Source organism: Pungitius pungitius, chromosome 5 (genome assembly GCF_949316345.1).
Source record: "Pungitius pungitius chromosome 5, fPunPun2.1, whole genome shotgun sequence".
Lineage (NCBI taxonomy): Eukaryota > Metazoa > Chordata > Actinopteri > Perciformes > Gasterosteidae > Pungitius > Pungitius pungitius.
This window is the reverse complement of record NC_084904.1, coordinates 19,094,921-19,228,820: the sequence shown is the minus strand read 5'-3', so window position 1 is coordinate 19,228,820 and position 133,900 is coordinate 19,094,921. Positions and strand designations below refer to the sequence as shown.

The window sequence follows — 133,900 nt, the reverse complement described above, 5'->3', positions numbered from 1 at the left end:
TTTTATTTGTTTGTCCGTCTGTGTCCGTCTTAAATTAAAGAGTTACGGCGTTTCCTACAAACCGCTTGTGAAGAGTAGCTAGTTTTGCTTTAGAGTTTTGAGATACTCGCTCAATAAGTCAAGCAAGTCTTGCTGTTTGTCGTTAACAAAATGAATAACCTTTTTTTAAAAAAATTTTTTATCAAGAGGCTGACAAAGGGACTCGGCGTTTCCTGGCCTGGTAAATGGAGCCCAAGGCAAATACAACGGCCGTTGCGGGCATTATGCAACCTTTTTTTTTTTTTTTTTACAGGCCGAGTCATGCTCCGTTAAACCGAGTTAACCGAACTAGATGCGTAAAAGTCAGTGTCCTAAAACCAAGGAAGAATTCCCCTCCAGCATTAAGTCTGTTGAGGACTTGAAAAAACCGAAATTCACAGTTGGCGGGGCAGCTCCAGATGTGAGCATGAAACGGGGCGATGCTGATAAACACGCGCTCAGCAAGTATGATGTGGGCGGACAGATGTTTGAAAGAGAGACGCAGCTCCCCTCCCCCGCTGCTCTGTTCCGTCCTATCTGTGGTATTCTTATCCTATGATGTGTGCTCTTGGGGATCTTCAAGCCTGAAGTATGAGGGCAGTGGGGCTTGGAGAACGCGCAGTGTGTTTCTTTTTTTTTTTTTTGTTCTTTAAACTAACTAGCGTGATGGTTGGAGTGGATGGTGCTGCAGTGAGCCTCTTACTGACATGATAGCCGGGATGACTGATGGCTTTGACCTGTTTGGAGTAACAACTCCTGGACTAGAAAAGCCATTTGTCTTCTTTTAAAGCGCTTACGAGTCTCCGGTTGCTGGCCTCTCGGAATGTAAAACTCCTACAGAGTTTAATCAAATCTGGTCTGTAAGTAATCTAACAACAACAATATCTGCTGCCCGGGGGGGGGGGGGGGGTTCGCAGAGGTGTGTGGGTAGTTTATTAAAATGTCCAACCCATTAACCCAAATAATGTTTTCATCATCTGTCGTCTCTTCAGTTTGGAAAAACAGTTTTCTCTTTCCACCGCGTTCTTACATCAGGTGGAGTTGGACCAGGACAAGGGGATGGAGATGAGAAAGTTGGTCCTGTCAGGAATCCTGGCCAGTGAGGAGATCTATCTCAGCCACCTGGAGGCCCTGCTGATAGTATGTGCAATTTATACCACCCGCAAAGGAGATAAGAACATCGAGTTTGAATCACTTAGAGCATTGAACATAACGGCTTGTTAGGTGGAGCTTGTTAGCTAACGTTAATAGCAAAGCTTATCTAGTCAACTGCGGTTTATCTGACATTACTGAGTCAGTTCACACAGTTATCTTCGTTTTCGAAAGGACAGAAAACACGTTCTTCCTCTTGCACACAGATGAAGTCATAAGCGATAAAACCAGAACCTGCATTGCTCAATTCAACACAATAACTCTACAATACCTGTCACTGCAATGTTGGTTCCGCCAATGTTGGCTAATATTAGCCAAATATTGGCCAAACACTTTTTAAGTAGAATAAAGTTAATTCCGTTGTTGACTAACTGGGTAAGTTTGTGAAGCATCTAACTTTTTAAATAAGAAATAACTAGTAAAACCACGATTGTTTGCTCACCTTTTGCTAAATATTAAATAACATTTCTTCTCCCTGTTGAAGATAAGCCTGAATGACATTCAGTAACTGATCCCTGCCTTCGGCCTGTGATTATTTATCCAGCCCATGAAACCTCTGAGGGCTGCAGCCACTACATCACAGCCCATGCTCAGCAACCAGCAGATAGAGACCATCTTCTTCAAAGTGCCAGAGCTCCACGAGATCCACAAGGACTTCTACGACGCTCTGCTGCCCCGCGTCAGGGACTGGGGTCCCCAGCAGTGTGTGGGCGACCTCTTCCAGAAACTGGTATGTGGTCTTGGTTAGCTTCGGTAGCTGGCATGGAATGAGTAGCACAACAATCAACGAGGCCTCTTAAAAATGGCAAATATCCTTTAAGATCCATTGTAGTTGATACGGAGCCAAAGCAAAAGGAACCTGCTTCTTTTGACCCAACTGAGTGAAAATATGGAAGTCTGAGAGCAGGGAAATGTAAGTGTGTAGTGAGCTGATATGAGTGAAATGCTGCGACAGTTGTTGGAACGGTTGTTTAACTGCAGCACGAGTGCGTAGCCGCCACGCAAACTTAATTACAGCGTCGCCTCAGCTGAATTCGACCCTCCTTTTGGATCAAATAACATGAAACCTCGCAGCATCAAACTGAATGTTGGACTTTGATCAAACAGACCAGCGTTTGTCAAGTCAGTAACTTTCAGAAACTAATCACAGCGCGCTTGATCATTAATGAAGAGGGGAGACCTTCGGGAGGGTGTGGGGGGGGGGGGGGGGGGTGGTTGTTGGGCGTCTTTTGGCTGCTGGTAAATGCCCCGTGGATCTTGCAGTGCACATGTGAGCAGACTGACTGGAGTCGACCCCCGGCCAGATAAAAGCCTCTGCCTCACCACATCACAGGCAGGGAGCGAGAACCAAACGCTGTACAGGAGGTTGCTGAATAAGAGCTTCCTGCGTCTTTACTGTTTGATTTAAAAAAAACATTTATACTTCATATACAAACACAAAAAAACATTAAATCATACTCCTTTGCATCCACTCCGCCCGTAATAATGATCAGTGTCAGTCACACGCTAAAACCTCCCCACTGTGCCGAGGAGGAATCTAACGGGTGCTCCGCTTGTGCCCTGCAGGCGAGCCAGCTCGGCGTGTACCGGGCTTTTGTGGACAACTACAAGGTCGCCGTGGAGACGGCGGACAAATGCTGCCAGGCGAACGCCGGGTTTGCAGAGATATCCGAGGTATGTGAGCGCGCAGCGGGGCGGGTGTTTGATGTTGCACAGCTGCTCCGAAGACGGGTGATGACGGGGGAGGGGGGGGGGGGGGGGGCGGCGGCTTTCGGGCCGTCCCCACGGCTGTAAAAGCCTGCGCAGCTCGTAGCGGTTTTAATTGCGCGGCGGGGCAGTGATTTTAATGAGGGTATTTCTTCTTCTCCGTCCCCTCCGGTGTTTTTCCTCCTGCCAGGATCTCAAGGTCAAAAGCACAAAGGACTGCAAGGACCAGTTGGCTAAAATTTCACTGGAGAGTGAGTACTGATTGAAGGGCCCGTCCGGCCTCCACATTCACCCACATGGCGAAGTACTTGATCTGACTCTGCCTCCTCCACAGCTCTTCTCTACAAACCTGTGGACCGAGTGACGCGCAGCACCCTCGTTCTGCACGTAGGTCAAACGCGAATACGGAGCAACATCGTGTCTGCCCCGAAGACCTATTGTGGGGATTTTTTTTTTTAATCATTTGTGATCTTTTGCCCTCCTATTCTAGGACCTCCTGAAGCACACGCCCTCCAGCCACCCGGACCACCCGCTGCTGCAGGACGCCCTGCGCATCTCTCACAACTTCCTGTCCAGTATAAACGAAGAGATCACCCCACGTAGACAGTCCATGACCGTCAAGAAGGGAGAGGTCAGTGCCGAAGTCACTTCTTCTCAGGACCACGCTGACAAATCTGTTGGGCACTCCCGCCGATTTGTTTTTGATTTGAACGTGGCCCAGGTGGCCAACGTGTTGTTGTTGTTGTTGATTTGCGGTAACTTTCAGGCGCAAAATTGTTATTCATTAAACCCAGACTGGGAGGCTGCGGTCAGGCCAGTGGCTCTGCGAGGCTTTGGTGCTCGATGCCAAAACACTCGCTGTGATGACGTTTGGCAGCTAAAAGGCTCGCTGTGTGAGAATGGTAACAATTGGTAATTAGAGCTAAACGCAGAGTACAGCTGAGGCCGAGGAAAAGGTCACAGTCCGGGACTGCGTGACTGTGTGTGGCTGTAGTTTACAAAGGCAATGGTGCGATATGTTGTGAGATAACGTGTTACTAAAGGTTCTCAATTGACGCTTTCTCTTTGAGGTTTTTTCACGTTTTTAACACTTTCAGTTGCTTGATTTTACTCCCCGAATCACGAGTGTTGTGTAATTTAACATGAAGATTAAGATGCCCCCGCAAGCTGTGAGCACAAGGTGTCTGGAAGCTGCAATAAAACCGGATCGTGAGTCAGGTTTCTGCTGACTCATCTCAGCGTGTCTGGTTTGGCGTTTGAAGGAAGTCGACACAATGGAGGATGCTTGTGACAAAGCTCTGGAGGCAAAGGGTCTCTCTCTCTCTCTCTCTCTCTCAAATCAGGAAAACCTGTCAATTCCTCCCATCCTTCCCTGCCGCAGTCTCGACACAGCTTCCCAGAAATGACCTGCGCCCCCGCCCCCCCTTTTACGAATCTGGCCATCTAAGCAGACTCCTGCGCTGGGTGTGTACCGACTTAGCGGCGCTTCCTGATGCGCCCCCCCCCCCCCCTCCCCCACGGCACGCACCTCGGGGCTCTGATTCAGATGAACCAAATGAGAACTTCCTCTGTTTTTCCTCTGGAAGCTGGCCCGGCCCACCTGGGTGGGTGGGAAATTTAAGTCAAAGAAAAGTTCTTGGGGGAACGGCCTTCTACATATTTTGAGAGGAAAGCGGAAATCCCGGCAGGAGATTTGACGGATAACGAGCCAGCGCGTAACGCCGCGTTTCGTTGGGATCGGCTGTCGACAAACTTTGTTTCAGCGCCACCGGTTGCACACGTCTCTCTGCTCAGCGTCTCCTTATGGTCCACGCCACGAAGCGGACCGCAGTGCCAGGAGGGGCAGCTCCGGCTCCCGTGTGCCCACTGGATTATTGACAAAGTTCTGGTTGTGTTTGTGTTACAGCCTAATGAGCGGATGTCCTCTTCTCTTTGAAACCAGGACAGTGCTTAACATATTTGAGGGGCTTCCCAAAAAGGCATGCAACCAGCCTGCACTGAACCGGAGTGTCCTGAGAACACAGGACAGGAAAGCCACAGTGCATCGGCTTCCTTGTTTGTGTCGCACCGTGGTTTGCTCGGCAAGGAGGTGATGTCGCTGCAAACGGCCTCTGACCTTCAGGGGTCAAAAGGCCGAGGGCTGTTGGCAGTGACGTCACTCGTTGCCGAGCAATGATGTGGCCGCGCGGCTCACCGAGGAGGCCGCTGGTGGTCGATCTATTGTCTCTGTTGGTGTTTACTTCCGCCAACACGTACAAACGTCTGCACAAAATGATTTTATTTGAACCCCAAATTAAAGCCGTTTCAACTGAGCATCAATATTAATCTGTGATTTTAAACTTCATTTCCAGCCGTTGTTGAAAGCATCTTGATTCTCGGTTACAGTTTCATGCGTTAAAAAAATACTGAAGTAATGAAGTGATTTTTCTTTTCCTGTCTGCAGAACCGGCAGCTGTTGAGGGACTGCTTCATGGTGGAGCTCGTCGAAGGTTCCAGGAAACTCCGCCACGTCTTCCTGTTCACCGACCTGCTGCTCTGCACCAAGCTGAAGAAACAGGCTGCCGGGTGAGTCTGGGTTTGGAGTCCGGCCCGGGGTCAGGTGACCTGCAAGGTTTACTGGTTCACTCCAACCATTAAACTTGTTAAAGTTAAATTCTGCTTTGCTGGAAATGGAACCGCTTCCTTGTGACCAACCGGCGGTTGCAGGTTGAGATGAACGTTATAATTTCGTTACAACAGTTTTCAAGCATGTGGCTCTTGTTGCTGTTGGTTTCATGCCGCTTTAAAAAAAAACACATCCTGGTGAAAGTGCAGGGCAGCATGATGATTACTGGGTGAAGGGACAAAAATGACGTTGTTATACAAACAACACACTCTGTGCTCCAACAGGAAAGGGCAACAGTATGACTGTAAGTGGTACATCCCACTGGCCGACCTGACGTTCCAGACCATCGAGGACTGCGAGTCCAGCCCCATCCCGCTGGTCCAGGAGGAGGAGATCGACGCCATGAAGATCAAAATCTCCCAGATCAAGAACGAGATCCAAAGAGAGAAGGTCAAGACATTAAAGATGCACAGAAAACTCACGCCTCGAAATTTGACCTGATCTTATTTCATCTCACCAATCATCACATTCCTCTATGTGTAACATATGTGGCGATGCATGGGTTCTGATTCTGAATTATGCGCTTTTTGATACATTGGTCTACTGGTGGTTTGAGGTGACACCACAGCAACGACCGCTTTGCAGATGAAACTAAAACCGCAATGAGAAACGTATTAGCACACAGATGTCTAAAAACGTTTAACTCTGTGCTGTTGATCTGTAGAGAACCACCAAAGGACCCAAGGGGGTCGAGCGACTGAGGAAGAAGCTGCTGGAACAGGAGTCTCTGCTGCTTCACATGTCGCCCAACATGGCGTTTAGAGTGGCCAACCGAAACGGCAAGGTGAGTCCGGAGAAGGTTCCTCGGTTAATCTTAAATGTCTGGTGTGGTCACTAACCCACTTCTTACGTGGCTTCTGCTGCCCTCTACTGGTAACAAGTGTGCCGTCACACTGTGAGAGCGCTCTTAATATCCAAAATATTTCCTACCTTTTTATTTATTTCAGGGTTTCACGTTCCTGATCTCTTCTGACTACGAGCGTGCCGAGTGGAGGGAGATCGTTCGCGAGCAGCAGAAGAAGTGTGAGTTGGAACTTTTTTTTTTTTTTTTTACAAGAGACAATCAAGTTCTAGCGCAACATTTGTGATGCCGTGTTGGTGCGACCCAGCAATCACCTCGACTGTGTCCCGCAGGCTTCAAAAGCTCCTCCCTGACTTCCCTGGAGCTGCAGATGCTTACCAACTCGTGTGTGAAACTGCAGACTGTTCACACGATTCCAATGACCATGAATAAGGAAGGTAGGGTTCACAAAGCGATGTGCATGTTAGGGTTTAAAATGCACTGCAATAAACCTACACTTAGGTATTGTATCTCTTTTGTTAACCTGACGTTACCCTCTCCCAGATGATGAATCTTCTGGTCTGTACGGCTTCCTAAATGTCATCGTCCACTCTGCGTCGGGGCTGAAACACAGTTTAAGTAAGTCGGTCGTTCTTTGACGAGGCGTCATCTCGCTGAATATTTCTAGAGGGAGCATGCGGCTGCTTCTCGTCATCCTCTGTGTCATCGCTGTTTATAATTTTTGATTCAACACGTTGTAACTAGTTCTGCTCATCTCCGTTAGACCTTTACTGCTCCCTGGAGGTGGATTCCTTCGGCTACTTTGTCAACAAAGCCAAAACACGGGTGTACAGAGACTCTACAGAGCCCAACTGGAACGAGGTGAGAGTGCACACCGGAATTAGTGAGTAGAGATCCACCTTCAGAGCCACTAATATGTGTTTATTTAACTGTGCGTCTCTCTCTCCATCTTCGTTTCGAGATGCTCAGAAAGAGTGTTTGGTGCATGGACTAAAAGTACATAGTTGCGCTGTGGGCTGAAACCCGGAGGGCGTGTTTTTTGCTGTGTGTCTGTTCCAGGAGTTTGAGATTGAGCTGGAGGGCTCTCAGACGTTGAGGTTGCTCTGCTATGAGAAGCGCTGCCACAAAACCAAGCAGAGCAAAGAAGACGGAGAGATTGCAGACAAGATCGTGGCCAAAGGCCAAATAAAGGTGCGGACAAATTGGGGTGGGCCCGGTTCAGGTGGTAGATAATCGCTTGTGTTTTTTGGGGCGACCAGTTTAAAAGGTCCAGACTGAATAACAATAAAAGATAATTCAAACAAACACTATAAGTATTTAAACTTTTAACATCAGAACATGAACAAACTGTGTTTACATGGTGGGACCTTTTAAGAAGGGGTTTCCGGTGGAAAAAACGCACCTCGTCAGACTATACGACTATACATCATAAAAAGTGTATTTCCCAAAATGGGAATGTTATTTTATTGTATTGCCAGTCAACTAGTCACTGTCTGGCATTCTGGTGCGATACACAAAATGTTTTCCTCTAAAACGTGATGCTGTATCCCACAAGGCAACAGTGGAAAAACTAAAAGTCAATATTTACAGACTCCACGTGAACTCAAATCTACACAGTTCCACTCGCATGAATGGGAGAAACAAAGGTTGCCTGTGTGGAGTGAACTTGTCCACCTCTTGATTGATGCTGGTACCTCCACAGTGGCGCAATTTATCTGCGCCGCTGACCACCACAGCTAATCCTGCCCTAGGGAGACATTTCCTGATGAAAAAGAAGTGAGCCATTAGGTTTTTCCACAAAGCCCCTTCAGGTTGACCCCTGTGAGGGTGTTATGACAGAGGTCGGATTAGTCTCGTGTCGGCACGGCTCCAGACTATGACGGGGGGGGGGGGGAGGAGAGGCCCACCGGACAGGTCGGTCCGAACCCGTCCAGATAATTGACATGTTTTTCAGGAGCCCACAGGACACATGTCGGGTGTTTTAAATCGCTTAGACAGACGACCCGGTGGGTCACGTTGGCCTTTCTCCTGCCTTTGTTGGGGACCACGTCAAATTAGTTCCAACAATTGAATTATTTCAAGAGTTCACGTTGGGATTAAATGACGGGTTTCGATACAAGCTTTTGCTTTCGATGCGGACGGGAGGAGTCCCATGTAAACAGTCACTGATGGGCCAGAGAGGATCCTGTCCGGGGCTCCGTGGACGCGACCCCACCAGCCCACAGTCCCCCCCAGCGGCAGGCGTGAGCATGTTGGTAATGAGGGTAGGAGGAGATTCTCTGCTAGTTAATCCCCCAAATCCATCAGGGAAGTGCAACAACACACAAGAGAAGAGAAGAGGGGAGGGGAGGCTCCGTGGCTTTGTTCCTCTCTGACTCCCTGTGGAATGAAAAGGATTTCGATTATAACGATACCAAGAGGGGAAGATGACAGGAAGTCGCGGAAAGATTGGACTGGCCTGCGTGGAAGAAGATCATCGGGATTATTTCAGGCAACAAAATCAAGTGCTGGCGGTCGAGGGAGCGACGTCGGACCATCAGGGAATCTGTGGGGTTTTTTTCTGGGTTTGTCGGCCTTTAGTCGGGGGAAGGTTCGTGCCAAAAAAGAATGAGTGACAGTAATCCTAAAGCGGAGGGGATCGTGGATGGGGTCGGCGTCGGGCTCCAGGGAGAGAGAGACGCGGCTCAAATGAAACCCCCGAGTACGGGGGCCCGTCTGTGGGGCCGAGTCCGCAGCAGCCTGCTCAGACCAAAGGTATACAGTAAACAAGCTGTGGACGAACCGACACGCGATGTTGTTGTTAAGAAGATTTTTTTGCTTTCTCTTATTCTCTGGTTATTTTGTTATATCATTTTCTTTTCTTTTTTTACTAAAAGCGTAACATAAGACTAGATTTTCCCTGAAATAAAGGATTATCTGGGTGAGATTTGATGGTTTCTTGGTTGACCCGAACCTCTGCCCAGTGCTTCGCAGCGTATATACAGGCTGTGGGATTGTTATTAGTCAGATGACTAAAATGGATGGAGGACACCTGGTCACATGGAGTTTGTGTTCATGTGAGGCCGAGTGAAGTCATTGAGCAGGTAGATCTCGGACTACCTGGCTTCCCATGGTGAAGGAAATCCATGTGAAGTGACAACAAATTGAATTGTTTTTTTCTTTCAGCTGGATCCTCAGACTTTGCAAAATAAAGACTGGCAGAGGACAGTCATCAATATGAATGGGGTACGTTTCCTTATTTTTTCCTTTTTAGCAACCTGGTGAAAAGAGAAACGATGACATTGCACAGCTTTCCACTTTACAACTTTGCTGGCGCAGTCCCTCCGAAACGACACCCGCTTTCCTCACTTGTTTCAGATCGAGGTGAAACTTTCGATGAAGTTCACCAGCAGAGAGTTTAGTTTAAAGCGAACGCCTTCGCGCAAACAGTCCGGCGTTTTTGGAGTGAAGATCAACGTCGTGACCAAGTGAGTCGATGGCGCGCCGTTGTGTGTTTTTGATTTGACAACGAATTAAAGTGAAAACCAACCAAGTGCAACATTGCAGCTTGAAGGGAAACTAAGACGCACTTGCACTCCCTTTGTTTCTGTGTGACTTCGCCCCCCCCCCCAGGAGAGAGCGCTCCAAGGTCCCTCTCATAGTGAGGCAGTGCGTGGAGGAGATTGAGCGGCGAGGGATGGACGAGGTGGGAATCTACCGAGTGTCGGGCGTCGCCACCGACATCCTGGCGCTGAAGGCCGCCTTCGACTCAAGTGAGTTCAGCGCGATTATTTGTTTTTTGGGGGGGGTTTCTCTTTTCCCGCCAGGCTCTTTGTCCGCTGCCGACTGCTGTGTCATCTGCGCCCCCTTTCCTCCCTCCGCAGACAACAGAGACGTGTCCGTCACCATGAGGGAGATGGACGTGAACGCCATCGCTGGAACGCTGAAGCTGTATTTCCGCGAGCTTCCGGAGCCTCTTTTCACGGACGACTTGTACCCCAACTTTGCTGATGGAATCGGTCAGTCGCCACTTTTTAAATTTTTTTTATTTAGGCAGAAATTTTAAAAACAACAAGGAAGGCGAGGTGTGAAACGGGCACATTCATTGTGTGTGTGTGTGTGTGTGTGTGTGTGTGTGTGTGTGTGTGTGTGTGCACTTGCAGCTCTCTCAGACTGTGTGGCCAAGGAGAGCTGCATGCTCAACCTGCTGCTGTCTCTACCGGAGCCCAACCTGGTGACCTTCCTCTTCTTGTTGGACCACCTTAAAAGGTAGAAGCTCACAAATGTCACGCTTCCCTCCTATGAATCGAGACGACTTTTGTATTTTTATTGGTGAAAAACGTATCTGTAGTAAAACACTGTCCGACGTTTGAAAGTCATGAATAGAGGACACAGAACATTAAAGATCTCTCTTGCTTTTCAGGGCATTAAAGCATGTATGACTTTGAAGGATGTGTCAATGAATTAACGTTGGTGAGCTTTGGCTACGTCGCTTGAGTGAGTTCCCAATATTTCGGTTCCTTCGCTCCTGCAGGGTGACTGAAAACGAGAGCGTCAACAAGATGTCCTTGCACAATCTGGCCACAGTCTTCGGCCCCACGCTGCTGCGGCCCTCCGAAAAGGACAGCAAGATCTCGAACAGCCCGCAGCCGATCTCCATGAACGACAGCTGGTCCCTGGAGGTCATGGCTCAGGTAAAGCCGCCGCCGCCGCCGGCGCGGGGAAATTGACAATTGGGTCCGCACCGCAGGTCTGATCCCCCTTTTTTCTGTGTCGTTCAGGTTCAGGTCCTTCTCTACTTCCTCCAGCTAGAGGGCATCCCAACCCCCGACAGCAAACGCCAAAGCCTTCTCTTCTCGTCTGAAGTATGACCCCGGGACACTGGGACCTCTTTGCCGCCTGCCGGGGCAGACATGGCGAGGGTGCTTGTTGCAGCCACTAGGTGGAACCTTCAGCGCGTTGCCAAGTAGAAACCGCCACCATGACCGAAGCCGGAGAAGGAGCCTGGGGTGGGGGGGTGGGGGGGGTTCGGTTTACTTGCGAGCCTGCCTGCTGTGTCAGTGAATGACAACCCTACATGATTTTTTTTTATTTATTTTTTTTATTTAATACAGATTTCAAGAGGCATTCTTTACTGTACTTGGAGTTGTTTCCACTGTCCTGTCAACGTGGACATTAGCTGCATGTCCACAGAAGGAGATTTCTGCTGTATTTGCATATTGTAAGATTTCTGTGGGTGAATAGGGCGGATGAACAGGCAAGTATTTTCCATGTCTGTACATGTTTTTTTTGCTAGAAATGTTTGACATGTTTAAAGTCTCACCTCTGCTGATGGCCAATAGAGCGTTTCAGTTAACCAAATGTTTACACACACACACACACACTTTTCACAGCATTTAAAGTTTGGGACTGAAAGCTGTAGTTAACACGCAAAGCAACATGCAGGCATGTTGACCAAAGCAATTAAAGTCGGGTGGTATCTGTGCTATGCTATTTGTATTGTGGCTTTTCTCAGCTCATTTCTCTTCCTGTGGTTCCCAAACCAACTTTTATGTGGATAAAAGTGATACTTTTGATTTTGAAAGTGGTACAGATGAGTAAAAGGATAGTTATTGCGGGAAAAGGGCGAGGCCTGATCTGTGAAATGTATACTGAGCTGTGTATCATTTTAAATTTCACACTTTTCTTTTGTTCATATATTTTGTGTCCCATGTTTTTTTTCTGCTCTGATTCTTCAGTTAATGTTTGTGCGTGTGGCTTCCTGCATTCCTCATCTGTACTCTTACCTATATTGGACAAAACCACTGCAGATATGAGCGCACTTGGAGATCGTCTCAAATACCAAAAGTCCCCTAGGTGGACTCTTGTAGCACAGCGACTCACTCATATCCACGTCTAGTGGCTCATTAATAGGTCTATCGTGCACATACCTGGTATTGCTCTTAAAGATACACGGTGTTCTTGCATTCATTTTTTTCTTCTTCAAATCACTGAAACACTTGGTAGCACAAACTATAACTCTAAAGGCTGGTGATTTGAGTAAAGCAAGCATAACTGTTAGCAGTTCTTCGAACAAGACTGGTGGGTCTTGTGTGTATGATTTATGTAAATAAAATCTTGACAATATTATTCTTGCAGCGTCTACTTTCTTAACATGTGACAAAACGTACTTGGATGGAAAAAGAATGACCTCTGACAATTTATTTAAATAAGAATGTATAACTCATACTTAAAATGTTGTGCATTTCTACACTGGAGAGGACGGATGAGCCTGTAAAATGAAAAAAAATAAAACTTTTACAATGTTTGGGTTTTGGTGGTCCAGGATCACAATGTATGAATCCTTAATTAATCCAAAAATTTCCAAAAATGTAATGGTAAATTATAGGTAAGCGTTCTTTCAACGTGTTATGATTCAGCAGCCGTTCTGCAGCTGGACCATCTGCAGGTACCTCTGGTTCAGAGGCAGTATGTGCCCACTGAGGTGAGAAGGTGTAGCTGCTTGTCCTTTGGCCCATCGCACGGTGTACCTTGGTAACACAAATAATTGAGACACTGGATTTTAAGCCCCCCCATGAAGGCAGTGCAGTGTGTATGTGTGCCCCCCCCCCCCGGTCCAGGGGGCGATGCTGAAATGATGCAACCAGAGGAGGGGGAGAGAGGATCATCCGGCTGCTGCCAGACTGAAAGAAACTGACGTCCGAAACCGATGCTGCCCGCAGTCCGAAGTTGTGAATAAGTGAACTGTTTTCTCCGCCAAATGAGCCGTCGTTGGACATTTATCAACGCGTCAAACACAAACATGAGAAGAACCGCAGGTATGAACGTTGTGCTTTTTCTACTCGCGGAGCGCTGTCTCTTCGCCGGCTATGCTAACATTGTTAGCCTAGCGATAGCATTAGCAGCCTTAGCTTTGGCGTCGCTTACTGACAGCTGTGGGAAATTAACTGGCTGAAAAAGTACGTACAAACCTCCTCTGAAGTGACGTTGATCACGAAGACTCCCTTTGTGCGTTCGTTGGTTTTAAAGGGCATAATAATACTGGTTTTAAAGACCATAAAACCAGATTTTTGGTTAGCTGTCAAGCTAGGAGAAATCACTTGGGCATTAACTAGAAAGTGTTTCAAAATAAGTCGTTTTTTCGTGAAGCCTTTTGTACTTTGCACATCTTGACTGAACTACGTCACCTACAGTTTAATATCTTTAAATTATTCCGCTTATGTAAAGTTTGACTCTGGTAAATTATCTTGGCTCGTACTATCTGCTTTAAAAAAACACATTACATACATTTACCTTTTTATGTAATCTATTAAACATCTACTTTCACTCTGGGTCTATTATGTTGCTCTATCGCTACTTAGAAATAATAACAATATTGTCTTTGAATAGTTGTCGAAGGGTTGTGCTTACGTGTCTAGCTTTGGGCCTTTTGTTTTGAAGGCCTGCAGCCAAACAGGAAGTAGAATTACTGACATTCCCTGCATGCCTGACCTAATGGCTTACTAGCCACCCGTGTTATCTCCTTGGTTTAAAGTCGATATTTTTTCGTATGTTGAAATGTGTCTTTACCCCACTGTTTTGGTTTGGAAGAAGAGTCTGCTTGAGGGGTTGAATGACACCGGGCTTGTGATACCGTTAGCTGCTAAATGTAGGACAATGTAAATGTCCCCCCCCCCCCCCCCTCAACCCCTCCAAGAAGAGTTAACAGGGAATTGATGCTGCAGCATGTCGGTGTCCTTTTGTTTATTTCCAAGGGGCATACTATTCCAGAGCTGTGGTCCCTGTGAGTATCTCGCTACATCCTCCCTCACTCTCAAACTCCCTCCGTTTAAATCATCTCCCCCTTTTGACCACAGATGTTTCCCAACTTTCCTGGAAATGCCTCCAGGAAGAGCAATATTTCACAGCCCACTCTTTAAATTGTCCTGGAGATCCTCCTTGGCTTTGCCTCGTCATTGCTTTGCTTTTAGATCATATTTTGTGAGGAAATCTCTCCAGTCTCAGGAACTTTGTCCCCAAGTGGGGTTAAATAAATACATATTTTTCCAAGACCACTTGATGGGTCTGGATCAAACTCATTTTTCACATTAAAGATCATTTAATTATTTTTCCTAGGCACGACTATTAATGCTAATGAAAAGTAACATTAAAAACATGGCATGGCGTGATCAGTTATTTACCGTTACAATTAAATTATTGAAAGCCTGGAATGCAATTAAACAAGCCATTTTTTATGAATAGCGACGCACATTATTGTATAATGAAATTCTCGGTTTGACAGTTTCTGCTCTGTCTCAGGCAGACTGGTGCCTGCTTGTCCACACACACACACACACACACACACCCCCAGTCACCGTTTTTCACTGTGGAGGCTTTCACCACAGGAAGCTGATGTTATGGCAGGGAGGTGCCTCCCCGCAGTTAAAGCATGAATAAGGACGGAGAGCAGGGAAGGGGTATTAATGCGTCACTAGACCACTACCGCTACCCCCCCCCAACTCTTCTCCTCTGTCCACACTCTACTGTTTCAACCGTGTCTTCCATCACAGGCTTTCTGCAGCTGTCTGTCAAGGAACACCACACACACACACACACACTTGTACCTTTGGCCAGCCTCGGATAAGATCCGTTGCTTTCCTTTAAACTGAAATTGAATACTGCAGCTCTATTTAATTTGGATAAGGATAAGGGTTATTGGCTTCTGGCTTATCGAGGAGCAGCTTGTGTGCTGCAGCACAGAGGGGGGTACGTGGCCAAATTCAGTCGAGGTGTATTTTTTTTTGCATATGTTATTTCAGTTAACCTCTTAGCTCTCAAAGCAAGGATAATGATGGACCTTTTTATATTCAATAGGCGTAATTGTTACGTTTCAAATTGTTCACCTTGTTTCTGATGTGTTGTAAGTTTTGAATTCTGGCACTAAGTTCCTCCTCAAAACGATTTATGCCGTCAGCCAATTATTTAGAATTTGTCTGCTGGAGGCAAGAAACCTTTTGATTTCTGTGTGGTTTGTTAACTATTTTAGCTAAAAGAATAATTGAACAATGTCCTGTGGAGTCACCAATAAAAATGTTATTTCTTTTTCCAGCATCACAATAACGGCCTTGTTTGCGATTTGGTGTGATTCATCACAGATGTTAGACGGGGGTGTGAGGGGGAAAACAACTCATTTTAAAGTACATTTTTACAAATGAACCCGGTAAAAGGCCAGTGTATATAAATGCTTGGTATGTGTTTTTAAGTTATGGTTTCTAAGTGTCTAAAGGTGTCGGCTTTGCAGAGTGAAAGAAAAGCCAAGTGGCCTCTGCTCCGCTTAGCTGCACTTTTGGTCCACAGCCTGCGCTCCCATGTCTACTCGGATCCAACGAGAAGAGATCTGCCTTTTTTTTTCGCTAGCTGCTCTCCATTTCAGACATCTGCTTTGACACACATTCAGTTGTTCAGAACGCTGGCCGCCGTGGTTGTTGAGTGCACACGTCGGGAAAACGCCCTTTTGGAACACGTTTTTTTGGGGGGGGGGAATAAACACATCTGCAGTCGGTACAGAGTTCGGTGTGAAGATAAGGGCCGCCAGGTGTTGCGTGTCTGAATATAGTCTGGCGCATGCTGGGTCCTGTTGATTTGTCGTCCGGCTCGAGCTGGAGGCCTTCGGCCGCTCGGTGGCGTGTGTGAATTTAGCAGCTGCATCAAGTGCGGGCAAGACGTTTCCCGGACATGTGTCCATATACCTTCACTGACTGTATATTAAGACAACCCGCAACAATGTAGTCCAGCTCTGGGTGACGCGCAGTGGGACGAGACCAAACGCACCTTCTCGGAGAACGGCTGCGTGGATGCAGATGTTAATGCGGAGGATGGTCACCCAAACAAAAAAGACACTGACTCTGGAAAGGTGCACGGATTTCATGGTGGACGTTCTATTTCTAATCACGAGGGGGCCAGAGAGGCTGCGGATGAAAACCCTCTGAGAGTTGAGTTTGTGTCATAACCCGAGTCTGGTTTCAGGGACTGAAATCTAGCAGCTGAGACACATTATTGGCCATTTCCTCCCGGGAGGCCGGGAAGATTGTTTTCTTTTGTTTGCTCGCGGCACTTTCTGTACACAACCCGTCTGTGGTCTGCTGGCATGTGACCCGTTTTTCTATGGCCTATAAGAACAGTACACGTGTTATTCTGAGGAAGGACTTCAATTGCTGCTACCTAGAAATATCTCCTTTTTTGTTTTTTATTATCTTGAAGTCCAATCAAACTCCGCCCAAGTCTTTCTAAAGGCTAGGATTGTGTGTCTTTGTTGTCCGGTCGAAATGAGCGAGGTGGAGATAAAAATTTCTTAGCACCGGACAGAAATAATAAGCCTAATAAATATCGTCTCTGGGAGGACAGGAAGGAATATCAAGCAAGTACGCTGGAAATGGAAGATTAGGTGCGGGATGAAAGATTTAAAGGGACATCTGTACCGAGGAGACGCGGCGCTTTTGAATAAAGGGCAGTTTAGTAGTTTAGTAGCAGGTGGTTTTTTGAATTCTCTGGAAGCATCAGAAGAGTGGGAGAGAACGGTTGATTATGGATTGTGAACCTCGGATGGGAGCTATTGTGTGCTGACCCCCCCTCCCCCCCCTCCCCTGCTGCTCCGGTTGAATCAGATCCTAAATATTGATTTGTTTTTGCAGTGTGTGTTTATTTAGTTTAAGGTTCATGGAAACGTTTCAGTGTGTGCAGCGTCTAAACATCCGGGCTCTCGCTACAATGCACTGGTCAACTCCTCACAGTGTTTTGTTTATGGAGTCCGATTTACTGCGGATCTTTTGATTATATGTATTTCCATATCGCGATAATAAACTCCCGCACGGTGGGGGACAACGGACCCGGAGATGGATTATTGCTGCGTTTCCAGCGTACAATAAATAACCTCTGCTCACTTTTTTTTTTTTTCCTCCTTCTGAAGAGCCTCCAAGCAAGAGGGCTCCAAATCGTTGCTAAAGCACTTACTCTTGGTCTCCAGCCGTGCCCCAAATGTCTTTTCTTGCTCTCGTGGCATCAAGTCAGGTTCTGCTCAGACCTGGAGGCAACATGCGCACAACGCTGCACAATGCCTCCTGGGTTTTATACAAGCTTTTCGTTATTTGGTTAACGACAGTTTCACTGCCCGATGACGACACACAACAGATGAATCCAACGTGGCTCCAGTTGAAATGGTGTGAGAGAATATTTTTGTCAATAATTCAAGCCATATTTTCGCAGCAATGCGCGAGGCACCACACCACCTTACGCTGCAAGAATCTGCTCCCATTAAATAGTTATGAGGATTTTTTTTTCTTTCTTCCTTCCTTCGGGGTCGTCGAGTTGTTTTTGAATAGAGCAACAGTAATTATGAACCGGTACGAGCACAACGGATTTCTTGGCAGTGCGAGATGATTATTCAGTGCATCGGAACGGTCGCCCCGGTAACCGCCGCTAACAGATTCATGTAACTGGTTGTGTTGGTTTGAGCTTTCACTTTGATGTGTTTTTTTTTTTCCTTCCTTTTTTGGTGGCCTCTGCTGATGATTATCAGGGAGAAGTAAGCAATGGAGAAACTCCGTCCTGCCTCTTCATCTTTGTCCGCGCTAACTAAGAAGCAGAGTGAGGACAGCAGCCAACCTCCCACTCAGATTAAACTCTTTTTATCCGCCGCAATATTTGTTACAGCTGACAGGCAAGCCAAACTCCGAGCCATCGCGCATACACAAGAGCCATCTAGTGGAGATACGGCTCGACCTTTTTCAATGTCCGCCAACCGACACCTGCATCACCTCCTGCAGCTGTCTCAGCAGCGACCAAATGTTAATGCGAAAATGACTTCACAAGTGTCCATCTTCTTTTGTAAAATAAGCTAATTAAAATGCCAACCCCTTTAGATTTCTAGAATAAAGCTCAGAAGCGACAGGCAGACTTTTTTTTTCTTTTTTTCTCCGGTGTGGTCTCACTGCCTTCAAGTGTTAAGGGAATAGCCTCCGTGGAAAGAATTCCTCTTCCATGGAAAATCGGAGCTATCACTCTGCGCGCTGACATACATTACCTTCCCCCCCCCCCCCCCCCCCCGCCCTCCTCTGTGCACAGATTGAGCCGCAGATGCATCGGCGTCACAGAGCTCAGTATGAAGAAGTCGGTCCGGCCCGCGGCGAGTAAAGGCAGCGGAGACCGAGGGAAGGCTGAGAGCGCAGCGACCTCCGGGGCCGCGAAGCCAGCAGCCAAGACGAGCGCCACGGCACCTCTGTCTAAGGTAGAACCCGTCACGTGATGGACTTGATGCGTGTGTGTGTGTGAATGATTTTCTTTTGTGTGAGTGAGCTCATTTATTTATTTTTTGTGCATGTTTGCTTTCAGGTGAAAAGCAACGATGATCTTTTAGCAGCGATGGCTGGAGGCAATCCGACGTCAAGTAATCCTGTGAATAAGACCAAGAGGACCGCCTCCGTGGGGACTAATGCTAGTAACCTAGACAGCAAGCCAAAGACCACGGCGGGTAATAGTCTATGAGATGAGATTTATCTTCATTAAGTTGTTTTTTACTGAAAATGTAAAGATGACTTTTTCTCCCTTTTTTCTCTCACCAGGTGCCTCATCCAAGCGGACAACCTCTTCGATTTCCAAGGAGCCGAATTCCTCACGAGAGCGTCTCCGCACGTCCAGGACGTCGGCCAGTAAGAAGCAGGCGGTGTCCGGGGCCGGGACGGGGGATGCGGCGGCGTCAGGGAAGCGCTCCCGAGGACAGCCTCCGGCGGAGTCCGATGGCCGTATGAGCAAGTCCAAATCCGACGGCCAGATCAGCGACAAGGTGGCTCTGGAGACCAAAGTCAAAGACCTGTTGGGTTTGGCTAAAAGCAAAGACGTGGAGATCCTCCACCTGCGCGGCGAGCTGAGGGACATGAGGGCCCAGCTCGGCTTGGGAGGGAAGGAAGAAGCCAGGGAGGAGGAGGAAGAGGAGGAAGAGGAGGAGCAGGTGGAGGAGCAGGTGGAGGAGGTGGAGAAGCCCCAGGTTTCAGCCATCACGGCGGCTGACGTGGAGTCGACGCTGATCCTCTTGCAGGAGCAGAACCAGTCCATCAGAGTGGAGCTCAACCTCCTGAAGAGTGAGAACCGGATGCTGAAGGACCGGCTCAACGCGCTGGGCTTCTCCCTGGAGCAGAGGCTGGACGCCTCCGACAAGCTGTTCAACTACGCCTGCCTCAGCCCGGACCTGGCCGCCGGCAGCGGGCAGAGTGACGGCGGCGGCACGGGCACCCTGACCTCCTCGGTGGAGGGCTCGGCCCCCGGCTCCCTGGAGGATCTGCTGGCGGGGCACCAGCACGGGGGCTCGGCGGACAACCTCGACAGCGAATCCAGCGAGGTCTACCAGGCGGTCACCTCCAGCGACGACGCCCTGGACGCGCCCTCCTCCTCGGAGTCGGAGAGCGCGCCGAGCCGCGAGCGCTCCCGCCGGGGCAGCAGCGACAACGCCAGCGAGGTGTCGGTGGCCTGCCTGACGGAGCGCATCCACCAGATGGAGGAGAACCAGCACAGCACGGCCGAGGAGCTGCAGGCCACGCTGCAGGAGCTGGCCGACCTGCAGCAGATCACGCAGGAGCTCAACGGGGAGAACGAGCGGCTGGGCGAAGAGAAGGCGATCCTCATGGACTCGCTGTGCCAGCAGAGCGACAAGCTGGAGCTGTACGGCCGCCAGATCGAGTACCTGCGCGCGCTGCTGGACGACCACCACGTCTCCTACGGCCTGGAGGAGGACATCAAGAGCGGCCGCTACCTGGAGCTGGAGCAGCGCTACTCGGACCTGTCGGACAACGCCCACTTTGACAGGGAGCAGCTGCTCGGAGTCCAGCAGCACCTGTCCAACACCCTGAAGATGGCCGAGCAGGACAACGCCGAGGCCCAAGAGATGATCGGGGCGCTGAAGGAGCGGAACCACCAGATGGAGCGCATCATGGAGTCGGAGAGGCAGGGTCGAGCCGCCATGGGGGCCGCCCTCGAGGAGTACAAGGCGGCGGTGAGCAGCGACCAGGCGGAGCTGAGCCGCTGCAGGAGCCAGCTGGACCAGGAGAGGCAGCGGGTGGCCGAGTTGTACTCGCTGCACACGGCCGGGGACAAAAACGACATCTGCCAGCTGCTGGAAGGGGTACGGCAGGGGAAGGAGGAGGCGGAGGCCAAGGCGGCCAAGCTGCAGGAGGAGCTGGCGCAAGCCCACGGTGAACTCGCCCGGCTGCAGGAGACTTTCAGTAAGGTTAGTTTGACGAGTGGAAGAGATTGCGGGATGTCAAGTTGGCCTCATTAACAAACCGGTGTGTGTGTGTGGGGCATCCATTTCCTGAAGCCGTGAGATGCTAAATTTAAGTGTTTGGCCTAGATTGGATAGAGAGTTTAATTGCCTTTGGAGGCTTGAGTCAGATTTGGCCTTGAAAAATGTCACGTGTCCTCCTTCCTGTTATCGATGGGACCAACAACCAACATAACACCACAGAGAGGACGTATTTAACTCGCACACAATGTGCACATCTGTCGATAACTGTCACACAGCTTTGTTGCACGATAGTCCGCCGACTGCTTCTTGGCTCGTTAATGAAATGGAGGACCGCTCTTCCTGTGCGTGCAGCTGGACCGGGACTACAGGCACTTCCAGGAGCAGGTGCAGCAGCAGATGGCGGAGCAGGAGCGCGTCCTGGAGAAGCAGCGCGCGGAGCTGCAGGAGAAGGAGACCGAGATCGCGGACATGAAGGAAACCATCTTTGAGCTGGAGGACGAGGTGGAGCAGCACCGCGCCCTTAAACTCCACGACAACCTCATCATCACGGACCTGGAGAGTAAGCGGGCTGAGCGCACGCAGAGCCGGTTGGAAACTCGTTGTCTTGGTCCGGCTCGCCGGCTAGTCAACATGCATTTACCTCTCTACTGCGTTTCAGACTCCATGAAGAAGCTGCAGGACCAGAAGCACGACATGGAGAGGGAGATTAAGATTCTTCACCGCAAACTGAGGGTAAGCAGGGTAAGCCATGCAGCGGGGTGGGCGGACTGGGGTCGCTTTCCTTTTAGCATGGAGCTCTTTGATTTGGATTCCTTCACTAGAAGGAAGGATAACAGTACGCGAGACTATTTCAAACTATTGACTTGTAAATGTAAAGATGGACGACGTATCCTCACTTCCTCCAAAACTTTGCTGTTAAAGAGCTGCCTCATCGCACTCGTGACATTATTATGAGCCAAAGTCTGCGTGGAAGGGATCAGAGGGTGGAGCCACACTTTCAAGGTCCCGCCCATACACCCCCCCCCCCCAAATGCGAGCATGGCCTTTTTAATGAGAGCCACCTAGATACAGACACAATAACCTGTCTATCTCTATGAATAACTTAATAACAAAATTGACAGATGTTGTATTATAGAAAGCCATTGTTTTCAGATCTACGTGATGTATTTAAGCTGCCAATCATAGTTCTAGAAAGCTACAGCTCCTCTTGACTTTCCTACTCCACGTCAGTACCAGCTGTCAATCATGCTGTTGCCACCGACCTGCATATGACATTCAAAAAACCACAACCACAATTATCTGAAAAACACTTTATTTGCAAATCATTTGACGTGTATTTTAATTTTTCCGTGTCCAATCTACTAACCAGGAAGGGCTTCAAAGCCCTACTGCTAAACACCAGGGGCAATCTTATAATCCATATAAACTCTTAATGCGTGCGTGCGAGTGCAGGAGGAGTCGATGGAGTGGCGTCAGTTCCAGGCGGATCTGCAGACGGCGGTCGTCATCGCTAACGACATCAAGTCCGAGGCGCAGGAGGAGATCGGAGACCTGCGGCGCCGGCTGCAGGAAAACCAGGAGAAGAACGAGAAGCTGTGCAAGGAGCTGGACGAGGTCAAGAGCCGCAAGTAAGGCCCGCGGAGAGACGCTCGGACGAGCTCCACCGGTCACGCTGACCTCGTCCGTCTGATGTCTGTAAATCTAAATGAGGGAAAATCTAACTTGACATCCATTTATCTCTGATGAACGGTGCCTTTTACACCATAAACGAATGCAATTTCCCTTCCAAGTTCACCATAATTCCCCCTACAGCATGTTTCCATCCCGTAAATTGGCCTTGGAGTTGTGAGTGTGCGTACCGAGCCGCGTCCTGTGTGTTTCCCAGGCAGGACGAGGAGCGAGGCCGAGTGTATAACTACATGAACGCGGTGGAGAGGGACCTGGCGGCTCTCAGGCAGGGGATGGGTCTCAGCCGCCGATCCTCCACCTCCTCGGAGCCCTCGCCCACCGTCAAGACCCTCATCAAGAGCTTCGACAGCGCCTCGCAAGGTACCGCACGGCCGCCCTCCTCGCTCGGAAAACCGCTTGCTTTGGGGGGGGTTGAGGGGCAGGGGGGGGGTTGTTTCGGTCGCTCGCGTGTTGAACTGACTCCGTAGCCAAACTGAGCAGTTTGTGTTCTTGTCCCTTTTCACCTTCAACTCAGGCCCACCTTCTAACGGGAGTCCCTGCACGACGCCGACCGCCGCCGCCGCTCCGCTGCCGCGCACCCCCCTCAGCCCGAGTCCCATGAAGACGCCCCCAGCCGCGGCTGTCTCGCCCATACAGGTACAGCAGGCAGAGGCTTTATGGGAACACCTTTCTGCAGCGTTACCTTTCGCAACGGTTGCCTTTTTTTTATGAGGTTAGTTAGAACCTCTGTACTGAGTACATGACAACCTGCCTGTGGCTTTGCTGGAAGGAATTTAAAACTACAGAACATGGAAAGCATATTGTTAATAGTGTTCCAAAAAGGTGATTAAACACGCTTTAGCAGGGGGTCAAAATGTTGAGTATTTTTCACAGTGAAGTGTTTTTTTATTTTTTTTGATAAACCAACCCACTCTTGTCGGGTTCTTCTGAAAATGAAATGTTTTCTTTGTGAGACACACATCCTGTCATTTTTATATTTGTGGTTTTTTAGCGGGCAGGTACTTTTTGTCACGGTTTCTCAGAACGGAAGATACTTCCCACTCATTGTCACACCTTTAGTATGAATGTAAAACGAGAATAATTGGCAAGATACTATAAATAAGTTTTACTTAAAATTAAATTTGTTTTTTTATAACCAATGTGAATCATCATTTAATAATATGGCCATATGGTTATAATAAGTCATAAATTGGTGGATATAGCCTTATGTTTTACTATATAGTAGTAGTATTTAGAAGTAGTGTAGTTTAGGCTGCCATAATCACCAATTCTAGAGACATTCTGTTTTCTTTGGACATCAACAATTTGTTTGGCTATTTAGTTAAATGCTATGTTTCATTCTCATTTAAGACCCCTCTACAGGATTTGTAATGCAGGGGGCTGCCGTTGTTTTTTCGCTGTTTCAGAGACACTCCGTACCCGGCTCCATGTCAGCAGCCAAGCCGCTCTCGTCCCTGAGCGACAAGAGGCCCAGCTACACAGACCTCACCATGCCAGGTGAGTCGGTCGCTCCGACACACAGCGGAATGAGTTCAGAGCCGGGTCTCACACACACACACACACACACACACACACACAGGAAATGCCCGAGTCCTTTGCCCCCTTCTACAGTTGCGTCACAGTGAAGAAGCGCCTAACGGGAGGGGACCTCTCTCGTGAGAAATTAACCGGTTTCCCCTCCGACACCCTGGAGTTGGCAGGGAGCAGGTTCACTGTATGTTGACTTCATGTTGGAGTTAATCAAAACACTGGAGTGGACGATAAGAGGGAGAAGATGAACTGCCACGTAATGTCACATTTCCCACGGCTCGTTCTCACCAGTGAGGAGTTCAAGTGTTCATCCGTGAACGTGCAGACTTGGCCATGGTCTCCACTGTTTCCATTTATTTTTCTCTTGAGTTGTTCTCCAGTATTTCCTGAGCTCAAAAGGGGCTGGAATGTGGTTCTTTATTGACCCCGTTGTCTAATTTCAGGAGATGTCGCGCTATAGAAGCGCTGTATGTGATGTAAACACTTTGTTGTACCCACAGCCGAGCACCTTCTCAGGGGAACCTCTGCTAGCCGACCTGCGTCTGTCCACCAGAGGGGCTCCAACATGGACTCCACCAAGACGATATCGGGTCAGAGAGCCTAGCTAAGTCATATGAACTCAGTTTAAACTAACTCAGTCGATGGTTTATTTATGCAATCGTGTCCCCCCCCCATCCCGAGCAGTGTCCCGTCGGAGCAGCGAGGAGATAAAGAGGGACATGTCTGCTCCGGATTCCTCCTCCAGCTCCCTGATGGCCATGAGTGCCGCCTCGTCGCCGCTCTCCCTGTCTTCCTCCTCCCCCACCGCCTCCATCACCCCCACAGCACGCAGCCGCCTAAGGTACCACCCGCCGGGCCGCCGACCCCCCCGGCGCGCTGCTCTGATACGGCCGGGTCGCATCCTTGACGTGCCCCTCGTTGTTCTGTAGTCGTGATCGCTCTCCTCAACAACGACAACAACAACACAAACCCTGGTGGCTCCTAGCTGCTGTGATCTGTTCGCCTCGCTGACATTGCCAAAAATCACACGTGTCTCCTGTGCGGCCCCTTTGCAGAGAAGAGAGAAAGGACCCGCTGTCGGCACTGGCCCGGGAGTACGGAGGCTCCAAGAGAAACGCCCTGCTGAAGTGGTGCCAGAAGAAGACAGAGGGTTATCAGGTAGGAGCAGTGCAGGGGACCAGCTCATGCCATCCGATTAACCAATGAAGTTCAAGGTTTTACACGTCACGGCCTGTTTGCAGTAGTCTGGGAGTGAAAAGGAAGGTTAAGGGTATCAAGTATGTCAATTAACCTTTTCTGTAAGTCAATGCAGATGGTTGTTTTCCACGAGTCATTTGAATGAAGCAAATGTGAAGCAAACAAAGAGGACATGCAGCATCATTTCCTGTGAATCCCTCAAACATACTTACTTCACTTCAAACCTAGCACAAAATATAAATACTTTTTTCTTAAGAAATTCCGACCATCACTAAACTATGCTGTGAGGTCATTAAACTCTTTTTGTACAGTATAAATGTGTCTTTGCTGGGGGGGTTTTCTCGCCTGTCCAATGAGACACTGATTGAAATCAAAATTCACCTTTCTAGACCTCTGCCGGGATAATGAATAATCACCGCCAGGTGTGTCCAGATTGTCTTGCCATGTTTACTCCTTTTTTCTTTTTAAATATGTCTTTTGGTTACCATGGCACCAGGGTTGCTCCCCAGGAAGTTTGCAACATTTCACACATCCTGCGAGCGCCCTACCTGACAAAAACACCAGGCTATCTGCGACACTATCCAGATAGTAGTTGAGGAGACTTGTGGACAGTGGTGGTTTAGAATCACAGATTTACAGCTCCTGCAAAGGTCATAAGGGGGGGGTGGGGGATTGAAAAAAGTGCTATGAGTGAGTACTGTTGACACATCATATAAAATCCGAGGTCTGTCGTGAGATGAAGCCACTGAGCTCTGTGCTTAAATCATTTTAAAGACTTCCGTGACCGCTGAGTTTATTGTGGCCGTATTGTCTTTTGTTTTTCAGAACATTGACATCACGAACTTCAGCAGCAGCTGGAACGACGGCCTGGCCTTCTGCGCGGTGCTGCACACCTACCTGCCCGCACACATCCCCTACCAGGAGCTCACCAGCCAGGAGAAGGCAAGTAGGGCCCCCGTGAGAGCCCCCCGACCTTTATTTTTAAGCCGCCACGCCTCCTGTCATCCATCACCTGGCGGTGCACAGTGTGACTTTGACTCTCTCTTCTTTTTCCTCAGAGGAGAAACTTCACCTTGGCTTTCCAGGCTGCAGAGAGTGTGGGCATCAAATGCACTCTGGTAAGCCGGATGCCATTATGAAAATGACTTTATTGTGATGAATAGAACTGAAATAATGGCAGAACTGTACCACAAGTGTAAAGGAGGGGGAAGAAATCCAGACACACCTTTGGCTCAGATGAAATGCCTTGATAAAGATATTATGTAATCTCACAGGAATGTGGACAGAAACACATTTGTCTTTCTCTCTTTGCCCAATTTTAGTTCTTACTCCCTTTTTTTTTTTATAATTCCCTCTTACTCGTAAATATTTGTATCATACGCCAGAGATGAACCACAGTACCTGGAATCCAAACTCTGCAGATAGACGTTGCTTACATACACAGAGCTTTATTTTAAACCCTTGTGTATATCCCAAACATTTTTAATAAAGCATTGTTTTGGGAGGCGTTATCTTAGCAAATATGAAGTAAATGCGATGCAACATGTTAGTTAGGTGTAGGATGATTTTGTTTGCTGTGGAGAAAATGAGGATTGCTCTTTCCTTTTCCAGTCTTTATGCTAAACTGAGCTAACCTTCGTGTGGCTCTAGCTCCTTACTAAGCGCACACACTGAGTGACGTCAGTCTCCTCATCTAACTCTCAGGAAGACGGAACCAAGGGGTTAAATACACATGTGGTCTGGTTTATAAGTATATAAATTGTTATATAGTCTTTCCTTGACTACCCAGGATGTAAAGCATGTCTCTTTCCGTCTCTCTCTGTGTTCCAGGACATAAATGAGATGGTGCACACGGAGCGGCCGGACTGGCAAAGTGTCATGACTTACGTTACGGCCATTTACAAGTACTTTGAGACCTGACTCTGCCGCCATCTCCCCCACCCTGCAGCACAATCTCTCGACCCCCCCCCCCCCCCCCAGTATTAAGCATCCACTGTTACACTACTTAGCCACGATATCTTCTTCTTCTTCTTCTTTCGGTCCACGTCTGAAAAGAGCTGCATGAAAAAGGAAGTGCCTTCTACCTGGCGAATAATATTCCTTCACCCTCAAAACTAGTTTCCAGGGGGGGGGGGGAAATCCTGCAATTCTGACTTTTGAATCATTTGCGGGGGGAAACTTCTACGCAAACGACCCTCATTCCCCAAAACGACCAACATTACAAGACAAGACGCAGCCTTATTGCACCAAGTCTTCCAGACGTCACAGAAAGATACAGGTGCCTCTCTCTCTTCTGGTGGATAAAGTGCCTGTGTGAGGGGACCAGGAAATGCGCTCTCCCTACGTGCCAAACCTCCACAGAAGTCGGCAGTGTTTTTTTTGTTTTTTTTTGAAGCAGGAGATTTTCAGGAGCCGTTGCCATATCTGCTTCGCCGCCTTTCCGATTGTAGATTTCTGACATGATTGCTTAAGGGGACGGATGCGCCGCTGCAGACGGCTACTACGCCAGCATCGGCTCGTGACTGACAGAGATATGCCGTGTTCTGCGGATCTGCCACACGTGAGGCAGCGCGGACGCCTGCTGACCGGTGCGTGCAGAGACAATGAGGGTTTGCACTTGGACCCTTTTTTCATTCGGCACATTCATGCACACGGCATCGTTTCATCGTTACCAAAAATATGAGCGAGTAGTATTCAGTCGTTTGATCAAATGTGTGTTTTCCCTGTTTTGGGAATTATGCCTGGAACAAGGAGCTGGTTAGTTAAGCGTGGCATAAACAAAACGCTCACTCATTCAGACACGTTACCTGTTAATTATCTCTTTAGTGCTAGAGGCTGCTTAGAGGGGCTTGTTGGCAGCTTTATATCGAACAAAGCCAGGTAAGCTGTTTCCTCTCTGGTTCCCAGTCCTGATGCTAAGCTAAACCAGTCACCAGTGAGGGGCTCCAATCCTCTCGCCCTTCAACCGGCAGGACGGCAAAGAAATTGTATTTCCTAAAACCCTATATCATTTCTATGTGTCATCATTCATTTTCACCTCAAAATATGCCCAAGTAATTGGACAATTCATTGCACCATTGCAATATTTAGTGTGTTAATACTGACGTGGTGTTAGGCAAGTAGTTTGGGAAACTACTGTTTTGAAATTCTTAGGATGACTTAGTTATTATAGAGATACTTTGTAGCACACAATGTCATAGAATTTGTGCGATTTCAGTCAGTACCATTAATGTGCACAGAAACTTTAAGTCCCCTTATTTTGTATTTAGAAGCACTATAGAAACATGTCATTAATGGTTTATAGCGCTGTGTAATGTAGTTTTAAGAGCTTTAAGGACAGTTTGAATGTTTAATAATGTATTCTTTGTCAACAGTAATAACTTCTAACAAGATTTATTTATATAATTACAACTGATTCACTATATAGTCCTTTATTTATCTGTTAGTATAGCAGCCTCCACTTATGGGTGTCCACAGGAAGAATTACAGTTGTAGAAAGATACATTAATAAACACTAATTTATGTTTACAGCTGGGTTTTAAGTAAATAATCAGTCGTTTAAATGTATACATGATCCTTCAAAATGCTAAATAAGGGGATTTAAAGTAATGCGCCACCATGTTATGCGGTCTGACTGCTGTGTTTATCTTGCCTCGACATGCCAAGTTCACTGTATTTATTTTTGCATGGTTAACAACCCTGGTAGTGAGGTCATTGCTTTATGTGTGTGTGTGTGTGTCTGGAGTGTAAGTGAATTTATTAGACAGACAGTAAGTAGCTGCACTGAGATAAGCTGTTCGTATTCCGCACCAACTTCCTGCCTTAACAGTTCAGCCGAGGGAAAGCGACATTTCAGACCGCGTTTATCTTTGCATTGTGTCGCAGTGTGCAACCGGTCACTAAAAACAAGGCCCTTCTGGTTTGAGCCCCTCGAGGAACGCCAGTGGTGCGTGATGATGGTCACTAACCGTTTTTCGTCTCGTATTTTTAGAAGCGCATCCTGCCCAGCAACATCCACACTGTGTGTGTGTGTGTGTGGCTGCGGGGGACATTCAGTGATTTAAGATAGCACAAGAATCTACAACAATGACATTTTCGTGTGTGTGTGTGTGTGTGTGTGCGATTGAATATTTAATGAGTTCTGAAAGCACCGTCTCTGTTGACAGCGGTTTTGTTGCTGAGGATTGTCAGCCAGCGGTTTTTACGGTGTCCCGCGCGGGCCCCACGTGTGTTTTTTTTATTATTTTTATTTTTTTTATTGGTCCCGTCAGCAACGTCCCGAGAGCTCCGGAAAGACTCGAAGCCTCTCCCATCGTGGAAGTGGAATGTGTTTCGGCTTTACGAGGCCCCGCGTGTGTTCATCCATCGAGTGATGGATGAACGCGAGCGGAGACCAGGCGGCTCGTGAAAGCAAGGAAGCACATTCCACCTCCACGTGACGCATTCGCGAGGGACACGTTACGCCACTCGGGACCGGAGATGTGTACAGCTTTACCACAACGAGCAAAGCAAATGTGAAAAGTCAACCTACATTTATTTTTCTTTGTTTACTTGAAAAATGCTCTGAAAAGTCCACTGAACCTGCTTTACTTTTTTTTAATTTAGTATTCCATGTTGCCTTTTTTATTTTTATAATCCATTCCGCCTTTTTTTTGTTTTTTTTTACGTGAATTGTTTTCCCTCATTACACTACATGCAGTGCTGAAATGGGCCCTTTGACAGGGTGTATGTGTGAGTGTCAAGGGACTAAGCTACAGTATTAAGTGCACACTACGATGATAATCAGTAAGAAATAAACAAAACAAAAAACATTCTGTCCTGTCCAACATTCTTCATTTTTTTTCCTTCTTCTTGGACCATTGAAACCGACTCATTTGTCGTCTTTGTCTCGGTAAGTGGTTTTAACTTTAGGGTGAGAATGGCTGTGATTGGCTTGGCTTGATGGCTTGACTGGAGGAATTAAGTGTTTCGCAATCAGAAACGCTGAAGTGACGACACACACTCTGCACGCGCTCAGTAGGAATCTGGAGAGTAATTTCACCTCAATGGAAGTTTGGATTATTTTAAATTTAATCTCTAGGTTATTTTTTCCCTTTAGTTTAAAATGTAACATTACATTTTAATGTTGTATAAAATAGTGTCGTACTATACAATAAAACATTTTTTTTTTTTACTTATTGAGAAAATTTTAAAAATGATAAACTGGAACATTCGCGTGTCATCTAAGGACACATCTGAACATCTTTTAACTGATGGAAACACGGACCACGGCGGGCTGAAAATGTTGTGTGGGGTGTGCGTGCGTGTGCGTGCGTGCGCGTGCGTGTGGTGTGTGTGGGGGGAGAGAGAGAGACAGACAGAGAGAGAGAGAGAGAGAGAGAGAGAGAGAGAGGAAACCGCTTCATCCGCCGGAGTCATTCACAGAAGAAGCGGGTTTATTGCGAGCGCAGAATTTGCCCAAACCTCCGTCCCGCTGTGGAAGGGAACCCGTTTACGTTTAGAACTCGTCGTTCAGTGCGAAGGAAAATCAGTCATTTACTTTTATTCATAAGCCTTTTTTTGTGTGTGTGTGTTATTTATCATCTCTTCGTCATTGCCGGAAATCCTCTGCAAGGCAAACGGTAAGTTACAAAAAGTTAAATTCTACATTCAAAAAAAAAATCAAACGCACCCCTGTATTTAGTGTTTACATTCATCATCATACGTTAAATTAGGTTTGTTCCGAGTTTTGTTTTGCTCCTAACCGTGAGTCTATATATACATAAATAATAAAGGCAGCATGCAGAGCAGCGGGACTTTAAAGACAAATGCGTGTTGGTTTCCCCCCACCTGTGGGAACAAAACCAAGCAGGAAGTCCTTGCACTGGGGGGGGGGTCGAAATGACCTCACCCCCTGACCTCCACTGGGCGGATGAAGCTGTGTGGGGCCCCAGGTATGACGTTAGGCCCCTAAAAAACTCTCTTTATAGCCTCATCCGGGGGCTAAAGGTACAAACGACAGACTGTGTTTACCTAAGGGGGGGGGGGGGGGACCTGAGGGTGCTACTACACTGTGGGGTCAGGGTGCTGTTATCTGTTGTCAGCTGTACGGCTGCAGGAGGGAAGTAACAATACCACTACACAATATCTCAGGGAATGAATTAAAAAGAGCAAAATAGCAACATTAGCAGGTCCAAAGCATAATAGTGTAATCAGGGGGTGGCACAACAAAGCTATATATATATATATATATACAAATTAATGGATGAATGAAGAAATAACATGCTGGCATCTCTGGTTGCAGGGTGAAGTGCGATTGTACAGAAGTGTACGAGGTTAATTACCCCACACTTCTCATTTTGAATGATTAGCTTAGAAAACATTGTTGAGTTAGTAAACCACGGCCCGTTTGGATTAAATGGAATGATAAAGCAGTGTGTGCGTTGGGGCGGGGCCACCTAGTGATTGTCAGGTTGATACCACGCCGCTGGGTGTGGTCCGTGTTTTAGGCTCACAGCTTTAACCCCTTTTGCATTTTACAGTCGTCAAAGTTGATTTTGCCGCTAAATGTCTTCTTAATGTCGTACTTAACAACTTGTTTGTCGTTCCTCGTTGTAAAAAAAAAAAAAATCAAGGATTCAAAGCTCTAGTCCAAAGATCCAGTGGGTGACGTCACACTTTTATGCTTGAAATTTTAAATGTATTACCTTAAATGAGTCATAATCTATTATCTGGTATTTCATGATTACCTACAATATATAATCCTAGTCCGCCATGACTGAAGTGTTCAAGTAATTACTGATTCATTCTTCCCTTGTTTCTTATTTTTCTAATTAACTCGTTAACTAATCATTAGCTACTTTAAAATTGAGACTGATTCTGTAAAGTTTCACTTGTAGTTAGTTCTTCATTCATTTTTGATTTGTTCAAAATTAGATTGACACGTAGCAAGCCTGGCTGGTGAGTCATGTTTAATGCTGCAGTGGATATTAATAGAAATCCTGTTATGGAAAGTTTGAACAAACTATGTTTAAATCAAATCAATTAGTTAAACAAGACATGGTTTTGGGGGGCGGGGGGGGCACTACATTACCGGGTCACACTCACACCGGTAAAAAAAATATATATATATAGCGAATGCAAACATGTAAAGATGGGGCCCTATGTCACATGGTTGCACTTGAGAAAATGAAAGCGAAAGAAAGGGAACCGACACTGTTCCATCCGCACCCCCAGAGAGGCTCATGTCAGAGGCTAAATGCACGCACAAAGCCTTCGATCCGGCTCCTGAGATTCAGAAAACATGAAGTCATTTGCAGTGTGTGTTGAGGCTCTCGGTGAGTGTCTCATGGACACTGGTCTGCAGAGCTGAACGCCGTCCTCCCCGCTCGGCCTGCAGCCAAGTCGCCACTCAGGGCGTCCGTCGGCAGCGGGTTCGTCTCGGGGAGGCCGAGCGCTCCGATGGCTGTTCCTCCCCCCCGTGCTTCCACTGCGTGGCGGCACCAGTACGATCAGGGGGATCTGTTGTTTTCACGTTGTTTTTCCCCCCCAGAACATTTTCATCTAAATGCAAATATTATTTAAATTTTAACCCTGTGCTAAAGATCTTAAAAAAAAATGAATCCCCACTGTCCCTTGTTTCATAATCAACCTCATGACAGGTTGTTATTAAGCATTGCCTGCATGGAAGTCACTGCCGCATCTTCCAGAAATTCATTTTTCCACCCCGTTCTTCTGGGATTTGTCTTTTGGACGAATACATTAAACATTATGGTACGTCTATGACCTCGAGACAAACTAAGTCCCAGGGCTCACAGTTAAGGGACCAACAAAAACTGTATTTTAAGTCAAATAGAGCGAACAAATGAAACTCTTGAGAAGTATCGTCTTTGAAATAACAAAGTCTTTGGTATTGATGAAAACCTCTTATCCAACCCAAAGGGAAAACTCTTAAACTCAGAGAGCAAAGACCGCTTTGTTCCACCACAGCTGTAATCTCCAAAAACCTCATTGTAACCTCAAGAAACGTTCCCATGAGAGAATTCAGTTCCCAAAAAAACCAGCAGGTTTCTGTTTGTTAAGCCTTTTATGGACAAAGGCTCACACAAATCAGACAATCGTGTGATCCACAAATTGGGGATTTAGCGTGTTGGCCATATTTCTCACAAGAACTGTACTTCAAGATGCCTCAAAGACCTAAATTAGCATGAGCATCAGTAGGGCCTTATCGAGAAAAAGTTTTGAGAATAAACCTTCTGAACTTTCACACATCTGATCCATCGTATTAAATCACCCAAAGTTACATTTTTAAATGTTTTTCTCTCATGACTGAAATAAGCGATGATCAAAGCTAAAGTTTGGAAAATAACCCCTTTACACCAATAAATTCAGCTGGCCTTCTTCATCAGGACTTTTTCGAGTGTGTTTTCGTATCGCATTTGACATCAAGTGTTGCCAAAACAAACAGCTGAACACTGTGATTCATAACTGTTATTGGTTTGTTCGGCCATGAGGCCACACCAGCATCACCTTCCTGCAGCACGAGCCCTGCCCACTTCAAACCCTCCGAAATCTAGCTCCCTCAGACGTGACCGACGGCTCACGAGGGTTTAGGATTCAGCTCCAAATATTCCCCAAAAAAGTATTTCGCAACGGGCTCAAAAAACAAGCACTGATGGGCTGTAGGGTGAATGAAAAGCGAAAAGTCTCTTCAAAATGTTTCCTGCAGACTTCTGCCCTTGTTTAAGCCTCTGTAAAGGTGTTCGGGTTAAAATTAAATTCTGGTTAACTGTTTTTGGGAAAAGCAAAAATAGATAATGTCAACAAAGCATCTTGGGTTTGCTAAAAAAAACTGTTGAGATCGACTTCCTGTGTTGTAAAACCATTTCCTCTTTTTTTACTTCTGTTCCCCTTCGGGGAAACACAGAGTTTTGTCCAACGTTGCGTCGTCGGCCGCCGGGGGAAGGACGCGAGGTGGGGAGACGGCGGAGGATGAGCGCGTCGCGAAGAGAGATGGCGGCTCCACCTGAGGTCGAACCGCCGCGTCTGTGAGCCACCGCCGCCGAGGACGCGTCACCTGCCGCGTCACCTGCCGCGTCACCTGCCGCTTTTTTTTTTTTTTTTTTTTTTTTGTCGTTGTTGCTGTTTGCGTTTTCTGAGAGTGTGCGTCGGAACGAGTGAGGAAGCTGAGGTCGGTGGCCGCCGGGCCGCAGCTATGGTCGTTGAGGCGAGGTTTCATCCCTCCTCGTCGGTGACCTCGCCCTTCGTCTCACCATGCACGACCCCGTCCCCACCTCCCTCTACATCGCCCTGGAGCTGCTGATCGCTCTGTTCTCCGTGCTGGGCAATGTGCTGGTCTGCTGGGCCGTGTGCCTCAACAGCAACCTGCAGAGCATCACCAACTTCTTCGTGGTGTCGCTGGCCGTGGCCGACATCGCAGTCGGCGTCCTGGCCATTCCCTTCTCCGTCGCCATCAGCACCGGCTTCTGCTCCAACTTCTATGGCTGCCTGTTCATCGCCTGCTTCGTGCTGGTGCTCACGCAGAGCTCCATCTTCAGCCTGCTGGCCATCGCCATCGACCGCTACATCGCCATCAAGATACCGCTGAGGTCAGTGGCCCTTCTGAAGGAGACGCAGGGAGGTGTTTCTGAATAGTGGCTTGTTGGATGGTTAATCAAAGTTTGATTCATGCGCTATAGATGAATGAATGAATACACTTTTCTAGGTTGAAAAAATATTTCTAATTTATCCTGAGTTATAGTCTAGTTGGTTAGCATGTACAACTCCAGAATAAACATGTTGTAAACATGTTCCTAAAGAGAAAGAAAGTATGTGAAGAACAGTTTTTGTTTGTCATTTGAACCAGAAAGCCTTGGCTCAATAAGTTTATTCCTGAAATGGTGCCTCCCACGAGGCCAAGTCCCCCCGGAGCACTCAAATGAATTGTGCTTTAATTGCTTATACAGACCGTGTGACCCCCCCCCCGGCCCTCCCTCCCTCCTTCTGCAACCCCATGTAATCTTACTTCACTGCAAACCCACAGCGTTTGCAGACGTCTGCTCGGGTTTAGCATTGAAATGGTCTCAGGACGGTAGAGAACCACAGTGTCACGCTGAGTCATTGTAACGGAGGCGCATGGAGCTCAGCTTTCCTGTTTTCCCTGCAGCTGAATCATCCGTGAGCGTTATCGGTCTTGTTTTTTTAATTTTTTTTTTTACATCTGTGATGATGGGGGGCGGGGGCTTAACCTTTGCACTTTAACATCTCAAGAATGTGATAGAAACAAGACAAATATCTCAGCTGCTCTCCCACACAGGCGTACCCAAAATAAACTCTTTATACGAAGCACTGTTTGTTTACCCTCGCTCTGTTTTGTTGCGGCGAGGAGAAGTGCAATCAGTTAATTAAATTATAAATCAAAGGAGGGCGGGGGGGGAGACTTCCTCTGCTGCTTTTAAATGATGCTGTTTTTGGCCCCTCGGACGGTTTCCAGAGACTCTGCTTGACCCCCCCGTCCCCCCCGTCCCCCCTTCTCCAGGTACAACGGCTTGGTGACCGGTCAGCGGGCTCAAGGCATCATCGCCATCTGCTGGGTTTTGTCCATCGGCATCGGCCTGACGCCCATGATGGGCTGGCACCAGCTGCCCCAGAGCATCAACAGCAACTGCACGCCCGGCCTGATGAAGTGCCTGTTCGAGGAGGTGGTGGCCATGGATTACATGGTCTACTTCAACTTCCTTGCCTGTGTGCTGATCCCCCTGCTGCTGATGTTGGGCATCTACCTGTGCATCTTCATGGCCGCCCGCCACCAGCTCAAGCTGATGGAGGTGAAGGCGGTGCACGGGGAGAAGTCGCGCTCCACGCTGCAGAAGGAGGTGCAGGCCGCCAAGTCTCTGGCCATCATCGTCGGCCTGTTTGCGGTCTGCTGGCTGCCTCTGCACATCATCAACTGCTTCACCCTCTTCTGTCCCGAGTGCGAGCGGGCTCCGTCCTGGATCATGTACGTGGCCATCATCCTCTCCCACGCCAACTCCGTGGTCAACCCCTTCATCTACGCCTACCGCATACGGGAGTTCCGGCAGACCTTCCGCAAGATCATCCGGCGACACGTCCTGCGGAGGCAGGAGCCGATGGGCAGCGGCAGCGGCAGCAGCAAGCGCGGCAGCGGCAAGCGCGGCTCCATCCGCCTGAAGCCCAGCGGCTTGAGCGTTGACCTTTGCGCCGAGCCCAGCGGCGGCCGCGGGAGCTCCGACCGCTGCCCGACCGGCGCGTCTCCCGTAGGGAGCGGCGCGGCGGCGGTGTCCCGCCCCCCTCTGTCAGTCATCATCTCCCACTGTTCAAAAATAGGCCACAGCCCACTGCAAACCCTCAGACGGACTCCGATCCCGGCGGGCCGAAACACGCGGTACGCGGAGCGGCAAGCCGCTGCCGCCGGACCGGAGGACGGGGACAGGCAGGACCTCGGCTGCGACCCGGGCGGCTCGAGGACGAGCTGCTGCGGCGAGCCGGCAGACGTGTTGTGACGTCGATGCTCATGAGCCTGGCCTCCAATATTTCAACGCAGTGACTTGTTGATTTAAGGCAGACTAAAAGTCTAAGAGGTTGTTTTTGCTTCGTTTCACCCCACATGACCACGAGTCGACTGAGTGACACTCGTGTCTTTCGCACGGCACGGAAAGGCTTTCAACAGACAATAAAAAATAAAAAAAATGTACAAAGAGTTATGGTTTAATACAAACGCTCTTTGACTCGTAAAGCTGCCTGACCAAAGCTTGACCTAAATGCTGGGACACTATTGACACACTCAATCTCTTCAAGCTACTTGTTTAACCCCAGGTTGAAGTCATACGCCATAATAGTCATGTAAATATCATCCTTCCACATGTGGTCTGAATGGCCTTTTGGCTGAAGATGAAAGACGTATTTAATAAATTATTTTATTTCTTTCAGAGAAGTGTACTGTGTAAACAAACCCCCTCTGATGTATTCCACCCGACGTCATACATCACCATGAGCCCAGGGTCATTTCTTATGCAGTATTGCACCAGTCCATCCTGAGGACCCCAAACAGTGTCACCAACCTGCTTAGCAGAGTTCTCTCTCATATCTGTAAAGTTAAAACATTCTGCTCCTCTTACACTTAATCCAGCTTCATGACATAAAAGGAAGAAGGAAAGTATTTTCACCAGTGACTAGTTGGTTCATGTTAGCAATGTGATGGTTCACATGTCTCAAAGAACGTCGATAATGCAATGCTGAAATGTAAACTTTTTTGTCCGCTCAGTTACTTAAATTATATTCATGTAAATGTTGACGTCTGTGATTGGATGAATGTCTGGGATTCACTTTAAAGAGGATTCTGTGTTGACTCAAGCAAGCAAAGTATTTAAAACTACTTGAAGGTTCTACAAGCAACTTTATTTTGTATCGTTTCCTGTGCACCAGAGTTCTGTTAGAAAACCTCAGTGTCTAATTTGACCCGGTGAAAGTATAAAGAAGAACAACATGGAATCACTCTTCTCACTGATGGTCCCTTTGACTTATGTAGGGTCATTCAGAGGCATTTGTTTTACATTGAGACTGATTCATAACCAGTTAGAAGGTCCTCAAAGTAAATAAAGTGTTCTATTTGCATCCAGCAATGGACACCAAGGCCCAGTCACAGCAGCTCCAGGCTTCACGTTGGCTTTCCACCAGACGGGGTCAACTGGGTCCCGAGAGATTTCTTTATTTTCCCAGCTTTTAGGGTAGTGCCCTTTTGAAGTCCAGGTGACAGGGTGTGGACCCACTTCTTTGGGGATCATTGGAGCATTTAGCCCCACACCTGAGCCGGGAACGTTTGGAGTGAAAACACTGGTGAATTATCCCCAAAAAGCGTCACTGCGAGAGCGAACCACAACAGCGAGGGCCGTGTGCCGTAAAGGCTCCGCTGAGCCGGGAGGAGCTGCTCGTTCAGGGGGGTACGACACCTTCCACGCTGCCGCGTAGCGTGGGTGGCAGCTCCCGTCTGGCACCGCGAGGGGAGTGGAAAGAAGAAGAAGAAAAGAAAAAAAAAAGGATGTTCAACTCCTTTTCCAACATCTTTTTTTTTTCCTCCCGGTGCCAGGAGACGACAGAAAACCGTGTGAAAAAACTGGCGGTTTTATTAATAAGAAAATGTCAGGTCCCAGGAGCATTAACAAAGGGCTGGAAAGCCTCACAGCAAGCTCATCCCGACCGTGCAGATGTGCTTACTCATTCACTCCTTCCTTACTCATTCACTCTCTCCTCTTAACATTATTATATCATTATTATATCATACATCATAATAAATATTGATTATAGCCCGTTTGATTCACTGATAGAGCTGTTGATTTATCCTAGTCATATTTTGTGAGGAGACATTACAGATTATTGTTGTCTCGCTATTTCATCCCTTACAGTCTGTGCCGGGAAACAATAAAACCTCTTTATTTTGTTTGCTCTCACTGTCCCAAAATTTGAATGAGTAAAGCCCAGAGGGCCACGTCTACGTCTGTGTGTTGAGACTCCACGGATACGAGCAGCAGCCTCCCTTGTCTCCCTCTGCTCTGAAAGGAGAAGAAGAGGAGGAAGAGGTTTGTGTGTGTGTGTGTGTGTGTGTGTGTTTGTGTGTGTTTTTTCAATCTTTACGAGCTCTTTTTTCTTTGACAGCACGCCAGCAGGATGGAAATGTTCAATCTCAACTGTAAACTGATAAACTTCCTACATCATCTAAAGGAGAGATGCGGTCTGGATTCGAAGGTACTGAACAACTTCCCTCACAGTTTTATCGTAAGAGGCTAAAATCCTCCATTAAAGAAAATCAATTGACCATTAAAATTCCTTTTATCTCGCTATTAGAATCAAAAGCATCAACTCGATGTAGTCAGATTGTCTGACATCTCTGGACCACTTTTGTTGTTTTGTACAAAGCAATTTAATGATGCTCGCTAAGAGGGAATATCCTATGATTCCCACTGCACAGTGTGTGGCCCTGACGGACCTATCGGGTCCAATGGACCTGATGGATCTGATGGATCTGACGGACCTGATGAACATGTAGGAGAAGCAGCCGGGTCCGACTCTGACCAGCAGCCTGCTGGTCGAGAGGCAACGCTTCGTCCTGCTGTTCCGTGAGTGCGTTTAGTTTGACTCAAAAAAAGCTGGAGAGCAAAGGATGAACCGGAGTCAGATTCCAGCCAATTTTGTTCTATTTATGATGGATTTGATCTGTGATTCTGGTTCTGATATACTAGTTTGATCTGCTGCTTTTTTTTCTAAACAAACAATTTTTTCACATTATTTACACATACACTATGTATTTACTTGTTGCCAGATATAAGGGTCTTGAAGATGAAAAATAAAAAGTAACCCAACAACAACCAAAAATCAATAAACCAGCAGGAGAAGAACTTAACTTGCAAACAAAAGGAGAAGCACAAAAAACATTTAGAAACGAAAGATTAGATCTTTGTTATTGACCTCATAGAACAAATGATTATTTCCGTCCATCCATTCGGTAATCAATTCCCTTTTGGACGCATACAGAGTTCTCCAGTGTACTTCTATACTGTTTTTGGAAAGGGTCTTTCTTCCCTCGAAGAGGACAAGGTTTCTCCTCGACTGCATGGCTCTTCTAGCAGAAGCCAGGCATGCGTTGGGGATATCCGGCCTTTCTTGGCAATCCAAAACACCGGGTCCAGTCCCACAATGTTCCCAATCATCATCTTTATTATGAGCTCTTTTAAGTATTTCCTAAAGGCTCCGAGTGCCGTACAAGACAAAATAAGGTCCTCCTCCACCTCCTGTTCACGCACAGCACACATTCTTGAGAGGTTTTCTTTGTGTGTATCTGGTGCAAGACAATGCCTGTAAAATATTTCCTGTGCCTTATTTTGAAGTGTGAGCTGTAAACAGGCTGGGGGGATGAGATTGAATTCTATATTTGATCGTCTTCAATTAAAAAGGTATGGAAAAAAACAACGACACACTGTAATTTCCTAACTCACTTGGTGTATTCTATTGATAGCTTCAATGTTGCACAAAGGCTTTAACCACAAAGGTTGTGAAACAGCCACTCGCAAAATCTGGGAATTTCCTGGGAAAAAACATTTTGTTTTTGTTACTTTCAAGCTCAATATAAGAAACATCTTCATACATATGCTATGGTATGAAGATTGAATTGTGTTGTGTATTATCTAGGGCCGGGACTTTAGCGTGTTAATTACAATGTGAATTAAGATTAATTAATTATAGAAAAAATAACACATTAAACATTTCTTACGCATTTTTACACTTATTTTTTGCACCGCGGAACGTTTCTCAATGGATGAGTTCCGGAGGACCGATTATACTGGAGCACCAACTAGCGTTCATGACTTCAGACAACAACAAACCACAGTGAACATGAACGAAGAAGCTGACGAGACCGTGTCGGGTGGCCCCGTGAATGGGAAATCTTATTATAAACACACGGATGGAAGCGTCGATAAGAGCGTGGTTGTGTGCAAGCTGTGCAACAAGGAATTCACATCGAGCCTCAAGTATCACCTCAACGCAAAACAATTAGCAGCTAGCGTGGACGTTAGCCCGACTCCGAGTACAAGGACCCACACCCAACCCACACTGCACCAGATGCCTGGTTTAAGGACCAGGGTAACTAAGTCCACGTCTGAAAAAATAACCAATGTTCTGAATGTACTTGAAAGTATTGGTCTACTTAAAAAAACATAGTTTACAGAAGGTCTACTTACCTATAGGCTACCTGAATTTCTGAAAGTACTATATTTCTAAATATGCTATTTCTACACTTGTCTGCTGGAATTGGTTGAACAAAAATAAAAATCCATGTGAAAAAAATTACATCTCACTGTTCTCAGGTCAAATATTTATGCAATTAAAATGCAATTAATTTCGATTAATTAATTACAAAGCCTCTAATTAATTAGATTAATATTTTTAATCAAGTCCCGGCCCTAGTATTATTCTAACAGACAGTTAGAACTGCTAACGTTTTTTTAGAACTGCTGCAGATGAAAAAAAGTACATCAAATCAAAACAAGTTCTCATTATAAAAAATGGCATTTAATCATTATTATTATCGTCTTTGTGTGTTGGCCTGCATGTGAGTGCTTGTAAGCCGGTGGACCTGTAGTTCCGTAAGAAGGCGGCATGTGTTTGTGTTCTCCTCGCTAGGAGCAATTAGGAATGGATGCAGTGAGGAGGAGAAGCTCTCACCAGCCACACCACACATTAACAGAGCACGGCCGGGAATAGCTGCGGATTTACTGTAAAACTGGCATCAACAATCAGGAAAGGACCTTAAAGGACCTGAAAGGACAATGTGTGTGTATAGAACTGAGAAGGGAAAGTGTCTTATGGCTCAACACCCGTGTAAAACCCAGCAGGACTTGATTGTCCACCAGGTGGCACTGATGAGTAAATTATGGGATGTGCGCCATGTAGTTCAGTTTAACATATTAAATTACTTATTAGGTCATTTATATTGTTTTAACTCTTTCATTTATTTTTGGTTTGCAGATAAATGTTGCATTCTTAATATGAATACAAGTACAATCTACTGATAATACGACATTTATCAACTAAGTGGGATTGAACATGTGTTATCATAAACTCTTTAGGAGAACAAGTAAAACAAATGGTAACCGTGTATTTCCTGGAAATCAATCCCAGGCACAAAGTAAATCAATCACAAAGAATCAAGGTGAATTTTAAGAAACCGGCGGTAATGTGCACAATAAGATACATAAACCTGGAGGACAGAATAACGGTGGGGCTATTTTCGAGGAGAACCAGATTTATTATCAGAATATTTATAATCTGCGAATGTATTATTTCGAGATTCATTCGTGAATTTATTTATGGATTGTTATTTATATAAGATTGGCAGAATATGACGTTTACCGGAAGCCAGGTTTTAATTTCAAATGGTAATGCCGATCATGGAATTACCTCAAAGTGGAAAATAATTCGACTTGGAAGTTGAAGCGGCTTGGAGGTGTGTGTGTGTGTAGGTTGATTCCCTGCACACACACACACACACACACACACACACACACACACACACACACACACACACACACACACACACACCACGCACACACACACGGTTAATCAATGACCAGACCCCCCACCTCCCGCCCCCCTGACAGCCGCTGGAGGGACGCGCTCGTGCAAGTGAGACACCGCAAACCCCAAAGACACCGCAGAAATGTCCGCATGTGAGTTTGACTCGCTGGAGAGGACCCTGGAGTCCCACCTCCCAGAGACCGAGCTGTCGGAGGTGAAACGCATCCTGTTCGGGAAGGAGACGCAGTGAGTTGTCGCGGCAGTGCTAACACCCCCCCCCCACAAACAGGGACTTAAATCGGTGTTATTCACGGGCTCGTTCTATTCAGTTTGGGTGGACTTTGGTCCCTTTTGCCTGAGCTGCAGTGGTCAGAACACGACCTTTAAACAGTGCAAAAATTACACAATAACGTGTTGAACCTTTTTATGCATTTATTTTCCGTGTAAAAGTAGCCTGCATCATTTGCATATTTGCTCCACTGAATTCATTCATATGTCACATTTAATACATTTCGTACCATCCAAGTTAAGGCTGTAACTAACAAAATGCTTTCGTCATCGATTAAGTTGCAGATTATTTTCTTGATTCATTTGACAACTCATTTTGTAAAGAAAAGGGTGCAAAGAAGCAAAAGGCCAACTATTCAAAGCACTTTGTTCTGTCCAACGTGGGCTGACTTCACTCCCTTTTTTTTTTGCTCACTTCTCACTGCTGACTTAAAGGCCCAAGAACCCCCCCCCCCATGAGAAAAACATGGTTAACGTTGTTCCGTTCCTCCGCAGGAAGCTGGACCTCCCGACGTGTGCCGTGAGCGCCGCCGCTGAGCGGGACTTCGAGCTGAAGGCTTACAGGTTCGAAGCTGCTCAGGAACAGCTGAGGCCGCCCCGAAGGGTCCGCGTCGGACTCATCCAGAACCGCATCGTCCTGCCCACCGACGCCCCCGTCCTGGACCAGGTCAGGACCCCGAAACCCTCCCCTGCAGACCGGAAAGACAAGTCCCCCCGGGTTCAAGCCTTCTGCGGTTGTCTCCTCCACAGATCCACGCCCTGCACAGCCGCGTCGGTGAGATGGTCGAAGCGGCCGCCATGTGCGGCGTGAACATCGTCTGCTTTCAGGAGACCTGGAGTGAGCGCTCTCGTGGGGTTTTTTAAGAAACTAGCACGCGGGACAACCAGCCCGGGTGGGGGGGGGGTCTCGAAGGACACCAACCTGTCTTTTTGCTGCCCACAGCCATGCCCTTCGGCTTCTGCACCCGAGAGAAAGAGACGTGGGCCGAGTTCGCCGAGTCTGCCGAAGAGGGAAACACCACGCGCTTCTGCCAAGAGGTGAGACCCCGGGACGTAAGGTCACCAGACGGGCCCCCATAGTAACGCCGTCTCCCCCCCGTGTCACGTAGCTGGCCAAGAAGCACAACATGGTCGTGGTCTCTCCGATTCTGGAGCGGGACGGGCTGCGCGACACTCTGTGGAACACCGCCGTGGTGATCTCCAACTCGGGGAGCGTGCTGGGAAAGAGCCGGAAGAACCACATCCCCAGGATTGGAGACTTCAACGAGGTGAGTGGGCGGGTTCCAGTGGACGCACTGGTGGGAGAATGGGTTCCCCCCCATTCAACTGGCAACGCCCGCTGGGTTTGTTTGTTTGTTTGTTTTTTTTTACGCCACAGTCCACATATTACATGGAGGGCGACACTGGCCACGCAGTCTTCCAGACGCAGTTCGGGAACATCGCTGTGAACATCTGCTACGGGCGCCATCACCCGCTCAACTGGTTCATGTACAGCATGAATGGAGCGGAGATCATCTTCAACCCGTCAGCTACTGTGGGAGCTCTCAGGTAACCAACCAAATGGAGACAGTATGAAAATAACAATTGCTAAAAGGCCTCCTGGACTCGTATTAAGTCTCCCTACGCTATAGATGTTGGTATGTCTCGTACTGGGTGTAATCTAATTTGATCCAATTGTTTTACGTCCATTTAGGAATAATTCCTTTCTTTTCTTGCCTACAGCGAGCCCATGTGGTCCATCGAGGCCAGGAACGCAGCGATCGCCAACCACTGCTTCACTTGTGCAATCAACCGCGTTGGGACGGTGGGTCCGTCTCTACTACGGCAGTAGATGCAGCGATGCACCTCGGCCTTTGACACCAGGGCTGCAGTCTGGATTTAGAAAGACTGAATCCTGCTTCTACCTTTTTGTATGGATACAAAGTTTGGGATTTCGCTGAGAAAAGATCATTTCAAGCATTTAAAAGTTGTTTTTCTGTTGGTGAATGACTGACTGAAACCATTTTAGTCTCTAATTTATTGCACTGCTACAAAGCAGGAGGTTGCGTCCCCTCAACGGTCACAGCTTGTTTGACTTTCTGTTCATTCTTGCATTTCACACAGGAGCATTTCAAAAGTGAATTCACATCTGGCGACGGAAAAAAAGGTGAGAGACGTATTTCCCGGAACGGAAAAACTTGTAAATGTAGCTTCTCTAACTCGTACATCCTCTGACTTCTGCAGCCCACCATGATTTCGGACACTTCTATGGATCCAGTTACGTGGCGGCTCCTGACGGCAGCCGCTGCCCGGGTCTCTCCAGGACCCGGGACGGACTTCTCGTGGTGGAGATGGATCTCAACCTGAACAGGCAGATCAGCGACAAATGGAGTTTTAAGGTAAACGCAAGGACGCGTGTGCGTTTGTTCCTGCAGCGACCGAGGGGGCTGCTCTTGAGAGGTTTCGGATGCTTTTCGGTGATGGTGACTACAATGTACTCTCCTGGTGAGCCTGTTCATTTGACCTGTCTTTGCAGATGACTGGGCGGTATCCTGAGTACGCAGAGGAACTCGCCAAGACTGTGAGACACGACTTCAAACCCAACATTGTGAAAGAGTAGCTGATTTTCTATTAAAGTGGAGGTGCCTTCCTTTTTAAAGAGAAGTGGCTGTGATGTCACTAGAAGAATAATTGTCTGTGTCAAGCAGAACTGCCATAGAGTAATATATCAAATAAATATAAAATCAAAAATATAAATTAGTTTATAATGCCAATGTTTTTTTTTTATTTATGGGTTTCATGATTAATTATAGCTCAAATCCGCAGCAGGTTGAATTTCAAAAACGTGTTCAAATCCTTCTTTATTCACAACATAATAAATGCAGCTCGATGATTAACGTTTGAGGTTTAAATTGTGGCGTTTATTCTTACCCAAAAGCACAACTAGGAAGAAATAACTTAATAGGTTCAACAACAATTTCATGTTTTATTTAAATAACACAATTAATGCCTGGTTTGAAAAGTGTAGTGCAAAAACGTCATACCCAAATGATAAAATAAAACAAACAAGTGACAAATGCCCTAACCAATTCCAACAAAGTCAAACACGTTTTTTGCAGCATGTTGCCAAGACAACCAAACACAAGATGTTGGTTGGTTCTTTTTTCGCAATTGAAATGTATGAATGAGTCTGGTGGGTACATGTTTCAGGGTATCAATGTTCTCCTGCCGTCAGAATGAGTTCCATAGACAGACTGGCGTATTGCGGTGACATAACGAACTATGGATGATGTCACACTTAATTACCTGAGACTCTCAAAGCACAACTACTTCCTGTATTCCCTGTTGATAGAAACGGCAGGAAAAAAAAGTGACGAAAAGGTGAGTTTCTTTTCTTTTAAAGGCAAGTGGAGGGCGAGGCTGCTGATGAGCCTCTTCAGGACGTCCACACTGAACAGCACAAACCCACTGTTTATACTCAATGTCATTTTCAGCCCTGAATAACGTGCACACTATTTCCAGGTACGTTTTTTTTTCTTTCCCCCATTTCATCCTCTCAAACTGAGCTGAAGCTCAGTTTGAGATTTCAATAGCTCTTACGTGAGTCATTAAAATTCAACAAAGACGCAATAAAATCCATTTGGTCTATCTGCTAATCTCAAAGAGAATAAAAAAAAAAAATTGAAACTAATATATATATTTCTTGAAACTCCCAGCTGTTAGTCCTTCTGTGGTAGTGACTTTTCTAAGAGGGAATAAAAGCGGTGAATCTGCAGCAGGAGTGAGCAATTATGCTTCTTAGCACCGGAGAGGACGACTCGGGGGGGGGGGGGGTGGGGGATCAGCGGCACCAGGAGGCGCCGCTATCCCAAGACTGGACCTGCAGCATCGCGTCACTAAAACGATGAGTGAAATCCAAACCCTTCATCAACTATCCTTAAAGATCAAAAGGATGTCCTCGTCTGTCCCGTAGCTCCGCCGAGCCTCCTCAAAGTTGCCGACGCTGGTGCAGCAAACTCCTGGAAAGCAAACACACACACACACACACACGTCAGTTCCAAACTCGAGACACAACTGGTTAACGGCGGTGGCAGTGGATCTAGTAGAGAATTAATCAGCAAATTGTCCCTCTTTATCTTTGCCATTCAATGCGTCTGTGTGTTTGAAGGTCATATTTAGGAGATCATGTCACAAGGTCTCACCGGTATTGGATGGATTGCCGTGCAATTCTTTTCCTGACATTCACATCAACTGTAATTAACTCCATCACATGAATGTTAATACCGCAAAGTTTGATTGATGAAACTAAGTGAGCCAACATGACAACCGTAGCTTTGTTTCAAAGGCTGCGACCCATATTTTTATTAGTCAATGAACCCACTACATTTATCAAAATAAGAAAACTAAATCTTGGTGGGGGAAAAGGAAAACATTTAAGGTTGCTCACGGTCAGAATAAGCTGGGTTGTTGTAGAAAATGCAGCCAGTGGTCCTGTTGAAGCCGCACACTACGACAAAGTGACCCTGGTACTCCGGCTTCCTGCAGAAACACTTCTGGCCCACAGGCAGGAAGCAGCAGTATTTGACAGGTGAGGAGCAGAGCTCACATGTCAAGACCACGGCATTAACCAGCACTATGGCAACGTGGCCCTGCTCCAGATGGGAATGGATCTCCTGCACCGTCACCGAGCTGCGAGGAGACAAACACATGCCCGGTGTTAGGTTGGCTTTGTCTCAGGCAAAAGCTTGGGGGCTCGACTATTTGGACAAAAAACCCCCCTCCAATGCACCTCCAACTCACCATTTATTCACCACCACACCTTTGCTGTCGGCGTTAAGGAAAAGCTCATTCACTCGGTCTTCCTCTGTATCAAAGTGTTTCTTGTAGAAGGACTGAAAAGACAAGAAGGTCACAGTCACACAAACACCACTAGAACCATCTCAGACCTGGTTTAAACCGATGGAGCAAAGTACCTGATTCCTGAAGCCTTTATCCACACCCAGAGTCTGCGTGCTGAAAGAGTGTCTGATTCCTAGATGGCACATGAGGTAGGCCAGGTCAATAGTCCACACACTCTCGGTCAGCTTGAGTTCCCAGCATGCTCTCTGAAACTCCTCATCGCTGACAGGATGGAGGTACCTGCAAGATCGGACCCGTTGAGAGCCTGCGAAGGCCTTATGACGTCAAACCGTAACGTTAGATTGCACCCGGTTCTGCGTTATTCACTTGATGCAAAAAAGAGCACTTACTTCAGGACCATCCTGGAGCAAGCTAACCCACAGTCCCAGTGGTACAGCTGCCGAATGACGGGGACGTCCAGCAGCACGGCATCCTCTGGGAAAACCCGCGGTGGTCATTGTTATTAAGTTCCGAGACTCACAAAACGGCACACCTTGACGCGGCTATCGGCAGGGCAACGTGATGCTAGCTCGGGGCGTTTGCATGAAGTTGTTGATATCGGACGCGGTCACTCACCGGTCATGTTGCGGCGTTCACTGGAGGACGAGCCGCCGACTAGCGAACCCGAGACCAGCTAGGTCGGTCCTGCTCACAGCATTTTATCCGGGGTCGGGTCTCTTCATGGACGCTAACTAGCAGCGACCAGCTGCGAGTGGTACCGTTAGCCGCCGGGCTAACTGTTAGCTGCCGGGCTAACAGTCTTAACTGGTCAGGCGGCCGGCTCGCTGCATCTACGCATGGAGGCTAGCTCCTCGTCACACCACTGCAGCGCGTACAGGTGGTCATTAAACAAACGAATAAGTAAATTCAATTAGTAAGAGTATTTCTTTTTTTGGTCGACGCCTCTATCTAAGAGGCGCTCCTGCTTCACCTCACTGTTGTTTGCTAGCATGCTGAGAAGCTGCTTGTGTTCGATGGTGATCGTTTAAAGTGATGCTGCCCCCTGTTGGTGCGGGGGAGTCGCCTTTAAAACATCACACAGAGACTCACTGTAGATATTTAGACATTTCACCAGTTTTATTTGAATAATTGGAAAATTGCAGAAGATAGATAAAATCCCAATTAAGCCTACAGAGAGCTTTACATCCTGACGTCCTCTAGCATCTGACCATCACACTGGAAGAGGAACAATTCCCCAAGAAATCCTTTAATGAAAATAAAGTGAATGTGAGCGTGCTACTGCGTTCCATAGCTTGTTCCCATCGACACCTGTGTTGATATAAAAAGATTGGTTACAACCGGCACTAAAAAGATGAACCATTTTGTCAAAACAAGTAATTATAACCTGGTGTAAAATGTGAAAATGAAGGGTCGGTCACTTACAGCCTCAGTGACAGCGTCCTCATTCAGATGTGTAACTTTAAATTTGCTATAAATATCTCTTTTCCTCGTGAACTTCAACATAAACCAGTCAGAAACCCTGGGAAGCTGCAGGAAAACACACACACATCATCATGTGCGTCAATGCTTAACACGTCACATCAAGTGCAGGACTGAAACGGGTCTTCTCACCAAACTGAGGATTGAAAATGCCGCACCCAAATTCACTATGGTTGGCACAATTCCAAATTTCCCTGCCTGCAGGATAAAAGAACACCCCAGGTGTTACCAAAGAAAAGCAGAACACACACATTCTGATCAATAAGTCATTGAAATTACAAGATGTATTCCAGCCTCACAGTTCCAAAGACAATGACATCAAACCGGATCCCGTATGCTTTGATTAAGCTTCTTATCTCCGTTCCATTTTGGTCCTTGTAGTATTTTGCAAACCTAAAACCAGTTAAATCAATTTCATTTTAACAAGCCTATTTCATTTATCCACTAGGTTTAAAAAAAAAAAAAGTGTTTCACCTGAAGTTGTAGCCAGGTGCCACATTGTGGACCGGATTCTTACTGTCCAGCCTGCGGAAGCTGTACTTGGGGAAACATTTCCCTGCCCACCAGTCCAGGTCACAGCTCCAGTCAATAATGACACCGATGACGCCGCCCTTCATGAGCACAAAGCTGAGTTTAACTGTAGACAAATACAACACTTTAATCCCATTTAGAACTTCAGGGCTCACCTTCACAGCCATGTCTTGAAATTCCTCTCCGGCCTCTGAAACCACGTGTTTGAGGCGGAATATGGGGCAGTCGGGGTCTGTCGCTCGATTGAATTCACACCCCGCCAGGTATGAGGAGTTAATGTGTGACAGGATGTTTCTTCTGAGGGAGGGAGGAAGGAATACGTCTGCATGTGGCGTAACTGCACGTTTAGCATATTCTACGACGACGAGAGCCTCGCACCGAGAAACACTGACCGGTGGAAGTTGAACTTTGGGTAAGTGATGGTGTTTTTGATCAACACAGTGAAGTTCTCCGCTGCAGCCAGCAGTGCGTGTCTGCGGGACACAACGTGTCAACCCCTTATCTGCTTCACACTCGTGAACTAGAAATACTACATCATTGCATATATTCTTACTCTGGAAGCTCAGTGTCTACTTCAAGAGGGCACCATGAGCGCACCTGACAGGTCTGGGCCGTCGTGGAATAGTTCTCACACAGTCCTGTGCGTACGCCTGCGTGGAAAATGTCAAGATGTCAAGAGATGTTTGCTGTATGACATTATAAACAGCTGACGTGTGAACACAGTTTGATGTCCTACCGTTGCCTCGGGGGTTGTTGTATCCCTCGATACAGTCACCGTCATCCACACAAGTGGACGATGGGTCGGGGATCTGGAGGAGTAATTATCACGGTTAATCTGCCAGCTGATGGTGCACCACAGAAAGCCAGAAAAAAACACAGGTGTAACTGTTTAACTCTTCCCCCTCCTTCAGGTGTCAGATGTCGTTTTTTTTAATATCATTGAAAATATCTCTCCCAATTTGACTTTTCTATTTTAGTTTTTATTTGGCTGTTAATAACGAAGTTTCTATTTTAATTATTTTATTTAGAATAATTAATTTTCTTCATCTTCTTCTTCTTGTGTTCTATTTTGCAATGGTGTCAGTATTATTCTTTACACCATATTATTGTTATTATATTGTTCATATCTGTGTAGATTTGTATTTATTTTTCAATTTTAAGTCATTAAGCAGGTTGTAGTTCATTTGAAGATTTGAAGAACGACAATTAACGTAAACTACTCCTGGTTTTCATATAACAATTATCTAGCAGATGATGCTAAATCAGTGAGTTTGACATATTGACTAATAATACATACAGCAGTGTTGGTGACTCACCTCCGGACAACGTGACTGAGTTTGAAGTGGGGTAATAACCATATTGGTTAAAACAAAGAAGGAATTATCGCCCTGTGAGACAGAATAAAAGCACAAACATCACAAGGAAAAGAAATAGTTTTGACTCACATTTAAACTGTCGGTGAGTTTAGCACATGGAGAGCGTGTGTGTGTGTTTTCAATAAAGATGAAGGGTATGGTTGAATACCTGAGACGGGATGACATAATCGGCCACATCCCAAATCCGGGGGTCCATGTCAGGCGTGTTGGTGAAGGCGAAGCCTTTGACTTTGGTGGTGACGCTGCTGATGACAGAGTCCTTCTCCTGGTAGGCCTTCCGCACCACGCACACATACCTGCCACGGGACGGAGCGGCACCAGGCGGCTCGTTACGACGCTATTTCACGACTATATCAGATTTTTGTCCCTCAGCCCCCTATCGTGTGTTACTTACCCCACCACGTACAGAACCACCAGGAGCTGGGAAAACCTGAAAAAGACTCCTACCCCTAAGTTTGGAATAACCAGCGTTTTTGTGGTTTGATAATCAAACATGTAATGCAGACAGCCCCAGAAGCAGCCTTGATTCTTCCCCATCGTTGCTGCACCACTGATGGGACTACTGAGCAACATTGGTGAGTGGACAGTTTATTCAAATTGTTGTATTCAAATCTGGGTTTTTTTGCCATCGGCCTGTTTTACATGTAGTGGACATGTAGTCGGTTAAAGCAAACCACGTGCAGTAAAGACCGGACAAAAGCACTTCCCACATTTTATCTTTTTACCCGATACGTTTGCACAAAGGAGTTACTGTTGTGCATTTCTTTAGTAGATAACATGTAAAAAGGCTGGGGTCATATTAAAATGTAATTACACATGCAATTCAAGCACAATGGAACTTTGTTAAAAACTCACCACACATTTACATGCCACTTCACACTTAACACTAACAGATGAAAGCAGCTCGTAAAGCTGGGGCACACACACAGCGGAGGGTGTCAGCTGACACATTGCCTAGTCTTCTTCACATCGGGAACGCAGCTTTGACATTTTGGATGCCGCACATAACCAAAAACTTTGACTAAACATTCGCATGACTGGGGACAAGAAGAGTGTTGAAACCAACACCGATTAAGAATCGTTTTTTTTATGTATTGACTGCCATGAACACAGGATAAGATACATTGTCACATTGGTCCAAAAGTACCTTGGATATAAAGTGTGTATAAAAGAACAATTTCAGGTCATATAGATACTTTGGCATCATATTTATCCCATTATATGTAGCTCGCCTTCAATTAAATATTTTTTCAATCCCACCTTCAATCAAGCAAATAAGTTATGAAGTCCATGGTGTCATATTCTCACAGGCAAGAATGATAGGCTACACTAGACTGTATATATACACATATAAATATGTTACAGTGTTAAACATGGACACAGACATGTTAATTCATCAATAAAACTAATGAAATACAGTCATTATGTTTTGTGTTTCAGTGTTGAATTTTCAAGTACGATATAAAGGCATCTACGAAAAGAAAATCTAGAAATGAAATGTAAGGGACAGTTCCTTCCTTCATGTTTACATTCTCCAGTTAAACCCATCGGGATGAGGCCGACATTATTGGAAACCAGCCATCGTGTTCGCTCATCCGACACTCGTAGAGTACACACTGTGTCTCCTTCTTCAACTGATAACAAAGCATGGCCGATGCTTTTGCCAATCAACCGCGGCTGCTAAAAAAGGTCCACAGATTTCATTTGTCCAAAATCAAAGTCGAGCCCGCCCTCGTGCAGGTTGCCTTCGTTTGCGTTGTCGAAACTGTTCTTCCCGTGGATCTGTTTGAGGTGCTTGCGGAGAACCGGCTTGTGAGCGAAAACCATGTCACAGTAGTTGCAGCGGTGCGGCTTGTCCCCGCTGTGCAGGTTCAGGTGATCCAGCAGAGAACACTTTTGGGTGAAGGTCTTGCCGCAGATCTTACACTGGAAGGGCTTGATGCCGGCGTGGACGCGCATATGCCGGTGCAGGTTGCCCTTCTGCGTGAACGTCTTGCCGCAGAGCAGGCACATGAACAGCTTGTGCATCTTGAGGTGGTTGGCGTAGTTCTCCATCTGGCGGAAGACCCGGGCGCACTTGGGGCACTGGTGGTACCACTGGAGCGGCTTGTCGTAGTTCCTCTGGTGCGCGCCGTGTTTCTCGGCGGGAGGGGGGCTGAGCGGGTACCCGGCCGCGCCGGGCGGGGCCGCCATCTCGCTGCCGCGGCTGTCCACGGTGGAGTTGATGAGAGAGTGCTGGGGCTCGGGGGAGTGGAGGGTTGGGGGAGCGGGGCTGGTGAGCAGGTTGCCGGTGACGGAGTTTTCCGCCACGTCAGACACAGACTCCACCTTTACTATGGTGATGTCGCTCTCCACCGCACCCCGCTTCGTGCGCTTGCCCGAGGCCTGAACGGGGGACGCAGGCTGTATGATCACATCGTCGCTGCCGCCGTCGTCCACATCGGAGCCGCCGTCCACGTCGCTGCTGCCGTGGTCGTCGTTATTGTTGACGTTCCCAACTTGCATCACCTCCTCCTCATCATCATCATGACGAAGAGCAGTCCGAACCTCTGAGCGCTCTTTCTCTCTCTGAACCTGGGAGGTTAAACCCTCCTCCCTCTTCGCGCTCTTCATGCCCACATCCACGTCGTCCAGCTTGCGCGCGGACGGAGGCTTGATGAACTTGCTCAGGGCTTGAGTGCACTGCTCCACAATGTGGCCCATTTGGAGGAAGCTGGCCACTGTCAGGTAATTCACGAGCTCCAGCTCAGGAAACTCCAGCTGACCCGTGTAGCAGGAGAGCAGCAGCTGCCGGCCCACCTCCGCCTCCTGGATCATGGAGATCTGGACCTCCCTGGAGTCCTGCTGAAGGATGAACTGGTCCCTCAAGAAGGAGGAGCCGGCTGCAAACACTACCTTGTGGCCGGAGACCTCCAGCTGGTTGATGCGCACACTGACATCACAGAAGCGTTTCTGGTGTCGCAAGAGGTTCATCTTCTGCAGCATGGAGTCCCCGAAAGTGGAGAAGCGGAACTGCAGGATCACTTGGTTCTGGGCCATCGTGAACCGAGGGCCAGCGGCAGCGCACCTGTTAAGGACAAATACAAACTGTGTTCCTAAACACCACAAGTGTTTTATATTCAGTCTTTAACTCGTGGATTTCAGATGGCAGGCAGGCTCATCTGGATGTATTATTATTAAAAGGTGCATACATTTTGCTCCGTAAGCTATCTGACGTTAGGTGATCACATACTATTGGATTTCAGTATACTTGGTGAGGCTGTTCATCCTAAGCTAAGCTAACTTGTTTAACGTTAGCCAAGTTTTCCTGCTAGCATCATTGGCGACGAGTGCGGGAACGAAGTGTTGAATAGTGCAAAAAGGGCTGAATTACATTGACGTAAACCAGTGACGTTTAAAGTGCTCTAACGTTTTTATTGTGCTGCTAGTGGACATTAGTGTGAAACTGCCTTAGCTTTAGCGCCAACGATAAAGTAGCTAACATTACCGTTAGAGGATGTTATAATAGGGACGATAGGTGACGCTGGCCTGGGTTTTAACGATTCTCTTTGCGCTACACTAAGAGCATCGGGCTGTCTTGTACCTCTCCATGCCTGACATTAACGTTAGCTGATAGCTAACTAGCGCTGTGTGTAAACAAGTATTCACAGACCGCCCTCCATGTTTCTCTTTGGCCTCCTCCTGCCCCACACTTCACCTCTCACTCCGTGTGCTAACGTGCGACGCCGCTAACTAACCTGCTCTATTACAGAGGCGTTTTACTTTAACGTAGACAGTGATGCGTGTTTGGTACCCGTTAACCCTCCGTAAACAAGCCCGTCAGGGGTGTGTTGTCATCGGCACCAGTCTGTCAGACTGTCAGAGGGAATGACAGAGATGACCCGGATGCAGAAGCCCATTTAAAGGGCCAGTACACCATAAATCTATGGCTCCATCCCAAATTCACCCCCAAAAGGCCTCGAACCCTGAACCCACCGGGATTTACTGACGTCACCTGATGCATGGTTGAGCGCGTGAGACTTCAGTGCTTGAAATGGTGCAAATGCGATTGTTGCACTTGTTGCTGCAAAGTATCACATGCCCCTTATGAAGAATATGGTTAAGTGTTTTTTCCTTCTGTAATAGTCAGTTTATTTGAATGTGTTTTTGTTGAAGTAAACAGTTTGAACCGGACGCATGAGTGGCATCAGAGGCTCAAGACTTCAGATGGAATTGAAACGAAATATGAGCACAACAGGGGATACATAAATATTGTGATTTTTATTCATTTACATATTTGTAGATGATAGTGGAGTAAGAAACCATGGACGCTAATATAAATATAGGATTATCAAAATGTACTATTTTCTTCTGTACTCGGTCGAGACGAGAGACGTTTGTAGACTCTGATCATGTGACTGTGTCAGAAGGTTTGTCAAACACTAAAGTCACAACGGTTCTGCTTTACAAAGGGGATTGCCTGCTTTCAAATAAATATTGGCAACCAAATAACCATTGAACCATTAAGGAAATGAAAACAAAAGTTATAGTATTATGATTATTTGCAAAATGTACAAAATAAAATGCACAGATGGGTCATGACCCCATTTATTCGTCACGCAGACAGTTGAGTTTTGGAGTGTCATGTCCTCTTGAAAAACCTGGAAAAGAAGAAGGGAGGAAAATTTAATTACAATTTCAAATGCTGTCCTGTAGAAGATTAAACCACATTTTAATTACAGTCATTCATAAGGACACTCGCACTATGCAAGAAACCTGTTTTTATCACCAGAAACAAAAAAACAAACATTCGCAGGCTCTGATTACCATTCATATCTATTAGGTTTGAATGTTCCATAAAATTAAAAATGAATTATCCTCTGAACATTCCTGTATTTTATCTTTGAAAATTCCAGAAACACTAGAATTGCTTCACAGACTCATGAGACTGAATGAAATAAGAAGCAGAGGTTACACACACGAAAGGATATAACAGTGTTGCTTATAAACTCTATTGTACCGTCTTGCATACCAGGTGAAACAGTATCCACCCAGAATAACCATGGCAACCAGTCCTATTGATGCAGCAGCCGATAGAGATGAAACCCTCAGAACATATGATGTACCTGAAACGAGGAAATACTGCGTGTGAGTAACGAGCACCTTCTACATCTACCTGTTTTACATACTTCCTGCTGCCTTCTGCTCCCTGAATGTTGTTACAAGGGTGCAAACAAATGTAATAACTCACACCGGCGCGTACTGGGTTATCCGCATCATTTAAGTGAAGTCCCAACCAGACCAGCCTAAACCACCTTCTCCTCCCTCTCCTCGCTTCTAACCCGATGACGTACCAGCTGCCTGTACTTTGTCAAATGGAATTTCTCAAGATTTAAATCATGACAGGATTTAGGTATTTGGCGGGTAAATTACCTCTTACTTTAGCCCACAGGACACAGGCACTTTTTAAAGCCTAGAATAGAAAACATTCAGGAAGTTAAAATTAGTAAACTACAAAGTCTGACACATTTTTTTTCTGATACTTCTTTGTATACTAGTTGGACCCACCGATTTCCACTGACTGACAGCCCGTACGATGATGTAATAGTTTCTGCCATTTTGCAGTGGTGCATTAAAGAAGCCTCCGTAGTAGCGTCCGTCTCCTACAGTAAAGTTCATCTCTCTCCCGAGATGTCCGACGTCAATCTGGGCCGTGATGTACTCTGTTGAGGACTTTCTTCTGCTCGAGATGTCTGAGCTCGCAGGAGAGGAACAGTCGAACATCACAATCCCCTCCACAGGAAGCACAAACACCTGGTACAGACTGCAGGAGGAAGAACAAAGAAATCCAGACCGTGTGAACATTAATAAACAAATGTTACAATGTTAAATGCTTTGCACGAAAGGTGTGTTACACCTGAATATAACATAAAGGTAATATGATGCATGCACTGGATGGATTCAGCACATTTTATAACAGAGAGAAGCAGGTGACAAAAAAGTCTGGTCTGATTTAAGTGTTGACTTATGAACAGGTAAAAAAAAAAACACAATCATTGTAACAGGTGAGGGGAATTTTTTGTTTTATTGCAACAATCCTTTTTAAAAGATACGGCTTTTGTGAAAATTGTCAAAAGTTTTAATGAAGTGCAGATATAGAATCGATAGAAACTATGTAGTGACGGCACTGCCTCTGAACGACATTTAACAGAGTTTAATTGATTTTTTTGCGGTTAAATATTTTGACGTTGATTTTTATGCAGTATTTTAACGTTGAAAAACATTTAGATACATAATTTTGAATGCATAAATATTCAGTGCCAGAAATTCAATCACCTTTTTCTTTCAAAACCCGATGACACAGATTTACTTCCATAAATGGGCTGTTAACTAGATTTATTATAATGATTCATAGATAATCAAACTTATTTAAGCAGGTCCATGTGTTTTGTTCATAGGGTTTTTATTTATCCTGTAACCTTGCAGAAAAGTACAGCTTCTTCTTACCTGATTGGGTCCAGTGTGTCAGGTGATCTGCGTAGCCTCAAAGTCGGTACGGGGGTCTCAAACTCTCTGTAGTAGACAACTGGTGCTGGAGGCACTGTCAAAAGTTATCGTGCTTGGTATTAAGATATCATACCTTTCACTACACTTATAATAACTCCTGTTTTCACTGTGATGCAGGGAAACATTAGTCAGAAGAGCCGGTGGCGCAGGTGTACCTGTTAAACTGGTGTTAGTGGAGATGGTGGCAGTGAATCTGGAGGACAGCGCAGTGATGGAGATGCTGTAGTTCGTGACTGGGAGCAGGTTGAGACAGAGTTCCAGCTGGTCGGCCTTAGAGCTCAGATGCTGCCTCCCTCTGTCATGAAAGGACCTCTGGTACTCTCTGGATCCTTCGTATGTCACCTGCAACGGTCATATGGAACGCGGAGTCGTGTGTATACACTTTAACATTTACCAAGGTGATGTGGTTAAAAATAATGAAAAGCGCATATTTCTAATGATGGCTAATGAGCAATATGGCAATAAGTTACGATAAACAGCAGAGATGGAATGATGATAAAAATCCCGTTACCTGGTACACTTCTTTGTCCTCCTCATACTTCTCTGCTCTCCAACGCAGACATTTTTCATTAAGGACAAATAGGTGATTGACAGGTGGCTTTATTTCTGTAAGATATGTAAAAAAAAAGCCTCAAATCTTTCCCTTTTATTTGTAAATATGACAAATCTGGCAGTAGCATCAACCCAAGCGTCCTGCGTATCCGGATGCTTTTGTTTTCCGGGTATTGAACAATGCAACGCGTATGTGTTCTTACCTCTGCATCTGAGTGTAGCTCTCTGCCAAACCCCAGAGCTGCCACACACGGAGATGTAGCTGCCCCTCCAGCTGCGGTACCCACCCACACAGCGGTGGATCACAACGCTTCTGTTATGCAACATCACCTCTGATTTGGCAATGAAGGGAACTGGCCCACATTTAGCTGTAGGGAAACAATGACACTGGTTAACTCATTGAACGGACAGTATCTTTCGACACATTTTGAGCGTTGTCGTGGGTGGCAAATGCCGTTGTTGCGTAACACATGAAACGTGTTGTTTCTTTAACATCCGGTCGGTGTGAAAGAATCACACCAGCATTACTTTGACAGCACGGCACACAGTATAAAGGCCAAATTGAAGTGAGCCTCTGACCACAAATGAGACAATGTAGGGCCTTTATCAGTTACTAACCAGATATATCAAAGCAACAACTAAACTAAACAAAACTTAACTATGTCAGTGACATGTCAAACAGGAATGGTTTGTCTGCGGTTGAATAGATGCACGTAGAGAGGTTATCACTGTACCTTTGCACTTCACAGATACTTTCTCCCACTGTCCCGATAGTAAACATGTTGAAATATTGTTTCCACTCATCTGGTAAAATCCATCCATGCACTCATACAGCACCACACCTCCCGGCCTACTGGTGCCGTCCCAACGAAGGTTAGTATGGGGGAGGGTTAGTGGGGGGCCACAGCTTATCTCTGCACACAGACATGAATTTTCAATACATCACAATGAATAACGCAAATAGCGCAGTTAATTCCTCCATCACAGATGAGATTTTTATACTTTAAGTCTTTACAAAGGACAGCAATTAACCACTACTTTTATTTACTAAAATATATAGTTTAAAATACTGGGGAAAAGGCTTATTTGCTTTCTTTCAAAAAGTCATATGATCAATACAATGCTACAGCTTTAGCTAGTAGCTAGTTAGCATGGCTTAGCATAAAGATTGGAAACAAGGGAAAACAGCTTAGCATGGCGTCTCATTATCACTGTCAGGTTGCCAGGCAACCAGTCACTGCATTAGGCCCAGGAACAGTTACAGCAAATTTCCCACCGCTTACACTTTGGTATTTGTGTGGATTAAAGAAAGAGCTTGGGAGCTTTTAAGGTGCCAATAGGAAGTTTGTTTCCATTATTTATTCCAAACAAAGCTAACCAGCTGCTGGCTAAAGCCTTATGCTAAACTGCAAGAAATTAGAGTAGTATCTTTTAAGAAAGCAAATTTAGGTATTTTTTAAAATATCTAATCACGGCTCTAAATGTGTTTTTTTGCATATTGCTACAAATATTCTGGAGTATAAACAGTAGGGAAATATCTTTCATCAAACATTGCACCTTCACACAATAGATCAATTTCCTCCCACAGTCCATTTTCTCCACATACTGAGTAGTTTCTCAAGCTGCCGCTGCGATAGCCTTCCTCACATTGGTAATACACCACGCTGCCAATGTGCGTTGAGCCGTCCCACAGCGTTTTAGCACCAGGTTTAAAAAGAGGCTCTTGACAATTGATTTCTACAACAAAAAGACAACGAGTCATCGCGGATAAATTTAAACATTTTGTGGTTTTAAGCAGTCGTAATGACAGTCGACAGATGACAGTAACATTCACACTGTTATGTGCCTCCTGTCCGTTGTGTGGATTAACGTCATTCTTACCTTGACAGAGCAGAGAGGCTCCATCCCAATCTCCACTGGCAGTACAAACGGATACGTATCCCTCTGCAACACGGCGATATCCCGAGTTACACTCATAAACTACCTGGGAGCCCAATGTGGAGACGTTATCCCACAGTGGGATCGAATTTGGGATGGGTGGTGGCACACCACAGTCAACTTCTATAAGTATGGAAATAGCAAAATTTATAAAGGTGAACAGTGTTTCAGTCTAAAACAACAATGGAATAACAAAGCCAACCACAGCATTGACAATCATTTTGGAGGATTTTTTTTTTTTTTACCTTTGCATGAGATGTTTGTTTTTGTCCAGTAACCATTTATTGAGCACACTGACATGTTATTTCCATCACTGGGATAAAACCCTATTTTACAGTAGTAAGTCACTATGCTTCCAGGGCGGAAGCTGCCATTCCATATGTGTCCAGTGTGTGGCAGTACAGGTGGGTCCCCACACAATATGTCTAAGACACAAAGTAATGGGACACAAGTGGGTTATAGACATAATAAATACATACACATATGTTTGTATATACAATACATTCTTGGTCATCATTCTTGATGATTTTAGGGTGATTGGACATGTTCACGCAAGAATATCTATTATTCTACACTATGTTCACTTACGCTCTTCCTAGTAATGTGTGTTCCAGCAGGCAGACTACCATACTAATTTGTATACCACAAAAAGGTTTACTATGTCAAATGTAAGTATTGAAAAAAAAAGTCCAGGATATACTATTTCATTCAGGTTACATCTTGCAGCCAATGGAACATTCTTCTCTGGCTATTCTCACCCACGATCCTCGCAGCAGATATATGAGGAGATAGTAAATCCCGATTGAATGTTTAATAAACTTTGTAAGGGTGTCAGTCATTGTTTAAATTACCTTGACACGTCAGAGTTGGCGGGGTCCATTGACCGTTTTCATTACACGTTGATATATTAAGTCCGTGTTTGTAATAAAAGCCCTCTTTGCAAACATAGAGCACAGTGCTGCCGGGGGTTGAGTGACCGTCCCACACCTGCTCGGTGGATTCAATCATTGGAGGACTTCCACACACAATCTCTAAGAGAAAAAAAGGCATGCACCACAACCACAACATAAACAACAGGCTCTAGTGGTGTTGCAATGATGTGATAAAGCAGTGACTACCTTGACAGAGCATAGACGGCCCCTCCCACTGTCCAGCAGAAGTACAGGTGGACACATTGCCCGTTCCAACATTATGAAATCCAGAGTTACACTGATAAACCACCTCGGTGCCCATTCTGGAACCGTGGCCCCACATCGGGTGAGAGTGGGGGAGGGAAGGGGGGGCGCCGCAGTCAACCTCTGAGGGCCGAACGGGTGACACGCTGCGTTAAACCGTACAGTCACTTGAAATCTCCAGGAACTCTTGCAGGCCGATCAGTCATGTGATCTCTGCGGTTAAACGCGTTCATACTGTTGCTACGCTGCAAACAACAAATCTGCAGGAGGAAATCTGGTAGGCTGTTAGTGGCAAGCAGGAAGGGAAGACTTAGCACAACTTGGCTAAAAGTACTCATTGTTAACCCTGCTACTTTTTAATTGACACTGTTAAGAAGTCACGAAAAGCCAAACAACAAAGAAAGGAAACATGAACTAATGTGCTGAGATAAAGCCGTGGAGCCTTCGAGCAGGTTTTGTTACCTTCACAGACCATGTTGGGACCTTTCCACCCTCCATCAGCTCCGCACACAGAGCTGTTGTCGCCGCTCCTCCAGATGAAGCCTTCCTCACAGACAAACGTGGCCACGCTGCTGTACGTGGTGCCTGTCAATGACAGCAGCACCGCGTCCTCTGTGGCGACCTGCCCGCAGTCCACCACTGAGTGGGATCAGAACAGAGCAAAGACAAGATTATATCCGGCTGCATGTAGCACACTGCCCTCTTACATACACTGAAAACGAGTCAAGTTAATAGACTCATAACTGTCTCTATGCCATTCAAATCAAATCCACTCGTCCGTACCTCGGCAGGAAGCGTTGCCGCTGTGAGGGTTGAAGGGCTCCAGTCCGTCGTGGACTCGATATCCCAGCTGGCAGCTGCAGTCAAAACTGCCCTCGAGATTCCTGCATCGAGCGCCGTCTCCACACACGCCCACGACCCTGCACTCGTCATCGTCTGCAGCGCCCGAGACGAATTGGACCGTGACATGAAAACAACAATGAAGGACATGTTTTACAGGTACACTGTGGTCCTTTAAGTCCTCTGAAGGGTTTAAATCAAGCTCCATGTCCAACCTGAACTCACCCTTACACACAGTGTAAAGGCCAAATTCAAGGGAGGTGGGTCCCCACACAATATGTCTGGGACACAAAATGATGCACAAAGTAGGTTTTGGACAGAAAAATAGACAATAATAATAAATACATAAACATATGCTATACATTTGTTATATGTAATCAATTTAGGGTAATTGGATACATTCACACAAGAATCTCTATGATGCTACACTGTATTCACTTATGTCCGTCCCACACCTGCTCGGTGGAATCAAATATTGGAGGACTTCCACACACAATCTCTAAAAAAAAGGCATGCACCACAACCACGTGTGACATAGACAACAGGCTCTAGTGGTGTTGCAATGATGTGATAAAGCAGTGACTACCTTGACAGAGCATGGACGGTCCCTCCCACTGTCCAGCAGAAGTACAGGTGGACACATCGCCCGTTCCAACATTATGAAATCCAGAGTTACACTGATAAACCACCTCGGTGCCCATTCTGGAACCGTGGCCCCACATCGGGTGAGAGTGGGGGAGGGAAGGGGGGGCGCCGCAGTCGACCTCTGAGGGCCGAAAGGGTGACACGCTGCGTTAAACCGTACAGTCACTTGAAATCTCCAGGAACTCTTGCAGGCCGATCAGTCATGTGATCTCTGCGGTTAAACGCGTTCATACTGTTGCTACGCTGCAAACAACAAATCTGCAGGAGGAAATCTGATAGGCTGTTAGTGGCAAGCAGGAAGGGAAGACTTAGCACAACTTGGCTAAAAGTACTCATTGCTAACCCTGCTACTTTTTAATTGACACTGTTAAGAAGTCACGAAAAGCCAAACAACAAAGAAAGGAAACATGAACTAATGTGCTGAGATAAAGCCGTGGAGCCTTCGAGCAGGTTTTGTTACCTTCACAGACCATGTTGGGACCTTTCCACCCTCCATCAGCTCCGCACACAGAGCTGTTGTCGCCGCTCCTCCAGATGAAGCCTTCCTCACAGACAAACGTGGCCACGCTGCTGTACGTGGTGCCTGTCAATGACAGCAGCACCGCGTCCTCCACTGTGGCGGCCTGCCCGCACTCCACCACTGAGTGGGATCAGAACAGAGCAAAGACAAGATTATATCCGGCTGCTCGCCCACAGACACCCAAAAGGTACTTATACCAGCCATTTACGCACCAATGACCTGACAGGGTGGTTTAGACTGAATTCTCAATTAACTCCATGTGTTGCTCTGGAGTACATATTTGTGTGGAGCAAGATAAATCAAATATGAATATGAATTTAATTTTCCTTTTAAAGCGTTTTGAAGGCCCATGTAGCACACTGCCCTCTTACATACACTGAAAACGAGTCAAGTTAATAGACTCATAACTGTCTCTATGCCATTCAAATCAAATCCACTCGTCCGTACCTCGGCAGGAAGCGTTGCCGCTGTGAGGGTTGAAGGGCTCCGGTCCGTCGTGGACTCGATATCCCAGCTGGCAGCTGCAGTCAAAACTGCCCTCGAGGTTCCTGCATCGAGCGCCGCCTCCACACGCGCCCACGACCCTGCACTCGTCATCGTCTGCAGCGCCCGAGACGAATTGGACCGTGACATGAAAACGACAATGAAGGACATGTTTTACAGGTACACTGTGGTCCTTTAAGTCCTCTGAAGGGTTAAAAATCAAGCTCCATGTCCAGCCTGAACTCACCCTGGCAGTGGGTTCCATCATTTGGGATGAAGACGCTCATGTTGTTAGATGAGCTGAAGCCGGCCAAGCAGGTGCAGTAGTAGCTGCCATAGGTGTTGTGGCAGGTGGCGTGCTGCCCACAGATCTTACTGGCACCTATCTGACACTCATCTTTATCTGGAGGAAAACAATTTAATAATTGATGAAAAGTAGCAACGTGGTGTAGTATCAGCTGAGGATGCATTGTTGATGCAACGTGAATCCAAGTACAGCCTCACAGATCAACTGTGGGTGGAGACTCTTGTTCCTGAAATAAAACCACGTTACAACAATGATGTCAGAGTCATTCAAACATCGAGGACACGCAGCAAGGTAGTGGTGCTCGTTGTGTGTCCGCCTGACGAATGTACTTTTAACACTAATGAGCAGTGAGACAGAACCCTGACAGTGAAGGTGTGAGAGATAATTATCTGTGATATGAAGAAAAAAAACTTAATTAATTAACTAAAGCGTTAAATATATGGATTTAAACTTCGGTTCTCATTGAAAATCTATTTTCTTATAAGAAAGAGAACAAAGGTTGAGACAAAAATATAATAAATAAATATAATATAATATAATTTGTCTTGCCTTGACAGTAAGTTCTCCCATTTCCCACAAAGCCGTACTTGCAGTTACAAACTTTTCCGGCGCCGTCGGGCTTGTCGTCACAGGTGGCGTCGGCGTGGCAGGTGGCGCACACATCCAGAATGTGGCCTTTTGCTGGGATTTCTGAAAGGATAGAAAAGAACATCCATCAGTCAACATCTGTTTTGTTTCCCCCTTCTGCTGTTTTCAAATGAAACATAATGATTTAAAAAAAAAAAAAACAGCAACATTATATTAGAGAATCCCCGGATGTGAATGATTTCTCTCACCTGCCAGGACGCACAGCAGAAAAACCACGATCATTGCTCTATTTCTCCCGTCCATCCTTTCTTCGAGTCCCCTGATGTTCTCTTCACTTCAGCGGACACCAAACCTCTCCATCTCATTTTTTTGGTACTGTAATTCGGTTTTGTGGTCCATGATGTCACTGAGTGGATTTGATGAGCGGGACTGGGAGGACTCTTTCGTCAGTCTGAGAAGTAGCTCCTTTTTTCTCAATGGTCTTCTTTAAGCTGGTGTTGTTTAGGTGGGGGGGGGGGGTAAGGGGGGTGGGGGGGGGTAATCTGTCATTCCCTGACACATTCGGTTACACTTCACATGTGTTGATACGCTCAGGACTCCCTCTGGTGAACTGCACGCTCATGCTGCGGTGGCTGATAACGGCTATATTTGGCCCGTGCCATTTGGCCTGTGCCATTTGGATGTGCTTCTACTAAACATAGTGGCATTTTACTTATCTTTTTAAAGCACATTAACCGCAACGTCACCATAGGTCTTAAAAAACAAAAGGACACCTAGTTAAGGATCTTTAACTAAATTACATAGAAACTACTTAAAACAAGTTAATATGGATTACATTTTACGGATTACACAGTGCACACTTTGCTCTTTATATTTAAAATAACTTTTAAACTAACCCCCCCCCCCTTTGCTCCACCATGGGGTCTGAGCGGGTGTCAGTTGGCTCGCCGTGGGGGAGGAAGATAAGTGTGGTGAGCTGCTATCTTTCAGCCGGGTATCTCTGTCCCTCCAACCAACAAGCTACCGCCTCACACCAGCGCCTGGTGGACACGACTGATTAACCGCGGCCCAAATTGACTGGTTCAGTCACAAACGTCTCATAGCAGGACTTTGTGTTACATGATGCACGTTCAAGGTTATAAATATCATTCTACAAAACGGGTAAAGTAATGCAAGTTTAGGCCCCTTTTTGCAAAACAAGATGTTTCTTTATGAAAACAAAAAGCTTATTTGGAGTACAGAGGATGAGTTGAGGAGTCACAGCCTGGAAAGTAGCTGCTTGGTAGTGTGAGTCAATAATGATGTGACGGTTGTGTGTTAGTAAGTCAACATAACACAACCTAGCAACGGGTGTACGAGGAGACAGAAGTAGACACATCATTTGGTCATTTGAGATATCTTTATTTGTTGTAAGCACCTGATAGTTTTAGACCTTTTTAGTTACCCCAAAATCTGTCATTCACATAAAATATTAAAGGAACATGCATTTTCTAGTATAAAAACTGTCTGATGAAGTTCAGAGATGTGTTTGTTAAACTTAAAAACGTGAATCAAGCAGGAAGTATTATTCGCATACATACATTTTAGAATCAGGCTACCGAGTGTTCAAAGTGGCTGACATTTGAAACAAATATGCTTCTTTAATTTTGAATAAATATTAAGTAAAATAAAAACAAATTACACAACCTTTGAGTTTGCTCTGCAATTCAACAGGAACGCACATATAAAACAAGAAAGCAGTTATTTGCCAGAGTGATCGTAACAGAGTCGTCTGATCCAACTTCACACAAACAGAGTCCTGCTTGTTCATGAAACAGTGCAGAAACAGCAGCGCTGCTTTTCACATGCGGCCTCAGCGTCCTCAGCTGGAGGTGCGTCCCGAGCCTCGAATTCTCCCTTACACTCCGATAATGAGCCACTGGAGGTGGACAAAAACCTGCCACACACCAGGTCAGCAGCTTTCCCATCCATGACGGACAGGTCGGTCACCGTTTTCTCCCTCAGGGACATGTCTCCGTCGTCGTCGTCGTCTATCAGCACAAACTCCTTCAGGTAAACCATCCCCAACCCGTGCAGGCTGTGGCCCTCTGCCGATTCCTCCAGGGCGTGAACGTCCACAAAGGTCAGAGTGGAGGACTCTGTCAGGGTCTCGTGCGGGTCCGTGGAGTTGTCCTCGGGTCCCAAGTATGCGCGGCTGCTCGAATCCATCGCCCACGTGGAGTCCCCTCCGACGCCCTCGTCTTTCATGCTGCACCTCGGGTCACGGCTGTTTGAAGCCACGTCTGGAGCGGCGCACATCCCGCCTGCGCGTTCTCGGCCGGCCGTCCGGTCTCTCCTGTCTTCGGGGCCATTTTCCACAGCGTGAGCGTTCCCAGGAGTCACGGAAGCCCCCCTCTGGTAGTCAGTGCAGACCTGCACACTGCTGTTCTCCGGTGGGGAAGAGAAGGCGATCCTGGCGTTGCCTTTTCTTTGCTTCTTCATGTATTTTTGCTTGCTGCACTCAGACAAAACAGAACATTTGAAATGAACGGCCTGGGAAACAGAACATACTTAATCTCTTGTTAATTAATGATGCTCCAGAAAGAGCTAGTAAAAAAGACTGGGAGTTAAGATCGAATACGAATTACATCACAAAATAATTTTGGCGCGATTCGACCTCTTGGACCTGTCACAATTCTTAACGTAAGACAGATATGCATGAAGGAGAGCAAAAGGTACTTTACAGTGTGTAAGAAGTCACAAGTCAATGTAAAATAGTTAATTAGGGTAAAAAATTAGCACTGAATACATACTATTTTTTTGGGGGGGGGTATCCTCAGCTAAGTGAGTGCTGCGGGTTGCCTTTACGTGACTGCAGGTTGCTGAGATGCTGAAAGGAAGTCTGTGACTGTCGTTTTTGCACCAAAATGAAGCTTTATGCATTAAAGTTGTGCATTAAATTTGACATTTCTCCCTTTGCATTACCTGTGCAAATAGCATACGCTGTGACAGACATAACTCACCCCGAGTAAACATGGGCCCATTGTGAAGTAACAGTAGTCACATCTTTCACTTACACACATACTGGGGCGGATGCAATGGACTTTATGAATAACAGTGAGAGAGTACAAGCTGTCCTTTTTGCATTGGCCTCAATGAATAAATAAAAAAAGCTGGTACTTCGAAAAGAAGCAAAAATAACTTGAATTCCCGGAGGACGGGCTTCCTTAAAGTGCTGTAACCAAGGAAGGAGCGACGTCTGAACATGTTTTAGGCAGAATGGCAGATGGTTTACACTGCAGACATTTACCATCAGCCAAAGCCACAGTAACAGATACTGTTACTGAAAGTTCATGTTCAAATGGGTTTCGGACTATTTCATTTAAAGAGGTAATAACGGTAAGAAAAACCACTTTGCGTCTGTACGTGAGCTTCGCTGTCTGACCCTCTTACACTCCACTGACTCACATGCATGACAGAATTGGGACCCTATGAATAAGTAATAACAGCCATGTACACGTTCAAGAGTCATCCAATGCACTCCGTCATGGGGATGGCAACAATAAATGAAAAGAATGGATTTGATTTAAACACACTCACGTTACCGCTTTAGTTTGCTCCTTGTTGGTAGTTGTTTGTTTTACAGTCACTGTGAGAAGGTTGATTAAAGCTTTAACTTTTAAGCAGAGGGAACTCGTACAGACGTGGAGCAATAAAACAACAATGTTGAATTACACAAAGACCCAAGAAGCGCCTCAGTACGAAGGACTTTGTTGCCAACCACATGTTTTTAATGAACTTCCTTTTGTAGGGGGGACAGCACATTTGTTTGTTAAACACTAACTGGTAGGATATTTTTACATATAGATTGATTACAGTGATGTCACAGCAATACAGATTATTACATTAAGAAATGTTTTCCCCCAAATTCAATTCAATTTAAATAATAAAAAAACGTTTTTTTTTACCATAAGCCTTACACGGTGGAACTCTTCCTCAAGTTGCTGCAGTGAAAATCACATGGCAGAAGTGGGATGAACCAGCATGTGTCCCTCCGATCGGAAGTTCAGCTGGAAAAAAAAACGACTTCTCCTGTAAACCGAGACTCTTCACCCACCTCTTCTCATGTCACTACACCTGCTCCCAGCGCGTGCATGGAGGGAAGTGACGGGATGCTCTCCGCATGTTTCTCTCCTCCCCTCCCCCCAGGTTCAACGAGCTCCACAGCTGCACGCGTTTACATCTGGAAACAACGAATGCGTTCCTACTTTTCGGACAGTTGCTCTCATTAAAGAGAAGGAAGAAGGAATGCCAGCTTTTCCTTCTGCTTACAATGAACAGCCAGCCTGTCCAGAATTACCCTCTAAAACCCACGGACATGGTTCCCTTCCGTGGAACCTCACAGTGGTGCAGGGATGCATGGCTTCACATTCATTCCCGTGCACTCAAATGTGTTTCCAATGAATTATACAGGAGGACAGACCTTCACACACAGGGAAGCTGCAAACTGGAATAACAAGAGGGATCAAATATTAAGAGGTCTTCATTCCCTGTAGGGGACGTGGTATGCTTTAGCCTATATTCGCACAAACCGAAATGTAAAAGTGTGTTTGTGGTACAAATTTGTGGGTTTTATTTTTTAGACTTTGGACTGGACCCCTGCTTCCACTTTATGCTAAGCTAAGCTGAGCACCTCGTGTCCACAATTCAATACTTGGTGGCCATACTTGACACAGTGACATTACAGGTTCTCCTTCGGTCTGACATTCCATGTGACTAGATGAGTGCCTCTGTCTGTGTTTTTGTATGGATGTCCTTCTTCAAAAAGACCACCAACAAACTAAACACAGAAATGTATGAATTGAACGAATGTCCTAACACAAATCAGAGGATATTGGACAACATGGATCAGTTTTTTCCGGTCATTCTCTTCTATAATCTTACGAGAACAAACGTGTCAATTAGCTGATTTTGCACTGTCATCTAAATTGAGGCAAAACAAATAGAAAATAATTTGTTTATTATCTTTTGACAAAACTACACACATTCATCTTAGTAGTTGGACAATCACCTAGAAATCAATCCCATCAAGTGAAATGTGTTGCTCCCATGTTGCTGCATGTAGAAGACGAGCTCCTGGGCAGAAGACTGATGCCTGTTTCTCTCCCAAAACTTGATCTTCACTCTGCTTGGCACAAAAAGAGGCTCCTTAAATTCGGCAGTGATGTTGACGGGAGCAGTGATAACTCTGACCCCTGATGACACAACAGAGCAATGAGAAATTGGGACACTGTGTGGCTCGAAAACATTTCACTGCACGTTATGACTCGACATGGCAAGAAAAGGAAAAAGCAAACGGGGAAACACGAGAAAGTCTGATGTGGAAAAAGCAATGTTCCCCTTTCGTGAACATCATTATGCTTGGTCTTCTCAGAAGATCTTTTACCTTTGTGCTTTTCTATTTCAGCCAGGCAGACAGAGAGCATCCAGAGAGCTGGTGCCGTCTGCGTTCTGGAGCCAAAGAGCCTGGCCGGCAGAGAGAGGAGCCGATGGGGCGAGTAGTCACAGAAGAACCAAACACGCTGCAGTCCAGTAGCCCGGGGAACTCTGACCTCGATCTCCTTCACGTTTTCTGGAGCCGGATCATCGGGTCGGCCTGTCAAGAGACATGTGATCAGAAAAACCTATGGGATAGAGCCAGATTCTGCCAATATAAACTACTGGAAAAATACTGAAAGAGCTCATATCTGAGCAAAAAACCTTCAGATTATTGCTCACGTTCGTGTGAATTCTTGGGTGCGGATCTAAAAGGTTTGTGGGGCCCTTTTTTGGACAGCAGTGTCAGGACGCTTTCCCACACTGGGCACCCCGTACGAGAAGTGGCAGACAGGCCGACGTCGACCTCCACCCCCGCATCAACCTGCCGGTACTCCTGAACTCGGACCTGCAGCACGAACGGACCCTTCTTCAGTTCATCAACTGGCTGCAGGGTTTTCAAACTCTGACGCACGCGAGACAGACCTGCCAAGAAGAAAAATCATCATCACCAGATTACGGCTGTGGGGAATCATCCAAATGCATTCAACGTGTATGTGAACCCTGCTGAGTGAGAGTTGTAAGCTACCTGCTGGGCTGAGTCTAAAGTGCTCATCGGTCAGCACCATGAGCAGCAGTCTGCGGAACAGGATCTCTGGGAAGCACACGGGCACGTCTCTGTATTCCGTGTCCGGGTAATCCCAACCATAACCCGCTGCGCCGCAGAACCTCCTCAAGAGGGGCGTCTCCAACCTTTTTTTTTTTTTTTTTCATAAAAGACAAACACACCGTGAATCCCGGCGCTGACGATTAGCGGTCACGTGGCTCGCTCACCTTACCTGCAGTCGAGGACCGTGTAAGCCACGTCACGCTCCCCCGCGGTCGCTGGGTGCAGGCGGCCAGTCGTCCGCGTCACGGCTTTGGTCGCGTATTTGATGTAAAGATAAACAAAACTCGGGAGACTCTCGTTCAGCACGTTTGATCGCAAAAGCTTGTGGGAGCAGTAGATTTGAACGTAAATGAAATACACGCAAGAGAGGGAGACGGAGGCCGCGATGGAACTCTGCACACTACCCATTATTGGTCAAATAAAATAACTAGAATGCAGGTTTAATTAATTGGCACAACATATCCACACAGACAATTCACTTTATACACCGTTCAGAATTATAAAAGTAAACGGAAGCACAGTCGGACAACAGTGTGTGTGACGTGGTCAAAAGTACGGAGTGCAAGATGGGACAAACATCACACATGCTTCGACTATTTCGGGAAATGAAAGAGATGTGCAGACCTGGTTCAGAGTTTTTAAAACATCCTTCTTTGCAAGCATTTGAACATTCATAGCAGTTATACAATCATTCATATACACCTTAACGTATACATCGCATATAGCATACAGTCAGTTGCCATGTGAAAGTTATATTCTACTTTTTATATCGATTATTAAATCACAGGCAAATGAAGTGTTTCGTATTCGGTATTTTATTGTGCTATTAAGTTGCATATACTTATTTTGAATTGCTGTGCTGTACAAAATGACAAAATATCCCATGTATTGATGTGGAATATTACACGATAATATTCACATTCAGGCTGACAGATATTGCGAGAGTCAAAGCGATCCAATGTGTCTGCAGAAGGTTTCCTGAGGTGATGGAGATGTGCCTCCCGATGGCAGACCCGGTCTGTCGCCTCCTCATCCGAACAGAAGCAGCAGCACTATGCAGACGGCATTCACTGCGATCAACGGCACTGTGGAGCAGCAACAGACCCCGCGTGAGACCCGCGTCCCTCACCGTGCGCACATGAATGAATGAATTAATCTACAGTGAGACCCACCTCTCATCACCGTCCTCACGGAGCGGACCAGGTTCATTAGCTGCACTTTGACGCCCGGTTCGTCCCCGAAGCCTCCGACACTTTGATCGACTCCCCAGCCGACTAGAGGTGATCGGAGAGACACGCCTCTTCGTTATTAAAATGAAACTATTTTTTATTGAATAGAGGTTGTGGTTGAAAATATAGCCATTCTTAACCGTGTAAATGTTTGTTTTGTTTTATTAAAAATGTTAGTGTTTATGTTAAAGTCATAAGTCACCAGCTAGCTTGCTAGCATTAGCTAGTCAATTGCATATTTCTCGTGACATAAATGCACCCACAGTACTACATCCACTTACTTTTACTCAGAAATCTTTCTTCGTGCAATACAGCGACAGCATTGACGCACAGAATCGCTGCTTGAATGAGAGAGTACAATGTAAAAGCCATGTTTTCTTCACAAGAAGCTAGCTAGTAGTGGACTAGCAGGCAGTATTTACTTCTGACGTAGCCAACGGTGGCCGGGGAAGGTCACACCGAAATTCAGCTCGCGCTTTTCATGAAGATAATAGAGGAAAAGGGGATAAGCCTTTAGTCAGGTGCCTTATAAACAGCAGTGATGTAATACTGAGTATTCAAATAAATATTCACCTGTCACCGTACACCAAATCCGTGTAACGAGTCCTCGGTTGCATTTTCAGTGGGAAAGACCCTTAATACATTCAAGAAACGCACACAACATACATCATCATGAGAATAAAAATCTTTATTAGTGTTTTTGAAGTATGAATTCTGCATAATATGCCACACGCCTGAGAAGCTTATGGTCAAAAAAGAAAAAAGAAAAAAAAGAACTGCTCTATCAACACCGCCCTCTACAGGTAAAACAACTGCGACATCTACTGTACTGACTGCTTTGCAAAAAGATTACTGTTAAATACACACATACTACTGTTATGCATATGAACATCTGGTCCACATAGGTTTTTTGTAATGTATTTTTTTCACATTCATATGTTGTAGGCCAAAGATAAAAACAATGTAACACTGGACCTTAACACATGGTTCAGTTCCCCAAATCCAAACGTCACTAGGTGCACTTAAAGTACAATCACTAGTGCCATAAGGTAAACACATTTACATTAAAAGGAGGGAGGGGAGGAAACATGTTAAACTCCCAACAGCCACTTAATGACAATAATGGCAGAGTTTAATAAGCTAATAAGTCTTGTTGTACATACTGTATTTTATAGACAGAACAAATACTACACACACACTAACACAGAATGTCCTAGTGTGCAGGCACATTCACTCTTCTTTTCTCATGGAAGAAAACCGCTCGTTCTCTCCACTCAGGTTTCTGTAACATTTTTAAAAAGCCAATTGTATGTGGTTAACTTTAACCCGCCTGACTAAGCACCAAAAGGCTACAAGAGGTCACGTGTGTTGTTCAAAAAGAAAAAGTGAGGAGATGACTGACTGATTGGCCTTTACAAAGCTCGACATGCCTCTGGAATCATTAAAACCATTACAGGAAAGTAGATTTGGGGATACGGTTAAATCGGTGGTTTCCTGTACTTTAAATGCACCCGATTTCTTTGGAAAAACAAAAGGATAAAAACAGGCTACACATCATGTGGGGCAGTGAGTTTTTTTTCTTCTTTTTTACCAAGAGCTGCGATTGTAAATAAATTCAAACTAAACCTTTTGGGTAAAATAAAAGGAATGACCCATGCCCTCCTTGTCACTTTAGAAACAGCTGTGGTTTTGAAAATATCACTTTAATAAAAAGTGAACGACAGAAAATCTTAAGTATATTTATATATAAAAATACATGAGAATACAAAAAAGTAGCAAAACAATGGGGATATAGGCTAAAAACAAAAATGAATTCATTGATACCTTCAAATTCTCCCGGTAAGAACTTTAATGCTTCACCTTGGAGAGCCCCAGGACTCCCAGTGTTGAGTCAAAAAGAGAAGAAAAGAAAAATAAAGAAGAAAAAAAAAAGCTTTTGACAACAGCTGATGCTCTCTGGTCCCTTCCCAGTGCACCTTGCAAGGCCTGGCCAACATCTCATTAGCTTCCACACCAGGCTGTTCAGTAGGGATGTAAACAAACTAAAACAAGGACATGTAGAGTGCCATATAATGACAAAGGAATAAACTACATCCAGATCAAGTTTGCAGTTCATTTGGGGGTTTTGGAATTGCTTACTAACATTCCTATTTGTCCATTAAGAAGTATGTCTTATAACGACACACGTCGAGAGCTACAGAAAAAAAAAGGTGGTCGTTCTTTCAAAGTCAATTAAAATTTCATAAACACATTGTGGAGTTTCCTTCAGAGGGAAAAACGGCCATCGAGGCCATCGGTTCATCACCAAGCCACCTCCCCCTGACAAAAGATGGGGCCAAAGTTTCCCAGAGAAACGTAAACTTAGGTTGAGAACAATAGTTGGTGTGGGCTGGAACTAGATTTTTTTTTTTTTAGCATTCAAGCTTGTGTTACTCACAAGCAATATTCAATACTGAGAAACTATTCACAGATATTTTTGGTATTTCCCCTACTTCCTGGACTAAGAACCAATATACATTTTATTTGTACCACAAATAGATCTAATATCAAGGATTTGGGGAAAAGCAATTTAACAAGGTGCATGACATAGATGGGTAACAAAGTGCCAATTCTTTTTACTGAAAAGTCTGTATGTGTGTGTGTGTGTGTGTGTGTGAGAGAGTGAGTGCAACAGTGTAGGTGCATTTGTTTGTGTTTGTGTGTGTGTGTGTGTGTGTGTGTGTGTGTGAATATGTGAGGGATGTGGAACTGTGCCACAAATAAAATGAATGTTACAGAAAATTCATTCTGTCGGGTCTTCATTTTCTTTTTCTTTTTTATGAAAGGACTCACAAGTTTGGAATTCAATGATGATGTAATGGGCTGCAGGTATTTTTTTGGGGGCGTTTCTTTAGCTGTTTAGGACATACTGGAGCAGCGTGCTGAAGGGGAACCCATCTGGGTCAGAACCTTGTCCAGCCACTGCAGGGGGCCGTTCAAATGGAGCTCAATCCAGCAAGGAGTGCTTGTGACAGTCTGCCGCCTGCAAACCAAAAAGGTGAATTTCAATGTGGGTTGCTGACAAAGCCTCGTCTCTCAGACATTTGAGGCCTCACGCGACCAACAAAGCCAAACTTGAGTCGAGTCTTCGGTCCAAGACCACAACGTGTAACTCCTGTATTTCTTTTTTCAGTTTGTAAAATATCATTCAGAATAAATTCCTCGCGTTAAAGTTTCAGTTAGCTTTTAGAAATATACGATGACGGATAAACAGTTATACACGGATAAAAAAAATATATTTAAAAAAAACAGTCGGAGGCAGTGCTCACCTGTACTCGGCTCCCCAACCTTTGACGAAGCTCATGCGGATGGTGCACATCCGGGTGAGCTGGTAAACCGCCTCAAAGCCCTGGTTGACTGACTGAGCCAGCAGGGCTGCAAACTCCTGGTTGTTGAAGATTTTTAGATTACAACCTAAAAAAAAAAAAAAAAAAAGGAACACAGAGGAAAAACAGAGCAGCTGTTAATGTGAGATTACAGCCATCATTTGGCCTGTAGTCATTGTGTGTCTGTGGCTAAGTATCGTGGTGAACGGTTTATGTCATATATATATATATATATTTATTACACACACGCACACACACACACACACACACATACACGTTGAGGGGTGTGAACCTTCAATAATCTTGATTCAGGGCACAGTATTGTGTGTCTGCTTTGTACGCGTCTTGTCTTTAAATACACAATGGTCATAGATATATGTGGATATAAGTGTCACAAGTCCATGCAGTCAATGATCTTTTGGTTCCTCGCGTTTTTTTCAGCACATTTCCCAATTTGCTAAACAAGTGAAATCATCAGCACCGTACCTGGGGGAATTTTACACACTGTTGCTGGATGCCAGCCATACCGCTGGTTGCAGTTTGGACTCTGGACAAAAATGGCGCTATCACTCAGGCACTCCGCAAAAACCTCCCCTCCAATGTAGTAGAGTCGAACTCCTCTTCCTGTTGAACGCAGGCAGACAGAAGCTGTAACAAACTGCAAAATATACTGTAGAATATTACGTCACACCGGGCCGGGCCGTACCTATGTGCCTCCGGGTCATCTCCACAGTGGCATTCCTGTTGACGTTAGACAGCAGACCCAGGCAGAAGCGCTCAGAGTTGGACGGATCTGTGAATCCGTCCACTGTCAGCGAGGGCTGAGAGGCGTGGAACGTCTCCCCCACACGCTGGTTCAGCTCGTAATAGGCTATAGAGCACCAGAAGGCAGGCTCAGAGTAGGTCACCGGCTGCAGGTCTATGGTAGAGGATGGTGTCAGTAAAGTTTGCATCAATCGCTGTTTGTATGTGGTGGAAGAAGGCGGCAATTTTATGTATGTAATTTAGGTTTTGGGACATTTTATCTATTCATTTGTGTTGTTTTGCTTCATACCCATGCTGTGATTGACAGGCGACAGAGTGCTGGGGGACAGCTCTGCTGGAGAACCTGACCGGTGCAAGACAAAAGGAAGTCATTGACATGGATGGGTTCGCATTAGACCATAACATGGGTACCAGGTGGGTCCGATCAAAGGCTTATGATGAAAGTGATGACCGCCTGGCAAAAGAATGCCGTAGTGATGCTGTAAAGCGCCTTAGTTTGCAGTAGATGGGATGCACGGCTGCTTTTCACGATTATTGACACTCTGAGGTAGTAAACACCATTTACAGAGATTTCTTACAAGCATTTCCCCAATGAACGTTTATAACAAAAACCTCTCATTTGGTATAATCATTGATCTTTGTTTCATGATTGGCTTCGAACAGAAGGGAAAACCAGGTCATTACTAATTCACTCTGATAAATATCCCCTGTAACTTTTATAAACATCAGGTCAAAATCAACATCTGCAGTTAAGAAATTCTATATCTCTTTAAGATGATCTGGTCTGTCGGAGCAAAGGAGGGAGTCGAGGATAACGTCTCCCCTTTGAACGTTGTTAGGTACGTTTGTCACATAAGCATCTTTTTTCAGATGTATTCCATGAAAACATATTTGACTTTATTGGGAAGTGAGGCAGACTGAAGAAGAAAGGAGAAGGAATTGCTGGTCTAGTGTACCTGTGTCCATACTTTGATTCATCTGTTGATCGCTTGCCTCTCCATCTTCACTGATGTAGCCTGGTGGGGGTGTTTCTGATCAAATAATGTGGGGAAAAAAAGATGGCACAAATTTCAACATGGCTGTGTAACCTACTGACGTAATAGAAACATTGATTTGTTGCGGGGGATGTTAATTGTAAAAGAAGAAATTCAAATCTAAACCCATGGATATAGAAAACAACAAGTTAATATTTGATCAATACCAGTATGGAGATTTAAAAAAAAACGTATAGAAAACCTACAATACCAATTTATTGATTTTCAGATTTCATTTTGCACATTAAGTAAACCGTACATTAATCAAACAGTCTCTCCCATCCGGTGCAGAGAAAATGATCTCACCTGGTATATAGTTGTTTGGAGGTTCGATTCCTGCAGGGAAGTTTGTGTTCTCGGGTATGGAATGAGTGTAATCATCCAGAGGTGGCAGCTCTGGCAGGATCTCTGAGTGTCTTGGCACAAGAACAGGAGGCAGCACTACAGTGTTGGGAAAAAGTGGGAGTAGAGATGACTGAAACACTTATCGGCAGTATGGACAGTTTCAATGCATAAAAGCAGCAAGAGTCATTCTAAAAAGTAAACTTTGTAACAAGAAAACAATGAAAAACTAGTAAAACCATAGTTTTTAGGGGACACAATTATTTACGTTTCGCTTAGAGTTAGTTGCAAATATTGATATTTGTTTAGTAATGTATAAGGCTCTAGTCCAGACACTTTTCCCCCTACAAATTTGATGTGATGGCTAAATTTGGCAGACTTGGACAGAGACAAGCTAGCCGTTTAACCCCGTTTCCAGTCTTTATGCTAAACTAAGCAAGCTGTAGCTTCAAATGGGGCACACAGACAAGGATGCTATGGATATTCTAAATTAAACTCTGAGACTTTAATGATTGTTTCCCCCAAAATGTTGATTCAGTTTAGCAATACAAGCCTCAGTGGTAGCAAACACTAATTCAACAATAATGCAAAAAGACGCTAAACTGGGAAGAGATGTGCCCGTTTGAGGTAACAAACGTCCACTGAACCAGGTCAACTCACCTGGGGTCTCCACCCTCTGGTAGTGGTAGGGGTTGATGCAGACCTCATCCTTCTTTAGATGGAAGGCATACTCGCAGGCCTCGATGGCACGCAGCTCGTGGTGGCTGTGAAGGTCCGGCCATCGCCACAAGCGGCAGTAGATAACGTGGGGGAGCCCCTTCCTGTGGGAGACCTGCAGGCGGCCATCCAGGGATCTGATTGAACAACAGATCGGACAAGGAGGTGAGGTGGGTGACAGGGGAGCGAGTGGGACCCGTAATATAGCCAGGTAGGGCGGCGGTGGGAGGGGGGGGCAATGGAGATGGATTTGGACGAGTGGAGGCGAGAGGCAAAGATGTTCTCAATGTCCGTCACCTCAAACATTGCGATGACAACTCTTCCACATCAAAGTTTACACAACGCCATACAATAGTTGATGATAGTCACCTGGTTTGGTCAGGGTAGCTGTATAGGCCTGATGTATCCCACTGTTCTATCGTATTTGGTGTACTCAGTCCCCATATTTCAGAGCAATTGCTGTGCACAAAGACAAAACAAAAAAAAACAAATTAAAAACATGGGACATGGCAAAAGAAGCCTTTTTTGTTAGAATTAAGGAAAAAACAACGACATGGAATCAGCGTCAATGCATCGAAAGCTCAAATGAATTCATTAGTTGTTTGTGTCAGAACTCATCTCGAGACGTTCAAACCAACATTAGGACACACAATAGCGCAAAGAGGGGGGGGGGGGGGAGGGAGGAGGCAACCTTGGAAGAAAAGAAAAAAAATCCATTTTCAGACATTCTCAAAACAGTCACAAGAAAATGGAGAAACAAACCTAGAATAAAGTTTTTGCAACTTTGAATGAAGACAAGTGACAGAAGTTGCTTCTGAATAATACCACATACATATTAAATGCTACAAGTGCACAATATTTACTAGACCTCATTACTTTTGGTTGAATCTCAACCAACTGATTCATGAAAGTAAAAAGCTATTTTTACAGCAGGGAACTAAATGCTTAGAGAAGAATGATTCCAAATATTGAATGGATACTTGCCAAAGTAACAAGCATTGTAGTAGAGAGGATCCCCAATCACAATCAAAATGCACCAACTAAAGTGTGGCTGGTTACAAAGCCTCAATCTAACATTACGTTTGTGATTGTAACGCTCTTTCGTGGCGTTATCCTCCCCGCTAGTCCAGCCCTCTACAAGAAACAAACTCATTCGGAACGAGCTAGCCGCTGTATCTCTACAAACACAACAGTGCAGCCTAGAACAATTCTCAGGCGATAACAACCAGGCTGCTATCTATAGACATACAAACATCTGACTTGGTACTTGGTGGCACATCAGTGAGGAAGGAATCCGTTAATCTTGTGTTCCCACTGAGTCTGGGCCATCAAGGCTGGCTGGCTGATAAAGAGAACATCCTCTCTCACTCTTTAAATGCCCCCTCTCTCCATGAGTAGAATACAAACGGTAAGTGCTGTTGTAAACACACAGTTCCTTAATATATTATCAGCTTATCTTCAAAGAACAATTCACTTTCCACTATTTTGCATGCGTAAACAAACCTTTAAAAACATTGGAATCAGTTTTACACTTTTGGTTAAAATCCAAGAAAATTATGAGGCGCATGATCACCATCTGCCACCAGCCCGAGGTTTTATATTACGAAGGCGTCTCCAACCAAGTGCACTTGCAGAGACCAGTAACCTCAGCAGTTTTGTCCCGACTCTAGCTTGAACGCAATCGAGTGTTGGGCCTTATACCTGGGGATGGTGACACACTTGGTGTTGCAGTTCTGTGTGGTGATAGCTTTCTCCAGCTCGTCTAGCTGGCCTGTCTTCTTTAGCTTCTTCACTAAGCTCTTCACGGCCTTCTCGCACCATTTCTCCTCTTGCCCGTTCTGTTCTCCGCCGCCTGCTCCACCGGGGCCACTCGACGACTTCTTCCAGCCCAGCAGCCTCTTCACCACGGGAGGGGTGAATGGCAAGATGGAGGACATCCTGGCAGGACAAGCCGCTTGTCTCCAGAGGACTAGACAGAAGCTCTCCCGCTCACAGACAGAGGGGACCTGGGGCTACAGTTTGGGCCCTTGCTCTGATGTGGCCCCTCCAGTGACCAGGGTTCAGCAGGGTTTGTTCAAAAGAGAGGGACACCTTGGGAGAAAGTCACACACAAAGTACATTGTTACAAACAAAATAAAAGTAGAGGACCCCCCCCCATCACGAGGCATGGCCCCATCAAAACAATACAAGGCATGCAACAACTTGTTACTCAGGGAAACTTCGATGATTAAATAAAAAAAAGGAGCATCGCTAACGTTACATATCAGCCTCTTGTTTAAAGCCACACGTTTGGCGAGTCGAGGAATCAGCGCTGTCCCTTTGACGATAGCTTGTCAGTAACACTGCTCGACATCCGAGCTAGTGGACTTAGCTAGCGTTAGCATGCAAACTTCTCAAGTGTAACACACGGGGCGTGCCTGAGTGTGTGGAAGCAATCACGCCTGGCGACTAATTCATGTGTTGGATAACAACGTGAAAAACAATCATTTAACATGGAAAAGGAAAAGTAGTCCCAGGCCACCACAGTGCCAACATCTTACTGGCTTGATAGGCCGGCTGCTAGCTACCTGGAGGGGGGGGGGGGGCTGCTTGACTCAAATCACAACAATAAGTTGACTAGCGTTAGCTTAGCTGAGTGTTAAACAGCGAAATGCTTAAATAGTTGTATTGTTAGCTAAAATAAAAAAGCAAACGCGTATAGGTATCGTACATGAGCAGATTGGGGGCAATTTCAACAGAAATCCTCGTCTAGCTAGGTCAGCTAACGTTAGCTAGCTTAACTGAGCTAGCTGCCAGCTTGTTATCAAAAATCCTTTTGTTGTGATCCACAAAAAAATCCTCCAATGCGCAACAGTCAAGTCGCGCTACTTTGCTACCCAACGTCCGCTTGTCCCGACAATAATTGATCGAATTCAACAAAATAAAGCTTCACGAAGTCAAAACACTTTACTGTGGTATGTCGACGTAGCTTTTGGATGTTTGTTACTTTTAATGAAATACGGACACGGCCCAAAAACGAGTTAGCATCTTGGACGAACTCTTCGAAACTGAGTCCTGGCTCCCGCTGGCTAACGGACCCACATCTCCTACACAAAACAACATGCTTCAAAGTCGAAAACACAGATAAAGCGTTTCAATAATTACCCCGTATTTAAGGTCCAACACACCGCTTTTTGAATAGAGATGTGCGCAGCCCTCTAAACACTTTGTAGACATAAGAGTAGCTGAACTGTATTGTACCGAAGCTAATTTTGACAAGGCTTGAGGGCTCCTCTCAAGTTGCTACCAGTGCTACTGTGGCTAGTTTACCAAGTTAGGTAGACCGGAAAAAACAACAAACGTGATGGCTACGTAGGACCTCTTAATCCCTCCTTTTACTAAATCCGACTGCAGGATTAATAAACCCCCACATCGGTTGTTCTTAAATCTTTATTGTTTCAATGACAATTAATTTATATCCGTTTGGTGAAAACATTTTCTTTGGATATTAACGTATTTTACATTTTCAATAAACAGATTATTAAAAGCAAAATGTTAAAATAAAATAATACTTAAATTATTTCACTGTCAGTCTTGAAGGGCAGGGTCTATAATAACGTTTTTTCTTCCCTTTATGTATAGTGTGATTACCTTAGCAGCTACAAAGGCTAACATGACAACAGTCCTTGGCCCCTCCTCCCACTAAGGTGTTTAGTTAGGATTCATTGGGGTCACCTGGTACCCTTATAAAATGCCACCCCAAAGTGCTGGAAAATATTCGGTCTTTTTTTATCGAGTCTGTGGCAATGGGTGGATGCATGCCTCTATGTGTTGTCTTATTTCTATGGTCAGGCCTTTTGCAAGGTGAGAAAAACTCATTTCATACTGTCTGAAAAGTTTTTATTGGGTGTATTTGTTTTTTGTGTTTGGCATCTCCTGTTTCAAACTGTTGTTTCAGTTCACAGCATTTCTTTGAAGTGTAGCCGGGGCACTCAGATGTGCAAGGATGGGTCTGAATGTATCCTCTACGACAATCTGTGTGATGGAGAGCTTGACTGCAAAGATGGTTCCGATGAAGCGCACTGCGCTTCAGAATGCGTTAAAGGTATTTGACTGGAAGTCAAACTGTTGTCATTACTTGCTGAGGTTTGCTTTAACTTGCCTAGTCGGTTCATTTTTGTCACATACAGTTCTATCAAGAAAAATGGCCAACTTTGCTTCCATCAAAACATGTCTTCTGAAATTAAATTCCTGCAGATCAGTTCCTGTGTGCTCATGGGAAAAGGTGTGTAGACGAGGACCAGGTGTGTGACGGTGTTCCTCACTGTCAAGACCGTTCTGATGAAATTAATTGCAAGAAGCAGATTGATGGCTGTGTTTTTCACTGTGACCAAAACCATCGCTGCGTACCCGAAAACCTCCTCTGTGACGGGGAGAAGGACTGTTTAGACGGCACAGACGAAGCCAACTGCGGTGCGTTGAAAGTATTTGAGAGTAAATCAAATCTCAAAGAAGAGGAGTTTCCTTTCTTTGCATTGTAAGCTGTATTGCATCATGTTGACCCCTCCTTTTTCTTTTCATCTTCATCAGAGGACCAAGTGAAAGAAGCGCCTGGTTCAACCTCAATGCCTGTTACCTCTGCTGTCTCAACGCCGGTCAAGTGTCCTTTGGGCTCCATGCTCTGCAAGAACAGAGTACAGTGCGTCTCCTACAACCATTTCTGTGACGGAGAAACTGATTGCACGGATGGTTCAGACGAAAACGACTGTGCTTCAGAATGCAATAAAGGTACTGGAGATCAAACTGTTCTTCACTTTTAGGTTTACTTGAACTTTCACAGTTGGAATAATCTGTCACATACAGTTCTGAGACTGACTAAAATGTCTGGCAATCACTGTCTGGTAAGTGTTCAGTGGTAGGTACACTCAGTTTGAACTGATTAATTGTAAAACATTGGCATATTTTACTTTTTTCAATATACACTAATCAAACGTACCAGTAATTTGAGAGAAATTGTTGAATTCATTAAAGTAAACAATAATGTGTCGTGTCAAATGCCTGCAGACCAGTTCCAGTGTGCTCATGGGAAAAAGTGTGTAGACGAGGACCAGGTGTGTGACGGTGTTCCTCAGTGTCAGGACCGTTCTGATGAAATGAATTGCAAGAAGCAGGCTGAGAGCTGTGTTCATCACTGTGACCAAAACCGTCGCTGCGTACCCGAAAACCTCCTCTGTGACGGCGAGAAGGACTGCTTAGACGGCACAGACGAAGCCAACTGCGGTGCGTTGAAAGTATTTGACAACAAACTGATCTCTCGGAGGATTTACATTTGTTTGTTTTATTGTAAGCGGTATTGTGTGATCACGTTAACTAATTTTACTCCATCGGCATCAGAGGACAAAGAGGAAAAAGGACCTGGTTCCACCTCATTGCATGCTGTGTCTTCAACACCTGCAAAGTGTCAATTGGGCTCCAAGCTGTGTCAGAACGGAGTACAATGCGTCCCCTACAACCATTTCTGTGACGGAGAAGCTGACTGCAAAGATGGTTCAGATGAAGCGGACTGCGCTTCAGAATGCATTAAAGGTATTGGAGGTCAAACTGTTCACTTTGACCAAGTTAAAGCAAGCTTCTATCAGATGGCTTAATGTTGATCATCTACAATTTTGAAATGTTTAGCTGTCACTGAGGAGTTTAGAAGTAAGGAGACTACTTCAGTAAAGTGATGGGTTCTGATCAATCAATTTGTTGGTCAAAACATGCAATTATTTTGAATTTAAATTGGTTAAATTATTTTTTTTGTAACTAAATTAAAGCAATTCATTGACTCTGAAATAACATTGAGGTTATCAACAATAACGTGTCGTATGATGACTGCCTGCAGGCCAGTTCCAGTGTGCTCATGGGAAGAAGTGTGTAGACGAGGACCAGGTGTGTGACGGTGTTCCTCAGTGTCAGGACCGGTCTGATGAAATGAATTGCAAGAAGCAGATTGATGGCTGTGTTTTTCACTGTGACCAAAACCGTCGCTGCGTACCCGAAAACCTCCTCTGTGACGGCGAGAAGGACTGCTTAGACGGCACAGACGAAGCCAACTGCGGTGCGTTGAAAGTATTTGACAATAAACCGATCTCTCTGCAGAGGATTTGCATGGTAAGCAGTATTGCGTTATGTTGACCCCTCTTTTCCTTTCCATCTGCATCAGAGGACAAAAAGGATGATGTGTATGAAAAGCAAGAAGGGCCTAGTTCAACCTCCTTGCCCGCTACCTCTGTTGGCTACTCTACCCCTATAAAGTGTCCATTGGGTTCAAAGCCCTGCAAGAACAACTTTCAATGTGTCCCCTACAACCATTTCTGTGATGGAGAAGCAGACTGCAAAGATGGCTCCGATGAGGAAGAATGCACATCTTCTTGTGAAACAGGTAATCTCGTGGGTGTGATCTCTCGTAGATGGGTCAACAAATGTTGCTGTATTGGCTTCTATCACTTCAGCAAATTCTCACTAAGTGAGACTTGTGTTGTTCTGAATGTAGTCTACAAATGCTACCATAAATCATTTGCACATCACTCTTAGTTAACAACTCACAAAGTTATAACTAGTTATGCCAGCATCCTTATTATTCCACACGGTCTCCTGCAGACCAGTTCATGTGCGCCCACGGACAGAAATGCATAGAGCAAGGCCAGGTGTGTGACGGCGTGCCTCAGTGCCAGGACCGCTCGGATGAGCTGCGCTGTGACCAGCAGATGATGGGCTGCGACCACCATTGTGACAACCTCCACTGCATTCCCAAAAGCTTCCTCTGTGACGGCGAGAGGGACTGCGCGGACCTCAGCGACGAGGCAAACTGTGGTATGTTAGTCGTAGAAGAGGCACGGCGTGCATGTGTGCCGCTCTGCTTGTACTCTGTGACTCTCCTCTCCGCAGACGAAATGGGCTGCAGCCCCACGGAGTTCCAGTGTGTCAGTGGCGCGTGTGTGTCGGCGACCATGCTTTGCGACGGTCACCCAGACTGCCAGGACCGCTCGGATGAGGCGGCCTGCGCCACCGTGCCGGTTTGCACCACCAAACACAGCTGCCCGCAGAGCAAAGAGTGTCTGGTTCAGGAGTGGCTCTGTGATGGAGATCTGGACTGTAAAGATGGCACAGACGAGAAGGTAAAGGTTCATATGCTGAAGGTTGATAATGTACATGTTTGTTCAGCTCAATTTATAGTACATTGTTACTGTTTGAATATCATGTGGCATAAAGGGATTTTGAGACACTAGGCCTAGTAAGATGTTCATATTGATGCTGGTTGCTTTAAAGCCAGGCATGAAATGGCGTTTCTTAAATTGGAACATACCCGTTTAGATGAAGGAATAATCTATTGGTCCTTCTTTAGGATTGTCCTGACTTGCCACTGAACTGTGGCAAGTTCCAGTGGTTGTGTAAATCCAAGACCAAGTGTGTCCCTACAGCCTGGAGGTGTGATGGCACAAAGGACTGTGACGATGGCAGCGACGAGGCTGAATGTGAGTTTACTGTTTAATTTCCGTTAAGTGACGTGAGGATATGATTTCAACTGAATGTCCAGCTGGTTATTTACTTTTGGCTGTATAGCGCTCAATTCCCACAGTTGCTGTTAGTTTGTACTTTAGCAAGTGGGCAAACTAAATAGACTTTTCAATGAGACTTTTACCAGTGACCCATCGGAGCCTAAACATTGTTTTTGAAAACTTTCAGCCAAGGGTTTTCCCGACATTCTGTATTAACATTGCAAATGTGCTTGAAAACAGGCGGGATGGTGACATGCCCCCCTCACCAGTTCCAGTGTGGCAGCCAGGACTGCCTGGATCAAATCCAGGTGTGCAACCACAATACAGACTGCGCAGACGGCTCAGACGAGGGCGTCAGCTGCCAGATTAAATGTGCAGAAGACAGCCACTGCTCTCAGGGCTGCTACAACACACCTCGGGGGCCGGTGAGGACCGTGTGTCGTTGACGTTGGCCAAATTAAAGTCCATCTAATTAACTGGAAAAATTTAAGGAAATGCTCTAGAAACAGATTTTTGTAAATGTAGCCGCACAATGTTTTTGACGGACTTTTTGGACTAATGACCCTGTGATAAGTGTAATTTAACAGCCGCACCCTCCTGACTAGTGTGTATTGCGGTCTAGCATTGTCGCTGTGCAGCAGGGTTTAGGCTCATGGAGGACGGGCTGACCTGTGCGGATATTGATGAGTGTGAAGACCGGTGGCCCAGCGTGTGCAGTCAGCTGTGCATCAACACTAAAGGCTCGTACAAATGTGACTGTTACCCGGGCTACATAATGGAGACCGATGGCCGCCGCTGCAAGATCACCGGTAAAGTCTTTCTGTGGACAACATTCTTTTTGGGGGAAAAATACGTTTTTGGCATCATAGGGAAATGCACTTTTCACAACAAAGTTTGTTGCAGATTAAGTGTAGAGTCCACTCATGGCTTTCCATTAATTTTGCTCTACAGCCATGAGCTGCTTTTTCTTAGCATAACGTGGGGTGATTGTCAGCATGTAAGATGAGACCATCCATCGGTCAGCAGCTCTAAAACATTGCTATTGGGTCTATATGCTTATGTTGTAAAAGTTCCATTTATTTGCAAGACTATTTCTTTGACGTTTGTCTTTACAATGCCTCCATACCTTCAAAGGGGGCCCTGACAGGGAACATTTTGGCAGACTTGTTCCTCCTCTCTCCCCTCAGGTGAACCCCTTCTGTTGCTGTCGATCCAAACTGACCTGTTCTTGTTCGGCCTGCGCAGCGGTAGCCTAGACATGTTGTCGTTGTCCTCTGCCAAGAAGGCCATCCTCTCCCTGGACTACGACTGGAGGGACCAGAGGGTGTTTTGGGTCAGTCTGGACACTGACAGCATCAGGTGGTCATCGCTGGACCAGAAGTCCACCGGAACGCTAATTAAAGGTCTGTGCAACGCAAACTCTGTAGACTATTGTAGGTCGATGGGGATGCTGATCTCGACCTGTAATGGCTGCTTTCAACAGGTGTCCGAGCAGATTCTATTGCTGTTGACTGGCTCGGGAGGAACGTGTACTGGATTGACGGCGTGAACAGCCAGATTGTTGCAGTCAGACTGGGCAAAGGCACTGTGACGTCGGTGGACCACAGCATTATCCTGGACGAAGACCTGGATCAGCCGCGCTCTCTGGCACTGCTGCCTCAAAAAGGGTCCGCAAAGACCATTTCATTCTTTTAATGTGTGTGATCTCATAAGAATTCAGACGATCATGGCGTTCAAATGTTTCTACCAGGCTGATGTTCTGGACTGAGATCGGTAATGTAGTGAAGATAGAGCGTGCCGGGATGGACGGGTCGGAGAGGATAGCGGTGGTGAACTCCAGCCTGGGCTGGCCGGGTGGCGTGGCCGTGGACGCAATCTCCGAAAGGGTCTACTGGACGGATGAGAGGCTGAGAGCGATTGGATCTGCAACTCTGGCTGGAAATGACATTCGGGTCACTTTTTAAATGCTAAACACTAAATATTAAATCTATCCTCCATGGTGCACTTAATCATTTTTTTTTTTTTTTCTCGTTCAAAAATGTACTGAAGTAATTCTGTCTAACTGGAATTTTCAGATTCTGCAGATGAAAGAGACAAACAACCCCTTCTCCGTCGCGGTGTTCAATGACATGCTCTACTGGTCTGATGCCAGGAAGCGAGTGGTACTGGCGGCCCATAAAATTTCTGGCAAAAATCTGAAAGTTCTTCTGAAAAGACCTGGACAACCATTTGGTGTGAAGGTGGGCAAAAGGATAGAATTACCCTGCAAGATGGGGGCTGAATTTGGATCCATTTTTGTGCAAGGATGCATGATTAAGACACTACTCCGTTCCCTTCTTGGTCTGCAGGTCATCCACCCGTTCCTCCAGCTGGGCGTTGAAAACCGATGCGAGAAGATGCGCTGTTCCCACATGTGTGTGTTCGCCCCGGGACCCAAGGCCGTGTGCAAGTGTCCCGCTGGTCTCATACTGGCCGAGGATGGCCTTACCTGCTCCAGCATGGTCAATTCAGCCTACCTGCTGATGCTGTCTCCCTCTACCGTCACCAAGGTTTCATATTATTTATTCAAATGTATACACAATCTACATTTTTAAAGGAAAGCTATATATATTTTGGCTAATGCGTTACCCGACAGATCTACTTGCAGTCCCGACACGCGGCAGCAGACCTGCAGGGCTGGCCTGAACACCTGGCCCTGCAGGTGCCTGGCATCAACGAGGCCACCATCATGGATTACAGCCTACGCGACCTTACGCTGTTGGTGACGGACGACGGCACGACTTCCCTCAGCGCCTTCACGCTGAGGGGCTCCGACTTGTACGCTCAGGGCCAGCTTCTGAAACTCTTGGGGAACACCATCACCGCCATGGCCGTGGACTGGGTGACGGGCAACGTCTACTGGAGCGGCAACAAGCAGAACCGCCTGCAGGTGACCTCCGTCCCCGGCGCGCGCACGGCCGTTCTCATAAAGGAAGGCATTGGGAAGCTGGAGTCCATCGCCCTCCACCCTCCCAGCGGAAGAGTCTGCTTCACCAACGTGCGTCTGCAGGGCACCGACGCCAAGGCCACCGTAGAGTGCGCCGACATGGACGGGGGCAAGGGGAGTGTGGTGTGGCAGGATGCCGTCCGGCCCACATCTCTGGTCTTCTCCAGTAACGGGGATACGATTTACTGGGCAGACAAGGGTGAGAATCGATGGATGTAGTTTTGGTACCACGCACGCAGTGTAGTTTGTAACCTGGCTTTGCTTCCTGCCCAGGTTTGGGGACCATCGGCTCTGTCAAGCTCGACAAGACTGGATACAGAGAGTTGAAGGCCGGTGAGGGCCTGGCTGCTGTGGCGCTGACTGATTCGGTTCTGCTCTGGATGACTGTTAGTGGTAAGCTGCTTTTATTCCATGTATACTACATGGCTCACGTTTTGGTTTGGCTGTTAAACATAACTTGATCTCAATTGTGTTCTCTGCACTTTTTTTTATTTTTTATAATCTCCATAAATCCAAAGCTTGACCTTATTCTTACGTCACAAATGGCCTTTGTAGTAACATTCCATCACACTGGATGGTCTTAGAATTATAAACTACCTAGATGCAGTATTTTTTTTTTTTTTCCCTTCCAGACAAGAAAAGGCTTTGGTACAGAGATGAGCATAAGGAAAACAAGTTATGGTTTGAAGTTGACACAGAAGTGATCAGCTTAAAGGCGTTCAGCAAGTCCAGTCAGACCGGTGAGTAACAACCGCAACTATTTTGCTGTTCTATTGTAGGAGGGTCCATACGTGAGCTTACTGAGGTGATGGCTGTCAATCGACGTATTTATTTTTCACAGGTTCTAACCACTGCTCAGAAAACAATGGCAACTGCCACCACTTGTGCCTCGCAACCCCAGCAGGACGAACATGCAGGTGTGCCCATGACCAAATCCTTTTAAATGCCACCCACTGTGGCCCGGCGCAGCACTGCTCCGATGGCAGCAGGCAGTGCCTGGATCAGCTCTCGTGCCAGCCTATCGAGAAGTTCTGTAACGGCCACGTTGACTGCCGTGACCACTCGGACGAGAACTGTGAGTCTGTATTATGAACTCCGTGAGAACTAGAAAATGGACATGTAGAACATGACTTCTCTATATCGCTGTATTTTCAGGCGCCGGTCTGAAGCAACCAACCGCGGTCGAGGACGTTGCACCCACCCAGCCCCACAGCTCCTCTCCACCTTCTCCGCCCCCTCTGAATCTCTCTGAAGTAACGGGCCTCAACGCCACTCTTGCCGTTGGTGTTGTGGTCAAGGACCTGGACGCGCAGCAGTGCAGCCACAGTCGCTGCAGTGGCAACGGCCGCTGCGTCGACGCCGATGGCCACACCACGTGCGTGTGTTCACTGGCCTACAGCGGCGAATTCTGTCAAGACCACATCCTGAAGGCCATGCAGGGTCCCATCATCTACGGCGGCGCGGGGATCTGTGCGGGAGTGGTAGTCATTGCCGTGGTGGCGGTTCTGGTGACGCGGAGGAGTGCCAACACGAGGTTTGTCCGTTAAGAAGAATCCACTTTAGACTGCAGTGGTGATGGGGGTGAAGTGCTTTCCACGTATAGCAAAAGTTGCGCCGGTTCACTTTTATATTTCCTTCCTGCAGGAAAGGGCGCCCAGCAGAAGGGAATGGAACTACTATGATGGATCTGGAGAACAAAGCTGAGACCACCCCGAGCACAGACGCTTCCCCAGCAGACGCCACCAAACCAGAGGTTTACTTCAGTTGAGGGGTGGGGAGGTGAGATACTCATTTGTTACTGTACTTGTGGAGTGACTTTCTTTCTCTTTGCAGGAAGCGGGATCCTCTGTGGGCTGAGGCTGATTCTTGGGCAGACAGTTTTTTTAAATAAACAAGTTTATTTTGAATCGTTGCTTTGGTTTTCTTAACATTGTTTTAGTCAGTCAACGTTGGTGGGCTGACAAACGTAAAGTTGTTTTAAATGGATTTAAGGTTGAAAATCTCAAACAAGTAATTTAGTTACTGCTGTCCACAAGTACAGCCTCAAAGAGCTTTTAATAACTTTTAAAAAAAAATTTAGATTACAATTTAACTCTACTGAACATGATATGCGTTTCACCCTACATTAATTTGCTATTTTAAAATACTTTTTGAAAAGTGGCATTTGATCCAGTTCAGGAGAAGTTCTCACTAAAACTTAACCAATTGACTTTAGAGGGTAGGAATAAATAACTTATTCTATAGCAGGAAGAAACTTGGACTAATTTACACACCCACCAATGATTACAAGACCTAAATGACAAATTGGGATTTACTTTTGTCAGATGTGCAGGTCTAAGACTTTACAGCTCAGTAGGTCGTAGAACTTGTTTAATGACACTGGTAATGATCACTAGTTGCTGTAAGTAAATGTATTTTGAGATAAAATAGTGGCTGAAATCCAGTACTTTAGCTTTATTTCAGCAAGTGAGTGCAATGAAATATCTGAAGACACTTTGGTTGTAAATTGAGCATCAGTCACCAGAGGATTCAGCAAAGTCCTGAGCCTGGTGAGAATAAATCTAGTGGAGTGACATCTGCCATCTCACCAGTCAAGTTGGTATACCCGTTTTACTTTTACTTCCATTTAATATCAGTCTTTATTTTGGGTGAGGTGCACTAAATATTACCATGCACATTTGTAGTTCAACTTTTACACATTCTGCATTTTATTTCAATCCTGTGCAATTACACATTGGCAATATGTGAGTTAACTCTCCGGGAGACATTTCTACTTGGATCTGACAAAAGTAGTTAAATAGTTGTTTGGGGAGATAAAGGACTATATTTTAAGCTTACACCCATGTCAACACTATCTTACAGAGAACATTAAAATCTGTTAAGAGTTAACAGTCCCTGAACAAGCTGAAAACGACCATGACGTGTCCGATATGGCAACGTTTCCACCACCAGAAAAAGTAAACCTGCTGAACCTTTCTATTTCGTATCATGGTGCCACACAGTGGCTCAGTGGTCAGACTGTCACCCCAGTAAGTCCTTCCTGGCGCAGATGGCCTGTAGGTGTGAATCCTGTGATGGACTTTTTCTTGCCCAGATAAGTTCCAGCCGTGACAATGATAAATGAAAACAGAAAATAGTTGTTTTTTTAAATATGTACAATCTAAGAATGTCAATTTGTACACTCATTGTCAGTTAGGGCAAGTGAGTGAACAAGGTAAACGTCTAAACTACAAACGTTGGTTTTTAATCTGGCGTGGGCGATTGAGGTTGATCTTGCGGCTCTGACTCCGTTTCTGCCTCATTCTCAGCGTCCTGCTGCTGCGGTTGTTGCTGCTGCTGCTGCTGGATGAGTCCTCCATCCTGGGCGGTGTTGTAAGAACCACAGCCACTGCACTTCATGCCCAACACGTGGAAAGGCACCGTGCAGTGGGTTTGGCAGTCATTACATATAATCTATAATGAGGGAAAATGTTTTAAACGATTAGGTAAAATGTTATGGATGTCACAACATCCCAAAGTCCCTTCTCTATTGAATTGTACGAGCTGTCATTAAAATTTAAATGTAAAATGTAGCATTACTGAGGTCTTACTTTGACAGTTGCACCCTGGTATTCAGGAGGCATTGGTGACATGGAAATCTCTTTGTCAATCTCATCCCAGTGGGGGTCCATTTCCCAGGCAGAGTGCATACACAGAGGACAGCGATACGCTCTAAAACCAATGACAACAAAAATCTGATTTAGTGGGAGGACTCACTCGCCATGCGGCACTGAGGATCCATACACACATGCAGCAGGTCAGAGATCAGCTTTTCTCACAGCTTCGGTGTGTCCAATAGTCAAATGTTCATTGGCGGACACAGACTTTGGATGGAATCATATTAAATAATAGATAGGACACATAAATGCCTGAAAAACCAATGCACAAATAAATGTGTGTATTTTGCTGGACTATGAAAGAAATTAGAAGAAATTATTAAACGTACCCCGTTTTGACCATGTCATCAAAGCAGGTTCTGCAGAGAAGGTAAACAAATGCGTCAATTACTTACTATCAGAACAAACCCTCAACTATAATTACTAAGAGAATTGTGTTATTTTTCAAAATAAAATATTTTTCAGAAAGATAAATAAAGGGTTTTCTTTCTCTGTGGCCCGGTGGTTGAGGACCACTGATCTACAATACGTTATCATATTTCCAATTGCTTTTATGATTTGATCAGTTTTCTATTTGTGATTTACAGATACTACGACTTCAATTGAAAAAGTAGTAGATAAGAGTAATCCATCTACGTAGAAGTCCATCTGGCAAATGCCACACAGTGTAAAGAACAATTGTGATGTAACAAACAGCCAAAAATAAAGAATTAAATCGGACAACACTGAGCCAATAGTATTTAAGGAACAACTCATACTTGTGTAGAAGATGGCCGCATGGAAGAACGTGAGCACCAATTCTGGAGGTGTGAATATCCTGTGTAGACAACACAAAATCATGTCCAATCCAGGTGAATTTAATTGATTGTGGGAAGAAAAAAAAAATCAACAGCCCTGTTGTTAATTATATTTTCATTACCTCCATACACACTGGGCAGTTCTGCCGTGAAACATTTTCAACGCACTGAAACATAGAAGAAAAAATGTAAATAACAGCAATACGGACACTCATTTCCTCATCGCATCGAATACAGATGTTTGCATCACGAACAGGTGCACGCCAATAATCACCTTGTGGTTTCCCTGCAGATCCTGAGCTAAACACAGGTTGCACTTCACACAATGGAAATACTTCTCCCTGGGCCCAATCCTGTTGGGGTCCAAACACAATGTCACTGACCCAGATCACAATTACCTCCTGAATGAATGGCGTGTGACATGACAATGACTGACAACATGGGGGGGGGAGATGGTGCGAGACCCAACGCTGCTTACATGCAAGTACGGGGACTCACGGTTACTCACCTGCATATTCCACACGGCTGACAGTGGTACTGCTTCTTATCCTTGTCGAACAGGTGGCAGATGTCACAGTAATACTCCCCAAACTGTGAATGACACTGCTGGCAAGTCTGCTGTGCCTACAAGAGGGACATCTTTCATTTGTACCATTCAATTTTTTTTTTAGATTAGATTAGATTCAACTTTATTGTCATTGCACAGGGTACAAGTACTGAGGCAACGAAATGCAGTTTAACATCCAACCAGAAGTGCAAAATAGCAAAAAGTGCAGAGTATGTGCATATGTAAAGTGTAATAGTGAATAAATAGATATGTACAGTACGAAATAGTGTGCAATAACACACTATTTTTCTTGATGTTATCCACTGCATAAAACAACACTTAGTGGTACTGCTACAGCTGACTATAGATTTGAAGCATGCCAGCGGTCGTTGTTGTTGTTGTTGTTGTGCTCAGTTACCTGCTGCACGGTCTGACACTCTGAGCACTGCACCTCGCTGACTTTGAATCTGTCCATCTGGTGGCTCTCCTCTGCATCGTGGCACAGCCGACACACGTACAGTTTACCACAGCAAGGTGCCTAAAGTGCATTAAAAACAAACAAAAACGCGATCACACGGTCAGCGGGCCGCGGCGGAAGCTGTGAAATAGTCAACGAACAAATATACTATCTTGGAAGTAAATAATAAAACAAATTATAACCGATGTGTGAATGTAACGTTAAGAAATAAATGCCACCTATGAGTGACGCTGTGACATGCTAACGTTAAATAACGACATAACCGTAGTCACTAAACTATGATGCTCTTTAGTTTCCATAATTGTATTTAACATATAACGTAATACACCTATGAGACGAACTAATCTCATAACCATTCAGTTGCTGCGTTACTTCACGAGTTTAACGTGAACTAACGTAGAGTTAACGTTAGCTAGCTAAGATAGCCGACGTTACAAGCTAGGTAGGTTAGCTGTAAGTGGTTGCTGCTATAGCTACATAGTAGCTCTATTCTTTATAGCAGAGTCAACGTAAGGCGTATATATGCAAGTATATGCAATACGTTTAAAAATGTAACTCACTTTCAACAAGCAGCTGCGAACATAATGCTCGCAACCGACAGCCGCAGCCATGGTTTTTCACTGCGGTCAACTGAGCCGACACTTGAATTTTAGTGCACGTTTATGCTGACATTTACGGTATTAAACACGTAACCGGAAAAAAGGCTATTTAAATAGTAGATTCCGGACAATGATAGAAGTGTGTATGTAGAGGACCTCTTTGACTACTCGTGTACTACTAGGATGATGAATATGAAATAATTTTACTGTAAAAATTTGGAGATTTCTCCAAACTATTGAGGAATCTGTTTTTATTGCAGCTCAAATCTGGAGAAATTATATTTTTGAACATGTATTTATGGGACTTTTACTTTGAAGAAATATCCAAACCTGTACAGTAAAAATGTTCGATATGTATCATGGTAGTAGTCTAAAAGGTCCTTAACACAGGTACATTGGTCTTTGCCTGGAACTATTGCTAAATTGCAGTCCAAATGTAGAGAAATGGTGTTTTGGAACTTGCAAAATATGACTTTTTCTTTGCAGATATTTTAAAATCTGTACAGTGAAAATGCTTGATTCATCATGGTAGTAGTCGGAGAGGTCCTTAACACCCATGCATTGGTCTTTGTGTGGAACTATTTAGGGATCTGTTTTTATTGCAGTTCAAATATAGAGAAATGATCTTTTTGAACTTGCAAAAATGTGACTTTTGATATGGGGCTTTTACTTTGTCCAGTAAAAATATTGCATTTATTGTACAAGAGTAGTCAGACTGGTCCCTAACCCACATACTTCAGTCATTCTCCAGAATATTTGATTAAATAGCTTTTATTCCGGTCACTTGCTTAATACCGTAAATGTCACCATAAACGTGCACTAAAATTCAAGCGTCGGCTGAGTTGACCACGGATATCCGAGTGTCGGCTCAGTTGACCGCAGTAATTTTTCAGTATCAGAGTGCTCGCTCCTCCTTCTAGTAGCAAAACCGGTGCTCTTTCTTCTTCGTTTATTTTACGGCGTAAACACAGCAAATGTGAATTCCTCCCTTTTAGAATTACAGGCGAAGCACATATTGTTTTATTACATGCATTCTTCCCCCTGTGATTCTGCGAGCTTTCCTAAAGACAAAACGTGAGAATCACACTAATGTTGCTTTTATTGGTTATGCAATAATACCGTAGACCCTTCACACAAACTGTCCCGCCTCCGCCCTTTTGGAAGGCGCTGTACAGTAAAACCACCAGAGACCGGAAACGCTTCCTCCCTTAGGCCTTCGATGAACACTTATATTTAAACAATACTTATAAATATAAATCATTGGCCAAGCGTATAAAATGTTGGACACATATTTAAATTATACAGTCGTTAAATGTTTCTTCTTACAGCTGTTCTAGTTTATTTGTTTTCATTGTTTCATGTTTTATGTTATCATGCCAATGAATTATTCTGATAATTATTTCTCTCTCTATATGTAAATTGCATTTTCTCACGTCAAGTTAAGCCTTTGAAGGTGGAATTTGAATCACGTTTCATTTTTTTGTGCCATTGTTGAGTAATCGTGTTTCACAACCCTTTTCTACACTTATGCCCAAACTCTTTGTTTTTATTAGATTGATAGATAGTTATTTTCTCTCCATAGCCATCTGCGCCGCTGGTGTAGTGGTATCATGCAAGATTCCCATTCTTGCGACCCGGGTTCGATTCCCGGGCGGCGCACGTGTTTTCTTTTTTGAAAACTTGATTTGGAAAACAAAATTTAAGAATGTCGCACCATTGATTGATGAACTATAGGTAGTAACTCTCAAACCGACCACCTATCCACATAACATGGTACATTCACTTCGCTCCCTAAATTGTGTTTTTTCATAGATGTTTGCAGTTGCAATTTCTTTTAACAATCAAGCTGGGCGATTAAGCAATGTCCTCAATTAGGCTACTGGGATACATTATTCTACGCTGTTATGTAAAAAATAGCCAGGTTTTGTAGCTTATGCCATAAAAATGTACATGCACATCTTTGTCTGTGGGAGAAAGAGCTCTTGATTTTTGGCTTCATTTCAGCGCGCAGGTTGACGCTGCTGACGCCGCTCCTCCGCCATCTTCAACTTCCTATTGTTTGCATCAGACTGAGGCTGTCTGCGGTGTGCGCGAGAGCAGAATCGGCCACCGATTTATAATTTAATCGTAGATACAGCCTTTACGTTCACGGTCGCCCCGAGTTCGGCACAAACCCTTTTTATGTCATTGGATTAAAGAGCTCTCAGGACGCGACCACTCAACCGCGATGATGGAGGACGATCAACCCAGAACCTTGTGAGTAAACCGCGGCGCTGTCTATGTCCTGGAAAGGAAAGGCTCGGCGTGACTACGGCGCGTCTCGAAATGTTTCCACGTTGTTGTTTCAATTTTCAAACTGTAAAACCCGGTCATTTTGTAACATAAATGAACATTTAATCACGTTTATCGCAGCATGTGGAAAAGGGGCACCATTTGTGTATACAGTACACATGTTGTATTTGTTTGTTTTAACGTGAAGTTCTGTTTTAGTTGTATAAATAGACGGAACCGTAACTTGCCTGAAAATGAAACTGAATGGCTAGCTAATGCTAGTCATCCTTAGCCAATGATGCAAACGCAGCTAGCCACCGTCCTTCTTTTCAAAAGCAGTATTTTTTACTCTACGCTATATTCATTCACGACAACGTTCGTGTTTTATCAGCCACGGGCAGGCCCTCATTGAGTGGATATTATTTTAGTGCCGCTTGTTGCCAAGCCACCTAGCATGAGGCCCTTATGAACCGGCTAGCGTTTTCTTTAGCTAGCTTAGCCGACGGCAGACAAGCCACGTCAACGCTCGGATAGACGGCCCGGGACGGCTCCCGTTAAGACTGGTCGTACTCTGGTTGTCCGTGTGAAATCGAGACCATGCCCAGTTTTATATTTAGTCCACTATCGTTGCGTTTGTGTTAATTCGAGGAATTGTTATGGGTTGTAGCTAGCCTGGTTAACTAGCCTTTGTTTGCGTGCTACTTCCTGTTTGACAAAGACTCAATTTTCCCCTCTGCCATTTCTCTCTCCTTGTTTGCAGGTATGTGGGGAATCTGTCCAGGGATGTCACCGAGCCCCTCATTCTACAGGTCTTCACCCAAATAGGTCCCTGCAAGAGCTGTAAAATGATAGTCGATGTGAGTGTTGCCCTCCCTGGTGTATATCCCCGATAGGAAATGGCAATCAACAGTAGCCCGATATGTTGTGGGGATGCTCGTGAAAGTCACAATCTGCACATGTGTGTGATACTGATCGAAACCAGTAACTAACACTGGGTGGCTCTTGTCATCTGCAGTGGTTAAATTGTCCCCCCCTTTGATGTGTATTATATCCGTCTTGTTTTCCCATTGACAGACGGCTGGAAATGATCCGTACTGCTTTGTGGAGTTCTATGACCACAGGCATGCTGCTGCCTCATTGGCAGCCATGAATGGAAGGAAAATAATGGGTAAGGTAAGCTATCGTGTCTACAGGGTGAGTGCGGTCGGGCGGGCTTTGGGTTTGGGTACTGACTGTTGTATGCCTTCTAAATAAAATGAAGGAAAACTGCTAGTTGCTTGCATCTATATGCCGTTAATTCAACGGATTAGTTTGATTATTTACTTCCAAGTACCCAGCCAGAGATCAGAGTTGATTCGATTTTTGTTAAGTGTGAAGCTGCTGGAGTGGGTCTAAATCGGATCTTGACCGTTTCAATGCATCGCCGCTGCCAGGAAGCTATCTCTATGGGAGTCAAATATATTAGGCAGTGGTGTTAAATCCAGAGGAATGTCGTCATCTTCTGGCTTTATTGTTTTAAGCAAAATAAGGTTTGGCAAGAGAATATACATATATGAATGTGCTTTAATTAAGGGATTCACTAAACAAGCCGCTGCTGCAACGTCCATTAAAGTCTTTGCGAACATATAAAGTCAATTTTGAAAGGAACAAAACGTCCGGGAGGAGCTTGACAATATTAGGTTACCTACAATAGAGCAAATAATTCAAATTTGCATCAGCAAAATGAAATGACTGCACAAAGGTTTGGGCTCTTCTTTGGAAGAATATGTCACACAGTGTAACTTGCATTGTCACGTCGTAAAACATACATTTCCCAATAATACAAGGTGGAGTTTAAAAACCTCACGCACACTCCCTTTTTAGAGTGATATTGTTTTAGACGTGAAACTAATGTAGTTATCTGTGAACCCTTTAAACTAGAAGTGGCCCATCGAACAGTAGAACTGCTCTGTGGCAAACCATCCTGGTTCTGTTTAACGAAACAGCCACGTGAGAGCAGGAAAATGGCTTAAACTAACATTTCCTATTACTTTATAGTTATTAGATCAAAAGAATAATGGTTAGATTCATGGATTAGCTGCAGACCTACACTGCTGAAGTCATCCAGCACCCAGAGTGAGATATTAGCATTTGTTGTTGGCTTCTGCCTCCCATAATGGTGTTTCAACATTAAAACAACGCTTTAGTATCGTGGTATCATTGTATTATTTTCTGTTAAAAGATTTGGTACAAGATTATTTTTTTTTTGGCACTAGATACACAGAAGACTAGAGTAAACAATAAGGTGCCATATCACATTAAATTGATTTAAAAAAACAAACAAAAAAAACAACGGAAGTAGATTTTTATGTCCGTGGAGATTTTAACCTAGAAAACGGTTTTATTTCAAGTGATGTAATCCTAACCCACCTGTTCTTTCTCTGCCCAATCTGCAGGAGGTCAAAGTCAACTGGGCCACGACGCCAACCAGCCAGAAAAAAGACACAAGTAGTAAGTACAGTGTTGGTGAATTTTAGGAACAGCAGTTATTTCCTTGCAACAAAACAACTCAACAGTTATTAAACAAGCAGTTCCACATTTAGTTGTAATGAACTAGGAAAGACTTTTATTTTATAAATGCTTACATATCTGTCATTTCACCCACATAAGGAAGAAGTCAGATTAGTGGAAAGTTTTAAGGCTTCAACCAGATTGTTTCTTGTAATGCGTCTAAAAGGTGTCTGTCCCCCACAGATCACTTTCACGTCTTCGTTGGAGACCTCAGCCCAGAAATAACTACAGAAGACGTCAAAGCTGCCTTTGGGCCATTTGGCCGGATATCGTAAGTATCCGGATTTACTGAGCAAAGAAAAAGAACAGGAAGCGTTGTTACCTTACCTACTGTAAAAAGAGGCGATTCCATTATTGGTTTTGGTTGTTAAGTTCTTTTAAGCTTCATGTTTTTAACACTCGTGCTCACGTGTTTGTCCACAGAGATGCTCGTGTTGTGAAAGATATGGCTACAGGGAAATCTAAAGGCTATGGCTTTGTGTCATTCTTCAACAAATGGGTTGGTACAGAGACCTTATTCACCTTACTGCAACATAACGCTTATTCTGCACTTCCTGCTGACTAGTTTAATCCTTCTCATTAAACCTGCCCCAAAACAAAGGGTTATTCTTCCAATGCGTTTCCCAAGGGATGCGCGGTAGATTTAACTTTACCAGACACCAGCTGGACGGATTAACCGGTCGCTTTCCCCCTTTCTCCAGGACGCAGAGAACGCCATCCAGCAGATGGGCGGTCAGTGGTTAGGAGGCAGACAGATCCGAACTAACTGGGCCACAAGAAAGCCCCCCGCTCCAAAGACCACCTATGAAAGTGCGTAGTCATGGTCATTGTTCACGTTTTGAACAAGATGTCGGATTCATGTATTAACGGCAGAAATGTGTCTCCCCCTCCCCCAGCAGGTAACTCCAAGCACCTTTCCTTTGACGAGGTAGTGAGCCAGTCCAGCCCAAGTAACTGCACTGTGTATTGTGGCGGAGTCAGCACAGGACTTACAGGTAAGGTTATATTAGTAGAACCACTACTACCATCAGTGGGGCGGTGGTAGGATCAGTTAGATCCAGCCAGGAGACACAGTTCATTAAATGGCAAATGGGATGTCGATAGTTATAAATGCCAGTGAACGCCACACGAAAAAGCGAGGCAATGATTTTCCTTTTTTTTTTTTTTTTTTTTAACCATTCAACATTCTTCCATTGAGGAAACCATCAACGCATCTATCTTTCTATCAAGTAGACTCCTACCTGAGAATGTTAGCATGCAACGTTAAACAACACATCAGTCCGCATAGAAATATCTAAACGCTCATTTTGTGTTTCGCCTTTCAGAGCAACTGATGAGACAGACTTTCTCTCCCTTTGGACAAATCATGGAAATCCGAGTTTTCCCAGACAAAGGCTATTCGTTCGTGAGGTATGTGGACGTTTCATATTAACTTCCTCTTTTAGTTGTCTTCCAACTCAAAGTGTGGTGCAAAACCTGTTGATCTTGGTCCTGCACATTCTTAATCGAGGACTGCAGCTTCTGGAAGCGAACATCTATGAAATCAGCGTGTCCTTGGTCTCTTTCTCCCTCTGTTTGTCCAGGTTTAACTCCCATGAGTCGGCAGCGCATGCCATTGTCTCTGTGAATGGCACCTCAATAGAGGGTCATATAGTGAAATGCTACTGGGGTAAAGAGACCCCAGACATGATGAACCCGATGCAGCAGATGCCTCTGCCCCAGGTAAGGACACACATACTGTGCTTGTCACATACTGTGCTTTTAAGGAACCGCTGTTTCCTTAAAAGCGAATAAGATGACGTAAGGCACAGAAGCGCTGCTGTGTATCCCGAGTCTCTCTTACCAATAGCATCGCTTCATTTGAACCACAGAATTGCAAAGGATTTCCCCTTAATTTAGTGTTGAAGCGGGCTGTGGGAGGGAATAGTGTGTCAAACTGTTGTGGCACAGCTCACGCTGACTACCTCACTGTCACGTGCACCTCATGGGACTCCCTGGGGACGTTGAGCAGGTTTGCACGTTGTCCCATCATTTGTATGCGTCCAGTAGCAACCATCCTTACGTCACCAAACGCGCAGGGGGGGGGGGGGTCATGTGATGAAACGTCATCTCCGTCTCAAACCAAACTTTTTGTACTTCACAGCAGAACAAGATGAGCTTCCCTGCGGCGGCGGCGGCGGCCCAGCCCTACGGCCAGTGGGGCCAGTGGTACGGCAACGGGCCCCAGATCAGCCAGTATGTCCCGAACGGGTGGCAGGTCCCCACCTACAATGTCTACGGCCAGGCCTGGAACCAGCAGGGCTTCAAGTAAGTAGCAGGGCGTGCACAGGGCTCCCCTTCACCGCCTCCTTCTACTCCAGCGCCACCAGAGTCCTCCCCCACCCCACCACTCCGACATCGGGGCAGCGAGAGCCGGCTCTGGCCACGGGGGGAGGGAGCCGTGACCTCCCTCCACGACCCCCCCACATCATGTCTCCTCCTCCCCCCCCCCCCCCCCCCCCCCCCTCGTCTGAGAGATAAACACAAACACACTCGCCCACACTGAACTATCTGAACTTTAATTTGTTGTTAATCATGTCGCCGACCCGCCTGCTCCCTGTGCAGAGCACGTCCTCCTGACCGAAGGGTTTCGTTCCAACGTGTTTTTGAATTATGGCGCATCATACTTCAAACTGTAGTCTGTTCCAAAAAGGATTGTAAGAAAGAAAAAGAAAACTGCCTTAAACTAGCTCGAAGCCTATTTCTTGAATTTCGTAACATTTAAAGATAACTGACTAAAGTGAGTGAACAAGATGAACGCTTACAGCCCAGAACAAAGTTTTCACTTCCTGTCCACGTCTGAGGGTGGTTTGATGTTAAAGAATTCCTTTCCCTTTTTGTACGATTGCCTACTGTGTGTAAAGACTGTTCTCTAAGGCTGTTCAGTTGCTTTTTGTTTGTCTACATTCATGTCATAGATTTTAACATTATTTTTCCTTTTTTTTTTTTTATTTCATTGATCTATTTCTACAAACATCCGAGCATCTGACCTGTATGTGAATGTCAACGGGGCATGTTGAATATCTTTTGTAGGTTGTTATCGAACTTTGTTTTTATTTAGGCAGTCTATGTGCAGTGACATTTTGTGCACCCAGGAAAAATAAAGGAGAGGCCAATACGTTGTTGACAGTCTAAAGTTCTTGGCGACCAGCTGTATAAATAGACCCTGTACAAAGGTGTTCGGTAACGAAAGCCATGCGAGTGTGTTTGATTGAATGTACAGTGAACGCACAACTCCAGAAAGAGAGCCGAGGCCTCTTGACTTTGAAGTTTGAAGATGATCCTTTATCTCCACACTGAATGTAGGCATTAGATCGATCAGATAAATCATCAGTGTTTAAATTTAACTTTTTTTTCTCCTTCTAAATACTTTGTAGCCAAACCTTATGTTGCAACCGGAATGAAAATGAGCCGCTGTTATCGACAGTTAGGGAGGGGGGGGGGTGTAAAAGTAATATTTAGCTTGCTGTGCTTGGGCTCTTGACTGCTTGTCCACCCGTATTTAATCAAATTACTTTTACCGTTGGCTCCTCCAAAGAACCCTCCACTCTTTCTTCTTTTTGTATTTTTGCTAGCTTGATTATTATTATTTTTTTTGCCCAGCCTGCCTCACCCTCACAACCTTCTGATAACTCTGTTTTGCCTTCTTGTTCTCATTCTAGACCTGTCCAGATTCTATTAGCTCTAATATAAACCCTTTTTTAGGCTCCCTTTCGCCTTGTCTCCTCTAACCTGCTGGCATTTTGTCTTTCTGTCTCCCCCTCTCCCCCCCCCCCCCTTTTACCCCATTCCTTCCTCTATTTCTCCCTCTCTCTCTCTCTCTTTACCTCGTTTTTTGCAGTCACTTACCGGCCAGTGCTGGGTGGACTGGCATGAGCGCCATCAGTAACGGTGGGGTTATGGAGCCCACACAGGGATTGAATGGGAGTATGCTAGCCAACCAGCCTGGTATGGGAGCCGCAGGATACCCCACACACTGATAGGTGGGCAGCGGGGGGGGGGGGGGGTTTCAGCTTCGTATTGGCTGTACGGTGCCTCGCTGGGCTTTGTAACACCGCCTCCACTTGTGGCAGGACTAAGACTTTTACTGGGATGTGGAACCTTATGGGAAGGGATTTCATGGTGGTGGTGGTGGTGGTGGTGGTGGGGGGGGGGGGGGGGAATTTGATCCACACAGGTATTTACACCCTTTGTGGGAGGGAGGACTGGCCATGGGCCAGAGCTCTTACCATTTTAAGTTAACTGTAAATGAGTATAACTGTAAAGGAGAAACTTTGGGATTTTTTTTTTTTTTCTTCGGGTTTTACAAATTGCTTCCATTTTCACATCTGTCCTCTCAGACGGCTGCAGAGGTTCTTTTTTTTTTTTTTTTTTTTTTGAGAAACTTAAGTCTGAGTTGTGCTAAGTTATGAAAGTTAGTTATTTGAGAAATGGTAATCTTGTTTTAATTTGTTCGCTCTTTTGGATTAAAATAAATTGCAGGGATTGTTGCCACTGCTGTTTCTCTGTAAGGACAGATGAACATTGCACAGTTTTTTCCTCTCTTGTACTTTGGACAAATTTGACTTCAAGAGCGTTTTTTTTTTTTTTCCTTTTTGCATTCCATTTCTCCTTCATATCTTTCGGACAGCCTCAAATCTTTTCGCCACATGTAAATAACCATTAATTCATTTGAAACTATGTAAGTAAAATGCTACTGTTAACTGTGGGTGCTTGCTTTCTTTTCTTTTTTTTTTTTTTTTTGATAACTTGACAGTTAACTCCAAACATTGAGCGTAGCGGAGTGGCACTATCTAATGTGACAGTGGAACACACAATTCTTCCATGCAGGGATAAAACGGCATCGCCATGCTGTGACAACTTAAAATGTAACACAATTCAAATTTTAAAGGATGAACGTGTCGGACACTTATGATGGTTTTTAAATATCTATTGAAACGCCAGTATTTTATATAAAAAAAAATGAGTGGATTCAACCTTTACACTTGCTCTTTTTTGCCAGAGAATTGAGGAGGCCTACATTTGAACTGTTGCCTTATAGAGCTGGTTTCTTTTAGCTGACGAGATACTTTTTAATTGGGCAGTGCCTACAGCCATTTCCAGACCCTTTTGTTGAGGAAGGTGTTGGCCGTGACAACTGATGACTCTGCTACTGTAATCAATGTTTTCTTGCTTTGTCCAATTAAAAATGCTAATGCACATAAACCACGTTGTTTTGTTTTTTGTTGTTTCTCATCTCATGATGAAGATTTAAATCAAACCCTTTCAAAAAAAACATTTGCATGGGATTATGTGTTGAAGGTTGTATCTTTAAAAAAAACGTTTTGTTTTGTTGCAAATATAAGTTGAATCTTCAATTATTCAATGTGGTAAAAACATGTTAAGACGAGTAATCTTTTTAAGAATTTAACTAAATTTACCCGCAGCTTCAAATTCATGTGTCATGTCATCTTAAATGCATGTACCTGATTGGCTGAGGAGCATCACATGATCGAATTTTTTCTGCGTACTGAATGAGTGCCGTAAAGGCTGGAAAAACATTTTTCCGGTTAAAATGTAAGCGCTCTGTCAAAATGTACCAAATTGACCATTAGCGACTATACCATGAAAGATTTTAGGACTTTCTCAAAATACTCATTTATTTTAAATGGCAATCCAAACTATGATTTTATAGTTTAAATGTGTAGTCTCTATATATCGATCATGTAATGTTGTTATAGGATACTTTTCTATAACTTTACTTTTAGACCTCTGATTATGACCAACTGATTTCTTTTTAATCCTACCATCTTAAATAGCTCTAAAGTGCAAAACCCCATAAAATGACCCCTACAAAAAAGAGCTTACAGCTCCTACCAGGTCAATGTAGGGTTTACGTTCAGACCACCTGTGCAGGCGCCCATGTGATTCCCGGTTTGTGCCCTAGATGGCGACCTCCGTCCACGTTCGCTGCGCCCTTGCTGGGTGGAGCAGGTGGAGCACCTTGTCACCCACGTCAGAAACTGGTCTGGCGTAACTATGTTCACTGGAGGCAGTGGTGGTCGAGTCATTGGGCCTCGCGGTCCGTCCGAGGGCCGACAGGCTGACGACTGTTTTGTGTCTCCTCGGCTGCGCGACTGGGATTTAATGGACAGACTCTGGTGGAGATGGAAAAAGATGTCTGGAGATGAGTTAGTGAGGAGATTACAGCTCAAATCAATCAAAGCCGCCGTGCCGGCTTTCTGTTGCTGCCGCTTACTTTCTTTCATCTTTCTTATTTTCAGGTTCTTTTTATGTTGTTTTTTTAATATTCTGGGAAAGTCCTCGGACTCCTAATACATTGGTTTAATATCTGTTAAATAATTTTAAGCTGCCTGTTTCGGTGCAAACTAAAGGTTGTAATTAAATATTCCACTCTGCGTTTATCCCTTAAAAGTTTGACTAATTACTCATCTTATGGAACACAAAATGAAGAAAATTGAAGATCATTGATTTGACTAAATCTACTAAACACCTAAATAAATAATACATGAAATCAATCAAACAAAATTTGTGTCAGGCATGTCTTTTGTGAAAGACACACAAACAATAGATAATCTACTTGTAAATAAACTTATTTTAAACTAAGAAACTTATTGTGTTGTGTGACTTTTGAGAAATTAAACATCTTTCTTCCGCTTTCAAACAAAAAGTGCATTTTACACTTCAATAAACTTCTTTTATATTGTAAGTGCCTTCATGGATCTCACATTCTGTTGTGTTGCTGTTACAGTAGCTTAGTATGTGATATGTTGTTATATTTAACCCATAACTGTCCCCAACAAATAGGCGTGTGAATTATGCTATTTCAACTACCGTTATCTGTGGTACACAAAAATAAAAAGTGACATACACATCAATAACAAATAAAAGCTATGCTGACCTCTACTGCCAAAAGAGCCTGTTGCCCATAAGCAGAGATTGGTTTGAGGTGCACTGTGAATTGTTTGAGTGAACAGCGTGTGTGTGTGTGTGTGTTTCCATGGAAGTGACAGCTCGCGGCCGTGGCTGACAGCAAATAAACGTGTTCCAGTAATTAACCTTGACAGGCCCAATGTGGTGGCAACAGCAGAAACCTGCTAATGACACAATTAATCCATAATTAAGGCATTCTGTCACCCCACACACACACACACATACTCACTCAATGAACGCTGTGTGTGTGTGTGTGTGTGTGTGTGTGTGTGTGTGTGTTTTGGAGGGATTGCTTCATGGGAAACACTGTGCACTACGATACAAGCATAAAAGTCACACTGAAAAAACACGTGTTCCCTCCATTGCGTTTGTAATGTTTTATCAGTGTTCAGCGCAAACACACTGATTATCATGGACAGCAACCAGCACAGAGGCCGTCTATGAAGAACAACAACGTGTGCAGAAGATGATGAACTTTCTCTTTCATGCCGGCGTCATGAATGACGTTTCTCCTTCACCGCAGCCTGGATTTGGACCCAGCTCGGAAGACAAAGTGCAAATCTTTCAGGACTTTTAATTCATAACCACCTCGAGCAGCCAAATAACACGATTTATCTGAACCGAGAATATGTATCATGAATAGTTTGCATGTCAAACCTGCACCGCTAACGGCATCAAACCCATTGGTTCCAACTGTGAATATACTGTAAATGTTAAAGTAATCCATGAATCTTTAAGTACACGTCACACGTGTTTAGCTTCATTTTTAATAGAGGCTCAGTCCATTTTTCCAAAACAGACACTGTAGTTTTCACCAAAAAGACAAATAAAACACACACACAGAGAGCGTTGATGTTAGTGAAGAGAAATGTCCCCTATGCACCAGTGGGGCTGTGGGAATAAAAATTCCTTTTTTTCCAGGACGGCCTGGTTTAAAGTGCCACGTTGCAGTGAGTCTGAGGCCGGAATGTGCAAGATAAACAGAAACAGGTGAGGAAAGGATACATGTATATAGTATCGCGGCCTTTATGTGTGCTCATATTATTTTATGTCTCTCTGGTCCACTTTTAAAGCCCAATGTCTGCATCACCGGTGTTTCCCTCCACCTCTGCAAGAAATGTCATCTTTTCTTCCTCTCATCACAGCGGCGTTCTGCAGAGTGAACGGTACATCTTCATTTCTTCACGTTTCCATGGGGGGGGGGGCACGGCGAGGTGGGCGATTTTTATTATGCCGATAACAAATATAAAAGGACACTCAGTAAATCCGCTTTCATGTCCAATGTTCTGAAAGCGACCGGTGACTCACAGTCCATCTATTTATTGTTTTGTTCCATTTCTTTCATAATGTGGGTATTCCTTATAGATACTACGGTGGCTTTTCCCTGGTTAAGCCTGAATATATATTACTCTTTAATATTCCATCTCAATGTTTTCAGCACACCACAAGGACATTTATGAGTATTATACGATGCATCCGGACTACACATTCAAGCTTTAAAGCTTCCAATAAGTTTCTACTGGCTTTAAAGCAGTATGTGATTGTTAAAATAAAATAAAATGAAATGAAGGTCGATGTGAAATGAAATATGTCAAAAACAGATATTGTTTTGGACATTTAGAGTGGACAGAGACAGCGGCATTATCATTAAAGCCAGATCAATTGACAAAAGTCCTGAAGTGCTTCATCCTACAATTCCCACAATGCAACTGATCGGCATATTTGCCTCTGTGTCCGCATTGCAACCCTAAGGGAACAGGTCACATACTTATACTTGTTTTGTTTGTATTAAAAGCCGAGCCATAGTCTTTCGCACGCTAGCGCCGGTGTCTTTCTTCACTTCTTAAGACTCTTGTGTAAAAAGAGAAGAAACGTTTATTAAATTAAGTCAAGCTGATATTCTGTCTTCATTAAATGCCAACATTGGCCCAACATTTAAAATAACCTTTATATCAGTCCAACAAACTTTACTGTGCCAAGTTGTGTTCAGAGCTCCGCCACCCTCTTTATAACTTTGACAGCTTTATTATGCACTTTGTATACAGTCAGACTGCTGCAATGTGTAATAGACCTGCAGGTGATGTATAAGCTCAGCAGTACGGGAAACAGAGCCGGAATAATCCAGCAACAAACAAAGATGAAACTGGGCTCTCAGGTGCACTCGAACTGCAACGCACAAGCACACACACACACACACACACACGCCCACGCACACACACTGCTGTGCAAAAAGACACCACACCCTGGGCAGGTGTTTCAAACATGTAAGAGTGTGTTTGTGTCCACGTTGCAAGTTATTTTTTCCTGTGCAACGGTTTGTGTGTGTTTGTGTGTGTGTGTGTGTGTGCGTCAGGCTCAGCGCTGACAGGTGTGTGTCACCTCATCATTTGACCTGTCAACGCGGCCTGACGGGCGGCAGGAGACGAGACGCCGATGAGGGACACCGGTTGGAGCCACTTCCTGCGCGCGCACAGTTTAGTGGGAGCCTTGGAGAAGTCCTATGTAGGACAAAGACAGCCTGCGGCTAACACCCCCCCCCCCCGCCCCCCTCATTTCCCCCCCGCCCCCACATTACCAGCATCTGCAACGCTCCAAATGGAAAAAAATAATATAAAATCCCCCATCTGACTTGAGTCATCGCTCATCACCAGCAGCCAGAGAAGTAAGATAGAGCTCCGTGGATCAAAGATGTCACATCCTCCTTCCCGTCCTTAAATTCATCCAAAACGCCACAGCACAAGGGCTGTGAGTATGTGTGTGTGTGTGTTGGAGGACAGCAGCTTGCCAAGCTCCTTGACTTGAAGCGTGTGTTTATGTACTTTGTCACTCAGGAAAATGAGATGTGTAAATCCAAACGTCAGGGAGGCAGAAGAGATCTCTGACAGCGCCGAGCATCACGCTCCACGCTTCTTTTTTTTTTTTTTTTTTTTTCTTCCGCATTTTCTCCTTCTTCTTCCTCTCCTCACTTTTGGCCCAGTGAACTCAGCGCTGACGGCTTCATGTCTGAGAGAAGGGTGAGAAAAGATCTAATCACTAATAGAAAGAGGGTGATGGCAGAGGATGTTTTTTCAAAGCAGACACACACACACACACACACACACACACACACAAGCAAGGACCAAATAACATGCTGCAGGTCAATGCTGCATGTCTGCATGTCTGTACGCCAGTATGCACTTACTACCTATAGAGCATGTGTTTGTGTCTGTCTGTGCGCGTGTGGTGCTTTAAGAGCACAAACTAAACAGTGTTGTGGTAACACAGTAATGGAGGGTAGGATATGTGTGTGTGTGTGTGTGTGTGTGTGTGTGTTTTCGCCTGTCGCATGCGCTCAGTGGCTGTGCCATTCAGTGGTACATACACAGGGTTGACAGCTCCCGCTTAAATGTGTCACTCGACATCACCCTTAAAGCACCACCAGAGACACAGAGGGGCAGGGTTGGGTGAGTGGAGGATGGGGCAGTACACATGTGTGTAGATGTGTGGGTGTGGGAAACTGGAAAAGGAAACAATAAATAAATACTTTTTTTTTACCTCTACCTGTATAGGTAAGACCCGCCCCTTCCACTGTCCCCTGTGGGACTTTATTACAGAAATATGTAGGCAGCAACAAGAGACATATCTTATCATTTTCCAGTTATGTTTATATCGTGTCATACCTGTATGGTTTATGATCAATTTCTTTACTGCAGTGACAATAATTGTAGATTAAATCACTGCCGTAAACATCAACACACACACACACACACACACCTAAATGTGTGTCTAAAGGTGCATTAAAGTGTATGCCATCATTAAGATCCGTGTCGGGGGAACATAAATAAGTTCACTTTGCATGACAAACAGAGGCTAAAGGTGACACTCATTTGTGAACTGATGGCACCTCAGTGGAGCTTTTGACATGTAACGCAGAGCACTTTCACATTCATTCATTTCCCTTTTGTGTTTGTGCAGTAAGCTGGCGAGTTCAGGTGGAGAGAGCTAACAGCGTGGGGCTGATTGGCATGAGCAACAATCACCAAAGCCACTGACCAAGTTTAAGGTCTCTATAGCGTCATACACAGTCATATGTAACATGAGCGGTAGAACATAGACGTCACGACCCGAACCAGTCGGCTGTTACGCACCAACGCAGATGCACGTGCAATTACACATTTGCTCCAATGCTTTCATTCCATATTGTGTGCATAAACCTTCAGCACCTGTGATGAGGAACATTGATGATTGTTGTCATAAAATCATTCAGAAACAGGGATTACACGTTGAAAAATAATATACTTCAAAATGACTCACAACACGATTGGGATTTAAGAGTTTTTTTCTGCGCTTTAACAAATTGAATACGAAAATATTCGCTCAGAGCTCGGTGACAATTGACAAATGTTAATTTATCAGACGTAAATCCCAAAGTGCTGTTGACCATGTCTGCCTGCAGTGAGGTCTGTTGCATTTATTTCTCAATATGTTCATGCCTGTTATGGTAAATTGACACATGCAGTACGTTGTTTGGCTGTGCAGTGCGGTCAGATCAAGCTGGATTATGGGAGTTAAGGGCCGCATGTCAAAACATGTCTTCCAGTCCGCCTCGGGGCACCATAACAACAACCAGTCTCCTCATGTCACCCGCTCCGTATGCGAGGGCCCAATCAACCCTCTCAGCTCTGTTTCCTGTCGATGTGCATACTGACAACACACACACACACACACACACACACACACACACACACACACACACACACACACACATTTGCCCACTCACAGATGCAAAAGGTGATACCAGTTGGGCCTCCATACACGGAGAAATCAGATGTTATGTTGTTATGCCGTGTTTGTTCTTTAGTCTTCACGTCGCCCCTTATCATTTATACTTCAATGGATCAGTCTTTTGCATTTTAAGAAAATCAGATTGTTTCCCACTAAATTAAGTATTTCAAATGATTCAGTTCGGCATCCGCAGGCCGACCTGTGCAAACTCTGCCTGCCGTTTCCATGGGGATCCATCGGCTTCGGCTCAGCTGTTGTGGCCCTTTCTCACTCATCTCAGCCACAGAGCATGTCCGTCTCCAGCACGTCGCTTTTACATCGTTTCCAGCATCTTCAGTGATTAAATCAGTAACCGATCAAAAAAGGAGTAAAGCACGGTAACGCTTGCAAACCCCCGACTTTGCGGCCTGTCGCATGTGAAAGGATCCTTTTGACATGTTTCAAAAGATTAAGAAAAGACCTGCACAAACAAACTAATAGGGATGGAAAAAGAGTTTTAGAGGACGGGGGAAGAAGAAGAATTTTGTGACAGTCGTTTGTTCTTCAAATTCTCCCCCTTTGTCTTTACTGTTCTCTCTCAAGTTCAGCTTGGCAACTCACTTTAACCCCCCCCCCCCCCCCCCAGGCAACAACACTGCAGACGCCACCAGACACCAGATTTCCTCCACTCCGGGGGGAAACATTTACTTTTTTTTACTTTGCTGAACTTGTGTTCTGGCTTCGCAGCACTCACTACAAAGATCAGTATTCTCTCCAACGCTGCCAGAGTCTCACAGGGGGGGGCCCAGAGTGAAGTTGTGATCATTGATCACATGAATCACAAACTACAAAGGCTGTTGTGGGACCACCTTTTTGAAGGTCAGCGGGCAGAACACGTGACCGTCAGGAGATCAACACTTTTGACGGATGCATTAAAAATGTATGCATTAATGGTGCAGAGTGGCAGATATTATGTTTCTGACTCACATCCTGTCCTTGATTTCACGGCAGAAAAAAAAAAAAAAAAAAAAAGTGATACTTTAAGAGGCGATACGTCAGCTTCCATCACGAGAGACTCAGACGGACAGAAAAGACGGCGAGGACTAGCTGAAGGAGATAAAAGTGATGGACGGCATGTTAAGTGGATATTTTACTCTGGTGTAGCAGTGTGGTGGCGGGGGGGATTAGGATGTGACTCACAGCTAAAGCCATTGACTGACACGCGTCGGTGATATTTGGAAAGGCTCAACCAATGGAAGTCAGATAAGTCAATCAGGCTGTCAAGTCAAATGTGTCTGACAATGAATTTTACATGAACTCACAGTAGCAGTGCTGCATTTGCCCCGTGAGGGGGGCGAGAGGGGGGGGGGCACCGCCTTGGCACAGGCTACTATTGAAATCTGATGGGTTGTATTGATAATCAAAAAAACACATGCATGGGCCATTGAGTAAAGCCTGAAAGGGGAAGGAAATATTGAAGCGTCCTGTTTGGTAACTTTGTGCGCGTTGTGCTTATTTGCTTATTTTAAATAACAAATAAATGCATTTATATATATATATATATATATATATGTTGAAGTATACAAATGTAGAAATACACAAATGAGCCACACTTAAATTAAAATCATAGTTGTTGAATAAGTACTTTCAATTGTTGGCTCCTACTAATTAGCAGCATGTATGTATGTATTCATCAAATACAGCTTATTAATAACTATATATTCCTTTTTCAAATTTAAAATTTAATTTATTAATTCAATTGCAACCATGTTGATGAATAGCTCACATTCATTAAGCACTCAGGACTCTGAGTACAGGATATTTGCGTGTTGAGATTTTGGTTTAGTTGTAAGCTTTGTTTGGTCTTAACTGAGTAAGACAACACATACACACACACACACACACACACTCACCTGTGGTAAGTTCAGATGAGACACGCAGCTGCAAAAAGACATGGTTGATTGTCTCTGGGCGGTGCAAGAAGTCCGCGCTGCGTGTGGTCTCTCACCAACTCACACCTTCTCAGTCAGTGTCTTACTTTGCTTCATCCTCCATATGCGCACACTTTTTTTCTCCTCTTTTCCCGTGTCTCCTTCCCAATCCCCATCTCTCGCTCCTTGTCTCTCCTGCTCCCCCGTCTCTCCGTGGCGTTAATGTGGGAGTGATTGAGGAGGGCTGCATGAGCAGGCTGACAGAGCTCATCTCTGGCTCATGATGCATGGCTTCCCTGGGCCTCCCCGCTGCCCCATTACACCCTGATTAATTGGCCCTGCTTAAGTCAATAACTCATCCGTTAAAAAACAAAAAGCTCCAGTGGAGAGGAGTAGGAGGAGAAGGGGAGGTGCAGTGAAGGACATAAGAGAAGCAAGCAAGCGCGAGAGAGAGAAAAAGAGGAAGAAGGGAGCGAGTCAATGGACTAACGGATGATGTGAGAACAGCTGAAAATGCTTTAACTTGCAGTCCTGCACCGATTTGGATGGATCTCGCAAATCCATGTTTTGAATGTGTAAGCTCCAAATATTATCTGCGTTAAGTTCATAACTCAAACTTTAAAGTTTGAAACTAGATTTGACTCATCTATTCAAGCTGTACATTATAGGTATTTAAGTCATTAAAGAGACACAAAGTCAGAGTGGATGTTACAAATAAACACAATCAGGGCACCACAAATGAGCAAAACCAACCGGTAGCAGCAACCAGTCCAGATGCTCAAAATATGCAGAGTAAAAATATGCCAAGTGTTTAATTGCGCCACCATTATGTTTGTATTATCATAATAACAAAAGTATCCATAATTCCACCAATTATAATCCACATAAAAGCAAAGCCCGATATGAAATGTAGCCCATGTCGACTCCGATGGTGGAAAATAAATAGTGTTTCACTCAAGTCACAAACCCGAGCTTTAAGGCCACAGTGAGTGGGATCCGTCTAAAGTAATGAACTAAGTGATCCACTGAAGAAGGGTTCTGCAGAGGGCCGGGGAATTTATGAGGGGGCCGAGCGGACAAAACGCCGGCCTCGCCTTTAACGAGCACCTTGACCCTCGCCCGGCCGGCGGAACAAGGGACATCTTTGAATGTTGCTTTTCACAAGCAGCAGTGGCTTTTGCCCGGTTTATCTACAATGCGCCATATTCATTGGAAGCACTGTTGTTTGTGCGATTTCTGCCGGTCTGCTACACACACACAAACACGCACAAACAACACGCCATTCCCACCCAGCTGCAGACCATAGCAGAGCAAAGCAGATTACACCTAATCACCAAAGACACTCGCATCACTGTTCTGATCAAATAACAGCTCAGCTGTAATGTCAACACACACACACACATACACACACATATCCTCTTGCCGAGCGATGGATCTGAGAGCACAGCCTCTGTTATCTTTGTTATGGTTTGGAGAGCTGACATGTCTGACAGCAGCGAATGTAAGTAGCGCTGTTATGACATGTCTGAGCGACCGTGAAAGAGGCTGATGCTGAAGGCCCGGACGCCGGGGCCCCGTCTCTCCGTGCCGGGCCCTGACATGACGGAGATAAGGGTGAATAAACACAACCAACTGCACTGATCTCCTCCATTGTCCGTGCACTGAAGAGGCTTTTGTTTTCGGTGGGGGGACGGGGGACGGGGGACGTCTGTGGGTTTATTGGCTTGTTATGTATGTCTCTGAGTGTGAGTCCCATGTGTGTGTGTATCACAAGAGAGACACAAAGACTGTGAGAGACGAGAAGAGGAGGAAGATCGAACAAGTTGGTCGGTCATCTTTTCCTCTTCGCCCCCTCGAAGCAGATAACAGCCCGACTTCTTCCTGCCCAGCACACAGATATGGCTTTATAACTCTCTCTCTCTCTCTCTCTCTCTCTCTCTCTCTCTCTCTCACAGGGCAGGACACACACACACACATGAGCCTCGCCTGGCCTCTGAGGAAACACGGCCCCGCTCCAGTCATAAATAATAATGGGATTGGCTACATGACATGTTGAGTGATGGGGCCCCTCTCAGAACTCATTTACATGGCTTTGTGTAGCAATCATCGGCCCCCTAATGTAGCGCTAAGCAAATGAGCCTTTTCGGAATATTGTGCAATTTATCGCGAGTCAACTGGCACCAGGCAGGCGTCTATAAATCACGCTCCAACACATGCCCCCAATGACAGCTAAATCAACATGGAGTAATTGCTTTGAAATGTGGAGGAAGCGAGCAGGCAGGCTGGACAAAGCGGCGTGGTTGGTGGTGGTGGTGGGGGGGGGAAGGGTGGGGGGGGGGGGGGGTTGTGTTGGTAACCCCACTGTGACTCTGGATATTTAGCATACAGATGTCGTGGAGAATTGTAGAAACCTTTTGGGACGGTGGAAAGGTGGAGGCCGACCGGAAAGGGGTTCCACTGCTACGACCGACCAGCAGAGGGAGCGACAGCTGACCTGAGATCAGCAACCGCTCATAAACACACACACACACACGCGCACACACACACGCGCACGCACACATGTGCTCGTTATTCAGTGAATGGCCGTCAGCTGCTGTGAATGAGTAACTGTGCGCATTTTGGAGGGGAAGCTATTTGGAGCTTTCAACACCTAGAGGTACCAGTGTGCATCTGTGTGTGTGTGTGTGTGTGTGTGTGTGTGTGTGTGTGCGTGTGTTTGTGAGCAAACACAATCCTGTCCATCAGTGTCCATTACTCTGACAGCAAGTGAGATTAATGGCCAGAGGGTCAAAGAGAGCCGCACTACCCCACCCATTGTGAACACACTTATACACACACACACACACACACACACACACACACACACACACACACACACACACATACACACGCACACACACACACACACACACACACACACACACACACACACACACACACACATACACATACACACGCACACAATTACACTCACGTACACACTTTGATGCACAGCCAAATATACCCACTACTGCACATGAAGGGGACAGAAGTTGAAAAAACTAAACAAAAAGAAATCTGAATTTTGAGTATCCGTCGGAAAACTCTTTTGACACTTTGATTAGTGGAGTTTGCAGAAGGCAAAACAAAAATAAACTAAGAAGTTTAAGTGGTTTAAACCTAATTAGAAGAAGAAAAAAAAGACGCACGGTTTTGCTTACCCTGGTGAATGTCGACATCTCTGAATGAAAAAGATGTTTTTAAATCAGCCGCCTATCGGAAATATTATGAGAATGTTACGAACCTACACGGCTCAGGCCTTCAAAAGATGCTAAAATGATATTGTAACATTGCAACGCCCAACGTGCATCAACGGCTACCCCAAGCGGACGCGATGTCACCTCGAAAAAGCTGCTGCCTCGCTGTACGGCGTCGACGTTCAACTGGTCCGTGACGCTGAGAGTGGCCAGCGAGGCGGCTTTTCTCCGTCTGAAGGAAGTCACTCTGAACAAAGCGCCCCAACGTCTCGGTCATTAATAATAACGCCGGACCGCTCGGCGATCTTAATCCCATTTGCATAATGAGCCGGAGCTGATAAGCCACTCATCAGAGCTAATGGAGTGGCTTCCATTAATTAAAACATCTCATTCCCACTGCGGCCTTCATTACTGCGCCAGATGGTCTTCATTACGTCGCTGTTTGTCAGTCAAAGACGTGACACCGCGCCATAAAGGGTTAGTTAATATCACCACCATAGCCGTGGTAGTGATGCATGTGTGAATACGTTTTGGGACATATCGCGCCCCCCCCCCCCCCACTGCAGCACAGATTAGATAAGTTGTGAGGAATTTTCAGGACGTGGCTTGGACCCAGTGGACGCTCACAGGGGGGGTCCAGACATTACATTCCACCAGTCTCACACATGCCACTCACGCAGGTTCACACCTGACCATTGACGCTGTAATCATTTTCTATAATTCTGCAGCCAAAGCATTTTAAAATCTCACTGTAGTATTTTGTGATTTTCTGATCTGCTTTCAAGTTGAACATGTTCTTCGTCGGCCAAGCTGCTCATTTAAGTTTCATGAAGATCGGGTGATTAGTTTGTCATTTTAGATTTTGTCATTTGTCGTTTCCCAGGCGACGTTGTCCTCGCTTTGAACCCCTGAACTTCACCCGGGTCGACTTCGGCCCCCAAAATTTGGACCTCTCCGTCCCGTCTGCTTTCCGCTTCACAAGAGTATCATGTTTACCAAGGCCAACACGGAAAAGAGTGTAATTCAGACAGAGCCGTGCACTGAATCTGTAAGCTTTACTCTGGCAGCGCTTCAAACCCCCGAACGTCGCCCCCCCCCCGTCAAACAATGCACACTTGCCGGCTTCAAAGCGCGTTGGTTGCACTTGGAGCCATTTTTGGAGTCGGCTGAATGGTGGCGGAGCGTCGCGTGTGAACCCGGATTGTTCCCTCCTCCTCCTCCTCTCACAGGTTAGGCTGGATACGAAAGGCGTGATTATGACGCCGTGGAACAGGTTGCACCTCATTTCCTCCGTCTGTCGTCCACTCTGCTGTCACTTCTCAGCATGTTGTACTTCACAAAATGGGCGAGAGATGCGAAGGGAATGAGCTGAGTCTGAAGTTTTGTATTGAGACGCGAGACTCTCCGAGTCACACAAAGTACACTTGATGAATTTCAATAAAACGGTGATCCGAGGGCAATGATTCTGATTGGAAACCGTATCCAAGTTCCCGAGTAATTTTATCCGTGGATGAAGGAACACTGAAATATCTGACTCACAAATATAATCTGTGACTGCGATTCAATAAGAGTTTCTCGATGATTGAATAAGAAAAACAAAGGTACTTAACATTGATTACTGTGGTTCAGAAGAGAAGCTGTGGGGATAAATTAGAAAAAGTTAACCCATCAACTGACATCTAGCGGGGATGAACTTCTCCACTTGGGTTCTCCGGTGCCGTTTACATTAATGTCTGGTGACAGGTGACAGATGACCACAGCAAGGCGAGGCACCGCAGTGACCCATCAAGTTCCCTGGTGGACACTTCGTCCCTTGAATACGGTATTTCTACTGTCACACCTGTGTTGTAAACTGCTGTCTAACACTTAGTGCCGTGTTCTAGTGTCCAATTGGGCTTTCGTTGCCTCTCGGCGCCTCACTGGTACCTGAAGAATAAGCCTCGTCCGACCTTGAAGGCGTCTTGACAGGGATCCGACCATGTGACTCAATTCCTAAGTGAGTCTGTAACCAGCAGGCCCCAAAGCTCACTTATGCCATCGTGCAGTTGCAGTGGAAGAAGGCCGGGGGGGTCCATCCCGTCCCTTCAGAGACCATTCAGTTCTTTATTGGAGGTTAAGGAAAGAGAGAGAGGAATCTGTGTGTGTGTGTGTGTGTGTGTGTGTGTGTGTGTGTGTGTCAGTGTGTGAGAGTGAGGGAGTGACTTGTGGGGCCGAGGGAAAGGGGGGGGGCTTAGATTGGGACAACATTATCTTCTCAGCCTCACCTGGTAATTGTGCCTCGTTCGGTTCAATCTAACTGTCCATTCCACTTAGTGTCTCCACGGCCGAAAGACACACACAAGAACACTCAGACACACAAGAACACACACACACACACGCTCACGGACCGGTCGAGTGTCAGACACATTCAGGACAGAACACACACACGATTGCACAATGATGAATTACAATCCACAATCTAGGCAAACAATACACACCTACGGGCACACACTCATCGCTCTTGTATGTAACTCTCCCCATAGCTCCCCCTCTCCACACACACGCACACGCACACACACACACACACACACACACACACACACACACACACACACACACACACACGCACACACACACACTCGTCACTACGCCCCGGACCACTGCGTGTGCTCTCTGGCTGACTGCTCCGAAGGGTGAGGGGCTCCAATTAGCCGTTGCTGGCTCTCTACTCGCCCTCGTGTCTTTCATTCTCTCTCTCACACTCTCTCTCTTTCTCTCTCTCTCTCTCTCCCCCCCCCCTCTCCCTCTCTCTCCCGTGCTCGCTCCCTCTGATCGCCTTGCTCCGCTGTCACAGCTAATCGAGGCGCTACCAACTCCCAGCGCCACGGACAGGCCTTGTCACCGCCGCTCGGCAAAGGTCAGCGCCTGGCAATTAAAGCTACCCACTGCAGGGGGGGGGGAGAGGGGGGCAGACAGTAGAAGCACTGCACTAACCTCTTATCACGTTAACCAACAGGATTAGCCGCGGGGTGACGAGAGCTTGACGGGCACACGCAAACACAAACACAAACACAAACAGCTGCCTTCTTGGACGACTGCAAAAAAAGAGAAGAAAACGACCACTTCTGCAGAAATGGCCGCGCAGACTGAACACAAAAAGTGGACGCAGCCACCCGATTGGTTCACGGACGGAGATTTTGAACCCTCGAGCTCAGCGGTGACGACGAGCTCAAGACGACCCAACGCACAATGTTGAGTTTAAATTTCACGAGCTTAAAGATGGAAGACGCAAACAGAGACGACTTCTTTGTCCGTAGGGTTTAGTCCGGATGAGAGCAACATTTGCTAAATTAACATCCTCCCTGAATGGAACAAAACTAGCAATTAAAGCCATTAACAAGTGTTTACTATGTTTACTGCAATAAAGGCTTGTTTTCTCTCTCCTTTTAGTCAACTGTGGAGTTGCTTCCTGCCTTTTCAGACAGACAGGTGAAAAGTTACTGTAGCAAACAAATGGCACACACACACACACACACCCACACACACACACACACACACCCACACACACACACACACACACTTCCTGCCATCTCCACAGCGGTGTGACGCAGACTCCCTCATCAACACGAACGTGACAGAGCGGCCCTCGTCTCCGTTCTCTGTTTAACAGTCTGCCTGCCTCTGTCCTTGTGCTCCTCACCTCTCCCCCCCCCCCCCCACCCCCCCACTACCTCCTGCCTCTCTCCTCCCCTCTCTCCCATCAGCGCTCCTTCACTTCCAGCTAGACTAATCTGTGCCATCGGCCCCTCCTCTGCCATCCGTCAGAGCCCTCACATTGTTTTGACGTCTAGTTAATTCTGGCCCCGATGATTTATCAAACTCTTATTACGGGCCGCTGAAAGCCTCATTTATTGTCCTGATGTATGGTAATGATGGCCCCGCGCCGCCGCCTGCCCTGAATCTTAACCAACGCACTTTTGTCCTCTCCTCTCATCTCTTCCCGTCTCTTCGGATCCCCCTTTTCTCTCTGTGTGTGTGTGTATATATATATATATATATATATATATATCACTTCTGTTCCGTTGTTTTGTCCTCAGTGGCTTTGCTTCATTTTCGTCTCTCCGCCCCTCTTTGTGTTTCTGTCTAACTCTCTCTGCCTTATCTGAGCTGTTCCATCGTTGCCTCTTTTAATCCTCTGTGTTGTTGAGAAGTCGTTCATCCCCCGTCCTGTTTTCAAATGAAATGCCTTGACGCCGCCGCACGGGACAACATTGGAACACGGCTACGCGCGCCTCGGGCCGACACACACACACACACACACCTAAACACACACAGCCCCACGGACGGTGAAAAACACGTCACTCGCCACCCTGAGAATAGACGCTCCCCCCCGCCCCGAAGCAGGTCATCAAATATCGCCGATCTAGGATTACCCCCGCGGCCCTGACACCAAAACAAAACACTCCGTTGAATAATTCAGACTGCGGCAGGATCTTTAGGGGCATCAGCCGTCGATGGAGTGCAATAAAAGCTGGTGAGAAATCAATGGAGCGAGACTATGCCCACAGTCCACAGAGCAGGATCCGTTCCTAATGTGTCTGCAGTCATTTAAGTCGAAAGCCCGGTGTTTGTTATGCTGATAGTCGATGTCTTCCTCCAGCCTGGCAGTTCATCATGTGAGTCGCAGCCAAGTCATAAAGGTCACGGTTCCAGTCATGGCGTGGCGTGGCGTGGCGTGGGCCCGCATCAGCTGGAATGGTTGAATGACACGGAAAGGTGCCTTTCCATCCACCTGTTTTAATGCGACTTTGCTACTTCTGTAAGAGGCTCCCGTTACAGTAAGTGATTCCAAGAACACATTCTGCACTGATGCAAAGACTCAGGGGGTGAAAACCAGCTGGTTAATATGCCACCTTGCTTCAATCAGTACACATTTGGCTAGAACTGCCTATTTGGTCCGGTGTGACCTGTAGTTTTTATGTTACCTGACGCTAGCACACGTCAGACTGGCATCACTGAGATGACGAATCCTCTCTGCTTAACTGCTTTTTTCCTTTTTTTTTTGTTTGCGCATGGTCTCGCTTTCTGCTCTTTGCCAAATCTACTAATGATGATGTCTTTGCACCAGCTGACTCAAGAGCATCTCAAGACATAAAGGGAAATTCAATGTGCAATTATCGTGTAAAAGATACAGCGAAGGTTACAAAGTCAAGCTGTCAAGTGTCAAAACAGTACGGTGTGCTAAAATGTATCGTCTTTTAAAAGCTTTTACACCCTTATTATGCCCTTCTTAGTTGTACATGGTAACAGTAGAGACATTTTGGTTGGTTTTTACATCAGCGGAGCTTCCAAGTGTCAAAAGCAACTCAAATCTTTATTTTATATGACCGATTATTTTTTCAATGCCATCTCGCCGTTAAAAACTCTGTCCTTGCCAGTCTCCCCGTCTCACAAGCCACAGATCCATGTTCCTGCTGTTTAAAGGATGTCTTAAATGTCAAAAAATATATCAAACATTCCATTTGCCAAACTATTAAGGAAGGAAATATGTAATTTATAAAAACTGCCAAAATCAGTAAAACACTGATACTGCGTACTCTCATTCCTTCCATCACTCTCTCTGGGGCCCCCCAGTGTCCTCACCTCACCCTGGCGCCCCCTGCACTGTCACCAGGATGGGGGGGGGGGGGGGGTGCTTTACATTCTTTATTGGCCCCTAACATTACCTTAGTGTCCCAGAGCATCTCATTCAAGTAGAAGCTGATGAAGACTGAAAGCAGCAGACCTCTTACTGCGGCCCCACCAACGCTAAACACATGTGGCTTCAGTGGCCCCTGTAGGTGTGTGTGTGTGTGTGTGTGTGTGTGTGTGTGTGTTCGGTGTGTACACGGGCATCACTCCTAATCATACTTATGCATGAGAGCAGGTATTAGTGCAATTATGAGCACATAGTCCTATGTGTGTGTTTGAGTGTGTGCGTCCAGGAAGTTTGGATTGCTGATGTTAATGGCTCCTGACAAACTGGGGAGAGAGACTAACAGGGAAATTGAGATCATATCGTCAGACATGCCAGAGACTCACACAGACACACACACACACACACATACACACATACGGGCAAAGGTGGTTTGTCAGGACATTTTCCCCGTACTTGCTCAAACCATGGTTTATGGGGACACACCTTTCCCTTTGTCCCAGAGAGTGCTAAGAACTATCAAAATGGTCCTCATGATGTAGGAAACAAAGCCTACTGTTCAGAATTAATTTCTGGTGAAAGAGTCAGGAGATCTTAAGACTTGACATTCTACAGGACTGTGGGGACGGGGCGGGATGGGGGCGGATTCTATCATGATGGCGACTTATAAAGACCACCCTTATTTATGAGGACATTACCGGTACACATACACAAACGTGACCAGACCCTTGGTTATGAGGACCATCGTGGTTTAACAGGACGTTACCAGTACACATACACCAACATGACCAGACCCTTGGTTATGAGGACCATCGTGGTTTAACAGGACGTTACCAGTACACATACACCGACATGACCAGACCCTTGGTTATGAGGACCATCGTGGTTTAACAGGACGTTACCAGTACACATACACCGACATGACCAGACCCTTGGTTATGAAGACCATCCTGGTTTAACAGGACATTACCAGTACACATACACCGACATGACCAGACCTTTCGTTATGAGGACCATCCTGGTTTAACAGGACATTACCAGTACACATACACCGACCAGACCCTTGGTTATGAGGACCATCCTGGTTTAACAGGACATTACCAGTACACATACATCAACATGACCAGACCCTTGGTTATGAGGACCATCCTGGGGATGGATGGCTATATACAAATACGTGTGTTTATCAGGGCCCCTCCCCACCACAAAATTAGACGGCTTTTATGTGAAAATACATTTATTGTAATGTATACCATTATCAAACATTAAATATTGGCAATATATATATATATATCTGCTTAAGTATTGCGTCAAAAGACACAGTAACAAGTGCAGTAAACTATACTGCTTCAAAAGACGCAGTCACAATTGCAGTACATTTTACTGAAAAGGGAACTGTACATTTTTCTCAAAAGTTGTACTGTAACAGGTGCTTTAAAGAGGTTTCTTGGACATATTCTCTCAAACTAAATTTCCCTTTGTGGACATGCGTCCCCTGTTCCTTACAAAGTCTCTAGCACTGCTCTCACTCCATTTTTTGGCCAAGTGTCCCTTCAAAATGTGGGCCTTGGAGTGTTTCATCACCGCAGACACTTCCATTTTTCTCTATGACTTATTTACATATCTTCATCTACATATAACACATTTTCCTCGTTCATATTATTATAAAGACAATTATACATAGGTACGATTTTCATGTATATCGGCATTTTGAAAAAACAGCACAGAAAATGCGTTTTGGAAATACATTAGTTGGACAAAGCTGTATGTTGCGATTTTTGTGTGAAGCCGGAGCTGTTCATAAAAATGGCAAGACATGTGGAAAGATTCAGCCCAACCAAAACATTAGATTTTACCACACTGGCTCTAACTTATCATTAAGAGGCAAAAATTGTGGTGAACAATGTGGCTTTTTCATTCTTCTATTTCAAATTTTCCTAAACACTACAGTAAATGCATTTACGAAGAGTTTTTTTTGGTGTCCGCTTAAGTAGAAACCGTATCGCTGTAGTGCTACATTCAACAGTTACTTGGTATTTTTTTTTTGCAAACCCTCAAACAATAATAAAATAAATTAAATCTGATTAAATGTTGTGCGGCAGGGCCGATACTGCACTTTTGTAACTGCGACCCTGAGGGACAAGTAGTAAGGGATGAGTCCTACCTTTGGAGCTGGTGACCTCACCTCTGGTTTCCAGGTGAATTGTCTTTCCTAGAGAAAATAAGTAAAGCTTTATTAACCTGTACAGATGTATTTAACCTGAATTTACAGCAGAGTAGTAATCGGGTGAACGAGTAGTAGCGGTAACCAAAAGGAACAACAGCGCTGCATGTTGTTTACGAATTGATATAAATAAATAAAAACACCTCGGTCAGAAGTGAGGGAACCGTCAAGCATTCCACACATTCTCTGTCATTACCTTACTTGATGACTCACACTGATCAATCGCGATCGAACCTATTGGGCACCCCTGATTTACAGAATATAGAATAAACAAGGTATCTGAACTGGAGCCTGTATTTCACTGTATATACTTCTATTCGAATCCTATTTCACTAAATATACTATATACACACACACATATACTCTGTATATAATTGTATTATGTGCATTTTTTCTTTATTTAATATGTTCTTCTCTCTTTTCGTGTTTTGCATATTTCATTCCATATGGAATACTTTTATATTATGTTTACTATGTAACCTTACCTACGGTTACACACAAATTTCCCCTCAGGAGTTCTCAGGTGACCAGATTTAGCTTATTGATTGGTCCATTTAACTGGCAATTGATTGCCTGGTTTCAGACTTTAAGAAGAGCAGCGTGATAAAGTCAGATTGTGTTAATAAGAGTAACAAAAGGGAGCTACAGTGTATGGTCCAGAGTCCAATCTTATATGCTGTACTACTAATGGATACTATAAGACGACATATTCATTACATACCTCTTAATCCAAGGACAGGATGAGACTTTTCACCATCTCCATCATCGTCATTGTCGTCTGGATCTTCCTCTCCAATCGTTTCCGGTTCCAATTCATCTAAAGAAAAGCATGTTTGATGAGCACACTCACCCCATCCCATGACCTTGAACATACTAAAAGCACACTGCAATGAGAAAAATTTAAAGGTAGTATACATTTATCTTAGTTTTAAACGTTAAATCACTTTGTACTGTAGATGGTAACAAATATGAAGGTAACTCCAGGAAAGGCATGTGAGTGTTTGTGAAATGGTGATGGTTTAGCTCAAATTTCAATTAAGCAAAAAAGAAAACGTGTGTTTATGTGAAACTGATACTGACATTTACATGTCCAACCAAGCCATTTTAGACTTGATACTGGTCCTGAGCAGTCTTGACAACAATACAAAGCCAAGATAGATGCACTTGTGAATTCATGGTGGCACTGAGGATCCACAAATGTAAATATAGTAAGACAAGGAATGAAGATAAACAGAAAAGTGCAGTAGCTATAATACAATTAATAGCCATGAGAACCAATAGCCACTGAGCAATCCCCGGAAGTAGGCCGATATGTCAGGTAGGCCTTCCCCCACCCTACTCCACAAAAACCAGTACGCAATTTACAAAGACAAACTCACCATTTCTTTTTCTCCCAAGGCTGGAACCACTTGCTTGGGCTCAGGATTGGACAGTTCTTTGCAGGGTGCCTGAGAATGTACAGAGAAGATGCACACTGTTGTCATATAACTTCTGTAGCGGTTTGGGGAAGACTCGTTTCATGTCTGAGGTTTTGCAGTTATGAAGTTCTGTACATCGTCGCGTTTACAACTGTCCTTTGCGCTTGGCGTCGCTCAAGGCGGCGTTCCGCCCCAATGCGCACAGAGACCCTTAACCGTTGTCACAACAAACTGAGAAAAAACCCCGCACCCCTGAAAAAGTGTGGATTTCTTTCCCCCACATACAACTGGGTGACAGCCGTGCCGTCACCGACCCGTCAGCCGTACCACTAGGCCACATGTGTCAAACTCAAGGCCCGCTGGGCCACATCCGGCCTGTGAATGAATTATCTTTGGCCCGCATGATCAAATCTATTTACTATTGGAGCTGGCCCCCCGATATAGGCACGCATCACCATAATACTACAAATCCCACAATGCACTCTGTGTGTTGTTGCGCATTCGCAGTCCTGCGAAAGTGCGCCTCACAGTCTGTATTACATACCACTTGTGTCAACTTTCACCTATCCCAAGACCAACTGACAACTTTTTACTCGGTTAATTCTGTGGTTTTTCCCGTAAAATGAAAATACGAAGCGTAGCCGCTAAACCGGAAGTACGTAGATTTTTGCAGTAAGAATCGACGCAACCGTCTGTAATGACAGCGGTTACCAGGGTAACAAGAGCAGAAAAGTTCATTAACGGATATAAATAAATAATCCTGGTCAGACGGGATGTGTTAGCAGCAGTAGTTGACTACACTCGCTGCTCTTGGCTCTGATATTTATTGTTCACAGATTGTTTTGCTTCAGTGAGCAGAGACAGTTTAAGGAGACGCAGCGTAAACGTGTTCGCATCTCCACCAGCATGTGACAGAATACGTGTATTTAAACAATAGATTTAATCATATTGAACTGTCGATGTTATTTGTCTAGGTTACATATGTTGAACTCGCGCCCGTCCAGTGCAGTGCGTACGTCCCACCGTCAGCGAACCGTCGGTCGGCCCGCAAGCTCCCCCTGTCAGCCGTTCGCACATCGTCAGTGGCCCGCGTTCGGTCGAAGTCGGCAGTATCTTGCCAGAACCTGAAATGAGTTTGACACCCCTGCACTAGGCGGTCAGCGCCACCCCCCCACTCCCGGTCAGCCGTACCGTTAACCATCTGCTCGACCACCCCCTCCCCCCTTGAAGTTGTAAACCTAGGGGAAACACTAAGCTAATATAAAACCAACTTGTCCTCACAGAGCAGGTGTCCTCACAGAGCAGGTGTATGCTGTGCTCATCGTCTGACACAAAAGTGCCACTACTGATGAAAACACGATGGAAAATGATTAGTCAGGTTTGACAATTTACCTGCTGTCCTCACAAGACACCTTGACAAGACAGAACTTTCCTTTGACGACTATTCTAAAAACATGTCATTAGTAGGAAGTAGGCCAATATGTCCCCCCACCCTAATCCACAAAAACCAGTACGCAACTTACAAAGATAAACTTACCATTTCTTTTTCTGCCAAGACTGGAACCACTTGCTTGGGCTCAGGATTGGACAGTTCTTTGCAAGGTGCCTGAGAATGTACAGAGAAGATGCACTGTTGTCATATAACTTCTGTAGCGGTTTGAGGAAGACTTGTTTCATGTCTGAGGTTTTGCAGTTATGACGTTTTTTAACATTTTAACCGTCGATCACAATAACAAACTGAGAAAAATCCCCCCACCCCTTGAAAAAGTGTGGAATAAAAAAAAGTTCCCCCACAGGGCGACTTCGCTAAAACACGTGTGCGCATATGTCCGTATACGAGTATTCTAAAAACATGTAATCAGCTTCTGTTTAACTTTATACTTCTCCACACTTGAGGTCAATGTCAGACAGTCATGTCCTACAGTATTCTCCCAATGAGCCACATGTAACGTCTTGTGTGTGAAAGAAGAATACTTTCTAACTCATATGATTGACAAAATGCAGCTGGTTGACGCAAAATGTGCCCAAACCCATCTTTTGCTCTTAGAGCAGCTAAATACAAAAGCTAAAATCACTGCACTTCAGTTTTACTGGGACTTCAAGGACTGGTTAACTTCTAAAAACACATATTGGGGAATAAAAGGGAACATAAACTCACCATTGAGGGCCATGGCCAACAATAATCCCCATAGTTGTACGTTATCTCCTCGTCTGGAAATATCTCTTTCACAGCAAACAGGCACAAGTGTGGCCTTCCTCTGACAGTATTTTCTTTTACTCTGCAGTTGGGGTTTATGTGGTCATCATTTGCCAGTCGTCCAGTGTTCCATCCTCTTTCGAAGAGTCTATGCTGAAGGACAAATAGCCCAGATAAAAATTACATTTTGTGGGATTAAATATTTTCTTGTAGAAAAGATTTATCTCTGCCCAAAATGATGTGGTCCACGGCATCCTGTTCAGGAGTCTCTCCTCCTTCTCTCCATCATGTTTGCTGCAGTAGTTTTCAGAAAACATAGACTATTAAGTAATAAACAAATCAGTATATATAGATAGTGAGAATAGCTATGACAATTACATTAAGTTGGATAATTGCTAAGGTCACAGAATATAGTGCATTGATGAAGGAGCAGCAGGATGCCCAAAACTTATATATCCATAAGAGATGGATTTTATAGGTCAATTGGTCTTAATGTTACCCCTTTAAAATTACTTCTGCACAGATCACGCGCTATTCATAAATGGATCACTTGTTTGTCCTCAGTCTTACATTAAAGTAACAGTACTGCATCCTGCTGTACAAACCAGAGAAAATTAGCTTGTGAAAATGAAATATTATTTAACTGGAAGTACTAACTTCTGATAATGAAGTTCTAAATATACACAGATGCAAGGAGTTCCAGTAGATCACCATTAGAAGCAGTAGCCTTTAAGGTGCTTAACATTAATATATTTCCATATTAAACAGATTCATACAACTTACACCTTCTGAGTTTCTCTCTTTCACCAAACTAAGCCTAGCTAAGTTAACTTTAATAAATCAAAAACACTTTTTTGCCTTCTGCCTTGGTTTTTCTAATACACTCCAGCAATCACTACGGTCTGGTAGAAATAAAACCTTCATTTAACATAGTAAAATGTGAGAATTAGCCCACTCAACATGCAGATCTTCAAGGGTCTGAGCAGCAGCCCCAGCTCGGGTGGGGGTAGGTTGCGGGGGGTGTGCTCAGGCGGGGCTGATTTAGCGACCCTCGCTCTTCAGAGGCAAACGTTTAATTATCAAAAATAAAACGCCATTTGAGTTAAATTTAAATCTGTTAAATCAAGCACCTTAAAGCTTGATAGCAACTAACGTTAGCTAACGTTAGCTACGTTAGCTAACGTTAGCACAACTGGACCCGGATCCACGGCTCGTTACAACATAGACAAGTTAGTTAGACATAGCAACCGAAATACCTACAGCTTTCACTGTAGACACGGTTTATTTAATGCATCGTTAAAATATTCACTTACCAGTTTAGTTAAATTGAGTTGATAGAGGTGACTCTGCCCTCATGCGGAGTAGTGACGATCGCCGCCATTGTTTCTTCATTGTGAGTTGAGAACTTGGCCGAGGGCTCAACAGCCAATCACTGATCAGAATCACCCTGATTGACGTCAAGTAGAGCCAATCACTGATCAGAGTCTGCCTGATTGACGTCAAGTAGAGCCAATCATTGATCAGAGTCTCCCCTAGGCAGTAGCCAATCGACTGACGATACACTGATACACTCCGCAGTAGAAAAAAAAAAAGTAGTGTCGGATATAACACACTGTGAGCACACACTGTCATACACTAGAAATCGGGTAAAACCGAGTTATGGAGACATGCCGAGAAAAAGCGGGAGGTGGTCATTTACGGCTTGATAAGCGCGGCTGCAGTGCTTGACTTGTGAGGACATGGCCTTTGTCCTCACACATCCGGTATGTCCTCATAGAGTAAGTGTGTAAACAGGTGAAATGTCCTCATAATCCGGAAATACCAACACACACAGACACACACACCACACAGGCCCTCACGCACACACACACACACACACTCCTGCTCCTGAAGGACACGTAGTGAGTGAGGTCAGGCATTAGTGCTGTTATCTGATGACTGTGTGCCTGTGTGGGAGATTGCGTATGTGTGTGCATATGTGTGTGTGTGTGTGTGTGTGTCTGGCCATCTATCAGCCAGCTGTCTGCCAGGACTCTCCATTAGGCCTTGGACCTGAGTGATGGCCGCGCCGGTCCTCCACTCACCGCGCCACACACCCATACATCACTCATGTACACACACACACACACACACACACAGAGACTGAGACGTGGGCTGCTGAAAAATGTTGCTTCACACGTCTGTCTGAGCGCACCCCCCCACACACACACTCACACAGGAGGTGCCGGTGGAGCTGTAGTTAGATGTGACTGCACTATGACTTCATTAAAGAATACGTATTGTGCCATTAGGCGGCTCGGGGGTCACCTTTAGTGTCTCGGCTGGCCTAACACACAAATCCCGCTTTACACATGAAATCCAATCATCTCACTCGCTCTACGTTTCTGCCTCCATCGCCGCCCCCCCCCCCCCCCCCTCCCCCCCATCTCCTTTAATTCATCCGTCACCCCGTCGCTCTGCTCTCCTTGACCTAATTAAGGAAGAGACACCTGATCTTTCACCTCTCAGATGATGTGACTCGCCGGTTACTTTATCAACATCACCCACCCCCCCCTCTCCCTTGTCCTCTCCTTTTTTCCTTTTTCATCTGTCTATCACTATCACACCCCCCCCCCTTCTTCGTTTCTTCTCCCTCTTTTCCTTCTCTCTCTCTCTCTCTCCCCTGCCCCGCCATCCATTCATCTCACACCCTGCAATCCTCTCCCTCACCTTGCCGTCCTCCTCCTCCTCCTCCTCCTCCTCCTCCTCCTCCTCCTCCTCCTCCACTCCACTTCTCATCTCTCCTCTCCTCGGCTCCTTATTGCTCTATCAATCTCTCTGGCAGAAGATCAATATCAGCGCCGCGCCTGCTTTTCTTCCCTTCCTCCTCCGCCACGCTGTCCTCCCTCTCGAGCCCATCTCCTTGTCTGCGGGAGGATTCTCTTTAATAGGACGGCTCTCCATTAGCTTCCCATCTCTACTGTTAACCACTTCCATCACTGTTTTATTGCCTGCTCTCTTTCAGCTGTTTTCAAAAGAGTGAACATTCGCTTGTGCTTCATTTCCTCTGGGTCCTGTTTTCATTTTTTTCCCCCCACCTGCATATTCCACATGTTACTTTTGAATTATTCATGACATGAGAGTACCTGCAGCTCACATGTTTGTGTTTGAAACACAGCTTCCATGAGCTATGGATCGCCAGACAAGTGTTTGTATATTATGCACACTGTAATCATTGATTTTATTTTAAATCTATGCTTAAATCATGTGTGTGTCACAACTTGATCTATAGCTTTGAGCTAATCTGCACTCACTTGGCAGGTTGAAATAAATCGGTTATTTAAGCGAAATGAGGCATAATTATAGTAAAAATGGTAATATTATTTTCAGTATTAGTGGCAGAAATGGCCAAAAAGTCTGCAGGGTGCAATGTTACAAAAGTTTTGATGTGCTAACAACCCCAAATAGTAAAAAGTATAGTCATAAATGTATTCTTAAAACCCTTTCTACAGACATAATTCATTATTGTATCATGAAAGGAATCATAGATTAGAAGAAGCACCGACCAGACCGGCCTTATTTTTCGACAAACAATAGAGTGCATCTCCCCAGAACATCTGTCCAAACAGAGACCTTCTCCAGCTGAGGTCACAGAGCGGCTTACGCAGCAGCATCAGCGGGCAGCAAAGCGTCCCTCAGAAGCCTCGAGCTCGTCTCCACCCAAGGTGCTCTGGCTTGAGGGGCCCTCGGGTGTCCACGGGGCCCAGCGTCTCCCGCCCCCTCCGAGGCCTTCCCCATCACGGAGACATCAGCAGGCAGCGAGCGGCAGCTAATCTGACGAAGCCGAGATGATGCCCGCTCACATCCACCCTGCTCCACTGGCCCAGGGTAAATATTTCCCCAGGCCGTATGAATAGAAGGACAATATTTGAACAGCTGAGAGGAGAGAGACAGAGATGGCGAGGAAGGGAAGGAGGCGCGGGGAGGAACCGAAGGAGAGATCTTAATCCTCTATGTATACATGTGATACATATTCATAAAGTAGCTGGTCCTTAAGGAGAAACGGGAGACAAGCTGCACAGGAGAGGAATGCTTTTAAATACAATAGTCTCCTGGACTAAAGTGGGACTAGTGTTGGAACTTGGTTATTGCTGTTTTGACTTTCAGAAATTTGGGGATATTGAATTCAATAAAAAAAAAAAAAAAAAGAGCTGAGCTGAAACCAAGCGCGAGTGTATCTCTCGTTATTATTGGACTGAGCTGGAAAACACGATGGCAGCTTCCACAACCACAGCAGGGAAACACATTTTATCCATCCGTCCAGCCTCACATTCTGCAATAAACAAAAACGTTGCGCAACATGAGCACGTTTCACCGAAATTCCAGAATAATAGAACAATGGCCTCTGATGACTTTTGTTCTTTCAGAGACGTGTAGAGGACACACAGAGCACATATAACACTCCACCACGCTGGAACTTAACTATAGCAACAAAGTACAGAGCGCAGTGAACGGACAAAGGTCCGAGGCGGTCAATCGTCTCCAGGCCTTGGGGTTGGTGTCCCTTTGACTGTCCTCACAAAGGGAGCCATTGTCCTGTCACAGGGACGGATGAGGCAGCAGAGGCCGTGGACGCCTCTATTATGTTTGTACCTTCTGCCCGTGCACGCACTCTGTCTCTTTCTCCCCCATCACGGGGCCAACCCCACCTCCGCCTCGCCACGCCGACACGCGGGGGAGGGGGGGGGGACGACACTGGCCCGGCGGGCGGACATGCTCATTGTGTCCTCGAGGGGGCCTCCATTGATCCTGCCAATCACTTTATTTACTGTCTTATCAATGCTCACTCCCACCTCTTTGCCTTGACGGTCCGGACCCCGATCGATCGACTGGAAGTGTGTGAACGCAGGGAAACGCACACGGGTAAAAAAGACACACACACACACACACACACTCAGACACAGACAGACAGAGACGGACACCCAGTGAAAGGCAGGTGTCAGGGGAGGAAAGACAGCAGTGATGGAGAGCGAAGAGGAGAAGGGAGATGTCAGAAAACTGGCAGGCGATTGACGAGGGCGTGAAAACGCTCGAAGACGCGGCAATCAGCGACCCACACAACACCGACGCACACACTGCTGAGACGTCGATGCTTACCACCAGTGTGACAGGAAGACACTTGGCACGGGTCAAGGGGGCCGAGGACAATACGGATGGGCTGCGCTGGTAGGTTTTCTGTAGATATGCCTCCCATCGCCCGGATTAAATAATATATTAGCATCCAACTACTTTTCATGACAGAGGTCAGAGTTGACCAACAACGTGTTATTCACCACTTTGTGCTGCTAAGGGGGGGGGGGGGGAGGCATCACAACTGCTGACTTTGTCCCGCTCCAAGCCCACTCTCCCTAAAAACAAAAAAAAGAGGGAAGAAGAGGCCACGGGAGGACACAGCGTGCGAGACGAACACCAGAAGCAAAGAGCAGGAGATGTGTGTGGGGGTGGAGGGCGGAGGGTGGAGGGTGGAGGGTGAGAGGAGTGGGCCGGGGGGAAAACACAGAGACCCGGGGGTGATGGTTGATGGTTTTTCCGTAGAAATGGAGATTCACGTGGGAGGTTTTTTTTTTTCGATGACGCTGCCAATCCCCGGCGAGTGATGACTCAGCAAACGTCCTGTCTTCTGATTGGTTCGTACGACTGCTGCACACGTCCAACTGGGACTGATTAGGGCTCATTTTTATCTTTTTATTTAAATGTACACACTCTTGGCTGATGATAATCCAGCATTTATTTTAGTTTTAGAAATGAAAACAGCTGGATCGCACTCATCTTACAGACATGTGACTAACCCTTTAAAAAAGTCTAATCATACGTTAGTTATTATTGTACAACAACACACACATTAGTAAAGAATAATCACTAAAACATGCAGAAATGTAAAGCAATAACAACATAGCTACATAGTTAAAGTTTAGTTTAACTTTAATTTTGAATGTAATTAATTAAATATGCAACAGATATAGCAATTATGTAATTACAAACTTATAGAACTATAACTACTCAACAATGGTGCCATAAATATCTATTAGATGTTCTACTCAAATCATCACGTGGCCATAATTATGTAATATAGAATTATTGGATGTCCTGGGTGGGAGTGTGATGCTCTCATTTGACTTTTGGGCAAGTGTTAAAAAAGGAAAGCGGAAAATATCCAGTTCAATAAAATAAAATTGGCAGTAGCATTCACACAAAGTGATTTCCTCTCTGTTTCCTCGTTCTCTGGTATGAGTTCTTTGCT

General features: G+C 45.4%; 14 protein-coding genes and 1 non-coding gene across 33 annotated transcripts in view; 7 read left to right on the top strand and 8 right to left on the bottom strand.

Moving 5' to 3' along the window:
- Positions 1-11,327, top strand: part of si:dkey-91m11.5 (PH_BCR_vertebrate and RhoGAP_Bcr domain-containing protein) — a 20,060-nt gene extending 8,733 nt beyond the window's left edge. Inside the window, exons 2-22 of the mRNA XM_062562182.1 lie at positions 971-1,158; positions 1,715-1,900; positions 2,737-2,844; positions 3,068-3,128; positions 3,212-3,264; positions 3,368-3,508; positions 5,321-5,442; positions 5,767-5,932; positions 6,207-6,326; positions 6,490-6,565; positions 6,677-6,781; positions 6,888-6,962; positions 7,108-7,205; positions 7,404-7,535; positions 9,510-9,569; positions 9,702-9,811; positions 9,957-10,096; positions 10,208-10,342; positions 10,487-10,592; positions 10,858-11,017; positions 11,105-11,327. Coding sequence (XP_062418166.1) covers positions 971-1,158; positions 1,715-1,900; positions 2,737-2,844; positions 3,068-3,128; positions 3,212-3,264; positions 3,368-3,508; positions 5,321-5,442; positions 5,767-5,932; positions 6,207-6,326; positions 6,490-6,565; positions 6,677-6,781; positions 6,888-6,962; positions 7,108-7,205; positions 7,404-7,535; positions 9,510-9,569; positions 9,702-9,811; positions 9,957-10,096; positions 10,208-10,342; positions 10,487-10,592; positions 10,858-11,017; positions 11,105-11,194 — 2,432 coding nt within the window. The 3' untranslated portion in view covers positions 11,195-11,327. The remainder of the gene's footprint in view (positions 1-970; positions 1,159-1,714; positions 1,901-2,736; positions 2,845-3,067; positions 3,129-3,211; positions 3,265-3,367; positions 3,509-5,320; positions 5,443-5,766; positions 5,933-6,206; positions 6,327-6,489; positions 6,566-6,676; positions 6,782-6,887; positions 6,963-7,107; positions 7,206-7,403; positions 7,536-9,509; positions 9,570-9,701; positions 9,812-9,956; positions 10,097-10,207; positions 10,343-10,486; positions 10,593-10,857; positions 11,018-11,104) is intronic.
- Positions 11,328-12,935: 1,608 nt separating this feature from the next.
- specc1la (sperm antigen with calponin homology and coiled-coil domains 1-like a) lies at positions 12,936-30,017 on the top strand. 2 transcript variants are annotated; one of them, XM_062562486.1, is made up of 16 exons: positions 12,936-13,141; positions 18,423-18,585; positions 18,690-18,828; positions 18,920-20,577; positions 20,947-21,154; positions 21,254-21,336; positions 22,048-22,223; positions 22,481-22,644; positions 22,799-22,920; positions 23,691-23,781; positions 24,315-24,404; positions 24,499-24,655; positions 24,870-24,972; positions 25,837-25,953; positions 26,070-26,129; positions 26,842-30,017. In XM_062562486.1, exons 2-16 carry the CDS (start codon positions 18,460-18,462, stop codon positions 26,929-26,931), a joined length of 3,384 nt encoding a protein of 1,127 aa, XP_062418470.1. In that variant the 5' UTR covers positions 12,936-13,141; positions 18,423-18,459; the 3' UTR covers positions 26,932-30,017. The 2 variants fall into 2 exon arrangements, with proteins under 2 accessions (XP_062418470.1, XP_037338721.2); XM_037482824.2 differs by having other exon boundaries at positions 12,937-13,141; positions 21,254-21,327.
- Positions 30,018-34,139: 4,122 nt separating this feature from the next.
- adora2aa (adenosine A2a receptor a) lies at positions 34,140-37,301 on the top strand. The gene is made up of 2 exons (XM_037482825.2): positions 34,140-34,598; positions 35,528-37,301. The coding sequence occupies exons 1-2, from the start codon at positions 34,264-34,266 to the stop codon at positions 36,510-36,512; spliced, it is 1,320 nt and encodes a 439-aa protein (XP_037338722.2). The 5' UTR covers positions 34,140-34,263; the 3' UTR covers positions 36,513-37,301.
- A 4,863-nt stretch (positions 37,302-42,164) lies between these two features.
- On the top strand, positions 42,165-45,244 carry upb1 (ureidopropionase, beta). Its single transcript, XM_037483316.2, has 10 exons — positions 42,165-42,324; positions 42,862-43,033; positions 43,117-43,204; positions 43,310-43,404; positions 43,476-43,634; positions 43,745-43,914; positions 44,089-44,170; positions 44,470-44,512; positions 44,590-44,744; positions 44,882-45,244. Exons 1-10 carry the CDS (start codon positions 42,221-42,223, stop codon positions 44,963-44,965), a joined length of 1,152 nt encoding a protein of 383 aa, XP_037339213.2. The 5' UTR covers positions 42,165-42,220; the 3' UTR covers positions 44,966-45,244.
- Positions 45,245-45,307: 63 nt separating this feature from the next.
- On the bottom strand, positions 45,308-48,234 carry gucd1 (guanylyl cyclase domain containing 1). Its single transcript, XM_037483317.2, has 6 exons — positions 47,821-48,234; positions 47,595-47,679; positions 47,319-47,484; positions 47,146-47,237; positions 46,793-47,034; positions 45,308-46,364 (listed from the first exon to the last, which is right to left on the bottom strand). Exons 1-6 carry the CDS (start codon positions 47,825-47,827, stop codon positions 46,273-46,275), a joined length of 684 nt encoding a protein of 227 aa, XP_037339214.1. The 5' UTR covers positions 47,828-48,234; the 3' UTR covers positions 45,308-46,272.
- Positions 48,235-48,355: 121 nt separating this feature from the next.
- Positions 48,356-51,128, bottom strand: LOC119225134 (P2X purinoceptor 4-like). Its single transcript, XM_037482811.2, has 12 exons — positions 50,986-51,128; positions 50,740-50,887; positions 50,532-50,603; positions 49,952-50,024; positions 49,769-49,865; positions 49,608-49,688; positions 49,371-49,512; positions 49,159-49,295; positions 48,984-49,077; positions 48,817-48,882; positions 48,628-48,732; positions 48,356-48,513 (listed from the first exon to the last, which is right to left on the bottom strand). The coding sequence occupies exons 1-12, from the start codon at positions 51,126-51,128 to the stop codon at positions 48,481-48,483; spliced, it is 1,191 nt and encodes a 396-aa protein (XP_037338708.2). The 3' UTR covers positions 48,356-48,480.
- Positions 51,129-51,580: 452 nt separating this feature from the next.
- zbtb26 (zinc finger and BTB domain containing 26) lies at positions 51,581-54,608 on the bottom strand. Of its 3 annotated transcripts, none has more exons than XM_037482735.2 (2): positions 54,079-54,608; positions 51,581-53,658 (listed from the first exon to the last, which is right to left on the bottom strand). In XM_037482735.2, exon 2 carries the CDS (start codon positions 53,628-53,630, stop codon positions 52,272-52,274), a length of 1,359 nt encoding a protein of 452 aa, XP_037338632.2. In that variant the 5' UTR covers positions 53,631-53,658; positions 54,079-54,608; the 3' UTR covers positions 51,581-52,271. The 3 variants fall into 3 exon arrangements, with proteins under 3 accessions (XP_037338632.2, XP_037338633.2, XP_037338634.2); XM_037482736.2 differs by having other exon boundaries at positions 54,329-54,607; XM_037482737.2 differs by having other exon boundaries at positions 54,385-54,607.
- Positions 54,609-54,832: 224 nt separating this feature from the next.
- On the bottom strand, positions 54,833-64,666 carry susd1 (sushi domain containing 1). 7 transcript variants are annotated; one of them, XM_037482728.2, is made up of 22 exons: positions 64,434-64,666; positions 64,147-64,287; positions 63,538-63,693; positions 63,255-63,407; positions 62,748-62,927; positions 62,229-62,408; positions 61,586-61,738; positions 61,265-61,441; positions 60,746-60,925; positions 60,479-60,658; positions 59,873-60,052; positions 59,571-59,750; positions 59,247-59,426; positions 58,424-58,603; positions 57,893-58,057; positions 57,649-57,743; positions 57,293-57,479; positions 57,078-57,171; positions 56,139-56,394; positions 56,004-56,043; positions 55,591-55,696; positions 54,833-55,231 (listed from the first exon to the last, which is right to left on the bottom strand). In XM_037482728.2, exons 1-22 carry the CDS (start codon positions 64,486-64,488, stop codon positions 55,213-55,215), a joined length of 3,237 nt encoding a protein of 1,078 aa, XP_037338625.2. In that variant the 5' UTR covers positions 64,489-64,666; the 3' UTR covers positions 54,833-55,212. The 7 variants fall into 7 exon arrangements, with proteins under 7 accessions (XP_037338625.2, XP_037338621.2, XP_037338622.2 ...); XM_037482724.2 differs by having other exon boundaries at positions 59,247-59,750; XM_037482725.2 differs by having other exon boundaries at positions 55,603-55,696; positions 59,247-59,750.
- Positions 64,667-65,586: 920 nt separating this feature from the next.
- Positions 65,587-70,860, bottom strand: si:ch211-12e13.1 (uncharacterized). Of its 5 annotated transcripts, none has more exons than XR_009956270.1 (7): positions 70,534-70,860; positions 70,289-70,452; positions 69,943-70,185; positions 69,611-69,820; positions 69,236-69,419; positions 68,133-68,407; positions 65,587-66,679 (listed from the first exon to the last, which is right to left on the bottom strand). XR_009956270.1 is itself a non-coding variant. In XM_037482538.2 (6 exons), the coding sequence occupies exons 1-6, from the start codon at positions 70,775-70,777 to the stop codon at positions 68,296-68,298; spliced, it is 1,152 nt and encodes a 383-aa protein (XP_037338435.2). In that variant the 5' UTR covers positions 70,778-70,860; the 3' UTR covers positions 68,093-68,295. The 5 variants fall into 5 exon arrangements, 2 of the variants coding, with proteins under 2 accessions (XP_037338435.2, XP_037338437.2); XR_009956269.1 differs by having other exon boundaries at positions 69,236-69,349; positions 70,539-70,860; XR_005121086.2 differs by having other exon boundaries at positions 65,590-66,679; positions 70,539-70,860.
- A 301-nt stretch (positions 70,861-71,161) lies between these two features.
- Positions 71,162-72,059, bottom strand: LOC119224985 (immediate early response 3-interacting protein 1). Its single transcript, XM_037482541.2, has 3 exons — positions 71,880-72,059; positions 71,542-71,643; positions 71,162-71,454 (listed from the first exon to the last, which is right to left on the bottom strand). The coding sequence occupies exons 1-3, from the start codon at positions 71,968-71,970 to the stop codon at positions 71,399-71,401; spliced, it is 249 nt and encodes an 82-aa protein (XP_037338438.1). The 5' UTR covers positions 71,971-72,059; the 3' UTR covers positions 71,162-71,398.
- A 209-nt stretch (positions 72,060-72,268) lies between these two features.
- LOC119224982 (mothers against decapentaplegic homolog 2) lies at positions 72,269-81,147 on the bottom strand. Of its 3 annotated transcripts, none has more exons than XM_037482535.2 (11): positions 80,966-81,147; positions 79,523-79,912; positions 78,191-78,280; positions 77,765-77,958; positions 77,069-77,203; positions 76,685-76,759; positions 76,018-76,071; positions 75,670-75,882; positions 75,450-75,587; positions 74,907-75,051; positions 72,269-74,620 (listed from the first exon to the last, which is right to left on the bottom strand). In XM_037482535.2, the coding sequence occupies exons 2-11, from the start codon at positions 79,756-79,758 to the stop codon at positions 74,497-74,499; spliced, it is 1,404 nt and encodes a 467-aa protein (XP_037338432.1). In that variant the 5' UTR covers positions 79,759-79,912; positions 80,966-81,147; the 3' UTR covers positions 72,269-74,496. The 3 variants fall into 3 exon arrangements, with proteins under 3 accessions (XP_037338432.1, XP_037338434.1, XP_037338433.1); XM_037482537.2 differs by having other exon boundaries at positions 76,697-76,759; XM_037482536.2 differs by lacking the exon at positions 80,966-81,147 and adding an exon at positions 80,532-80,783.
- A 313-nt stretch (positions 81,148-81,460) lies between these two features.
- lrp13 (low-density lipoprotein receptor related-protein 13) lies at positions 81,461-90,317 on the top strand. Of its 3 annotated transcripts, XM_037483658.2 has the most exons (25): positions 81,461-81,664; positions 81,759-81,905; positions 82,058-82,273; positions 82,391-82,588; positions 82,865-83,080; positions 83,195-83,386; positions 83,685-83,900; positions 84,006-84,224; positions 84,443-84,655; positions 84,731-84,960; positions 85,188-85,317; positions 85,582-85,766; positions 85,964-86,150; positions 86,529-86,744; positions 86,825-87,008; positions 87,092-87,293; positions 87,417-87,581; positions 87,690-87,890; positions 87,977-88,526; positions 88,601-88,720; positions 88,960-89,067; positions 89,169-89,402; positions 89,483-89,861; positions 89,972-90,080; positions 90,161-90,317. In XM_037483658.2, the coding sequence occupies exons 1-25, from the start codon at positions 81,607-81,609 to the stop codon at positions 90,182-90,184; spliced, it is 4,899 nt and encodes a 1,632-aa protein (XP_037339555.2). In that variant the 5' UTR covers positions 81,461-81,606; the 3' UTR covers positions 90,185-90,317. The 3 variants fall into 3 exon arrangements, with proteins under 3 accessions (XP_037339555.2, XP_062418469.1, XP_037339557.2); XM_062562485.1 differs by lacking the exons at positions 82,058-82,273; positions 82,391-82,588; XM_037483660.2 differs by lacking the exons at positions 82,391-82,588; positions 82,865-83,080; positions 83,195-83,386; positions 83,685-83,900 and having other exon boundaries at positions 90,161-90,316.
- A 461-nt stretch (positions 90,318-90,778) lies between these two features.
- rchy1 (ring finger and CHY zinc finger domain containing 1) lies at positions 90,779-94,454 on the bottom strand. Its single transcript, XM_037483563.2, has 9 exons — positions 94,366-94,454; positions 93,746-93,865; positions 93,289-93,404; positions 93,055-93,133; positions 92,903-92,947; positions 92,742-92,800; positions 92,313-92,342; positions 91,918-92,038; positions 90,779-91,780 (listed from the first exon to the last, which is right to left on the bottom strand). The coding sequence occupies exons 1-9, from the start codon at positions 94,414-94,416 to the stop codon at positions 91,571-91,573; spliced, it is 831 nt and encodes a 276-aa protein (XP_037339460.2). The 5' UTR covers positions 94,417-94,454; the 3' UTR covers positions 90,779-91,570.
- A 1,538-nt stretch (positions 94,455-95,992) lies between these two features.
- On the top strand, positions 95,993-96,063 carry trnag-ccc (transfer RNA glycine (anticodon CCC)). The gene has a single exon. It is a non-coding gene; the product is annotated as a tRNA-Gly (tRNA).
- A 354-nt stretch (positions 96,064-96,417) lies between these two features.
- On the top strand, positions 96,418-103,402 carry LOC119225094 (cytotoxic granule associated RNA binding protein TIA1-like). 2 transcript variants are annotated; one of them, XM_037482768.2, is made up of 12 exons: positions 96,418-96,660; positions 97,436-97,532; positions 97,750-97,848; positions 99,111-99,165; positions 99,409-99,496; positions 99,649-99,724; positions 99,927-100,035; positions 100,125-100,220; positions 100,551-100,635; positions 100,809-100,947; positions 101,369-101,532; positions 103,106-103,402. In XM_037482768.2, exons 1-12 carry the CDS (start codon positions 96,632-96,634, stop codon positions 103,242-103,244), a joined length of 1,176 nt encoding a protein of 391 aa, XP_037338665.1. In that variant the 5' UTR covers positions 96,418-96,631; the 3' UTR covers positions 103,245-103,402. The 2 variants fall into 2 exon arrangements, with proteins under 2 accessions (XP_037338665.1, XP_037338664.1); XM_037482767.2 differs by having other exon boundaries at positions 100,122-100,220.
- Positions 103,403-133,900: the final 30,498 nt, after the last annotated feature.

Coding starts and splice junctions, on each gene's coding strand:
- specc1la (XM_062562486.1), top strand. CDS start 18,460: ATGAAGAAGTCGGTCCGGCCCGCGGCGAGTAAAGGCAGCGGAGACCGA. Junction 18,829..18,919: donor CAAGCCAAAGACCACGGCGG/GTAATAGTCTAT, acceptor TTCTCTCACCAG/GTGCCTCATCCAAGCGGACA. Junction 25,954..26,069: donor AGCTCACCAGCCAGGAGAAG/GCAAGTAGGGCC, acceptor CTTTTTCCTCAG/AGGAGAAACTTCACCTTGGC.
- adora2aa (XM_037482825.2), top strand. CDS start 34,264: ATGCACGACCCCGTCCCCACCTCCCTCTACATCGCCCTGGAGCTGCTG. Junction 34,599..35,527: donor GCCATCAAGATACCGCTGAG/GTCAGTGGCCCT, acceptor CCCCTTCTCCAG/GTACAACGGCTTGGTGACCG.
- upb1 (XM_037483316.2), top strand. CDS start 42,221: ATGTCCGCATGTGAGTTTGACTCGCTGGAGAGGACCCTGGAGTCCCAC. Junction 43,405..43,475: donor CCACGCGCTTCTGCCAAGAG/GTGAGACCCCGG, acceptor CGTGTCACGTAG/CTGGCCAAGAAGCACAACAT. Junction 43,635..43,744: donor GGATTGGAGACTTCAACGAG/GTGAGTGGGCGG, acceptor TTTACGCCACAG/TCCACATATTACATGGAGGG.
- gucd1 (XM_037483317.2), bottom strand. Junction 47,485..47,594: donor TGCTCCAGGATGGTCCTGAA/GTAAGTGCTCTT, acceptor CCGATCTTGCAG/GTACCTCCATCCTGTCAGCG. Junction 47,238..47,318: donor ATAAAGGCTTCAGGAATCAG/GTACTTTGCTCC, acceptor TTGTCTTTTCAG/TCCTTCTACAAGAAACACTT.
- LOC119225134 (XM_037482811.2), bottom strand. CDS start 51,128: ATGGGGAAGAATCAAGGCTGCTTCTGGGGCTGTCTGCATTACATGTTT. Junction 50,604..50,739: donor ATTATGTCATCCCGTCTCAG/GTATTCAACCAT, acceptor TCTGTCTCACAG/GGCGATAATTCCTTCTTTGT. Junction 49,866..49,951: donor CAACAACCCCCGAGGCAACG/GTAGGACATCAA, acceptor TTTTCCACGCAG/GCGTACGCACAGGACTGTGT.
- zbtb26 (XM_037482735.2), bottom strand. CDS start 53,630: ATGGCCCAGAACCAAGTGATCCTGCAGTTCCGCTTCTCCACTTTCGGG.
- susd1 (XM_037482724.2), bottom strand. CDS start 64,488: ATGGACGGGAGAAATAGAGCAATGATCGTGGTTTTTCTGCTGTGCGTC. Junction 63,694..64,146: donor TGGGAGAACTTACTGTCAAG/GCAAGACAAATT, acceptor GTTTTCCTCCAG/ATAAAGATGAGTGTCAGATA. Junction 58,058..58,423: donor AGTATCTGTGAAGTGCAAAG/GTACAGTGATAA, acceptor GTTTCCCTACAG/CTAAATGTGGGCCAGTTCCC.
- si:ch211-12e13.1 (XM_037482538.2), bottom strand. CDS start 70,777: ATGGGTAGTGTGCAGAGTTCCATCGCGGCCTCCGTCTCCCTCTCTTGC. Junction 70,186..70,288: donor CTTTAGACTCAGCCCAGCAG/GTAGCTTACAAC, acceptor TCTTCTTGGCAG/GTCTGTCTCGCGTGCGTCAG. Junction 69,821..69,942: donor ACCCAAGAATTCACACGAAC/GTGAGCAATAAT, acceptor GTCTCTTGACAG/GCCGACCCGATGATCCGGCT.
- LOC119224985 (XM_037482541.2), bottom strand. CDS start 71,970: ATGGCTTTTACATTGTACTCTCTCATTCAAGCAGCGATTCTGTGCGTC. Junction 71,644..71,879: donor AGAAAGATTTCTGAGTAAAA/GTAAGTGGATGT, acceptor GATCACCTCTAG/TCGGCTGGGGAGTCGATCAA. Junction 71,455..71,541: donor CGTGAGGACGGTGATGAGAG/GTGGGTCTCACT, acceptor GCTGCTCCACAG/TGCCGTTGATCGCAGTGAAT.
- LOC119224982 (XM_037482535.2), bottom strand. CDS start 79,758: ATGTCCTCCATCTTGCCATTCACCCCTCCCGTGGTGAAGAGGCTGCTG. Junction 76,760..77,068: donor TCCAAACAACTATATACCAG/GTGAGATCATTT, acceptor TTATTTGATCAG/AAACACCCCCACCAGGCTAC. Junction 76,072..76,684: donor GAATCAAAGTATGGACACAG/GTACACTAGACC, acceptor TGCACCGGTCAG/GTTCTCCAGCAGAGCTGTCC.
- lrp13 (XM_037483658.2), top strand. CDS start 81,607: ATGGGTGGATGCATGCCTCTATGTGTTGTCTTATTTCTATGGTCAGGC. Junction 85,767..85,963: donor ACAACACACCTCGGGGGCCG/GTGAGGACCGTG, acceptor ATTGCGGTCTAG/CATTGTCGCTGTGCAGCAGG. Junction 86,745..86,824: donor CACCGGAACGCTAATTAAAG/GTCTGTGCAACG, acceptor TGCTTTCAACAG/GTGTCCGAGCAGATTCTATT.
- rchy1 (XM_037483563.2), bottom strand. CDS start 94,416: ATGGCTGCGGCTGTCGGTTGCGAGCATTATGTTCGCAGCTGCTTGTTG. Junction 93,134..93,288: donor CAGCCGTGTGGAATATGCAG/GTGAGTAACCGT, acceptor GGACCCCAACAG/GATTGGGCCCAGGGAGAAGT. Junction 92,039..92,312: donor GATGACATGGTCAAAACGGG/GTACGTTTAATA, acceptor CATTGGTTTTAG/AGCGTATCGCTGTCCTCTGT.
- LOC119225094 (XM_037482767.2), top strand. CDS start 96,632: ATGATGGAGGACGATCAACCCAGAACCTT. Junction 96,661..97,435: donor GACGATCAACCCAGAACCTT/GTGAGTAAACCG, acceptor CCTTGTTTGCAG/GTATGTGGGGAATCTGTCCA. Junction 97,849..99,110: donor GAAGGAAAATAATGGGTAAG/GTAAGCTATCGT, acceptor CCCAATCTGCAG/GAGGTCAAAGTCAACTGGGC.